This window comes from Zeus faber, assembly GCF_960531495.2.
Source record: "Zeus faber genome assembly, chromosome: 5".
Classification (NCBI taxonomy): Eukaryota; Metazoa; Chordata; class Actinopteri; order Zeiformes; family Zeidae; genus Zeus; species Zeus faber.
In genome coordinates this window covers 18,402,065-18,524,830 of record NC_137192.1, presented here as the reverse complement: position 1 = coordinate 18,524,830, position 122,766 = coordinate 18,402,065, and the positions used below count along the sequence as shown (strand labels likewise).

Below are 122,766 nucleotides of genomic sequence, written 5' to 3'. Positions count from 1 at the left end.
AAGATATTTTAATGGCAGTGATTTTTTGCAATCTAAAAGCAATGCTAGTAGCCATGGTAACTGCTACCTACAGTGAAACACAGCGATGTGTGTTCATATTTACAGCTATGTACAATGGTGTTAAAAACACACACACTGACTATTTTCGTATTGTTTTTATTTACAGTTTTCAACACAGCATGTCTGGAAGTGTAACAGTAAATGGTCAACCTTACGACAACTCTCTCTTCATTGGATACATTTTAACTGAGTGTTTCATCAGAGTTTCAACACACTGCTCTTGAACATTGCAGTGAAAAGGCAACATTCAAGGTTTCGAAGTGGTCAAGATGGTAGCAAGCAGCCAGTCATTTATATCGAGGAGTAGCAGTACATCAGCATCATCAGCAAGTGTGGACCATGCCCGAGCTAAAGCAGAAGCCGCCAAGAAAATAGCATCATACACTAGCGAAGAGGCAAATATGAAAGTGGAAAAGGCTGCAAGAGAAGAAGAAAAGATCACAAGAGATGCTCAAAATCGGTTTGAAACAGTGAGACACATACTGTAGTTGGAAGTGTACACTGTGAAGCTACTGCCTTCCCCACTCTTAGCAGTCTTACCTGGGGCCTTCACCCCATGCAGGATCACAAGACAACGTCATTACATGGAGCCCACAAGTAAAAGACACTACACAATTTCAATCTATAGACAGGCCAAAGTCTGAAAAACCAGACAATATTTACCTGCACCAAATTTACCTGATTCAGCTAAAGTGGAGATGAAGCCTGAAGTAAGAAGAGCGGAGTCCACCATGAATGTACATGCTCAGTCATACTCCCCAATCTATTCCTCCAGCTAGCACACCAGTTCTGGCAGAGCCTTTGGCACAGTATTTGGCATGATGAAACCTTGTCAATTCAGGACAGTAACATTACAATGCAGCTGGCAAAGCATACCCCACAGCAACTCAAGGATTGAACCTCGTCACTAAATGGCTGGGAAATTAATCTGACAGGTTTGCATACGTTCAGTACATGTCAGCAACCCCAAACTGGAACTTAAGTCTTCTACAAAAAGACTGTGATTGGTTCTCTGGAAAAACACCCCAAAAAAGAGAAGCTGCCTGGTAACAGGACTGTGACTGGTTCTCACCTCACAAAGACTGTGATTGGTTATTTGGAAACCACCCCAAAAAGAGAGAAAATCCCTAGTAACAAGACTATGTTTGGTTCCCGGTGCTGAAAGGGGCAGGACATGTAATTGGAGAAGAGTACATCTTGGGTATATAAGAAAGTCCAAAAGATAGGTTAGTTAGTCAGTTTCCTGGAGCCACTCAAAGTTTATTGCTGTACTTGACGCTCGGAAACATAATAAACTTTTCTGCATCAGACTCTATTCGATTCCAGTGTATTTTCTTCCAAGTTTTTGAGGCCAGAGCAGATAAAAATGTCATCAAGAGATCCAGACTTTTCACTGGCCCAGGTCTGGACCTTTTTGGTCACGACATATGCTGCCCCTGAAGTCATTGAAAAGTCACCGTTTCAGAGAGTGGACAATTTTACTACGATTCCAGCCTGGGACCACTCCAAATTATGTGAACTCTGGGATTTGGTTATGGAGATCCAAGGTGCTAAGAAGAAGACTGTTATTACACCTGCCTGTCATATCTGGATACTTCACATGAAATAGGTCAAATCATTGACCAGCTTCCATATAGGCTTCAAGCAAAGTGGATGTCTTCTGGCTCATGGTACAAAGAACAGAACCACTGTCGCTTTCCTCCGTTTGAGTATTATGTGACTTTGTGTCCTATGAGAAAAAGAAGCGAAACGACCCTGGCTTCATTTATCAAAGTAGCACCACAACACCCACAAAACCAGACAAATCCATTGTGAAGAACCATGACACCAACAAACCCACCTCATCGCACAAAACGAATGTTTTTCCAACAAATGACGACCCAAACAAGAACTGCCCATTACCCAACAAACCCCATCTTCTCAGAAAATACAGATCATTCAGGAACAAACTCCTCGATGACAAGAAGTCCTTCCTCAAGGAAAAGGGAACATGTTTCAATGTCTGTTCTTCGATCACCCACCTCGCCAAAGATTGCAAGTCCTGAGTGAAGTGCTCTGAATGCAATGGCATTTATCATGATGTGACCATGCATCCCAGCCCATCCCCTCAAACCACAAGGCTCATTGACTGTCACAATAGAACAATGGGGAGGGAGAAGATCACTCTAACAGGGCTGTTGTTAGAAAAAGCTGCAGTTTTTCTGCACTTCCTGCGTCAGTCACCTGCAGAAAAAATGCAAGCAAGTGAGACATTTGAGCTAATTAACCCGAAAAAGACTCAATACTTGCCAATACTACCACTTCGAATGGTTCTTCACCTTCAACTCCTTAGTAAGAAGACTAGCAAAGCACGTCCACATGGCAAGATCCTGCAAACACTCAAACCAAAACAGCTAATTGCAAAGGCTAGCACAGATGTAACTTACCTCACACTCTGGATGAAATGGCCCAAGCAAGGAATATTATCCTGAAAGCAACACAAAAGGAAGCTTTTGCAAAACAACTGTTAGCCCTCCAAGCCAACAAAGCAATACTGAAAAACAGCCCCATGCAGAAGCTTAGCCCAACCTTTTAGGTCAATCTCATTGGAGGCTGATTAAATCACTCCGAACTCGCAGCTGCAGAAAATAACCCAATAATTCTGCCCAAAGATAGCCACATCTCCTTACTGCTCACCATGAGCAAGTGAAACACCAAGGCCGTCACCGGACGGGAGGAGAGATGAGGGCAGCAGGACTGTGGATCTTGGGAGGCAAGACGTTAGTCAATTCATTACTCCACAAATGCCTACTGTGCTCCTGGCTGCACGAACTTGCCCTCCTTTTGCATATGTGGGGATTTATGTATTTGGCCCCTGGTCTTTCTCTACTAGATGTACTAGAGGAGAACATGCAGAGAGCATGCGGTGGGCCATCATATTCAACTGTATGAGTTTGAGAGCTGTGCATATCAAGGTCATCGTCCAGCTGCATAAATGCCCTCAGGCGCTTTTTTGCACTCAGAGGCCCTGTTAAAGAGCCCTGATGTGATTGTGGCACCAACATTATTGGAGCGTACAAGGAGCTTGCTATGGACAACACAGTGCAGAGGTACCTCAGTGAGCAGGGATGCATCTGGGAATTCAACCTGCCATATGCCTCCCATATGGAAGGGCACATCTGTGTCACCAAAAGAATCCTTGATTCAATGTTTCTCCAGCAAAACACTTTTCTAACTAACGAAGTGCTTTGCACACTGATGCCTGAGGTCATGGCCATCATAAATGCATGTCCACTCTTACCTGTGTCTGCAGACCTGGAAAACCCCTTCATACTCTCAGTGTCAATACTCCTTACACAGAAGACTGGAGCTCCACCTCCACCAAGAGAGTTCTCGGACAAGGACCTACACACAAAGCAATGGAGACAAGTTGCATTTGCAGTATTCTGAGCATAACGAGCTGGGTGGAAAGATCACAAGCAGCGCACGATTAGTGAGGCATTTTTCATTACTCAGTAGTGGTTGGTCCACCAGAGAGAGTAGGGGGAGCGAACACAATTAATTAATTCTTCAACTAACTTGTGTGTGAAGCGTCGTACTTTTTAAACAACAGGTTTTATTGCTGGAATGAGTAATAATCCATAAATACATATTAACTTCTAACTTCTTCTCCGTGGGTTGAAGGAGAAGGCAGGGACGGCGGCAATGGGTTAGTCCCAATAACCAGAGGAGGAGGATACAAGGGGATTTTTGTATAAATATGTATTTATTGATCTGTTTCTGTAATTAAGTCTTTTCAGTTTTTTATTTTCCAAGCTTTAATGGAATTTATTAACAGGAGCCAATTACTTTTTTTTCCAGTCTCTGCTAGCAATGCGAGTAAATATTTACTATGGCCGAACAAACACAGAAAAGATGACTGCTGATGATGAAACTTCAAAAACAAGTTCAAAGACAAAGAAAAAGAAACAAATTTGGTGTTCAAATTAAGGCAAACAGTCAAAAAAGGAAAGCAACCATGAGCGAGGAAAAAAACAACTGACTGGATTCACACAAGCGACACTGTTTGGATCCCTGTGATGTGCAAGTCCAAGAACACACCTGCAATTACCGCATTTTGTGAAAAACAACGAAACTGAAATCTTCTAAATTTCCACTTGAACAAACTTTTTTACAGTAAATAATATTATTTGTCAAATTACTTTAAGCGATGACGTCACTTCCTGTTCAGTCACTTCCGGTCCAACGGCTTCCTGGTTGCCCAGATAGACGCAATCTGAATTCAATTAACTTAACTGAATAATATCCAGAGTTTCAACACACTGCACAAAAACAGTACACCCATAGACTAAGTTACAATTTCAGAACATGATGGAAAGTTTTTTTCCTGTTTCCAGTGGTGTGTGATATTTGTTTCATAATTTGCCTTAAAGTGGGTGTCAATAATGTATAATGAAAGAGGATCGGTACAAAGGAAATGCATGATAACACTGGAAGGGATTCATTTGCATCTACAGGTATGTAGGTACACCCACTCTTCACCCACTGACCCCTCCCTTGATGTCTACTACCCACTCCTCCTCCCTTTTCATCTCTCACAATCCATCCCTTTTTTTTTTGCTGTATCTCCCCCTCCTTCTCCTCCTCAGCGTGTCTTCTCCCTCAGTCCCTTCCTCTGGTTTGGGGGTTGTCTGGGATATGATGAAGCACACATATTGGTAGACTCTGGTTCCTATCTTCATTTCCCTTTATCTCCCTGTTTCGAGTGTCAGCGTTATTAATGCCATGCCGGGCTCCAGAATAGAGAAAGAGAGGGAGAGGTGGCACATGGACTTTCAGCCGTAGTAAATACACCGGGAGGAAGGAAACCGCGGCGCGGTCTGATATATTACGAAGCTTTCATTAGGCAGCGTAACAAAAGGTCAGGGAGCCTTAAGGTGCGTCCCGGTGAAGTGATAGAAAATGCACAGTCGTAAGTAATCTGCGTAGGGTGACCAGGCGCTCCTCTTTACGTTTTATTGCATAACATTTTTATCCCTTGTCCCGCGTCCCACATACTGAGAAAATGTCCCACATTTTGATTGCCTCTAGTCTGCAAAAGTCAAACCACTGCAGGAGAGACGCTTTTCTAAAATCTGTCTTATATCCGATGGCTGTGAAGAAAGCGCGTAAGGCTGTCATCACGGGGCTGCATTGGATGTCAATCAAACTGTGCACACATGGGTCACAGTGCAGGTTAACCTGTCACCGTCTGTGCTATGCCCACCGGAGGAAAACTGCGAGACACCACAAAGCCACAAACTGCGCATATTCAGGCGGAATATGATGGAAAATAGCAGAAAGGAAAGGAAATGCAGCCACGGCACGGTGACCAGACGTCCCGCTTCGTCCGGGACTATCCCGCTTTCGAGATGAGTCCCGAGTCCCGACCGATATCGGTGGTTACACTAAAATGTCCCGGCTTTCAACATTCACTACCAAATTGTCATGGTTTTCAGCACAATTTAAATAATAATAATAATAATATAACACTTGTTTTCAGCACTGACATACAGTACAGTATATTATATACTGTATACAGGAAAGCACTGAGAAGTGGGCGTCATCATCAACACGCTCGCTCACTCGCTATGAATTCTGTGCTTTCAGGTGTGTGTGTGTGTGTGTGGGGCTACACTTCCAATAGGTAACTCAATGGACTCATGCGCGCCCGTGTGCCTCCACATCAGGGGTCTCAAACTCAACTTACCTGGGGGCCGCTGGAGGTCGAGTCTGGGTGAGGCTGGGCCGCATCAAGTATTCCACAAAAAAAGGGTTTCAAGGATTCCAAAAAAAAAGTACAACTGATCCAGTCTTCTCAATCTTTATTAATAACAATTCAGAACATGAACGGTTCTTCAGAGCATAGGCTTCTCTTACCTACTCCTTGCTGCCAGAGACCCGGCAGCGTTTCCTCTTACACAGCTGAGCCACATTTGGCTTGAGGGAGGAAGCGGTTGAGACACTCAGTACGGCTTGAAGATGCTCATCAGTTAATTTGGACATGTACTTTGACTTATTAAAGTTCATGGTGGAGAAGAGCTTTTCACACAGATATGTCCATGCTACTGCACTTAATTCTTAACATCAAGTGCATTGTCTCATGTTTTATACCTTTTAATTTCTTGCTTTGATTAAATTGTTCTTGGTAAATTCGTTTTCTTTTGCGATCGCACATATCTGTCCTTTTTCCTTCTCTTTATTTCTTCTTGTAATAATGAGCTTTTGTTCTTGCCGCCCATCTCATGCTATTTGCTATCCATGTAATTCTTTTCCCTTTCCTATTGCAACACTCTGCTGTCTTTATTGGGTCGCGGATTGCTCTTGTTGAGTCCGTCCACTTCCTAGGTCCTCTGTACCTTGCACTGGGTGACAGGATATATTTTCCTTCCACTTGGTGTCACTCCAGAATCTCGTTTCAACGAAGTGACTAACGTTGCCAATTCGCGTTGGCTAACTTGTCAACAAACACCACCGGAAGCTGTCACGAGCCTGAGCTACGGTAGCCCATAAGTGATAAAAAAATGAATAAGACTTGCGCAATGTCAAGTAGGGGGCCACAAAATACCGTCCCGCGGGCCTCAATTGGCCCGCGGGCCGCGAGTTTGGGACCCATGCTCTACATTAGCTTATTGAATGAAAAAAAAAAAAAAAAGCACTGTGCATAACAGGGGGACACTCATTAGTCTTACCCCCCCCCCCCCCCCAGCCCTATCCCACCCTCACCCCCCATGGTACAATTAACCTTTCAGGTCTCTCTTCTGCCGCTGTGTCTCTCTATCTGTCTTTCTCTCAATCCTCCCCTTTTTCTTCCATGGTGTTACAGGTGTCACTGGTGGCGGGGTGTGTACAGTTTCCTGCCACTTGCTAGGCTGTAATCTTGCGGGGTCCTTTTCGATTTCACTCCTCTTCTTTTACACGCTCCTCCAATGGCTGGACCCGGCACTCTGACATGACCTGGCCTTAGGTGTTGTTGGTTGTTTTTTTTTTCGTCTTTTCTTTGTCCGTCTACTCTGCAGACAAATCGCGACCCGCCCCGACTTCCCGCACGAGGAAAAAAGAAAAGTAATTCCCTGCGCACCGGCGAAAAAGTTTCAGCGTCACTTTTCCATTTCATCTGAGAGAATAGTAATACATTATGTTTCGCAGCACTTTTCCGGGGTAATCAAATATATTTAGAAGTCACCGAGAGATAAAAGCAGAGGGAGAAACAACACTAAACAAAAACAGAACAAAGTAGAACGTGATGGACAGTAGCCAATGAAATTAGATTCAGACTCAACGTCTTACGGGTTCTTTGAAGCGGCGGAAGAAGCTTTTATTTCTTGATGTTTTTCGGGCTCCAGCTGCAAAGGAGAAAGGAAGCAGACGGCAGAAGTTAAATGAATTACAGGGCGAGTAAAGAGTCGCAGTCCCGTGAAGTCCCCGGAAAACATTTGATGGAGGAGCAGGAGCTGGATGCACCTCCTGTCGCTTGATAAGGGAGTTTACTCCATTCCATGTTCAAGCAATGGAGCCTCCGCCTTTTCAGATAGAATTGGCAAATTCTAAATATGGCTAAGGTGAGTAACTTTGAAAGTATGTGTTATCGTTGATGTCTCTGGGGATCACGGACAACTTTATAATATTAGCCGAACATGGAATTCCTTTGCAGCAGAATGGAGAAGGAGTTTGAGGGAAGGCCTTTGAAGTGCTGCATACACAATTGTTTGTATGCTTGTATTCCATGTTTATACATTCATACATTTGTGTTTTTAACTGCTAACCCTACCCCCATATGGAAAACGTCACGACATTGAAAATGAAAAATGTCAAATATTACACAAAGAAGAGGTTAACTAGGTCTTTTGGACATAATTCTTACAACTTGATCATCTGATTGAAAGGCTGGCTGAATATGTTTTTCATGGCTATTGATAATTACCTTTGTTTTACAAATAAGCTTTCACACGTTGAGCTTACAGCTTTGGTGACGTTGACTCCATACACACCGATACCCCCTTCCCACTGCATCCAAAAGCCGCTAACATCCGGCATTTGTCGTGAGTGGGAAAGGTTACACCCGGGTTTCAGTTCCGGGTCAAATGACCCTGTATAACACACAGGTTTTAATCGCTCCGATGCCAACACGACGCGACGCGCGTTGAAGCTCCGCACGCCGGCGCATGAATGGACTGACAAATCTCCGTGCATCATTCGATCATTTGTTATGAAATTTGGACTCAAATGTAAAAATCAGAAGTTATTTCTTTCCCCGCATGCGGGACCATGAGATGTTTCAAGTGCGGGGACCACAGCGGAGAACTCCCACGCTCCCCGCCGGGCCCAAACCGGTCTCCGAACCGGTGGAGCGTCTCCGCTCCCCGCCGCCAAAGGACCGGTGGGGATATGGATGCTTCACGCTGCTTCTACTGTGGCGTCGGGTCATTCACAAACGATCTGAATCTTTTGAACGGCTCTATCGTAGGAACACAGGAAACCGCTGAGTGAGGAGCCCCATTTTTTTTTTTTTTTTTTTTGCCAGTTTTACAGTTTTATGTCGTTGTTAGCTTAAGTTGCTGTCCCTTCTACTGTTTTTTCCCAATCACACTGGAACCATGTGATTTTTCCGGCGCGCTCTTAACGTCGAGTGTAGCACACCAGAAAAGAAAGAAAACGCCATACAACTCTCCTGGCAAGGGGAAAGGCGTCAATCGCCTTTTTCCAGCGGGTTCACCCACATTTTAACACACCCGGTATACCCTCACATTTTGGTGCAAAACGGTAGAATGTGTAGCTTCTCACGGTAGCACCTTCACACACACACAGGTTTCATTTGGGGGTTGGGGGTAAAAATCCAGAACAAGTGGCATGTCAACTGTGGGGCAGCATGTTCTCAACTGGGGCAGTTGCTTTTCTGTAGAAAGCGACACTTAACATAAAAATGTGCGAAGAAACATAAAAATGATCTTTAGCTGAATCAGTTTTTGCCAAATTAGAGGTGAAAGTCTAATTTGTAGAGTCAGCATAAAGACGACACGCCAGCTCTGGGTCTCACCACCTGGCACACCGCCAGATGTTCAGAGCGTTTAAGTGGGACAGGAAATAATTTGCACATTATTACTTTCTGATTTTGGCTTTCCCTACTGAATCAACAACTACCTTCCCTCTCTTTAAACCAAGGCTGTAACTCTTTAGCTTCCTGCTCAAATTGATTTTGGGTTTGCACTACACCCATCAAAGCCATATTCCACTAAAACATTGCTCTACTTAAAGGATAAGTTTTCCAATTTTCATAACAGGCATCATTAAAATCATCGATCATACCTTTTACATATCAAAGTGTCCTTTTAATTTTAATTCATCAATACAATTAACAACAACATTCAACAACACCAATTAATTAACAATATAATAATAACAAAAATAATATATAACATATTTTGAGACCAAGTGGCAAGCGAGACAATGAGCAAGAAAATTGGAAATTTCCATATTATGATTTGAAAAAAATAATAATAACAAAAGAAAAGTTTCCAAAAGTTTCCCTCTGGGTCTGATTCCCCACAAAGTTGGACACAGGCAGAATTGCATTGCAAACAGCTGTCTTTGTGAAGCACTGCTAACTAAATCTGATATATTTTCCAGCAAAACAAGCCGAGGCGTCACTATATAGATGAAGCTGCTCTATGCAAGAAGAGGCATCGGAACTCATGGGAAATCTTGTCTTTATATGCGACCGCTTTTCCAAAACTCCTCCTGAGGAAATTTCAGAACTTAAATCTGATATGGAGAAACCAAGAAGAAACGATGTTGTCACACTTAGACAAGCAGGTGCAAACTAAGACACATTCGTATGAATGAAGCTTGATATGGATTCTGAATACATTTTCTTCTTTAATTGCTACCTCTACTGTTTTTTGTTTTTTTCCTGTAACAACAGTTGAAAAATTACATGACAAAAAGGAACAAACATGGAGGATATTTCGGGACCATATTTAACCAACCAGGGATGAGTTTCTATCGTAATATTAGTGGTTTGAACGCCTGACTCCAAGTGTTGCTGGAATTATAAATCCTTATAAAACCACTCAGTCATTCTGCCAAATCTGAGACTGACACTTCATGCCTGTGAGATGCGATGTCAACTGCAATATATATCAATATATTATAAATACATTTAAAAAAGTATATATATATAAATATATATATATATATAAAGAAAAAAAAAAAATCAAATTTTTTTTTTACGTTTTCCCAAAGTGTGATGCATCCCCAGTCTGCCTTATGTGCATGTTTGCGTCTGAGCTTTGCTGCATTTGCATGTGCGGCAGTTTGGCAAGAAACAGCGACTTGTTTGTCTAGAAGTGACATATGGGGAGGGCACGTGTACACATGCGTGCGTGTGTGCGTGTGTGCATGTGTGTTTGTGTGTGTGCGCGTGTGCGTGCGCGTGTGTGCGTGCGTGTGTGTGCGCGCGTGTATGTGACCTTTCGGGCGGTGTAGAGGTGGCATCACTCTGACAGTGTGACGGTGCAGGCCTCAGCCTGCCTGTAATAGATGAGCTCTCTCAAGGTGAGAGCCTGCCGTTGCGTCGTCCTCCTCCACATCTCGCTCCAGTCGGCTCTGCTCTGTTCTACTTTGCTGCTCAGACAAAGTGGATTCTGTGGGAAGTTTAATTTCTCAAGGGGGGCGTGAGCCTGGGAACTGACAAACAATGGAGAACAATATATACATTTTTCTTTTGGGTATCCAGACTGTCATATAAACATAAGAAAATGTGTTGTATTCAGAATAAGAACAGACTACAAAGACAATGACAAAAAAATGACATTAATTAGTCTTTCGGGAGGAAACTATGACACAAAAAAATGTTTTAATTAATTAATAAGTTATAGCCTGCACACAATTTGGGAATGAGATAAAGAGAGTATTTTCATTGATATGATAACCCACACTGAGTTTTATTGAAGGGAGACAAGGCAGCACACACATAACATTTACACTATGATGTCATATTTCAACATCATAGTCTAAATACTCAGAATGTCACTTGAAAATATTTACTTTTTTGCCAGTTGGGTTGGTATATTATATTGAATCCAGGGCCGATGATATTCTTCGGTCAGAAGTGAAATAAATTGATCCGTGAGATGGAGGAAACAAGAACTTGCTTCTCTAAATCTATCCAATTAAATCCTGCAGAGGCCGTTCCTGTCAATGGAGCTTCCGTAGTACTGTGTCTGTGCAACCCAGCTGACACTGCCCTTTGGAAGTGTGTGCATGTGTGTGTGTGCGTGTGCGTGTGTGCGTGCGTGTGTGTGTGTGTGTGTTTGTGTGTGTGTGTGTGTGTGTGTGCAGGGGTGGAGGGGGGTAGTGTTATATATGATAATAATGGAGAAAAGATACAGTGTGTTGTAATCCCTCGGGGGGTGGGGGGGGGGGCTGTACATTGATCCGGTCTGAGGAGACATTTCTGGGGCGGGGTCACATGCTGCAGCAGAAAATAATACTAATGGATAAGCAAATGGCTAAACCGGTCTTCTCACAAAAATATAGATATAGACCCTTTTTATAATTGAGGAATTTACAAAGAGCCAGCTGAGCGGAGCAGACAGGAGCCAGACGACCCTAAATTCATTGTTTTGGTTTAATTGTTGGTTCTTGTTCTTTAACTGTATAGTTGACAGGGGGCTGATAGATATTTGAAGTCAGCTTGAAAAACAGAACTTTTTACTAGTTTTAGAGAAATAACTCTCTGTTAGATTGTGCGGGAGTTTTGTTTTGAATAAATAAACATTTTTTTGAGGCAAAATCACAGTCACAGCAAGCTGAACGCAGAAGCATAAAAGCATATACACACCAAAAATATGATGATAAACAGAATATATATCAGCATTTTCTTATTAAACAAAATTTCGCGAGTGCTACAGAATATGCATAGTTAATGCACTTGCGGCCATAAAAACACAAACTCTAGATCAACCAAAACAGTTAAATGAGCAAGATATTCTTTTAACCCCTTGAAGATAATAAACGGAACGTATTGTTTTTCTTTTTTTTTCCCACTCAAAGTGCAGATTCTTAATTATTTCAAGGATACCACATTCATCATACGAATGACGAATGACAGATTGTTGCTGTGCACAAAATCCTGTGTTAGCCACAGAATTTTAAACATTTAGCAATAATTTTACTTAAATATGTTATATTATGTCCCACTTGTTGACTTCAAAACTATTGGAAAAAAAAAAAAAGTCAAAAGCGCAGACTTCAGATTGTATTTACTAGATTTGCTGACCGCAATAGTTTCTGGAATTGACAAAACGCTAAATCCGGACTTGAAGCTGAGTTTGAGCTGAAACGAGTGGTTCCTTCCCGGTGTGAGCGCTGGGACGCCGCCTCCTCCGAGCGAAGACAAAAGAGAAAGTTTAGCAAAACCTCCGAGACGTCGGGGGCGCTTCAACAGCGCTGGACCCGACCAAACCCAGGTGAGCCCCCGAGGTGTTCCTCTGCGTGTATTTGGAGAAGCTGTGAAGCGCGGCCACGCCCTCGGGATCCACGGGATCCACGTCTCTGCAGGCGAGGGACGCGCGCCATCATTTCGCCGAATCTGACCCCCGCCCGCTGAGAACGAAACCACCGCGTCGTCGGGAAAACGTCCCCGGCCACGTCACCGTGGCAAATACGCCGTTCCTCATAACCCCTCGCGGTCATTTGTCTGATCATTAAGCGTTTATTATGGGATCGAGGCGGGGCCGTGGCAGCGGCGAGCCGGTCCGGCGCTGCCCCCCCGGTTTCTCCCCTCCACCACCTCGGAAACAACGGAGTGATTCAAAGAAGATTGCATTTGTGACAAACACCGTTCGCCGTTCATCCATCATGCTCGCCAAACTAAGACGTTCATTATGAAGTTTACCAGTGGATGCAGCGTCCGCCGTTCGTCTATTGTGGACCCCTCTCCTCGCCCCACCACCAGCCCCTGCCTCGCTCCCCTCTATCTCCCTCACTTTCCCGCCCTCCCCTGAACATGGGTTTGAGTGCATGTGAGTGTGAGTCCTCCCGCTGCTGACGGAAAGATGCTGAGCCGCAGTGTAACAAAGGAGGCGGTGCATTAATTAAATACAGCAATTTGCTTTCCTCTACTTTTTGTTGCAGGGGACAGCGGCGGAAAGATTGATGAGGCTCCGTCTGATTCACTTGCAGCCACTACATCTATATCTGAGGCTAATTGTGATGGAACACCCATTAGGTGGCCGGTATATATTATAGATGTCAACTATGATATTCTGAGCCACTTTGGTGTGTTCATTAATTCTTTTATTTTTTCAAACCCCATTTATTCGTTTTTTGTTTTTTTTTTGTTTTGTTTTTATATTTGCATACAAGCATACGGCAACGCCTCAGGAGGTAGCTCAGGCGGAGCGGGATCGTCCCGTGATCGCAACTCCCTCGTGCTAGCGCTCTCGTTGAGCTGCTGGGCGCCTTGCACCGCCTCCGCCGCCGCCGCCGTCAATGTCAGAATGAGTGTGTGTGAACGCGTGAACGTGAGGCATGTACTGGAAAGCCCTTTGAGCCGTATGACTAGAAAAGCGCTATACTGTATAAACGCACACCATTTCCCATTTATTTGTCAGCCCAGCGGTAAAGGCAAATGGCGGCTCCTGCAAGTGATACAGTGAGATAATAGCATTTGGAGGCAAAAAAAGTAGAGTGGAAGGAGGGTAGGATGAAGGGAGAGAGGGAAAGAATGAAAGAAAGGGTCGACTGGGAGGATGTGTCCAGGCGCGCCGACGCGACCCTGAGGGGTCTCTCATTATGATCCGATCCCTGTATGGATTCCGTATCTGTCATCGCCATGGCGATTGGAGCCCTGTAAGATCGATTTAACGGAGATATTTATCAGTCCAATCCTCAGTCAGATTTTTATTCCTATTATTTTTTATTAAATAAAGTTATCGTTTCAGTTTCAGCTTGAGGAATGTAGAGAGGCGCGAGGCGTCCCTAAGATGTTCTTCCCTCTTTCTATTTATATCTGGATATTGTCCTTATCAGAGAGATCTCTAACAATCTCGCCCCAAGCAACACTTTGTACGCACCCGCCGCACAGCTCCTTCCCCGCCCCTCCTCTCCTCTCTATCTCCTGCCCTCCAGGTCTCACCTCTGCCCTCCCCCGTAGTGCTGCAATTTCTCTCCTCCTCACTCTAATTAATGGAGACAGACTTAGTTAAGATGTCACCTGAACACATCCACAGCCTCTGGATGTGGCAGCGGGCCACCATCGGCTTCCAATAGCGGGTGGTGTAGACTCCCCCCATGCCACACACACACACGCAGCCGACCAGTGGCTAAATTGATATTGTAAGGAGGTCAGGAGCGGCCGGGGACCTGAGGGAACACTTGACCCTCGCTGTCACACGACTCTCACACCCGCTCCACACTCTGCCGCAGCTCCAACCCTCCAACCTCACTCCCCCCACACACACACACACACATACACACACACACACACACACACGCGCACACACACACACACACAGATGTACAGGTGTGAACACATTTACCAGCGTATGGGCTTGTTAACGATTTTACCAAACTGCGCGCATAAAGGCCGTTACACACTGGGTGCGGTTTATTCAGGCAATTTATTCACCGTCAATATTTTCCAAACTTACGGTCATGGAAACCGTGTTTTTATTATTTCAATTGTTTATATTATTTATAAAGTTTCACCTCAACATCATACAACATTCAATACGGAAGAATGCCTGATTGATTTCATGTACTTTATGAGAAGCAGGATAAAAACTCAAAAACAATAATTAGTGTATTTTTTATCAATTCATAATTAATAAATAAATATCTATGCATACAGTATATGTATGTACAGTATGTGTGTGTGTGTATATATTAAAAAAAAAATATATATATATATATATATATATATATATATATATATATATATATATTATACTATTTTAATGCAATTCATTCAATGTGGAATTATATATTATAATTTATTTATTTATTTATTATATATTCTCTCTCAGTCTCAGAGACAGTCTCACAGAACTGTTTCTCATATATATATATATATATATATATACACTATACACAGTATAGTAGTATAGTAGTAGTAGTATAGTATCTTTTTTTTCTCCTATTTTTATTTCACAAAAAAACAACCAGCAAAAATAAATAAATGTAAATAAATGTATTTACACACACACACACACACACACACACACACACACACACACACACACACGTTTACACACACACACACACACACACACGAACGCACGCACAAGTCGAAGGCAGCCAGTAAATGTTAACATGTAAATGGTAATTGCGTCCCTATTTCTGGCCGGGCTGTCAGGATCAATGACTGTGATCGGGTGATGAGAGAAGACAAGAACCCAAAGAAATTGATCATGTGAAGATTTTTCGAGTAGAACACTCAGCACGATGAGTTCCCCCCGAAGGGAGAGAGCTTGTGTAAAGGTTACAAAAGGGTAAAAAAATCTTTCCAACGGAATGAAGTGACCTTCTTGGTGAGGATTGTGAGGGATATGATAATTATGGATATTATTTTTGTCAAATCCTAAAAAGGATTTACCTTTTTTTTTTATTACAAACTGCTACATGCTACAGTCAAATGATGGATATAATGTAATTTATATGAAGATGATATCACTATATGCAGCAACAAGAAAATACATATTTTATTTAAATATTGTAATACTTAAAATCTTTGAATTTAGATCTGTAAATTAATTGATCTGTATATTAATAATAATATATTTGTAAAAATTGAACTTCAAGTACAAGACTTCAAAACTAAAAAAAATACTATTTCAAAATGATTGTTCGGAAAGAAGTCAACTTCCTGTTTGAAAGGAATGTTGAAACTCAAAATTTGCTTTTGGTGACTTCCACATTCCCAGAACATAAACATTTCACATGCTGCACGCAGCAGAATGTTTATACGTTTTAAGTGCCCCAAGTAATCCATTTTCACTTCAAGTAAAAGCTGATGTAATTGGTATCAATACACCGCAGCTGTTACCGCTGGATGGGGTAAATCAATAGACGGTAATTGAATTGGATTTTGGGTTAACGGTACGAGCACATGGGAGGCGGTACTGCACACGTTTTTGTGCATTTTTTCAATTTTGTTTGCACAATAAAGATAGAACAATTGTAAAATCTCCACGCCGGAGTGCATCAAGCATGCGGCACTTTGAATTTGCAGAGCGACATTAAACCAAATCTCGCACGGTTTCCTTCCATGGAAATACGCGGTGCTGAACATGAGGAACATCTTTGACAGTAAAACTTGATGAAATGATAAAACATGCGTGCAAACAGATCAACATTCCCGCAAGAAAGTTCAAACACCGGGTGTAAATGTGACGGGTTTAAAATATGGTTACATCATTGTATTTTTAAATCACCGCACTCCTTCAGTTCATAGTTCAGATAAATAGCTCGTCTGTTCTGGTTCTAATGTTCGGAAGATTGATGCTCCGACGTGTTTAAAATCTAGCTCGGGGAAAACTCTGCGTCTAGATGGATGATCCTCACGGCGGAAGAAACTTTTGTAGTGGCCGTGAAACCCAGGGAGAATTTGAGCAGATGTAAAGCGTTAATCTTAATCTGAAGGAGGATACGAACAATTAAAAGGTTATTACTGAGTAAAAACACACAAACAAGGATTCTTCAAAGGAGCTGTGTGGTTGGAGCGTCTCAGGACGGAACTTTTTTGAGTCGATGGTTCAGCATGTTCCTCGTGTGGTGCTATGGGATTTAACACTAAATTCCTATTTGAGAAAATGTGGAAATGTACATGTATAGTGCATTATTTGCCCAAACCAGGAGGACAAAAAAATCAAAAAAAATAAAACACTATGCAGGTGCGGACGTAAAGGAGTGTAAAAAAATGGTTCTTTAATGTACCTCGGCCTGAAAGGTTTGAAAGCCAAACTTGAACGGCGTTCGCTTCCTGTTGGAACCGATATCAAATTTCTTTGATTTCATGGGAGATGCCGTCATCCAAAAAAGAACAAAAACATTCACATCACTAACGTTCTTTGCAAGGACGGGAAAAGGAGATTGTGCCGGCGTAAACAAAAAAAAAATTAAAAAAAATAAAGCAAGACGAAGCATCTCCTCCTGAGCTTTTCACCTGGTGATCAGCAGAAGAGTATCTCCCGAAACCCCTCCCGCTGTCAGCCAGGATGGATTGCACTTAATTTCCAATAAGGTGCTTAAGAGCCATCTAATCATGCCTTTAATTAGAATCTCTTGGTCATTAAGGGGAGATAATTCAGTGAAAAATACCTCTGCTCTCTGTGGGAGCGGCGCGGTGGCAGACGGACCCGCGGTCTGCTCCGCACACAGGCCAATTCCTCTCCACCGCCGAAAACTACCTCGGGCTGCATTACACAGAGCCTAATTATGGAGATAAAAATATTGGCCTTCTGCACCTGGCCTTAAAGTAGAGAAATGTGTTGTGAGTGAATGCGTGTGTGTGTGTGTGTGTGTACAGTATATGTGTGATGGAGGATAGGGTTTACGTAAAAATTGTTTTTTAACGTGCCACCCTTTGGGGCTACCACGTCATCACCCACATTTGCACTGTAGATCACTCACACCACCCTGCAGGGGAGGCTGCAAAAACCACTAAATGTGCACGCGTCATACGGTACACACCGGCTCAAGACTGAGCTGAACACGTCAGCCGACTCCTAAAGATCACACATCGCAGGCTCGGTCACAAAATCGAATGTGATGAAATGGGACCAGGATAAGCAGGGGAAGTGAAGTGGATTTGGAGAGAAAACACCCAAAAGGGACACTAGTGCATCAACAACATGAGTTGTTCACATGGCTGCGGGAGTTAACGTACCTGTGGGTAAGGGTTTAGTAAGTTAGAAAGTTTGCATACTTTACTACATTGATTTACGACTGTAAGCCAGGGGTAACAGTGGCATCTTGAAGTTTCTTAGTTTTGTCTTCATGAAAGGTCAAAAATCTGGAAATATCAAGATGCTTGTCTTTCTATCCATCAATCTGTATATCACAAGTGATATTGATATTACCGTAATTACACTAATACACAAGAGCAGAAAAAATAAATGCCGGTGATGGAAATGAAGTTTTCCATACCAGGGCTAACTTGAGCACAGTGCAGGGAAAACTTCTGACCACTCTGACAATGGGAGTCCTCAAGGTTTTCGGTAAGTTTGATTCCTTCCGGAAGGCCCTAAATGAGGAAATATGGCAAAGGACATTGACAGGGGAACCCCTCATTGTCCTTATTCATTTAATCATCCACCAAAGATGAGTTGATAGTGTCCACCCCAAATCCAACCCCTGCATGTAGTTGTTAAAGATGGACTCAAGATAAATAGCTAATGTCACTTCGGTCTAATTGGTCATTTATTACCAAAAGTGTCAATCCATAAAAACTGTTATAAACATACCACACCATGGAAGTAAATCTTGTGTAGTCATTAGTACGGGAGATTCGAGAGATCAAATGTGGTACTATATGTGTGGTTCATGTATATCAACACACAACAGTATATCCTGCTGTCATGTCTCTGGGTGTAGCGCATGCACGAGTCCCAGTCTGGTGCACGTGCACACTCTCGCTGGATGAAGGGCAGCAGCATCAATTCAGGACTAAGCGCTCCCGTAATTCTTTGGGTTTTGTTCCATCTTTATCTTGCCTGCGTGTTCGGTACTTTGTTCTCCCCTTTCGTGGTCGATGTGTTTGTTTCGTTTTTCTCAGTTTGCGTCTCAGCTATTTTGTGTGTGCGTGTGCGTGTGTATGTGCGTGTGTGTGTGTGTGTGTGTGTGTGTGTGTGTGTGTGTGTGGATGTATAGTGGTGTTTGCTTAATAATCCCCTGAGCGTTTCATTACAGTAATCAGAGCCAGGATCGGCGGCGGAGGCAGGATGACTTAGAGCTCCGGGTCGCGCCTCATTAACTCAGCATGACCGACGAGGCGACGCCCTCGCGACAAATTGGAAAAGCCTCCGCCATCCCGGAGGCCGCAACTCAACTCGCACTCCTCAGAGGCAGAGTGAGAGAGAGAGAGAGAGAGAGAGAGAGAGATAGAGAGAGAGAGAGAGATGCCATCTCTTTTATCCCCCATCCTCTCCGCCGCTATCGTAGCAGTATTGTGTCTCAAATAACTCAGAACTGTCGTTCCTAAAACCCACCCGAAGTCTAAGGCCTACCACCTTCTGTTTTTTGTTTTTTTGTGGGGGGGGGGGGGGGGGTCTGCTCTTCAGAATCCCTGAATCCGCTGCAACGCTTTTCTTATCACATTCATAGAAACATTCATATTAAGTTCTGAACCTACCTGCCGAGTTGAGGAGCAAATTAAAAGTTGCAGTAATAACACATTGCTTTGCTGTTGCAACCTCCTCAACTCCTCTCTCTCTATCCCTCTCCCTCTCTCTCTCTCTCGCTCTCTCCCTCTTTCTCTCTCTCTCCTTTATTTCCGCTCCGAAGCCTTCCGCCGATCCCTCGACAACAATAAACCCTTCAGATTACATTTAGATAAATCTATCGGCGCTGCCGTTCCTCCACGCCGACCTCGCTTTCTCAGGCCTTCCCTGTGCGGTGGAATTCACTCCGCTCGGAGCTCAAGCCCACCCTCTGGATCTCTCTGGATCCCTTTGAGGAGGAAGGAGCGGAAGGGAAAGGGAGGCATGCAGGGAGAGCCTGTGTGGGTGGTCAATTATATACACCCCCCGCCACACACACACACACACACACACACACACACACACACGTGACATTTTGGGGACATGTGAGTCGTGTTAGCGCCAGGTGTGTTCACATGCGTATGTGCACATCCCAGATATCCAGGCTCGCTGCCCGAGGCTGAAATAACAACTTGCTGTGATATCTGCGACCCCTCGACCTCTCCCTCCCTTCATCAGTCCTCTCTCCTTTGCGGTTTTCCAAACAAGTTAATTAGCCGCCGCCCAAAGTCATCACCGAATGCAACCGCGACACACCTGCAGCGGGAGGACGGAGATGGGAAAGCAGGCACAACTCCAGTGCAATCAAATGTCGGTGTTTTCCCGCTTTCTCTCGACGTCGTCCGTCCTCCTTCTCGGAGCGAGAACGCTCCACGGACATTTTGTTTGTTTAAGCTGTGAAGCTGGCCAAGCGTCAGTTCTCCATCATTTTGATCGGTAGAGAGTATATTCTACACAGTTCCATTCTACACAAAGAAATTGCCTTTTTACGTCCCGTGGAAGTGTCCTTCTTCACCCGCTCACCCATTTCAAAGCAAGGCTCACTTCCAACACACCACCATCTCCGTATGGATTGTCTGGTTTTAAAGAAGGAGGACCGGCGTCAGTGGGTAAGGTAACACACTGACACATGCCAACTGGAAAAGGAATGGAGTGAAAATACGGAATAATAATCAAATGAGATTTCCATGCCTTTGCAGAGGTAGGTCATTATCGCAGCTGCAGCAGCCGCCCTGGAAAGCGTCCGCAGCGTGTGACGCAGGGGGTCTTTAAAACCATAACCCTTCAGTGATAAGTCCCCCCGGCTTCCCCGGGCTCTGCATCCCACCGATAGAACTAAATAACCTCCATATTTCCGCCGCGTGGCCGACAGTAATGGGAACCATGCTGCGCCGCGCCTCTCGCCAGCCGGCCACAGCCCACTGATGCTCAAACCGCTGATTGCGTTTGGGCTCGGGTTATCTTTCACCGCCTTGACCGCAAGTTACGGAGCGAAGCCTCGGCAGCCCGTCGGGACTGATGCAATTAGTCGCCGGCCACCAACCCCTATCTATACATTGTAAAGAAAATGAAATTGTTTTGGTCCTGTGCTTGATAAACAGTGAGGTTGGAGTCTGCTGTAATATGCATCAAGGCGGCAGCACAAGAGTCACAAACGTCATAATAGAAGCCGGATTGGAGCTGGAGAATGGAGAATAAAGACGGTTCAATGGCTTTATTGGCGCGGTTTCATCGGCCCGGTTTGGACTTGTTTTTCGACGTTGTGAGAAGTCTGAGGCGCCTAATTATATTTTACGCTTCTCAAAGGTCGGCGGCAAAGGTGGTTCCAAGTTAACACTCTGGAACTCTGGTTTTGGAGCGCTCGTAGGGAAAACCAACGCGAGGGACTCTGTCGTGTGTAGGCGGCTTCGCGCCTTTATCAAATCATCAGCTTAGCGAGAGAGAGAGAGAGAGAAGCCGCGTGAGGTGTGAGCCGCGTGCGATCCGTGCTTTCGCTATCTCAGGGCGAGCGTTGCCAACACGCTATCACCGTCGCTATCTGATGAACCCTTCATAGCTCCGGAGTGTTTATGCTGTCAGAGATCTGCGAGCAGGAAAAGTGTTTGGCTGCCGCATGAGCACAACGGACAGGTAGATTCAAAGTAAAGTCGCAAAAAAGCATTTTTTTTTTGCTTTCCTAATTGCAGGGCTTGGAGTATTAAATTTGTTGCTTGGACACACGGCTATTTGCTGGATTCAGCATTTAATTCATATTTGACACCTAAAATACGTAATAGAGGCTGGTATGAATGCCAGGCGGGAACAATGTTTTGTGTACAGTATTTCAGAGGCCAGTTTGCAGTTTTTAGCCCAAATATAACATGAGAACAATCTTAATTTCATTCAAAGTTAAATTAGAAAAACATTTCTAATCAAAATAACTTTAAAATATTTTTTTTCGGTGTGGTTTGCACTGTTGCCTCAAAGCGGGAAGGTCCTGGGCTCGAACCCATCATCAAAGTATGTATGTTAGAAGGTAGTGACCAAGGCACTGGGGACGGTGCCTGGATGCTGCACCGTGGGCAGCCCACCGCGCCTAGGGATGTAGAGGATACGTCAAATGCAGAGGACCAACTTTTCCAAACCATTAATTCTCGACGTGCGGAGACATGACAATAAAGAATCTAAACTTGTGAGGTAGTTAAAGGGAAATTCCACCCTGAACGCGACATGACTTTGCTCTCGACAAAGTCTCTGACACTTTCATGAAGCATTTCCAACAGCGGCCTCTCTGTCAAAGTGTGATTCAGAATGATGCAAAATGTGCTTGTGCTTGAAATGCCGGTACCAAGAAGGAACGGCCCAAGGAATCGGTGCCAACATCAAAAATAGACACAAATGAATATCCATAGCCAATTTGGTCCTGACATCCGCCTCTACATTTGCAGTTTCTTCAGTTCATTTTCACTGTAATTTAGGTGATGAGAAATGTGTGACAGTATGATAATTACCTGTGATCAGAGGTTTCCGACGACGGCCGAGGGGAGCTGGAGGTGGACACGGCCAGGTGTGACCCAACCCAGCAGTATTAATGAACTTTATAGCCGCGTTTCCACCGCAGGAACCTTCCCCGGGAAGGGGAATGTGTATATACACACTAACTCATGCCTCCTACTTGCCCTCCTAAACAGTAGACCCAGGTTCGATTCCCTGTGTGTGAACTCTTTTTCACTTTGTTTCAAATTTAAAAATAAAATCTTGAGTGATTAATTTATTTTGACAGTAAATACAAGGACAGAATAAAACGAATAAAGAAATACAAGCAAAGTGATATTCCACTGAATCACTTTCGCTGTCTTTCTTTATTGGTTTTATTCTTCTTGTTGTATCTGTTGTTGTATTCTGCATTAGCGCCACCTACTGGACTCGAGTGGAGCAGATCGTCATACAGTCGTGTAATTTGCATAACCTTGGCGGGTCTCTGGTGAAACGCAGAGAGCAACGCAGAGAGCAACGGGCTGAAGGAACATTTTAGTTCCTCGAAAAAAAGTTCCCGGGCACTTAACAGTTCCGGGAACTTTGGGTGGAAAGGCGGCTTATGAGTGAGCAGCTCTCCCCCTGTTACACTGCACCTCAGTCGCACTAGGAACAGCGAGGGAGAAGCCAAATGGCCGTCGGTGTTGGTGCATGTCAGGTTTCCTTCACTGTGCTACGTGAAGGAAGTGTTATGCTTCACTGGAGCGCACGCCTGGCCCTCCAGCGAGGCCGTTCCTCCAAGGTCATGTTTTCGGAGACAGTATTGTATCAGTATCCTCGACTTCAACCTCTTTTTCTTTTCTTCTCTGAAGTGGCTCCTCGACACAAAAAGTTTTAGAAGCCATGCTGTAGTAGTGTGTGGTCTGTAATTGTCTCGTCCCTTACTCAGGTTTGGCCTCTGACCTGAACTCAATCAGCACTTGATGTAAATAATGAGGTGATTAATTGCTGGATTGATCCAGAAATCAATGGATGGGCTGCACCATGCAAAGGAGCTCAGACGAAAATTGGAAAGTCCTATAAGCAAGTGTAATTACCCGGAAAATCTGGAGCTTGATCAGGGGCTGATGCCCTCTTTATATGTATTAGAATTGTTCGGTAATAGAGTATAATTACACTTTAATTAAAATCTTTTTTTTTTCTAATCCAAGGCAATACCTTCAGTGTTAGTAACCACAGAGCGTGCAGAAAGGATTTCAAACAATAACTTTAGTTATTTTGATTATTTCTTTTCAATTTGCGAAATGTGTTCCAAAGAGTCTATATCTATGGATTGAAGGAGATAAGTGCAGAGAAAGGCAGCCAAGGAGAGGGGCTGGGGGGTCCGATCTGGGACGGGAGGGTGGGACAGGGGTGGGTAAGCACATCTTTGGGTGCAGGGGATAAAGAAAGGGAAGTTAGTGGTTGTGAGAGGTCTGGCGCCAAGGAAGGTGACCCTGAGATGGCGGCAGGGCTGATCGTTTAGGCAGGCAGCGAGCAGGGCAGTGACAGCCGGCCCCAGACTACTGCTGGGCCCCCTGGAGAGAGGCCTCTGTTGCAGATGGAATACGGGAATCTGGACGAAACAATTGCACACGGGACAATGTCGCCACACCGCTGCTGTGCTTTTATTACCAGCGCCTCCAGGACCCAAACGGTTCAAACTGAAACCTTCCCTTTATTTCAGTGACTGACAATGAACAATCCAGCGTTAAATAGACGAAGCAACACATTTTGGATCAAGATAATGCTTAGAAATACATGTGAACGATATTGTTAATATAGATGTATGATATGGATGTTTTCTAAGAAGAAAGCTTTCGAGCCAGTTTTCTAAAAGCCTTGACACTGGATGTCACTCTTCTCAGACCCAACTCGTCTCGTCTCTGAAGACTGGTGCCCCGGAAGTAGTTAGTGGACGCTGGGCGTGATCTCAACCCTCCTCTCCTCAGGTCATCTTCCTCTCAAGCTACTGGAACGCTCAGTTCTTTGCGGAATCAAAGAACCAAACCTAACCTGAGAACAAACACCTAACCCTGCTGCACACGGGGGGGGGGGGGGGGGGGGGGATAACAAACATCAATGGAACTAAAAGAGCGACATGGACGGATGGCACCGCCTCACAAGAGGCACATTATATGCAGAATAGTGTCGTCTAAGTGGTACATTTCCCCAAAAGTCAGCAGTGATACACAGCGCAGACAGGGAGGGGTAGCGGGCTCCTTGAAACGTTATGTTTTGCCGTGAGTATAGTGACGCGTTTAGGCTTGTTTCTCATTGTATGTCATGTGACAGCAATTAGCCTCAGTCTGCCGTGTTGGCTGCGCATTGTGGAGCTTAGTGTTCCAGCTCACCTGCTTCATCATAAACAAAGCTGCGTTACACTGCATATGTCATCTCGCAGCGCTTTGGCCATTTGTTTGAGTGCTGGTAAACCTGCACGGTGCTCATTGCATTTGGATCCCTCTTTCTCGTTCTCCACATTGAGGGGACAATGGCCGCAGAGATAGCGACACTACCCTGTAGCTAGCGACGCCGCCCCCGGTGTAGCTGGCCGGCGAGCTGCCAGATGCATTTTCACCCTCGGATTGCCGCTCACAACAAACTCTGATAAGATCATAGCCGGAATAGGATGAGGGCCAGAATGAAGCACCCTCAGTGTGTGAGCCTGCCTCCAAAAGCCAGTGTCAGCACGCCCAAGCAGCATGCCTGCGTGCGTTGTGTTTGCACTCAAAGATCAGTGCACCTTCACACTTGTTGGTGAACGCTCCGTCAGCACTTTACATCTGTGCGCTCTGTCAAAAAAAAAAAAAATCAACCGCAGATTAATTGGTGTGGTTTCTTATATTGTCGCGCAAGGGCACCTGCTCATTTGCAGTTGTTTGTGCGTGCGTTCGCACAGACACAGACACATGCACATGCACGCACATTTCATAAAGGTTGGGACATTAGTAAGCAAAGGCCTCCAACAGTCGTGTACATCCAAGAATATCTCTAATGTCTCTTCTTACATTAAGTGGAAACATTTTTGATGATTTCAAAATGCACCGGACAGCGTTTGTGAAACTATCTCATTAATAGGTCTACACTACTGCCAATGTCTACAAGGGTTTGACATAATTTTGAAATTTGTGCAGGTGCATACTTACAATGATGTGAGGGAACTTTCAATATTGAGATGAGTCAAGCAATGAGATTATTAGAAAATACCCATCTTGTCTCCATCATTTTTGTGTAAATGCCTCCATCTTCCAGGTTAAGATTTGTTGCACACTGGGCTTTGAAGTCTCGTCAACCCCTCCGTAGCTCTTCAGTTTCACTCACAGCTTCTAACTGATATATCTCAGAATATGAAATCGTAACGCTCCGAACCTCTGATACATATTAAAAAAGAAGGAAGCATTTGAGGGATGCAGGCAGTACAATGAAGGCTTAATGGCAACACATTTTGATGGATTCTAACCTTTAGTGCTTTGTTAAAATGCTGCGGCCCGTGACATAGCGGCAGATATTTCAACTTTTGGCATTCCATTCCGACCGCCTAAAACAACTTTACTTTCATATGAATAGAATAGTGGGCTCTCAGGTGGGAAGAGCATCATTACTAAGTGAGCCAAGCAGCCTCTTTGTGTCTACAGCGTTTGCTGCTGATGCTTCTGTAGAGGCTTCCCAGGCTGCAGAGATCATTCCGCTTTATTATTACCATCCTCATGCCTTTGCCTCATGACAGAGCCATTTCTCACCCGGACGCCGTCTTCTGACTAATTCATTTTTCCCGGCCAGAAGTTATCTTTCGTTTGCCCCCACGTACATACAGACACACAATCACTTTCTCTGCCCAATGAAAAAAAGAACTCCCCCCCCCCCCCAAACATATAAATGCTTTTCTTGGAGGAGAATGAGAATCATCTTTCTCCGATGGCGGTGATTTCACCTGATGATCTTCTCTGCATGAAAGCTCTCTGAATTTGTAGCGCGGCGCTGAATGACACATTCATTTTCTGGTCATGGGGATTTTACATTATATTCTCCGTGTGAAAGCGCCGCCGCTCTATCGCAGCCATAGTAGCGCGGAGAATCCACACTTAACCTCCACCCCGAGGCTAAATGTTCCTCTGAAATCTACACCGCCAACAAAACCCACCTGTAAAGCTGTTGAGCGCTCATGGAAACTGCTGATAAGCAGATGTTAACACTGTCTGCCTTTCCCTCTTGAATGTATTCCGTCTTTGCAGATGATGTGAGCATTGCTTGAAGAGCTCACACACACATCACGCACGCACGCACGCACGCACTTGCAGGAGCAAAGCGCACGTACGCACATGCTATAAACACTCACTATCTAGGGAAGCTACCTTCCGAAAGCATCATCCGCGACAGGATGGTGAAAGGCGGCTCCGTGGCCGAGCCCAACCCCGCGATGTGCGTTGCCGCCGACGACCGGAGCGACAGGAAGCTCACCAGCATCGGACTCTGACGCCACGGAAACGTCTTCTCCGGAGTCGCAGTTCATCACCTGGCAGACTGGCAGCTGAATGCCCGGTGCCTGGAGAGCGCTACCTGCCCACATGTGTAGGCAGAGGCAATGCGGCAATAAGCATATTTTGGAGTGCGCCGTCACAGACCTCCAGATGTTTTCAAGCGCAGCTCGATTTTCCTCGGCTCAAGATCTTGTGGTTTGATGTGACGACGAGTTGTGTATAATTTGTCTTTAAGTCACTCGGTCACAGTGGATCTCAAAGCTGTCGCACGGAGGACGCTGGAGAGTAGAACTAAAGTTGACGACTGAATGACCCTATATTATACATTTCAAATTTAAATAAATCATATTATGCATTGATGTCCACAAAAACTGACAGGAGCTAAAGGAGAGGAAATATAACAGCAAAACAATGATAAACATGGCAACAAGCTGTATGAAAACATGTTGATGTTCTTCATAATTTAATACATTTTGTCAGTATTTTGTAAATAAAGCTTTGATATACGATTTGTAATACAACTTATGTTGTCACTTGTTTTGCTGTTTGTTGGAAAAAAACAAAAAAACAAAAAAACAAAAACGTTGGGGTGGTCTGCTAAGTGAGACACACACACACACACACACACACACACACGCACACGCACGCACGCAGGCAGGCAGGCAGGCAGGTAGACAGACAGACAGACAGACAGACAGACCACTGATTCTGCAAGGCGTCACTCCGGTGCCATGTTGGAATTTAAATGTTTTCCGGGGAAACAGCCAGAAGTGATCAACTGTGATTTGTACGCTTTTGGACAGATATCCAGACGGTGGTGGTCAAGCCGGTCAGAGTGAAGAGGAGCGCGGCGCTAACAGAGAGGAAGGTCACCGCTGTATAATCCCTGACAGGGCAGAACAGGCAGCGAGGACATGAGTCGTTAGTGGAAACTGCTGGGGTGCGATAGTGTGTGTGTGTGTGTGTGTGTGTGTGTGTGTGTGTGTGTGTGTGTGTGTGTGTGTGTGTGTGTGTGTGTGTGTGTGTGTGTGTGTGTGTGTGTGTGTCGTTCAGTACACATTGTCTCTCCCCTGCAAACCATTCCAAAACATGCACTACAGCTCTACTCTACTGTGGAGAAAAATGCTGACACATCAGTGTCGTTGGGGCTTTGCATGTGGATGTGTGTACACGTAGACAAGTCAGTTCTTGCTGGGGTTTTCAGACGTGGATGATCGATGCGAATTATGGGAGAAGCAAACTTTGTGATTTCAAACTTCGATGTTTCATTTTGATGAAGAATCCAAAATGCAGGGGTGTCAATAGCATTAGCCTGCAGGACACCCAGGGCCACACAGGTACACACACACACACACCTTGCAGGACTCCCAGGGCCACATAGGTACACACACACGCACACACACACACAGCCTGCAGGACTCCCAGGGCCACATAGGTACACACACACACACACACACACACACACACACACACACACACACACACACACACACACACACACACACACACACACACACACACACACACACACACACACACACACACACACACGCAAGCACACACACACGCACACACAGCCTCCAGGACACCCAGGGCTACACAGGTACACACACACACCTTGCAGGACCCCCAGGGCTACACACACACACACACACACACACACACACACACACACACACACACACACACACACAAACAAAACCCAGACGATCCCCATGCACACACACACACACACACACGCGCACACACACACACACACACACACACACACACCTTGCAGGACTCCCAGGGCCACATAGGTACACGCACACACACCTTGCAGGACTCCCAGGGCCACATAGGTACACACACACACACCTTGCAGGACTCCCAGGACCACATAGGTACACACACACGCACACACACACAGCCTGCAGGACTCCCAGGGCCACATAGGTACACACACACACACACACACACACACACACACACACACACACACACACACACACACACACACACACACACACACACACACACACACACACACACACACACACACACACACACACACACACCTTGCAGGACCCCCGGGGCCCCACACACATATACACACACACGCAAGCACACGCACACGCACACACAGCCTCCAGGACACCCAGGGCTACACAGGTACACACACACACCTTGCAGGACCGCCAGGGCTACACACACACACACACACACAAACAAAACCCAGACGATCCCCATGCACACACACACACACGCGCACACACACACACACACACACACACACACACCTTGCAGGACTCCCAGGGCCACATAGGTACACGCACACACACCTTGCAGGACTCCCCCCCACACACACACACACACACACATAATTAAAATGCTACTCAAAAAAAACAAAACAAGCTGTTACCTCGGCAGGGCAAAGCTGAAGGCCGTGCACATAGAAAGTTACCCTAAAAACAAACCCTACCCCCTGTTTGCTAATGTTAGTTTGTTAGCTATTTTTGAACTACAAGACACAATTTTTGAGAGCATATATCATACAGTGCATGGTTATTTATGTAGGCAAAAGTATTTGCCAATGCAGTACCGATTTAATCTATCTTAATCTATCTAATGCTCAATTAAGTGTTTTTTTTCTTGCCTGGCAGTGGCTCTCCCCTTATATCTGTAGTGTGTTATTTTTACATTCACACGTCAAAAGACTCAAGACATGCAGAACTATTATGGTATATGGGCAGATAGCCAGCGCAGTATCTCCAGTGGCGTGGAGCAAGCCAACTCTCCCTCACAGAGTGGAAACTGCTGCCAGGACAGACCCACTGGTCTTAACTACTTAAATCACAGAAAACAGTGGGATGGTTTTAGATCCGCTTGGGTTGCTCCGCAGAAGTCTCTCTCTTTACTCTTCTGTTCTTTCTTCCGCTCTCACGCGTCCTTGTGATGAAGGTCAGAGAACCTTTCCTGAAGCGAGACCCTGACTGATGGTGCTGCCCGCAAGCCAACAACCCACCTTGTGTGTGTGTGTGTGTGTGTGTGTGTGTGTGTGTGTGTGTGTGTGTGTGTGTGTGTGTGTGTGTGTGTGTGTGTGTGTGTGTGTGTGTGTGTGTGTGTAGATGTCATTGGATTGACTGTTTGAGGCCTAGGCCGACCTGGAATCCACCTGCTGGCACAGCACCTGAGGGGGACAGAGCATCACACTACGGATCAGCGGTACAGCGGTTGCCAGATTTTCATTATTCTGCTAATTCGGTACAAATCTGCACTCAGTGGATTCCCTGCTTTATTTTAAACCTGAATTTAGGACTGGCGCCTGCTGCTAGTTTGTGGATTTTATGGCCGAGTAGCTCTGACTGTGAATAGCTGTGGACCCTGGGTGATGGGGGAGTGGCTGTGTTTCTCCTGGTTTCCTGGATTTCTGAAAATTCAGCGGATATTCGGGCCAAGACTTCCACTTCCGTGTGCCGTCATTGTGTACAGTCCGTGTGGAGAGCAAAAGAGGCAGATCTCGGAACCCATAGTCCGTCATCTGATGACAATTTAGCTTTTTATTAGCTTTTGTTTTTAATTTACTACTTATTATTTGTGAAACAATCTGGTCGTAGACGTCGTCTCTAAACTCCAACTCCATTCTCACCTCTTAAGTTGCTAATCCGACTGTAAGCCATGGATATCCACTGACTACGTCGAATCCCAGGAATATTGGCCGTTGTCCCCCAGAGCGCCCACCAACTTCCTGAACTCGCAAAACAGCGCAAACGGCGATCTTACGATTATCTTTGACGCAAACATGGAGATCAAGGTGCTCCTTCAATTTCCCAAGTGACGTGAAGTCAGACTGTGAAACCGCTTTGATAAAATAAGGTTATAAATTAACCGGGACAACACCAGGCTTTTTTCGTGTGATAAAACAATGTTGCGCTGACGCCGGCTCAGAGGACACGAAGAAGAAGAGCTGACGTCACTTTCGTAAGCAATATTTTCAAGCAACAACAACAAATAAACGTAGTTTTCACGTTTTCATTTTCTGAAGAAAAAGTTTTCTCCGTGTTGTCATGGAGAAGAGGTTGTTATGAGAAGAGGGTGGCAGAAGCTCTCAAATCATATCGCGGAACTGGCAGCAGGAGCTGGCGGAGCGGTCGCTCCCGGAAACCAACGATTTCCAGAATGCAAATGGCGGGGTCCTCTTAGTCTCCTCTTGTCATAAAACAAAAATGGAATTTTTATAAGCAACAGAATTATATGGGGGTTATGCTAGTATAGTGAGCATGAAATTTGAATGGGGAAAAAAAAAACTTAAACTTCAAGGAAAAATTTTAGGATTCATTTGAATGATGCATTTTCCAATATTGTTTAGAAATTAATGATTCAAATATTATGTCAGAAAAACAACTCAACATGATCTCATTGAAAGAGTACAGCACTATCCAAATGTAACAATTTAAAGCACTTATTTTGTTTCGAAATATGTATTTTGAGCTACAAAAGTCTGGAAATGCATCTAAAACTGCAAGGCCTTTTTTTCTCAGAACTTCAGTTTTCAAAACATAGCTTCCTTGATTCACGCATGCGATATTGTACCTTGTTTTAAAGCTCTGCTTCTCCACTTTCATATTATGTGAAAAAACAAAAATGTCACATTTCGAAATGTGACCATAAATCACACATTGATGTCACAAAATTTCACACCTAGTTTTAGTTTTCAGTTTAATTTAGTTAACGGTACAGGGATGCAAACACATGTATGGTGAAAAAAGGTCGGAAATCTAATTATGGAGCTGACGGTTTTCCGAGTTCCAATGAACGCAGCATCGCTTCCTGCTTTGGATCGCTTTCAAACGGAGACTAGAGCTGTGTCTGAGTTCTAACGTAATATCAGAGAATGAGTCCACCAGTTAATCGAGTAATCGATGGCGTTGCTCTCTGGGGCGGGTGAAAAAAAAAAATTAAATGCCAAATTCAAGTGTAAAAAACCACATTCGCCGAAAAGCGAGTTGTTTGCATCCCTGACTGTAATAACCTTGCTCTACTCTTTGGCTAACAGCGCTGTCAGCAGCCCGGCAGGAGAGACGCTCTGTGGTGCGCTGAGATTTTATAACTGAACTGTGAGCAGGACGCACGCTTTTATTTCTCTGTGTGGAAATCTGACGTTTTCACATCGCAGAGGGGAGAAAGGCATCAAAACGTTGAGCAGCTGCACATGTGAGAAAACACACCAACGCAAGTGCAGTGTTCTGGTTTTGGCTGTAAAAGCAATATTTCAATATCACTAATGCAAAAAAAAAATATTTATTTTTGGGTGCACCTTTTGCCGTTTGCTGTCCCTATGTTTTATGTTCAAAAGGGGTTGCCAAAGGGGGAACCCAGAGTCCGCAAAATGGTTGCCGATTGACTCTGAGGGCCAACGGGCGACTGTTACTGTCGCCCCCTTCTCACCTATAATTAGTGATGGAGACTCTTTGTCTAAGGCTTGCCCATTCTACATTTTCTACCAGCTTTCGCATATTCTTTTAGTTTTTGATCTTTTTTTGGTTTTACTTAAAACCCGAGTTCGGATCTGCATATCTGCAGATCCCTTCTTATATAAACAGTTAAGGAACCGCTCTCTGCTCACTAACCGAAGCCTCGAGCCCGCCTACCATGTTCCATCCCCCAACGCTGCTGTGACAACGCCTCGGCACGCCGCCCGGGGGTAAGACCCGAAGTCGGCAACTCTCGGAACCTCCGACTCTACCTTCTGGTGGATCTCTCCGCTGAAGCGCATCGTGACGCGGGACGGAACCAAGCGACAACCAGAGGAAGGGTGGCGGGTGGCTCACCCAGCGGCTTAGCCCCCCGGCGGACGGGTGACGGGTGACGGGTGACGGGTGGCTCAAGTAACAACCTGCAGAAGATTCTTCTCCTGCGTCTTTAATTAAGGATTGGAGTCGGAGAGAGTGGACATCTCCAGATCAGACCCTAGAAACTTCAAATACTCTAACGTTCCCTTTATTCTACTCTCCAACCACACGCCCCCTCCATTCCTGCCAAACCAGTTTGTCGGTTAGGAATCCATTATTTTCTTATTTATTTTGTTGATTTTCTTATTAGTTTCATTCTTTATTTACCATTTCTTTATTTTACCTTTTATTGCCAAGCAATTCTAGCTATAAATAAATGTTCCATCTGTTTCTGAGGTCGTTGTCTTGTGATTTTTTTGAGAGATCCCTGAACGACAGTAACGACGGTGCACTTTTTAGGTTATGAGATTGATGCCTAACGATTGATTTGCTTCAAGTAAATTTCATAAGGTCCCCTGAAATTAAAAGGGGTGGTGCCCTGACAAGACAATTATTAAACATTAGTTAACGCTACATATAGCACGAATAAAGTCGGACAATCCTACTCCGAGGACACGATTCAATAGATCGCTACATATAGCACGAATAAAGTCGGACAATCCTACTCCGAGGACACGATTCAATAGATTCATTTGCGTGACTATGAGCAGGAAGCGTGAGACCGGGTTGTGCAGACAACAGCACCGGTGCTGTACTGTCTATCTTTAACTATAGAGCAGTTCTGGGTAGACCTCCAGCTCACCTCTGTACCCTTCTCCGTCTCAGCTCTGGTGGTTACCAGCTACGCTCCAAGCGGTTGTACACCGGGTTTCGAAGGATCCGGGGAAAACTGCATCTTCCTATGACGCACCTCAGGCATGAAAATATCTGAAGAAAAGGTCCAAAATGAGTCACATCTCTTGATGAATTTAAGGGGCATCATAAAGAATGTGGTGATGGAGGCATGTGGGGTTTCTCTTGAGGGGCCACTGTGTTTTAATATTTGTTCTTCTGTTTAATTGTGGATTTTTGTATATCGTGTCGTAAACTGTATGTTGCATTTTAAGATGTTGATTTTGAGGTGAGGTGATTACAATCTTATGAATCTTATGACGGGGTGATCAATAAACGCATCTTGGTAACTGTATTTTGTTGTGTATTATCGGGTGTGAAGACCCAAAAAACGACGGCCTATCCTTCCAGCTCCATCATGACACAAACACAATATATCCCCCAGAGGGTCATTTTTTAAAGGCACCATTGTGACGTCCAACAGTATCGATGAATCCGTGAAAAACAAAGACAAAGCGGCTCAATGCTACGCCGCCCTCGACAACCGCGCTCACCTCCACTCGCGGTAAAAACCGAAAATATCACAAAACTGATTGGGGGAGGAACGTGGCCAACAACAACAGGAAAAAAACATGAAAGACAAGAGATCCTGCCAGATTTGAGGAGAAATATTCACCAAGCAGAGAGCGGGTTTCAAGGTTTCAAGAACGGAATTTGCATCAATAATAAAACGAAAACCTCCTCTTTCTTCTAGAAAGAATTCAACATGCAAGCGAGATGTAAGCAGAATGCCTGCAAGCACAACCAGAGGTTTTTTTGCCATTCGAAAAAATAACTTTAAATACAATCTGGAAAATAATCGTTGCGCGTATTCACATCCAGTATATAGAGTAAATATCTGATTGGCAACAAAAACGTTCACAAAATTCTAGTTTTGTCTATATTTTGTGACACTGACAAAATGAACACAGGTCTGCCGCCTGAAGCTTCATTTATTTAAATGTGTGGAACGCCGCAAATATCTGCACTGAAATAAAACAATAAACATCCTTCTTTTAGCAACGGTTTCCAAACGCCTGTATCGTCCACATTTGGAGTCAGCCGCGCAAACGTCCTCCCGCCGGTTTCGGGGACTCTCTCTCCCCGTGAAGTTTTGGGGAAACGGTAAAAATTGAGTTTCCGCTCTGTTGTTCTGCTCAACTCTCTCTCTCGCTCTCTCTCAGGCGGGAAAGTGCTTACCTCCCTATCGATCCCTCTCTCATTTGCCGACGCCGCAAACTCTTCACTATTTTTTTTTTTTGCCCCCATCTGAACGTCTTGCACCGCGCCCCGCCACCCCATCCCGCGATAGATAACACCTATCTGCCCAATTATTTCTGGCGAGGCTCCGATCGATAGGGTTGGTATCAAAGGGTTAAAGAAGTTGTTGGATATCACGCAGCACATTAGCATAAATGGGCTCGGACGGTTTAATGAGACGGGGACGAAAATGTATTCTGTGTTTGAGGTCCGGGGCGGGCCGCCGCCCCCCACCCACCGAGTCACAAGCACCTGTTAATACACACTTGCATATTCATACACACACACATACTGTAGACACAGACACGCGCGCACACACACACACACACACACACACACACACACGCACAGACATAGACACACTGGAGAGGGGAAGACTGGGAAATACAGATACAGAGACGGACAGACAGACAGACAGACAGAGAGAGACCCAACACACACACACACACACACACACACACACACACACACACACACACACACACACACACACACACACACACACACACACACACACACACACACACACACACACACACACACACACACACACACACACACACACACCAGTTCCGAAAACGCCACTTTACTGCCATTACTTTCCCATGCGAGCCACCAGTGTGTGTCCGGTCCATCTGCTGAAAGGGGGAGGCGGGGGGCCGCAAAACAACTCCACTCAAAACAAATGGAAGGAGGGAGGAGGAGATGGAAGGGAAGGAATAGGAGTGTGTACATACGGTACGGAAGGGGAGAGGAGATGAGAAAAGAAAAGGAGAGAAATTGTGTAAAATGTGGAAGAGGATAACGCATTTCAGTCGAGGGAGGTCTTAGAATGTAAATAGAAACACTAACAGATGGAGAGGAACATTAATAAGTAGTTATGCACAATAGTGTTTATGGCCATCTCACACACACACACGCACACACACACACACACACACAGGTAGGTAAAATATTCCCTACTTGTCCTTTGAAAACATGTCACCAAAGGCAAATCCTTGGGAATGTGGAGCGATAGAAGCCGCAGGAGCTGGGCCGGTGAAGCAGAAGGACGGCCGCTCCAGAGAATGAGTTGTTTTTGAGTATATTTTGAGCTCCATTACCATTACGTTATTACAGATAAGTATCTGCTCTCCACCCCTTTGCAAAGGCAGAGGGTGCAGGTGGCCCGGTCTGAACACAGCAGCCATCAATCTGCCGTTCTGCCCGTCCACTTATCTCTCCGCCCATTTATTCATCAGCTCATCCGATGACAATCCAGCCCTTCTCTCCCACCATCTCTCCTGCCTCTCCTCCAGATAATCAATCCATCAACACATCCGCATCTGTGCTCCTATCGAGCGATTCATCGAACCATCCACTTATCTTCTCATCAGTCATCCATGCATCTGTCATCCATCCGTCCATTCAGTCATCCATCCATCCATCCATCCATACATCTATCCATTCAGTCATCCATCCATTCAGTCATCCATCCATCCATCCATCCATCCATCCATCCTTCCATCCGCCCTTGCATCCATTAAGTCTCAGCGAGTTCATCAAGGGGGTGCACTTCAGTTTTGTTTTTTTTAAAGGCCGCTGTATTAATGCAAACAGGTTGCACGATGGGAAAACTGGGGGGAACTGGCGAATCAATGGATGGAAGACGCTGTAATCAGTTCTGCAGGGGGGGAAAAAAACAAACAAACAAAACAAAAAAACGAAACGAACAACAACGACAAGGGAAAACAATTAAGTCACTGATAGAAACCAGCGTACAGTCCCTCTGGAAAGGTGTGGAGTTGCGGCGTCAATTACAGGAATGTTCTCCAGTCCACAAAACTAATTACCAGCTCATAGATATCCGCTTTAATTGAAATGGATTGTTCCAAATGGAGCGTTCCCTCCTCTTGTCCCGTGTGCGGTACTGGAGGCTCGTTCACAGAAAGGTTGGATCATGACAAATTAAAATAAAAATAAAAATATTCCAGAGGAGTTCGGTTCGAGGCCTTCTATGTCGACGCCACATGTTGAGATTGCGGTGGTTTCTTTTATTTTTTTTGTCGTTGTGCCGTTTAATGGATTATAACCTGCAGAGGGTGCGCGGAGTCTTGAAACGCCTCCCCGACGTCGTTAAGCTCTGAGACAGTTTCTGATTTCTGATTGATTTCTCATGACGGAACTTGGGATAGAGGGATAAAAAAAAAAAAAAAAAACGGAAGCGAAAGGAGGAACTGGGGGGAGGGGAAAGGAACGGAGAGAGAGCGAGAGAGGAGCCGAGTGGAGGATGTCATTCTGGAGACCCTCCAGGCCGAGCCATTAGCCAGCGAGAGGCAATCACCATTTCATCAGCACTTCGCAGCACGAGCCCCTCTCCCCCGCCCTCTGTATTATTAATTTCTCCTTTCTTTCCGTCTACTCCTCACTCCTCCGTCTGTTCCTCCTCGCGCCGCGTTCATCACTCTCTCTGTCGCCTCGTTTTTCTTTCCCTCTCCTTCCCTCGGTTTTTATTGGTGTTGGTGGGTTTCCATGCATCCATCTGCCTTCGAAACACACCGCTGAATGTTGATTAGAGCGAGTGTGCCTGTGTTGGAGTGACCCTGCAGCGGCGTGGGGGGATAATGGACTCTCTCTCTCTCTCTCTCTCTCTCTCTCTCTCACGCTCTCTCTCTCACTCTCTCTCCCTCTCTCCCTCTCTCTCGCCCACTCTCTCTGTCTCTCTCTCTCAGAGGCGTCACTCTCCACCTTATCGTCCTGAAGCAGCACCGGACCCCGCTCACACCCATCTTGTCTCAGGGGCGCGCCACATTACAAAACAATTACTCCCTTAATTGACAGTTAATTAATCTAAAGTCAATTTAACCTTGGCAGCCTCACCTTGAGATTGGGTGGTGTCGGGAGGGGTGGGTGAATAGAGTGAAGAAGTGAATGAGGGGCCGGAGACGGACTAATGTTGACTTATCTCAACATTAGCGGAGGAGTCAGGTGTGGTGACTTCAACACTGGTATGTTGAATGTGCCGCGTTTTTATTTCATAGTGTGTGTGTGTGTGTGTGTGTGTATGTGTGTGTGTGTGTGTGTGCGTGCGTGCGTGGGGGACGATGCCCCTTCACACACGAAAGCTGCTGCCAGTTTAATTGCTGATCTCGCCAGTTTCGGCGTTAATTACACTTCTCGCCTCCGCTCGCTGTGAATCAACACTCCGAACCCCCCTCGGCTTGTTCGTGGCGCCCGATGCGGAATTTCACCCGCGTCGCCCTGAAACGCCCTCCCGACCACCGGAGACGTCCACCGCAGTTCACCACGAAAACCGCCTGTGAGAGGTGTTTCACTGCTGAAGCGTCGATTCGAGGGAGCTGTAGACGAGATTGTGTTTTCTATAGTTTTATCCATGATGACTCTGAACCATCTCTAGATCTGAGGGGCCCGACCTCGTCCTAATTAATATTCATGAGTCGACTCGTGGGGCGTTGGTTTCTTAATATGGGCGTGGCCCCGGTTGTGTACGTGACGATGTGATCTGAATAGGTCTACGCAAATGAGTGTATCCGAAGAGGATAAATAAAGACAAGATGAAAGATGAAAAAATAAATAACAATTTCTACCCTTCATATCAGTCCTTTTTTTTTTTCCAAAATGAAGATACAGAATGAAATGCATGATGGGTAAAGTTATAAGCGAAGGAAAATATTGGTAGAAAATATCCTGGTTTCAATTTCAGCCAGAATTTCGGAACGCTCTGAGGAATACTCATGAAGTAGTTACTCTAGGTCCTAGACAATGCAAAAAAAAAAAAAAAAAGGACGACTGGCGCTAAAACACATTTGTGCCAATTTGCCTATTCCTCAGCTCACCTCGCCAACTGTCTCTCATGCGATATAGGAGACATCTCTGTATGGCGCGGCACTAATGTCAGAAAATGATTGTTTTCGCCGATTGTTCGCCTACATCGTCATAGCTGTCAAATTTAAAGTTCAGCGTCTCCACTCGCAGCAGACAACTCACTCAGCTCATCTCGCCAGAAACGAATCAGGGGCCGACCTCGACACAAAGACCCTTATTTACATTTACCCCGCTCTCCTCCTCCTCCTCCTCCTCCTCCTCCTCCTCCATGCCGGCGCAATCTCTTTTCTTTTCCCTTTCTTTTTTTTTTTTTTTTGTACGACTTCTATGGCGCGGAGGGTAAATTTGTCTCCAGTTTGTATTGCTTTGACAAGACAGAGCTCTGGCTTCATGGCTGACTGGATCTGTGTGATTAAAGAGACGACAAGCAAAACCATCTGCTTGTCACATTCATCTGTCATCGCCCAGCGCTCGCCATCAGCCACACATCACTCAGAAACAACGGAGAGCCATCGAGAGAGAGAGGGGGCGGGGGCGAGAGGCGGCGGGGGCGAGAGGCCTACATGATGCCTTATAGAGAGAGAGAGTGAGAGACACCCACATGATTTCTTATAGAGAGAGAGAGAGAGAGAGAGAGTGAGAGACCTACATGATGCCTTATAGAGAGAGGGAGAGAGAGGGAGAGAGTGAGAGGCCTACAGTACTGATGCCTTATAGAAAGAGAGGGAGAGGCCTACATGATGCCATATAGAGAGAGGGAGAAAGAGAGAAGAGAGAGAAAGCGAGACCTACGTACATGATGCTTTATAGAGAGAGTGAGAGAGGGAGGGAGGGAGAGAGTGAGAGACCTACATGACGCCTTATGGAGAGGGAGAGAGGGGGAGAGCGTGAGAGGCCTACAGTACTGATGCCTTATAGAAAGAGAGGGAGAGGCCTACATGATGCCTTATAGAGAGAGGGAGAAAGAGAGAGCGAGAGAGAGAGAGAGAGAGAGAGAAAGTGAAACCTACATGATGCCTTATAAAGAGAGGGATTAAGAGAGTGAGATAGAGCGAGAACGTGAGACCTGCATGATGCCTTATATAGAGAGGGAGAAAGAGAGAGCGAGAGAGAGAGAGAGAGAGAGAGAGAGAGAGAGAGAGAGAGAGAGAAAGTGAGACCAACATGATGCTTTAAAGAGAGAGGGAGGGAGAGAGAGTGAGAGGCCTACACGATGTTAAAGAGGGAGGGAGAAAGAGCGAGCGAGAGAGAGAGAGAGAGACCTACATGATGCCTTATAGAGAAAGACAGAGAGACCTACATGATGCTTTATAGAGAGAGAGAGTGACAGAGAGGGCGAGAGAAAGAGAGAGACCTGCATGATGCCTTATAGAGAGAGGTAGAGGCCTACATGATGTCTTATAGAGAGAGGGAGAAAGCGGGACCAACATGATGCTTGAAAGAGAGAATGAAAGAGGGAGGAAGGGAGGGAGAGAGTGGGAGGCCTACACGATGCCTTATAGAGAGAGGGAGAAAGAGCGAGTGAGAGAGAGAGAGAGACCTACATGATGCCTTATAGAGAGAGAGAGAGTGACAATGAGAGAGCAAGAAAGAGAGAGAGAGAGACCTACATGATGCTTTATAGAGAGAGAGAGAGAGAGAGTGACAGAGAGAGAGCGAGAGAGAGAGAGACCTACATGATGCTTTATAGAGAGAGAGAGAGTGACGGAGAGAGAGCGAGAGAGAGATGGACCTACATGATGCTTTATAGAGAGCGAGAGAGAGAGAGAGAGTGACGGAGAGAGAGCGAGAGAGAGAGAGACCTACATGATGCTTTATAGAGAGAGAGTGACAGAGAGAGAACGAGAGAGAGAGAGAGAGAGAGACCTGCATGATGCCTTATAGAGAGAAGGAGAGAGGGGGAGAGTGAGAGGCCTACAGTGCTGATGCCTTATAGAAAGAGAGGTAGAGGCCTACATGACGTCTTATAGAGAGAGGGAGAAAGAGAGAGAGAGCGAGAGAGAGACCTGCATAATGGCTTATAGAGAGAGTGAGAGAGAGAGCAAGAGAGAGAGAGACCTGCATGATGCCTTATAGTGAGAGAGAGAGAGAGAGAGAGAGAGAGAAAGAGAGCGAGAGAGAGAGAGAGAGACCTGCATGATGCCTTATAGAGAGAGCGAGAGAGAGAGAGACACCTGCATAATGGCTTATAGAGAGTGAGAGAGAGAGAGAGAGAGCGAGAGAGAGACCTGCATAATGGCTTATAGAGAGCGTGAGAGAGAGAGAGAGACCTGCATAATGGCTTATAGAGAGTGAGAGAGAGAGAGAGAGAGAGAGCGAGAGAGAGACCTGCATAATGGCTTATAGAGAGCGTGAGAGAGAGCGAGAGAGAGACCTGCATAATGGCTTATAGAGAGAGTGAGAGAGAGAGCAAGAGAGAGAGAGACCTGCATGATGCCTTATAGTGAGAGAGAGAGAGAGAGAGAGAGAGAGAGTGAGAGAGAGAGCGAGAGAGAGAGAGACCTGCATGATGCCTTATAGTGAGAGAGAGCGAGAGCGAGAGAGTGAGAGAAAGAGAGCGAGAGAGAGAGAGAGAGAGAGACCTGCGTGATGCCTTATAGAGAGAGGAAGGCCTGCATGATCAATCAGCGAGCGGTAGAGAAAGAGAGGGGGGCGGGGGGGAGTCTACATGATGCCTCAGAGAGAGAAAAGGAGAGAGAGGGAGGGAGGGAGAGAGGCCTACACGAGGCCTCACAGAGAGAAAGTGAGGGTGAGGGAAGGAGGGAAGGATGGAGAAAGGCCTACTTAGGCCTCTCTCTCTCTCTGTGACATCATTTAAATGGTGCCATGCAGAGAGAGCAAGAGAGAAATATGGAGCGCAGGAGAGAGAGAAAGGCCTGTACGATGCCCCACAGAGAGAGAGCGAGAGAGAGAGAAAGAGAGAGAGAGACGCCATCTCCTTTAATCCCCCAACCCCTCCGCCGCTATCGCGGCGAGATTGTGTCTCAAATAACTCATAACTGTCGTTCCTAACACCCGCTCTTTGCTTTGCTTTGACTGACCACCTTCTGTTTTTTATTTGGGGTTGATAAGTGAGGGGACAAGAGAGAGATTAGGGAGAGACAACCAAACGAGGGAGTGAAACTTTTCATAGATCAGTTCTATCCTGACCACTCTCTCTCTCTCTCTCCCTCTCCCTCCCCCTCTCTACGGGATACAACGGGAGCCGTCCTTATAGTGAACAGCTGCCTCAAACCGGGTGAAGACATCAACAGATCCCTGCCTACCTAGTTGTCTCTGAAGAGGGACGTCTGTGCTCTTACTAACCCGTGATTTTTCCTGTGGTTTGTCTCTAATTTTGTTGCTTTTCGGTTCCCTCGTAATCAAGTTTCTGTGACATGACTTACTGAAAATACAGGAACCTTAAAAGTCAAAAGTCTCTCTCTCCCTCTCTCCCTCTCTCTCTGAGCGCATGCTGGGAGCGAGTGTTGCGGGGTGAATGGTGAGAGCGTGCGTGTCTCTACAGAGTAGGGTTTGCAAACTTCTTTTTGCCTCTCCTCTATCGTTTCTTGTGTGGCCGCACGTAGTTTGTTTGGGCTATTTATTTGGTGTCGGGTTGTAAATAGATTGGGATCGGGGGCGGCATGGAGCGGAGCTGACGGTGCAGGGGGCCCTAAGTGAAGGTCTCCGCCGCCCCCCCGCTTAGTGGAGGAGTGCAGCCTGCGGGTGCGGGCTGCGGGTGGGGCTACAGCAGCATGAGATCCGCGCGACCGCGGTCATGTCTCTGAACTCGGTGGAGAAATTCACGTTGGCTAATGTCCTCCCCGTTTATAAGGGCTGAGATTCTGAGCAGAGAATTGTCCAGACGCCGCACAAATCATTTCACCGATTAAAGGACTCCCGTTGGGGTGCGAGTCTCTCCTATCGCAGCACGTGCTACCGGTGCTGATGGTTTCGAACAACCAGAAATGAGGACCTGGACCTAATACCGAAGTTAGAAAGGGAGCATTTTGAGTAATTAGATATATGTTGCTTCTGGGAGTCTAAGGTGTTTTTGGTTGTCGTAAGGAAGGACATTTAATTATAGCGTGTCCTGAGAGAGTTGCAGCTAGTGGAGCTGGCAGCCCGGCGCCAGGACCGGATGAAAGCCGGGCGTAGAGTGGGGACCGGAGGACCAGGCCTGGCAGGGACTGACAGTTCTGGCCAGGCTGGGCCGGTGGTTTGGCCCAGGCTGGGGCTGGGGTTTCGGGTCGGGCTGGGTCCGTTAGTGGCTGAGACCGGAGATCCAGGCCGCACGGGGGGGGGTTCCCGCCAGGCAGGGACCAAGGATCCGGACCAGGTGACTTGTCAGACTGAGGCTCTGAACCTAGAGGTTCGACAGGAGGGTGGGGTGAGGAATCCTCCCTCAGAAGGTAGTGGTGAATCAGGTAGAAACCAGATGTTTCTGGTCCAAAGGTTAATGTAGAAATTAAGCTTTTGCTGGCAAAGGTAACTAAGACGGATAGTTGTGAAAGTGTTGACGTGGCAGAGCATGAAGGGTCGGTGAGGACACCTCAACTTAAGAGGAACAAATGTGACCGAGCAAACTCCCGGGCCAAGAAGGGAGCAGTGCGGACGGTGGACCAGGAGGAGTCAGAGTTGGACTCAGGCACCGCAGCCTCCCAGATCCACCGGTCCGGTAACAGGAAGGAATTGATTTTGGGATTAGGAAAAATCAAACAGTTTCTACCAGCAACAAAAAACATGAAAAGGGTAGAAAAGTATTTCACTGACAAAGAGCTGTTGCTTAAGTCAGCCCGGCAGCAGATCGGGTAATAAATTGTACAAAAACTAAGGAAAGAGTCCGGAAGATTGCAATGGAGGGGTCTACGTTTTTATGCTGCTTTTTTAAACTAGTGTTTCTACCATTTTTGACGTCACTTTTTTAAAATATCTTCCTCCCCATGCTTAGTTTTAGCATGGGAACCCTGAACTTAGGGACATGAGGGACGTGAAGAAGAGGGAACTCACAGTGACCGACTGGAGGAGGGAGTGGGACGGAGAGGTGGTGTTGAGCCACAAGAGCTCGGTCAGCGCAGGGCGGGGACTCCTCCGCTCCAGGAGCTTCCGGAGATGGTAGTTAGAACCCGTTCTGAACTTTTTTGACTTTGTATTTATAAACCTATATGCTCCAACTGTAGGGCAGGTGAGAGTTGTGTTTTTAAATAAATGAAGCACAATTTCGAGCTCCTGCAAACGTGACGATACATTTTTTATTTCAAATGTTTTAAATTCAATATTTTCGGAGACTTCCCAGAGAGTTCTGTTTTTACCCAAGTAGGAGGGAGGCCAGGGACGGGTTCACCTGGAGAGTCCTGTAGCCACCTTCAGAGTACAGTTTTTACAACCGTTTTCTAACAGGCCCGATGAATCTAGTGTGGAGGGAAGTTACATGTGCTATTTTAAGAACAGTGGCTGGTTTGGGACTCGATGCCGCACTGTTTTTAATGAACTTGCGAGCTTTTAAAATGGGATGGACAACCTCCATTTTATTCAGGACTTTTTAAGACGTGGGTTTTATTTGAGTGGAAACGTCTGGAATCAGCAGTCTCTTTGCACGGGTTTACAGAGGAACCGAAGCAAGGCTGGACATACAGGACGGCGTGACACCTGGACTCAGCTGACACTGACTGTGCGGCAGCTGGTGGAGGGAGCCGGACCTCTGTTAAGTGACGCAGAGGCACTGTCATCGCGGCTAAGATAAAGGTCTTCGCGCCCAGCTGGACACCGTTTAAAGCCATGGCATGAGCGCCCCGACTGAGGGGGACCTGGGCCCGCCGAAGGACTTCCAGAATGGAGAGGAGACCCCAAAAAACGGAGAAGATCCTTTTTCAGCAGGACTGCTACCGGAGTCTGGAATCGGATTTTCGGTTTTTACTCGACAACGGGCAAAGCGATGTACAAATGTTACGTGGAAGGTTTTAATAGGAGTCATTTAAATAGAAGAGTGAACACAGTGTGGAAGGAGGGGCTGAGGGTTGGAGGACGGTAAGAAGCCAGTGTGGAGGGTGTTGTCCAGAAATGGGTGACCTCCAATGGAGGCTTTTACACGGTGCTATAGCCTTCAATGCTTTTATATCTAAAGTAAATCCAACTGTCGGCAGCGATTGTCCATTGCGGGGAAACTAACCGATCCCAGACTGTGTACCACTATTTTATTGGATGTAAAAGACATTTTTTTTCATTTTATTTCAAGCTTTTAATGGAAAATGATCAGAGATTGCTTTTCTATTTGGTGCCAAGTACGACAAAACCGGCCATCTTTAAGAGCAGAAAGAAGCTGGCAGAGGGGAGGGCGGGTGAGGAAGTCCTCCCCTGTTGAAAGCCCCGGTGAGGGCCCGAGTCTGGGTGGACTTCACCTCCTGCCAACCCACGGGAGACCTGGTGAGTGTTGCTGAGCAGGGGTGCTACCAGGATGTAGTCTGCTCCACTCTTGATGGAGATATATGATTTGCTGTTTGTGTTTGGCATAAAATAAATGTGAATATATGTCTAGTTTATTGAGTGCATGTCTATCTTATTTACGTTTTCATTTCCTGTATTTATCTACTGATTTAATTATCTCCATGTATTTATTTACCTTTTCAGTCACTTATGTACTTTTTTTTTTTTTTTACTGTTTTTTTTCTATTAATGTTGAGATATGCAGCTTTTTTCACATGATCATTATGTTCCTATATTCATGTTAAGATCTGTAAAATAAAGGTATTTAAAAAATCTCTCTCTCCCTCCCTTCCCTCATATAAAACCACAGTCAGCAAAGGGGCCTCTGGGAGATTGTGGGAAAACCAGACCTCATTCTTCATCTTCCCATCCCGAGCCCTCCTCTCCCCCCCTGGATGCTCCTTCCTCCGTCCGTCCACCGCTGCCCTCCCTCCCTCCCTCCCTCCGTCCCTCCCCTCCCCCCTATCTCCAGGATTATCGATTTAGCGTAGGCTGTGATTGAGTCTCACTGGTGTAATGTGGGCCCTCAGGTGCCTTCTGAATGGAGAGCGTCATGAGTTATGGTCCAACTACGGCCAGAGCGGCTGTGCACGGATGGACAGAGAGACGGACAGACAGACAGACGGATGGACGTACAGAGAGACGGACGGACAGACGGACGGACAGACAGACAGACAGACAGACAGACAGACAGACAGACAGACAGACAGACAGACAGACAGACAGACAGACAGACAGACAGACAGACAGACAGACAGACAGACAGACAGACAGACAGACAGACAGACAGACAGACAGTGAGACAGACAGACAGACAGACAGACAGACAGACGGACAGACGGACGGACAGACAGACGGATGGACAGGGAGACGGATGGACGGGCAATCGCACGGCCTCATATGGTGATTTCAGTTCAATTAAATCATTATTTTTAATCTGGTCCCTCAATAGTAGAAGGTCAAATTCCATTGAAAGTAGTCAAGAGGGACGTTTAGGAGTCACTGTTGACAAAAAGCTTTCACATTAAACTGGGAAAATTCTACCAAAACAAAGGAAAGTTTGTCTTGTCCATCCATTTAAAGATGGTATAACCATCTCCAGCCTCATATACACATACAGTATATATATACACACACACACACACAGGTGGATTCCAGGTCGGCCGAGGCCTCAAACAGTCAATCCAATGACATCTACACACACACACACACACACACACATATATAATATATATACACACACAGTATATATACCATATTCTAAGTGTCTGCAAATGAAGTGCATTTACCATATTTTCAGACATCCACTCACAAGTATTGAATAGTATTATAGTATATAGTATTGAATTTATACAATTATTAATTTATACATAAGCGTCCACAGTGTGTAACACTGTCTGTTTTGCTTTTGAGATTACATTTTTTCCAGGTTGCTGTGTTCATATGATTTCGACCAAACTTGCTTGCGAACACTGAGGAAGGTGTTTGGTATCAGGGCTTCCTTCCACTCCTGCACGTGTCCTTTTGATCTCCTTCAAATACTACATAAAAACACACAAAAAAATAAAATCCCAAGACGTCATTAAGCACACGTGGAAGAGATATAAAACCGTGACATACAGCCCACATCCATTCGCCCATTTTACCAAATGTTGCGTTTCACCAAAACAAATCACACCAACCTGCAGAGGACCGTGCAGGGATGTTGGGACGTGACGGCATAGTGCCGCTGCAGCTCCAGCACCTCATCGTGGGAACTCACTGAGGCCACCATTTGCATTCTGCAAGCAGCGGCGATGGGAGATCACGGTTGTTCTCTGGTGGTGACGCACGCTGAAACTCATTTTCAATTCATTAGGGGTTTAGTGAAAAGCTGACAGTTATAGACTGGCGTCGTTTTTTTTTTTGTTGTTGTTGTTGTTTTGGGGGTTTTTTTTAGGCATGAAAGTAGTTTAATTAAATATTGACACTGCATATTATAAAAATCATCCACAAGCACTTCTGGGAGTATTTAGCCTGACAAACACTGCAGATAATTTTGGTTTAATCAGGAAACACCTCGACATCAAAGTCAGTCGGTGCAAAGAAAACTTTGGCAAAAACTCCACAACCTCAACTCCTGACGCCGCAAACACAATGAATTAGTTAAAAAAAAAACAAAAAAAAAAAAGACGTTTCTTCTTTCAAGGGCTATGGAATCACTTATGGATTCGTATTTACTTTTACGTTCAAATTTCGCTTCGCAGGTGACGTGCCTAATACGTGCTCGGATTTCGACAACCTCCCCTCCGCCTCATTCCAATTAACTCCTCACAACCAGCCCAAAAGCAACACGCACAGTGTAATTTGTGAATCCCATTAGCACTGGCCCCAGAGTCGGCCTCTGCTTAGCAAATAAATAATGGTAATGATGATGATCCCTCATCTTGTCACTGGGGCTCTTCCCCCGGGGGCCTCGCCATGCAGGTGGAGGAGCCGCTATAGGCCTAATTGGTTGCAACCCTGCAGCCCTCTCTCTCTCTCTCTCTCTCTCTCTCTCTCTCTCTCTCTCTCTCTCTCTCTCTCTCTCTCTCTCTCTCTCTCTCTCTCTCTCTCTCTCTCTCTCTCTCTCTCTCTCTCTCTCTCTCTCTCTCTCTCTCTCTCTCTCTCTCTCTCTCTCTCTCTCTCTCTCTCTCTCTCTCTCTCTCTCTCTCTCTCTCTCTCAAACACAGCCTCCTTCTCCAGAGCTGCGCTGGCACTCTGCGCCCACTCTGGAAACTTTGCCTCATAAACATTGTTCATTTATCTTGGCATCGTGCATGAAACTATAGAGGGAGAAACTATGTTGTCTTTCAAAGTGGACCCCCAAAATGCATGCAGGCACACAGGCACACAGGCAGGCACGCAGGCGCGCGCACACACACACACACACACACACACACACACACACACACACACACACACACACACACACACACACACACACACACACACACACACACACACACACACACACACACACACACACACACACACACACACACACACCTTTTGGTTCAAAGTGACCAGACAGGAAGTCCACCTTTCCTTCCTTTTTCTCCCTCCCTCCCCCCCTCCCTCCTTTCTTCCTTCCTTCCTTCCTTCACACCTCAGCATTAATCTACGAATCCATCTTTCTATCATTCTGCCTTATCTCAAGCCATTTCGCGATCCCATTATATTTCTTGCCTGATGAGGACCATTTCATAGCTATCGCAGAGGGACTTTCAATATCTTAATACTGGAGATTAATCATTATACAAATCAGATTAGATAATTGAAAATGGAAGTGAAATGAAAGAACGGTGATTCCGTGACAAATAAATTAAATTCTGCAAAGATCGTGTCATTATAATCTGGGGTTTAACACATAAACAGCCACATACATAAAACAGCACTCCCAACACACACACACACACGTACGGACGCACGCACACACGCACACACACACACACACACACACACAGAACCAAACACATACCCATCTTAAAAACGCTGGTCCTTTAGCCCAGTAAAATGCTCCTAAATATTGTTTTGTTGCATTGAGGCCTGGGAGAAAAAGCTACATTAGTATTCGGCCGTGGAAGATACCGTCTGAAACATTGCTCCAAAAAATCAATACCTACTCTGCCAGGCAAAGAGGAACTCTAATATAGTTTTATGTTATTATTTTCCCCCCGCACATTGCAGCATTTCTCAGAGCCCGGCGCAAAGAAGATGGATTTTCCTTCTGGCCGGACACTAAATGTGATTCTGGAGAGGACGGGTCAATGCGATGATACACAGCTGGCGCTTCTTAAAAGGGATGTGTCATTTCCCATAGATCTGCAGGTGGAGTGTGAGGCGAGTGAACGACACGACACAAGAGCCATAAGTGTGCAAACTAACACCTTAACACACCTCGCTTTTAAAAGCAGCTCGGAAGTGTCACAAAATTGATAATCTGGCGGTTCTGTTATTTCTCAGCGATGCCTACGCTTTATGGAGAAGGCTGTGAAGATAAGACCGAGCTGCATCGCTGTTATGGACGTAATGCACTCTGACGATCAGGTCAGCAGCTCTGTAGAAATTCTGGCTTGGTGTTTATGTGTGTAACATATTATTTGCCATGATCTGCCCCAACCTCACAATTTACACATTAAAACATATTTTCTTGCCAGAGTGTGTCAAATATCTCTCTCCTCCCAGGCCTGTTTTATTTGCTTAAACCAGTTACACTGGCGCCCTCTGCTGGATGAAGGCTGCATCACGGGCTCTGCGCCTCGAGCGTCATCTCAAAGCATCCGATCAACAACTCCTGGGATGACCGAAGCATCTATTAATCTTTCTATCCATCTATCTATCTGTGGTTATTCAGGCATAAGTCTCCTCTAGTCTGGAGGTTCAAAGCGGTGACGATGTGACCTTTAAAAACCAACCCTGTATGTAAGTTAGACTGACACACCGTTTCTTCATCAGAATCCCCATTAAATCTCCATTGAGGCAGAGAGTTTGGTCGTGAGCGATATAATTCATATAGAATCCTTGTATACTCCCACATAGAAAGTCATCTGAATCACACAGACCCTGCACGTCATCATTTTGACCCCTTCTCCTCCACGTCCGCTATCCGCTAACATACAGTACATACATTCACAGACAGCCAAGGCAACGCCACACACACACACACACACACACACACACACACACACACACACACACACACACACACACACACACACACACACACACACACACACACACACACACACACACACACACACACACACACACACACACACACACAAAATCATCCACTAAGAAAAAAAAATCAAAACAACACACGCTCACAGATTTTGGTGACCCTCCAGCACCCTGCCCGTCCTGGGTGGCAGGGTCAGGGGGTCGGGGATGATAACATGGCAGCTGTGCGATCCCTCCCTCAGCTAGTCCCCGGGCGTGCTGAGCCAGGGAACAGAAGCTGTTTCTGGGGGAGGAAGTGACCCGTGTCTGAAGGGCCGCGCTGTCGCCCAAATCGGAGGAGGACAAGATGGAGCCCGGTGCCCGCTACCTGCTCCCGCCGCCACGCCTCTCTCCCCTGACAGACGACAGCGAGGAGGGAAGGCATGACCACGCAAAAAATAAAACCCTCAGTCTGCATCATCTGGACGTAGTGTTATGAAGGCATGGAGTAGAGAGGGAGGGAGAGGGGACGAGGGAACAGATAGAGAGAGGGCAATGGAGGGACGGCAGCAGTGGTGGAAATATTACTGTACTTAAGTTCATTTCTTCATGGACTTGTGATTTACTGTATATTGTCAATTCATTCTTGTTTGTTTATTTTAGGATTTTTTTCTTGTTCATTTATTTTTAGGTGTTTTTTTTATCTTGCCAAATTAGTCTTTTTTTATATATATTTTTTTCTCATTATTGTTTATATTTTTGTCTTGATTTGTATCTTTATTCTATATCAGCATTTTTTTCTTCTTTATGTTTGTTTTTTCTTGTGATGGTTTCTTTTTCTTGTTTATTGCCAATTTCTTATGTTTATTGCATTATTTTTTTCATTTACTTTTTTATTGCTTTATTATCAATTATTTCCCTTTGGTGTGAGCCGCTGTCACAGCACAATTTTCCTCGAGGGATTAATAAATGATCTATCTAAATATTGATGATTCTCTCTCTATTGCATTTCTTTACTTTGAAGAAACAAATTAAATGGACTTAGTATACTTTACTCATTTATTTTGATTTACGTTAAAGATCATCAATCATTTCTTTACTTGAATGTTTTCAAACATTGTGAATTGATATTTTTATATCCTTGTAAATGACTATGACAGCACCTATACTATTTTAATCATTCTAATCAGGATTTGCATGAGCATCATCTGCAGGAGAAAAATAAAAGGACAGTAGCACTTTATATTGTATTAAATCTGTTATATCAGGGCACTGGATATAACAAGTACTTTTACATCATACACATTCAGGAGAAATTTCTTCTATACCTTGTCAATGTGATACTTTCACTTTGGGGACACCTTCACAGCGGGGTATTTGTGCTTTTTCTTCTGTAAAAGGTCTGAGGTATTTCTTCCATCACTGTACTGGGAACGACACTCGTCATGGATAGAGGGAAAAATAAATCAGTCAGAGAACGGACGGATGGAGAGCGGGGTTCCACGTCAACCTGCGCCTGTCCGTCTGGAAGTTACAGCGTCCTATGGTTACCAGTGGAATGCCTCTGGGGACGCACACATGCCATTCCCTGCATTCCCCATCGTCTAGTCATCCCTTAACATAGCGAGCTGGAAACACTCTCTCTCTCTCTCCCTTCTGTAATTATATTGCACGTACAGTGGACTATGCCTCACCAATTCACGTGTTCTATTTTCTGTCTTAATCTGAGCGCTCTGAACCTTTTCTTCCATTTACCTCTGGCCTCAATATAATCATTAAAATGATCTATTATATCCCTCTGTGGCAGTTTCGCCGACCACCCTCCACCCAACTAGCAGTTCAGGGACCTCCGGAACAGACGACAGGGTTGTAGACACCAGGTTATTGTAGAGAGAGGGTTAGTTGGAATTAGCCCAGGAGCAGATAGACATGTCATGACACGGGCTCCTCCTGAGTGTGCTCATTAGACCAACAGGTATGCAGCCACTCTGATCCTGGGTCCCCAATTAACTAGATCCAGGTACTACAACCACTCCACATAACCCCGACACCAAACCGAGGCCAGGAAGAATACCTGACCAAAGCCTACTCCGTCCCCAAGCAGTGACCAAAAAATAAAAGCCTAAAACACAGACTGAAACAGGGTTACTATACCTGAAAAGGACAGAGGGTGATGCAGGGTTCCTATACCTTAAATTATAAAACACTGGACTCTGAAACCTTAAATCAACACAATGTCCAAAACAACTTACTGGTCCCATTGCAGGGAACCTGGTTCCCCGGGACACCATGGTCAACCACCGCCTTCCCCCAGGGCGACGACAGACTGCCCCCTCCTGCCTTCCGCAGCACGGGGCCTCGGGCTGCTGCGCTGGCTGGTGAAGGCGTGGCCGGACTTGGCTGTTGCGGGGGCTGCTTGGAGGGGTGGCCTGGCTGCTAGGCTGCTGGATGGTCCGGCGGTGGTTCTCCCCCGGTTCTCCCCCGGCCCCCTGTGTGCTGCTGCTGCTGTCCGTCGGGAGGGGGTTGGTGCTGGGGCCGCACGTTGACCCGCTGGTGGCTCCAGGGCGTCTTCGGACGGCCCCTCTGTGTCCCACCCCCGTGCCGGAGAGTCCCTGCTCAGGTTCCAGTGTGGCAGTTTCGCCTGCCACACGGCACCCAAGCGGCATTTCAGGGACCTCTGGCACAAAGACACTGACAACGGTGTTGTAGACACCAGTTTATTGTAGAGAGAGGGCTAGTTGCCATTAGCCCAAGAGCAGATAGACATGTTTTATGACAAGGGCTCCTCCTCCCTGAGTGAGTGTGGGGATGAGGGTTTTAACCTGTCGCTCATTAGACCAACCAACGAGCAACAGGTATGCTGCTCAAACCACACCATCCCCACACCACACCCTCAAATAAAAATCCCTGAACCACATACTACATACATACATGACTCTTGAGTCATATCAAACAAGAAAATTATTTTGAAAAAAGGAAGGGTGTGGAGTATTTATTTTTACACGTAGAAGCATCTTAGATGTTCCTATTGGGAGGAAATTTGCTTTTTTGCATTTGCACCGATGGCCGTGATCCAGTTCATTTGTATAACTAACTTTCTATGAGTTGAGAAATAAAATAAGGGATTCCTGAGCTGAATGACTTTGCTGCTCTCGGGGGTGTAGCGCCACCTTCATTTGCTTTAAATTATCATTAATCATTAATCAGCTTTTAATTATGTGAATTTGGTGTTACATTTATGCCCCCAAAATGTATATAAAATAGGTTCGTAGACATTATGACACACTGTAATTGAAAGAAAAATACACTCTTTTATGGTTACACTGTTTTTGTTAGTGTATTCAGTGTATTTTTTGGTACTTTATTTATTTTATGTACTAATTGAAAGTACAGCTTTAGTATAACAGTCATTAATATGCTGTAAGTGTAGTGTAAGTACATTTTAACATCAACCTAATTTAAGCTGTACTTTAAACGTGTGTTCTTTTGGTCAAAAAGAACCAAAAATACATGAAAAATATATTTTATACATTCTAGCACATCTTAAGTACAAGACGGGACGTGATACGAGATACAGTGAGCTTTATTAATCCCACACCAGGGAAATTCACTTGTTACAGCAGCTCAAGAGGAAAAGGGTGATTGAGTGAATAAGAATAAAAATTTAAATGAAATGAAATTAAAATAAATAATTGTAACTATTTGTATAAAAAGTGGTTCCGACTTCACAATTAATATACTAAATTCGTGTTAACGCATAAAAAGCGTACCAAATACACTAAGTATACTTTCAGATGACACCACTCGGGTGCGGTCGCTGCTCTTCAGATCTCCTGCAGCAGGTCGGCGGGGAAGAAGCCGAGCTTGCGTCCCGTACTGACCTTCAGGTATCCGTTCACCTCCTCCCCCTTCTTCACAACGATCTGGGAGACGGAGAACGCAGTTGGACGTGTTTTGGACCATGTGGCCATTTTCAAGAAGAAGATGTCTTCATTTTGCAGATAAGGGTTTAATGTGCGTATTGAGGATAAGCACTGAGATAAGCATTGGGTTAATAACCGCACGTGCGCGTGTGCGTGTGTGTGTGTGTGTGTGTGTGTGTGCGCGCGTGTGTGTGTGCGTGTGCGTGTGTGTGTGTGCGACATAAATCAATCAATCCTTTCTGTCAGCATGAGGCGTGCTTGTGTATTTGTGATTGTGTTGCATCTGTATTTGAGCCTGTAATTCACCCCCGTGTTTAAATCAGCGGTATTGGGCGCAGCGTGCGTTGTTATCTGTTGTTGCGATGCACTCCAGCGGATCAATCTTTCTGAATTATTAACACGGCCGCGAGTGAAGCACCAGTTTGAGGGAAGCCCAGGGTTAAACTGAAGCCCACTTTACATTAATGAATACAGTGTTCAATATACAGTTTATGGACACTTAACCAAAGAGGAAAGATTACAGCTCAGCGCATCTGTACTCACCCATCGTCTCCCCGTGTTTGTGGAAAAGTATGAGGGTGTGCGCGCGTGTGTGTGTGTGTGTGTGTGTGTGCGTGCGTATGCGTGTGCATGTGTGCACCTGGTCTTTCTTCAGGGTGATCTGGCCCATCTCTCTGTTTCCCACGAAGGAGCGTGTCACCTTGTAGACCCTCTCTCCTGCTCGCACTCTGATGATGTAGTTTGCAGGAAGGAATCCCGTCCTCTCTCCGATCTTCCCCTGGAGGGACACCACGTTACGCCGTGTGACTCTGGAGGCGCCAGTAGATAAAGTGATACCCATCCACCTGCCTACCTACCAACAGTATCTACCTACCTACGACCCTACAGTACCACCTACCCACTGTACCCACACGCCTCCCTACCTCCCTACCTAGCAACCTACCTATGCACCTCCCTACCTACCAACCTACCTATGCACCTCCCTAACTACCCATCTACTAATCTACCCACCTCCCTACCAACCAACAGTATCTACCCAGCTACCAGCACAATTAATCAGGGTTGTGGTACGAGCCAATCCATTTGTCCCAGAAGTGTACGGGTTTGTGCATACTGTTCTAGAAAGAGAAAAATGGATATGTTTCCATCCACATTATCATTCCTGTGAAAATAAACCCTGTACATATGTAGTGTTTAATCACATCTGAACATGTCACACATGTGAACACATGCGAACAGTTGTATAAAATAAGAGGTGAACCTGCAATTGTTAGAATAGCTCCTTGAAACAATAACGATTTAAACAGAGTTGTTCATAGTTGAATTCACGGTTTTGCAAACCGACTAAATAATGCACTAAGGCATTATGAACATGAGTAATAGACTTACTGATCATTGCCTAAATTACATTTGCAGCTAGACTGTACAGAGAAATTGTGTTAAAATAATTCAGTGTTAGGATCTAAATTACAAAAATGTCCATCAAAAACATTTACTGTAGATGAATATTTAATATTTTTATATTTTTGTTGCAATAGTACAAATTAAAAGCTGAACTTACCCTCCACCATTCCTCATTGGAGTCATCGATCACTGTAATTCGGTCCCCAGCACTCACAGACAAAATGGGTGGAATAAATAAATTACAGAAATGCCAGAATATGACTAAAATGGAGAGCGTAGAAAGAAAGAAAGAAAGAAAGAAAGAAAGAAAGAAAGAAGCCACTTACTGCAGGTCCAGGTCATCTTTCTCTATGGCCTTGAAGCGATAGAGTGCCAGGTAATAGTGAGACTGGCTGAACACACCGATCTTCCCAGGCTGAAGTTTCTTACTCTGTGGTAAACAAACATCAGGAAATAAACAAAACAAAACATCATTATTTGGTATTGACATAACAATAACTACAGCGGCTACAATGGCCATATCTATAAACATTAATCCATTACCTGCATGACAACAGCCTTTATGCCATTTTAGCTCTTATCATCACCACCATTCGCTTTGTTGTCATCATTTCTTTTGATCATCATCGTATTTACCGTAATTCTTGTTGTTATGAGCGCAAAGGTTATCAGTATTGTTACCTTTGTCATCATAATGTTCGTGTTCTGACCACCACCTCCTGTTATTGTTTTAAAGGATAGCTCTATTACATTTCAGCCCAGGCCTTATCAAAATGTCGATTCCCATTATGTTTTACTGTTCGCCGCACAACCTCGTTCGACGCCGAACTATTGAGAGACTTACCACTCTGCTGCAGATTCTAACCGTGGTTTAGGCCTTAAAAGACATTAAATCTCCTTTAAAAACCCTTTAAAAAAAAAAAACACGCATTATATCAGGTTTTTCAGGCTTTAAAATAACTCTTTTGGCTTCATCCATGCCAAGACAAGTGACCAGAAACAGGAAGGTCCGGCGCTTCCTCCGGGGCAAGCGGATGTAGCCTCTTGATGTGCTGTGGCAATTGCAAATAATAGTTTGAAATAAAAATACGATATTAGATGCATAAAGAGAGCTCCCCTTTTTCGAAAACGAGATCGAACAGGCTTCTTTAAGGGTTAAACGTTTGCCCCATTGGACTGCATTAAGTCACAGCAGAGCAGTGCGTTTCTCAATAGGAAAGCGTGGAGTGGTGCTACGGACAGGTACAAATGACGGGAACCAACATTTTAATAAGGCCTGGATTGAAAAAAAAAAAATAGCCAAGCCATCCTTTCACATTATCATTACTATTGTGTCACCGGCGTCTCTGACCTTGTCGTCGGGAACAACTTTATCTCCCTTCTTGTCTGCCTCTGGGTTCGCTGCAAAGCGCCACGCGGAAAAGCAAAGTAGGCAAACAAGCGAGACAAATACACACAAAAATAGTCATTAATTCAGCAACCAGACAGAAACAGGGATAGACTTTGCAGATCTCTACTCCACAGTCGGGGTGCCGCGCGTCTGCACAGTTAATCTGCTTTACCCCGCGCTGTTCTCCAAACAAGGAACACAGCCGCCGACTGGGAAACTAAAATCAAATCGGTTCCAGCTTTTCCTCACCTCCTTCCCCACCTCCTCCTTCCTCTTTGGGCTGGGAGTCATCTTCTTCCATCATCATCATCATCATCTTGACAAACAAATTCCACTTTATGAGCAGGCCAACACAGCGCGCGGGCGCGGCTCTTTCTCCTCGAGGGGGAAAGCTACTTTATGTTTGTGCTGAAATGATGAAAGTTAGCGTCGCCTTCGAGTTCCCTAGAAAATATATGGATTCAGCGCTGCTTAGATATGGAATTCGTTCATTTAACTTCCTACGCAACCATTTGCTGTCAAAATTGATTGGTGGAGCAGGAAGCAGGAGGGAATGTCTACCAACCCTAACTCGCACACCCGCATTAATCCCTATTTTAACCGATATTAAATAAAGGTTAAATAAAAATAAGTTCCAGAATTCTATTCAAAACTACAGCTTTTTTTTTTTTTTCCCCCAACATGTGGCTTCACTCTCGTCTTCAGTCTAGAGAGGTTCAAATGATTTTCTCAAAATGCTTTCTTCTGATCAGCTTACTGTTCATTTCTTGGTCGCTACTTAAAAAAAAAAATCGAAATAAAATATGGGATTAAATTTAAAAAAATAAATATAAATTTAAGTGTTACGGGCGATCACTTAAAGGGCCTCAAGGAGGACACCAAGGCTTCAAACAAATCCCGTCACTAACTCGCTTTCCCCACTCACGTTCTTCTTGTCTTCCGATCCTTTCTTGCGTTCCTTGTTGGCCATGATCACCCCGATGCGCAGGGTCTCAAACACGGGGTCCGTGCGGTTGGACTGCGCTGCCAGACGAAAGACCGTCGATGGATGGATTTTAACGGAAAAGAACGGACAAGAAATCCCCCCCCCCCCCCCCCCAAAAACAAAAAACAAAAACAAAACAAAACAAGGTGGAGCGGAGGAGAGGAGGCAGCGGAGCTTATAACAAACATTCGATCAAACAAAACGTGGGAAAAAGGTAAGCAGCCAGATCCGTCCCGCACGCCATCACGCCATTCATCCTAACGCGTTTGCGGAACAACAGTTAAGGGCTTTAGAGCTCCGGTAAGTTCCGGTTGTGCAGCCTTTGGAGCTATTTTGACCTCCCCACAATTTGGAGGCGACACATTTTGAACCGGAGCGTCTCCCTCCCCTCGGCGGCACGCAGGGCAAAAGGCGCGGGACTCACAGAAGGGCAGCAGCTGAGAGACGGTGGCGTTCTGCTGGCTGCTGTAGAGCGGGGAGCTGTAGGCCCTCCTGAAGCCCGGAGGCTGGAGGAGGAGGAGGAAGAGACGGGAGACAAGATGAAGATTAGGAGGATTAGAAGAAGAAGAATCTTTTTTCGTCACATGACACACCGCACTACAACAACACATGCATATATATATATATATATACTGTATATACACACACACACACACATGCTTTTTGGATGGTGGGCGGTGAAATGAGGCCTCTGCATTTAACCCATCCTGGCTTGTCCTCCCTCCGGGGCCACAGCGAGGAGCAGTGGGCAGCATTCGTGGACGCGCCCGGCGACCAGGTACCAAGGGGCCATCGCTGGTCAGATGATGGTGATGGGTGCATGTTTTTGGGGTGGGGTTCCTTACTGACGTTAGGTGGATACTGACGTTAGGTGGAGGAAACCCCATGTGAGCACGGGGAGAACATGCAAACTCCACATAGAAAGGCTCCTATTTGGAAGATAACCCGCCGGAGCACGGTTGGCACGGCGCTCCGGCGGGTCTCGGAGACGTCCTTTTCTCGTTTGTTTGTTTATTAGTTACGCGTCGCGGCATCGGAGGAAAACGACGGGCGGGAAAACACGGGGGCGTCGGGGGAACACTGACAATTTTGCCGAAGCATCTTTGAAACTCCACGTAGGACTGGCACTGGTGGTGGATGTTGGTCTTGCAGTTCTTGCACCGCAGCGCAAACTTGTTGTTGACTGAAAAGACGATAAGGGGCGGGGACAAAATGCACATTGTCATCAAAGCCGCGGGGACGTTGCCCGGAAAGGCGAAAGCGACGGGCGGCACTTACGGACGATCATGCGCGCGCAGACGTCGCAGAACTTGGGCTTCTTGCAGTAGTGGTCCTTGAACTTGTGAGGTTTGTCGTTGACCGGCTTGACGGGCTCCAGGGGAGGCGGCTCGTCTCGATCCTCCTCCTCCACCTCCTCGTCGTAGATGAAATACACCTGCGGTGGGAAGAGACGGGGAGGATGGGATTTGCAGTGGTATATATTATTGAAGAAAGTCCGGAAAATTACCAGAGTTATGTTTGCAGAGTTATTCTAACATGTTTGTTAGTTTATATTCTATAAAAGGAAATATTCTACTCACATACTGTATATTGTGGTAATTAAATCATAACGTGGTGTTCTACTGTTGTGTGTAGTGTAACTAACAATATAACTAGTTCTTGTTTTATTATGTAAAAACACTTTGAATGGCATTTACTTGTCTGAATGGTGCTATAAAAATAAAGTTGGATGGATTGATTAGTTATTATTAGTATGTATTGTGTCTATTCAAGACTTTGAGAGAGTTTGAACGTAGTTTTCATGGTTTACTCTCAGAATCATACATAAAATCCAACTTTAGCCAGCAAAAAGTTGAAATATGCCGTATCATCTTTATTTTTTTTTTGTGAGACGTTTCATGCATTTATTTTCAAGTTTTTAGCTTGTTTATTTTGGATTAAGGTGAAAACCAACTAATTGAGGGATTTACCGTGTGTGAATAATAAATGTAAAAAAAAAAAAGTAAAAAAAAAAAAAAAGAAAAGAATGTTCGAACAACAGTAAAGTACTGTATGACCCCCCTCCAATCAGAATGATTCTATTAATACTGAATGACTGGGGTGTGACTCATGTGGTGTGTGTCTGTCTGATCTAGGCCCACAAAGCACAACCTAAATTCACGATCTAAATTCTCACTTCAGACAGATCGACATCTCGGTGTAAAAGAATCTTCACAACTTCAGTTTGAAGCTTTTCCCATTGGAGCTTTTTCTCGAATTAAGAACAATCCACGAAAATATCAATATTTCCCACAGTGGCTACGACTTCCACTCCTAAGGGTTTCGGTCTCTCTTACGTATCACACACACACACACTCACACTCACACACACCACAGGTGGGATGAATTGAAAGGGCTTTCATCTTAAAAATAACCTTCAACAGAGACCACGAGAACTCCCAACTGTACGTAATGAAGCGCCTGACATTTCTGCTCCTAAATATACTGCATTCCAATCAAACACGAGTAATCCGCGCACACACACACACACACACACACACACACACACACACACACACACACACACACACACACACACACACACACACACACACACACACACACACACACACACACACACACACACACACACACAGAGAGAGAGAGAGAGAGAGAGAGAGAGAGAGAAAGAGAGAGCTTAAAGATTGAACTGGGTCCAGCCTCTCCATCACGAGCAGGATTAGGGTGGAGTCCCAGGGTGGCAGGGTGTGGATTTACACTACAATAGCTGACTAATACCAGGGAACAGTTCACACATTACAGCACCAACATTTTCCAGCAATACAGGGCAACATTTTCCAAAGCAAAAGCAACCCAGGCATACAATATAACACGCTGCAAGAGCTTTCTGATATCCCCTTTGATTTGACAGCAGTTTATATTTATCTAGAGCAATTTATTGGCTGCATGGAAAAGTAAAAATGTGATAAAAAAAATTTTTACTCAACAAGCTGGTAGGAACCAAATGCCTTAGGCCACATCTGGGATATATATAAAAGTTTATTATAATTTTTTTTTTGCTATTGTTAGATTTTTCTGTTAATGTAAAAAAAACTTTAAGTTGCATGTTGTGTATAAAAGGTGCTTTACAAATAAAGGTTGTAATTAGTTTTATTAAATCAATTAATGAAATCGAATATCTAGAAATAAACAAATAAAATTGACCATGGATCGAGATTGAAAGACCATCCATAATTATGAAGAACGCTTTCATAAATACCTGGTTCTGGTACGCCAATGCGGTCTGAATGGTCACTACGGGAGGTCTTACCGTGTTGTCATCTTCCTTCACCACATTATCTGGGAGAGGAGGGTTGTCGTGAATATCCAGGGAATCCTTGTCGTCCAATCTGCCACCAAGCGCCCAAAAGAAAATGTTTATGTATAGAATACAAATTGCATTTGCACACTTCCTACCAATCTAAATGATTACTTTCTGACTTCCTTCGCAACAATATGCACCGCAGCCCTAAAGCCCTAAATCAGACATTTAAATAAAACCTCATTTCTGAATGGGTTCCCAAAGGCAATGTGTATAAAGTACAGTCCACATCCAAATCCACACGCCATGAAAAGACTGGACTCACGAGTCATAGTGAGCCATGGTGCTGAGCTGGAGATCAGGGTTTAGTGTTGCAGGCAGTGGCTCAGGACACTGTAAACAAGAAACACGCAGTAAATACATTACGGCTTCGTGCTTGGAGGCCATACAGGGACTGCCAAAACTAGAACTGTTCTCCCAAGTTTCACTTCACTCCCTATACAGCAGGTCTTTTTGGGTTTACGCGTCAGGTTTGCCCACATAACGGAGCCCTCCCGTAGATGACAAGATACACTGAAGCCTTTAAATTTGAGCCTGTGTTTGGGAAACGGGAGCCTCTCAGTCCCCTACGATCGTGACAAGACGCAAACCATAATCTGAGGAAGTGAGGTTCTAAAATCTATGATCAGAGCTTTATTACTTCCCCAGCTCACAGCACTCTATACAAACACACCATCCAGCAAAGTGAGTATGAGTAAGTCATTAGAACGAATTCATAATATCTGATAAGTACATATTTGCAGAAAAGGCGGATATCAACTAACCGCTCAACGTCGCTCCTCACAGGGCGTGGGGGTCTTCGCGGTGCAGAGTGGTCCCCGGCAGATGAGCACTCCGACGGGCCTCTTTCCAGTGTTTTCTACGGCTCCCTCCCCTCTCGCTCGGTCATTTACATGGTCAACTTTCCAAATGAGGCTCCAACAGGTGGGCGATTGAAATGAGTAATGCAAGCAGCGCGGCGGATGGTTGTGTTTGTGTGGTTGTGTGCGTTTCCATGTGACTGTTTGGGACAGCTGAGCACTTTAAAAGTCCGGCAGAGAGCCTCCAGCAGAGCAGTTAAACTGACAACGCCCTGCCTCAGGTTCCTCACTTCGTAATGAGAGTTTAAAAGTTACTTATCATATTACCACCCTAAAGGAGAGGAAAAAAAACCCAAAAAACTTCCACTGGATGTGTTTTAAACAAGACAGTAATGTGGATATGAGTAACAAGCTAGAGAACCACCACAACATTGGTGGAAGATAACAAATTGTAAGGTGATGCTGTTGTGAAACAGAAAATCCCCCGATCAAAATCCAGTATTCAACATTGTAAGTATAATCAGTGTTGTATCTCCAAAAACAGGGAACAAAACAGTATATCTCCCATTTTGGGAGATATACTATAATGTAAATCATAACTACAGCCTTAAATCATACTACTATGAACAGCGTGACTTAATAACACAGATGAGTGTGACAAATTAGGTAACATTTCAGCTTTGATTGTTATAAGGTACCACACACAGGAATAGGCGGCCGACAAAACCAAATATAATTTTTTGACGAATGCCTCCGTATTGATAATTTGATCTTACTTTTGGGATGACTATTGGTGCTTTGCGAATATTTTCACACAAGAAATATTTAAGAAACAAATCATTTGGAATGTGGATGATACGAGCAAGCAGGTAGAGAACAGTCTATGATGTTCAGAAAATTGCATTACTTTACTGTAATGGAACATCAAAGATATCATTTACCTACATCACTATATTACGATAAGCAAACTCCCACACAATATCTAGTCTAATGTCACAATACTGACATATCGCACAGCCACAGCCAGAGTGGGATTACTGGGATATCCTGGAGATTTTTTGGGATATTATTATCTGGCCACTGACTGAGTGTTCACAATCACGGAAAATTAAAATCTCCGATTTCTCAGACACCAATTGGTTAAATAACACTTGAGTTAAGGAACAAAACACACCACCTCAAGAATGTTTTTGATAGATTTTTTTTCTCGACTTTTATATTTTTAAAAACAAACAAAAAAATAACAGATTAAATAAAATTTACAGTAGACATATGTATTCATTGTGCACTTTTACTACTTCTTCTGATACGTTCTGCACAGCTGTCAACGAAAAAACGCAAACACAACGGGAGGGTGGGGGGGGGGGGCAGGAGGTGGTTAAGAATGGAGAGGATATGGGAAGGAGAAAAAAAGGGCCAAAGAGGAAGGGGAAAAGGGATAAAGGCCTAAAACTCATCCACTGGGAGAGAAAAGAAGAAAAAGAAAAAAAAAAAAAATCACTGAATATATAGATTTAATTTATTCCTTACATCACTTTTATAAATATATCGAACCGAAAAAAGAACAATAGTCTTCTGAGAAAGAACAGCGCAATACGGAAACCCACAACAGCAGTAAGGCAAACAGAAAGCAAGAGGAGGGCGAGAGGGAGAGAAAGAGAGAAAGAGAGAGCGGGCAGTCAGAGTGCGGGCGAGCGAGAGAAAGAAGGCTGAGAGGTGAGGAGGAAAGGAGCAAAAAGGCAGAGAGAGAGAGAGAGAGAGAGAGAGAGAGAGAGAGAGAGAGAGAGAGAGAAGCGCGACTGTGCGTAGGAAAGTTTATCAATATGCGAGATCAAGAGGCGTTTTGTGGCAGAGTGGGGGGCGGGGGCGGGGGCGGGGCTGGGGGAGGTGAAGAGGAAGAGGAAGAGGAGGGGAACGTTTTGACTGAGGTTGACTGTCCAGTGTGTTCTTGTTATGTGCTACGGAACCCTGTTGCCTGTGTGTGTGTGCCTCTTATACTCTGTGTGTGTGTGTGTGTGTGTGTGTGTGTGTGTGTGTGTGTGTGTGTGTTTGACGTGTGCGTGTGTGTGCGTGCGTGCGTGCGGCACGTTTGAACGTGTTTCTTCGTAGAATGGCGGCACACATTCCCCCCCGGCAACAGTGAAACACATGCTCACGTGTCTTGTGTGCTCTTCAGGTATATAAATACAAAACAAAAAACAAAGAATCAACACAAAAAATCATCTTTGCAAACAAACACTATCCACCTCATTATTCACACCTTTTTTTTTTTTTTTTTTAGGTTTTTTTTTTTTGTTTTCCCTTTTTAGATATTTGACACGTTTTCACCATCGTCCGCCGAGCGCAGCACCCACTCTGTCCTCCTCCTCCTCCACCACCACCCCCCGCCCCCCCGCCCCATCCAGTCTCTCTTCCACCTCCCCCACCTCCTCCACCTGCTCCTCCGTCCCTCTCACTGGGAGCTGGCCCTCTCCAGCACACGCAGGTCATAGTTCTTTTTGGCGGCCCTCAGCTTGAAGAGGCCGGCTCCGCTGTTGTTGAGTTTGAAGGAAGCGCTCTGGGCGGCCATGGTGCTGGGGAACACCGCCACCACCGTGTAGAGGTGGGCCGGGTCGTGGCTGTCGCCCTTGGGCCCGGCGTGGGGGCCGCAGCCGGGCCCCCGGCCTCCCTGGGGGTCCTTCAGCCACTGGATCTTGGCGCCGCAGAGCGAAAGCTGGTTGAAGAGCTTCTCCGCTTCGGGGCGCGAGATCCCTTCCGGCAGGTCCGTCACCTCGAGCACTCGACTCACCACTGGGGAGGGAACGGAGACGGGGGGGTCAGGACGGAGGAGCACCGACCGCTCCTTTTGGCGGGGTTTTTAAGAAAAATCGGCCCGCCAGGAAAGAGCGATTTTGCGATCGCAATAACTGAGAAAAGTTCAACCTCTTTCAATCTCCGCAATATCGCAAGGTTGCTGGGAGTATTCAGCGTTAAACAGTCGAACTAACAGACCAGTGGAATATCTGCACTAAAACCAGATTTGAAAGTACAGTCAGAAAGGTTCTTAATTAGGCTCGATCTGATGCTTTCAGTCTAAATGGGAATTATAACATGAAATTAATGACGCTGACTCCAAAATTATAAAAGGGCAAAAACTATTCTAAAAAGGGGAATAAATTCGTCACAACACTCTATGTCAGACTCTCTTATTACTACTGTTTTGAAATTATTTTGGGACCTAAAAACAGGGTCATGGGCCAAAAAAGACGCTTTATCCTCACACTAATCAGGTGTTTGACTTGATAGCTTACCAACATCAGTGGTGCCAAGATCTGTTGATGCAGATTTGAGGGTCTGTTTCTTCCCCCGGGCCCCGTGTTTCATCACTGCTTGGCCCTGCAGCACACCAGCACAGGTCAACATGTAATACTGCAATACAACATTAGGTGGCGGTATAAACACACAACTGACAAGACCGGAAACTAGGAACGCAAACTGAAAAGGATGGAAAAAGTGCGATCGGAATCTAAATCAGAGCTAACCCTAACCCAAAACAAGTTTGGAAGACTTTCTAAAAACTTGGGATGTGGGAATAAGGGCAAAAGTGTACATTTCATTATAAATTCATATTTAATAATACATTTTTAAGACAACGGGATGAAAATGTCCTTTCTAAGTTTTAGGTAATGAAACAAACAAAAAAAAAAAAGAGCGCAAAAAAACCCCAATAATAATAATAATTGACATTTGATCCAGAATTAAACTATGGATCAGATCCACAACTCTGTGGCCTCACGCCGTAATAGGACCAGCGATCAGATATCACGACAGGGTGCAAGGCGTACAGACCTGATGGGAGTTGTAGGAGGACTGGCTGTGCATGAGAGGAGGGGGGCACAGGCTGTACTGGAGAGGCTGGCCCAGCAGAGAGTAACGGCCGTCACCTGCAGGTGTAGGAGGAGAGTCAAGTTTTATTGATGAAACCTGATACAATTTGAGATGGGAGAGAGTAACTGGTTCAGGAATACACAATACTGACATATTGTATCATAGACTTTATTTTGCTGAAAAAAAGCTAATGCACATAAGACTCAAGGAGATTAAATTTCAGGGAAAACAGCAGCATTACAAAGCAACTTAACTTCCCCCCCCCCCCCCCCCAAAACAGCTGAGCTGGTCTTTCAAGATAACAGAATAAATAGGAAGATTATATAAGAAAGTAACTATAAGAGACAAAATTGCTTTACTTGAATCCATTGTTTTTATACATTCAATGCAGAAGGAACCCTCTGGAGTCATAATGCGTTTCCATTCAAACTTTGTTAAAAATGTTGTGATTGTCAAACCGTGAACTCTGTAGCGTGTATCGTACCAAACCATGAGCCAGAGAACAAGAGGCCACAGTTCAACCTCACAAATGCAAAGGGTGATGCAAAGGGGCACAAAATAAAAGCTCAAGGGCTGGATTGGGCCCGTGGGCCACCTGTGAGCGAGTAGGTTGTACAGTATGTGATAATGCTTCATGCAGTATGGCAGTATATCTGTGTGAATGTATTGGTGCTTCACCTTGTCCTGGTCCTCCAGGCCGTGGGAACTGGGAGATGAGGGGCAGAGGTCCCAGACCTGGACAGACACTGTTGACACTGCCAGAGGGCGACGGGGTGGGAGACTGGGTGGGGGAGGCCAGCGGGCTGCTCAGCTGGGTGCTGGCCTACATACAGAGTGAGAGGAAGAGAGAAGGACAGAGGGAGCAAAAAAAAAAAAAAAAAAAAAAAAAAGGAGGATGATGAATTGTGTTTTTGAAATCAAATTTGAAATGGGTTCCAATATCAGCCCATGCTTCGTTACCTGTGGAGTGTCAGGTTTGTAGAGTTCTCCTGGCTTGCTGGACCTCTGCTCGATGCTGTAGTACTTGCAGGCGTTCCACTGGACCAGCGGAGGATTCTGGGAAGGCTGTGGTCCGTTGGGGACGCTGAGCTGCATGACCATCACCCCAGGGGCGGGGGCTGGCACTCCTGCAGAAAAAAAAAAACAACACAGATATAAAAGGTTAGAGTAGCACCTCATCACAATAAATAAATAAATGAAACAGAAGAAAATACATGTCATGTTGCACACATGGACAACATACAAAACATGACACATCAGGTGATGAGATGCAAAAAGTACTTTTGGTTTCATCAGGGGTTTTCCCCGAAGGTAGCAGTGGCGCGTCCATTTCTCAATAACTCAACTCTCTCAATCGTAGACATAAATATGCATTGAATGGCATCACACTGATTTCAAAAGGTTTGGTTTGGTAACAAACCAAACAAATGTCCAGTACTTGTCAATCCCTGAACAAAATAAGATCAGTAAACACTTCAGGCAAATAAAGCTGCTAACAGGCAAATAAGTGATACAGCTTGTTCGAGAAATGCTTTATGACAGGGGTCTGAAACTCAGATGACCTGGGGGACACTGGCCAGATTGTCTTCACCTAGCACTGAACAGCAAGCACAACAACAGCACATGTTTGTTTGTGTTACACTGTGCATGAGTGAAATATCCAATAATATGTCTTTTTATAAATAAATAAATAAAGGAAAAGCAAGTGGAAGTTTGGACCGGTTTGGAAGAAGAACGCGGACGTTACGACTCGTCACCTGAATATTGCTGCTGCATCTGCTGTGGGTTGCAGGGTGACGGGGACTGGGTGATCTGGTACTGCTCCGAGCTGGGGGGCTGCAGGTAACCCACTGAGGGACTGGAGAAAACATTATGCATGACATAACAAGCAGACACACAAACACACGCACAAAGTGTGATTGTTTGGCACTCCTCCATAAGCATATTGGACCCATAGGAGTCCACGCTCCGCCGAGTTTCAATTACAGTTCTAACAGTCTCCTTCAGCAGGTAGTGATGCTGTGAGAGAGAACCCCGATGCAGAAAGATGAAATGAACAAAAAAGAAAAAAGGCCAATGTCGCCTTTTGCATTCTTGCGAATCAATTCAATGTTTTTGCATCTTAATTTACCGCTGCCGAGGCAGGCGTTTTACAACTTGCTCAAGTGGAAGTTAACATAGTGGAAACTACTTCATTGATATTTGGGAGTTTCTGCGATGGTTATTATCACTGCTGCATCCATGCAAATGCATACAGATGTCCATATCTACAGAAGAAAATCTTGTCATGTCGAATGAAAAAACTCACAGCAATGTATTAACTTAACTGCATTATCTTGCAGTTTGTCAACCATCAATTGAGGTTCAATTCATACAGAGCTTTGGAGTGTTTTTTCCTCACTTGTGGAACATAACTACGAAACCAAGTTTCCTCAACCAAGCATTATTCTTACAGCGTGTCTCGTAGTTCCCTACCTTGTGCTGTTCTGCTGTGTGGGGGTGATCACGCTGTAGTAGACTGGCATGGGGCCCTGGACAGACTGGCTGACCGGCACCATCACCTGCTGCTGATACTGCTGCTGCACGACCTGCTGAGACTCGTTCCCCACTGGCACCTGGACACGGAGAGGAGTTCATCCTTAAATAAATGTGTGTGATTTGAGATAATGATGCCAGTGTGAATTTTGAGCGTGTAGAATTGCATTTCTATGTCAACCGTTTAATAACAGATTTATTCTGGGCAATTGTAATCATCAGGGTTGTAATATGAATATTTGTGAACTAGCCTATTCGGTATTAAGCCAATCTAGTAAAAATGCTGATAGACATCGGGAAATTTTGGTGCGAGCATATTCAGCCCAGTGCTTTGAATTAGTTTTCATCTTCCTATCATCATTAGAAATCACTGTGGCTGCCATTACATTGATCCATTATTGCTTGTTACTTACTGTCTGCGTGCACCAAGCTCTATACCTGATATGAGGGCATCTGTTGGTACTGGACCATCATGCTTTGCATCTGTCCCCCCATGCCTGCCCTCTGGGAATTGAGCAGACTGGGATTCTGGGGCTGCTGTACCCCCATCATGCCTTGGTAGCTAGGCTGCTGGCTGGGCATCATGGTCGGGAGACCTACAGGCACAATAACCACAGTTGGGTACAGCCCTACTATATACTGTATATGTGCACAGGTTTTTTTTGAAAAACAGGAAATCTAATGCAAGGGTTTAAAAGTGCATTCATTAGGGATGTTGCAAAGGGATTGAAAACCAGCAAAAAGTATCCTGTACTTTTTAGCTACCTGAATGACCCTACATTTTCATGAAAACATTTTTAATTTAAAAAAAACAACAAAAAAAAACAACAATCTGAATTTGTGTAAAATAAGCCACTACTTTTTTATATGCAAATATCACCATTCTATATACTGTAACACGTTTCTTTATACCACAAGGCCTGGTAGCTTGGGATACAGCACAATGTTGCTGTAAAATACATATAACACCAATATTTGTTTTACCTTTGTCCTGCAAACATTACATGTGTCTAACATTTGTATTGTAGGTATATCATTTGTATTGATGACAAAGGGTTTTGTAGGCAGAACTACATTTTACAGCTTTTAATGAACGAGTGGACCTTTAAACAGCACCCGGAGACCAAATGTGTCATACCAAATGTCTTCATTTCTAACCAGCGATATTGGCAAGAAATTAGGTAAGACCATGAATTTTACTGCATTTCAAAATCGTCTCAGTTTGCAAAATCCAACTGTCCGTCCAATGTAAATATTTACCACTGGAAGCTAGAGTCTGATCATGCAACAGGGGGCTGATGGAACGTCTCACTGACCACAAGGCCATTAATAATCCATGTTGATTTGGGCAGGCTCACACTATGAGCCAGAGTCCTTTTAAATCGTCAACACAGTCCACCACATCACTTACAGTATAAACACACAAAGTCAACCTTCCCACCCCTTTTGACGGCAGGTTAAATGACATTGTCGCCAGGGTTTCCAGGCAGTAAAGAAAGAGGTCTATTTTGGTATGAGAATGTTTGGCTTGTGCAACAGTGCTTGTCCAAGGTTAAGTAAATTCCACCTTTCAACTTGTATGGTTAAAAACCTGCACACAGATTCTAGAACAAAAACATCAAGGTAAAAAAAATAAAAAATAAAAAATCTCAGTAAATCGCTTTTGACCTCTACGATCTACAGAGAAATTCTGAAATAGGGATACAATTAAATTAAATTGTTTCCATTTCTTTAGAGATTTTAATTTTCTTTATATCGATTCTTTGTTTGGAAGCTACATGCCGGCTGCCAGCTGGATACATCCATTCATTCCATACAGATGAGCAGGGACCTGTCACTAGCCTGTCAGAGACCAGCCGGCCATTCGAGGTGGCTCCATCTGTATGCAACCATTTTCCACTTAAATGAAACACCTAATATTTATACCCAAAATACTTAAAAATAGCACTGTGACAGTATGTGAAGATGTAACAACATGTTAAGAAATAACCATGGTGTGGGGATGGTGTGGTTTGAGCAGCCACACCTGTCGTGGGTCTCCTTAATTGGGCCCAGGATCTTGTTGTTGATTGGTCTAGCGAACAACAGGTAAGCGTAAGCGTAAGCGCACGCACACACACACACATACACACACACACACACACACACACTTGTCATGGCAAGCATGTCCATCTGCCCCACGACTTGTCCCACCTAGCCCACTCGCTGCAATAAAACTGGTTTGTTTTCAGCCTCATCGTCTGTGTCTCTGTGCCGGAGGGCCCTGAAAACGGGTGGCGTCTGGCAGGCGGGTCTGCCACAGTAACATTCTCAGTTTTAGCACATCATCATTTCACTGAATATCCCAAAAATTCCTTGGGAAATACACTTACCCGACTGCTGTGTGGGCGGAGGCATGGGCTGTGTGCGCTGGGCAGGGTAAGACACCTGGTGGGACATGGGCTGCGGGACACGATACTGCTGGCCAGAGCTGGGATACTGACCAGGAGGGTAGTAGGATACCTGGATCTGGAGGTGAACAAACACACAACCAGGATTTCAAAACACAATTCCATTTTCAGTAAATTGGAACGTGATACAGTGACTATAGAAACAAGTCAGATGTGTTCTGCTGATTCAAAGCAAACAAAATGGCCCCCTGCTAGCGGTGTAGCTACCAGATGGGCTCGGCCTGGCAGATCGGCTCGCACACGCGAGTCAGAGGGTGAAACAAACCCTGTGGTGCAATGAAAGTGAGGGCCGGCGTGCACGGGCTTACGCGCCGGTGCCAGGCCCACCACTGGCCTGTCTGGATGCTTTCTATGAGCATTATTACTGGACATTTTGACCAGCAAGTTTATAATTTTATTTTTTATTTTTCAAAACATTTTACCAGGAAAAAAAAATATATATATATATATGCAAGTGACGTAGTGCCGTAAAGCATAACACACGTTTCCCTACGGTGTCGTACCGGAACACCAAAGTTACATAGTGTAAGGACAGGCGTTCAGGGGGGTGGGTGGGAATGAAAGAGGTGCCATTCTCCATATTACAAGTCAGTGTAGCATCAAAATGATTATGAAGCTGTTATTTTAAGGTTAAAAAGTTACATAGTGTTGCTTTTAGCAGCTGAAACAAGAAAATGGTCCAAGTTAAGGGCTTGATATTATGGATCATTTAAAACTCTGTAGTTTAGTATTACACCCAGTGAACTTCAGCTTCCTTGTAACTTATCGTCGACAGCGATGCACAAAATAATATCATTGTTCAGGGAAACAAACATTGACTAAGCAATGTGCGCGGAGGTGATTTAGACGCTAAAACGGTGAAAGCTTGTTTCATCTGGTTACCATTTTCCGAGGCTGAATGCAGAGAGATATCAAAACGACAACAGAAAGGAAGTGGAAAATAAAAGGATCGATAGCTCTGCCTCCACCTCAATCTGCATACATGACAGCACATCCTCAATCTAAAGCAGGAGTGTCAATATTTGCACTGCTGTTACATTATCGACCACCCACACAAGCCAAAAATATTGTGCACCTTGTTTTGCCTGGGCAAAACCACAGGAAAAAACCTCCTATAAAGGGAAGGTATGAGGAGGAAGAAAGGAGCAGTAGGCAAAGAAAAAAAAAATAAAGGATATAACTTGTTTTCAAGTAAATGCATAGACTCCCTGTGGCTTTAATCTAATAAGGTTGTTTTGGTAGGTGGTGTCATTGGCTGTCTGACAGAGTGACAGCAGAGCTCCACCCACCTCTCGCCCGGCTTCTCACTGAACAATGTACCACGCAAGGTATGCGATGTCTGGAGTTTATGCAAACGATGGGTCAGAGATGAATGTCTGCAATCCAGAATCCCTGTGAGAGCGAGGGCCAAAATTGATCGGGTTTCGTTGGTATGATGATTGTTCAGGGAGGAACCCGGACAAAATAACACGTTCAAGAAAATTTTCATCTTTCCATTCCAATCAGGACCCTTCAGACAACACCACTGACAAAGCATTTGGAAAAAACAAATGGCAGTAGACCTTTCAAGCAGCACTATGTAACTTTTGGTATTTAGGATTTGGAGCCCCTACTTTTCCTGAGTACAGTTGCACTTTTACACCACTGTCGTAAAACTCTGTCCAGTGTCCGAAAATAATGAATTTACCGGACAGAGTTGAACCTTATCGGTTACGTTTCAATAACAGTGTTTCAAATGCAGCTACTGAACATTTTGACCAGCAAGTCTATAATTTATGCTTTTATTCATTGATTTTTATACATTTTACCACACAAAAAAACAGTCATTCCTGGAGCCAAACATCAAGGAAGTGACGCCGTGGTGTAAAGCGTAACACACTTTTCCTGCGGTTTCGTACCCGAACACCGAAGTTGCATGGCGCAAGAACAGGCATTCAGGGGGGCGGATGGGAATGAACGAGGTGCCATTCACCATATTACAAGCCAGTGTAGCATCAAAATGATTTTGAAGCTTTGAGCTTTTAAGGTAAAAAAGTTACATATTGTTGCTCAAAGGGAGCCATTTGTCATAATGTGAAAAGGACAGCCGACAACAAATATGCACCTTTGAATACATTTTTAAAGGTCACTCACCTGTTGATTTATTTGATGTTATTTCTCCTCGAGGAGAGCTCACATCAATCTTATTTTCTTTTCATTATTCATTTCTACCATAACAAAGATCACTTCACTAGACTAAATGAATTGTAGGTGGGTCAACTGCCCAGTCAACAGATTTTTAACGTTAGCCAAAAGACAGAGTGCCGGATAACAGAAATACAAACAGACATTATCTGTTTCTGTTCACAAATTATCTCAAATGATAAACAAATGACTGCACATGACAAGATTTTGTCTCTCATAGCCCAATCTGAGTAGATTTTTATGGTAATACCTGTCTATACTACCGTTAGGGAGATTACAGAGCAACTACGATCAAACCAGTCATTCTCTAGTATAGCTTAGGCCTTGTACATAAAATAGAACAAGTTTAGAACAGAAGAGAGAACAAACTTCATTTGTCACACAGCACACCACACTACAACACATGCACACACACACACACACATGCACATGCTTTGGATGGTGGGCGGTGAAATGAGGCCTCTGCGTTTAATCCATCCTGGCTTGTCCTTCCTCCGGGGCCACAGCCAGGAGCAGTGGGCAGCATACGTGGACGCGCCCGGGGACCAGGTGACGAGTGTCCATCGCTGGTCGGACGATGATGTGTGCATGTTTTTGGGGTGGGGGTCCTTACTGACGTGAGGTGGAGGAAACCCCATGTGAGCACGGGAAGAACATGCAAACGCCACACAGAAAGGCTCCTATTTGGGAGATAACCCGCCGGAGCACGGTGCCAACAGCGCCCCAGGCGGGAATTAAACCCAGGACCTTCTTGCTGTGAGGCAGCAGTGCAATGCACTGCGGCGATTAGTTTAACTACGAATCATTCTGCTGGGGACCTCCTGTAACCTCTTGAAGGACCACTGACTTAAATGATACTCACAGCAGGTAAAATACCGTATCGCCTCAAATATAACCCGATACTCAAATAAACAATTGGGCCTCTGCTAAATGCCGGGGGCGTGGTCTACACAAACAAATAAAAGCCTGCCTCAAATACAGACTGAGGAAAAACTGGATAAACTCCTGGTGCCTGTTATATAATGTGTAACCGTTGGAATCACCTGAGATTTCGCGATACATTAAGTACTGCGATTCAATTTGTGGTGATATGTCCCAATTATTTTAAGTAAAATAAAATTTGATATAAAATGTCAAATTTTACCGTGTCTTAGTTTAACAGTCGGGTTAAATCCCAGGTGTCAGTGCTATTTTGGTCGGTACAGGGTGAGTGTCCACCCGACCGCCCGGCGTGATGCTTCTTCACCTGGCGGAATAATGCGACGGACCTCCGGGGACTCTGAGCCTCCTCTCAGCTCCTCTGAATTTATATTATTAACACTATTCATATTATCTGTATTATTGACCTTCTAACGGGTTTTATCACCCTTTCACCGGGTGGAGGTGTGAGGTGCGGTTCCCCGGTCTGTCTGAACGGCTCCATACGGTACGTCCCATGGTTTTAATTTGAAAGGGATATGGGTAGTATTGAGTTTGTAGCCCATTAACGGCGTAATGCAGTAACAAAAAATGAACAGGGCAAACAGTAGCAGATCAGAAAAATAATTGGAGTTTTCATACTAAATAAGCAGAGGGAACTAAGATGAGATAAACCTTTATTAGTCCCCTGGGGGAAATTCAGGTGTATACTGTAGCAGCAACAGCAATGAGAATGAAACACAGAGCTACGGATAAGAGTAAGGAGTCCAGAGCCAAACCAAGATTATAAGAATAAAGTATAAATAAGAAAAAATAAAGATAAAACAAGATAAAACACTGGGCTGCTGGCGCTGAATTTGATTTAAAAGCCTGCCTCTGATATAAGCCTGCTTCCAATAAAGGCCTGGTACCCTCTGCAGTTAATAAAGGCCCCGGTTACTATTTGAGGAAATATGGTAACACTATTGCATGTCAAACAACCTGCCTGATATTCTCAAATCTTCTATCATACCTGCTGGGGTGGAGGAGGCTGCATGTAGCCCTGTGGGGGCGGCGGGGCCTGCATGACGGGCTGTGACGGAGGAGGCGGCGGGGGTGGAGGATGGGGATGCCCTGTGGTGGGTTGGTAGCCAGATGGAGGGGCCATGGGTTGACCCGTAGTGGTCATGATGTATCCCGTCTGTGGTGGGGGGTGCTGGGAGAGAACAGTGGGCGGGGGCTGAAACATGGGTGGAGGCTCGGGGTTGTCGCTGGAGCCCTGCCGACTCAGCGTCATCTGGCCAAACTGGGGAGCCAGCTCTTCTCCCTGCAAAGGAGAGGAATGAAGCAGCTAGTGGGGTTGAAACACCTTTTTTAACTGATCTCTGTCCCTCATCAGCAACCTACAATATTAACTTCAAATCAGAGAAGCTTATGAAGTTGTGCGTTAACATTAATTATGAAGCAGCCGGGCTGCAACAACATTACTCACTTTAATGGATAAAGAGACAGCTGTATTGGTTTATGGTCACAGCTTGTAAATGTAAGATTGATCATCAGCACCAGTGTGCTGCAGTGTGAATGCATTTAATTCTTTAAAATAACTTAAAGGAGAACTCTAGTATTTTCAAACCCAAAAGATATTTTTCGGTCATCTGGGAGTCAACTTCAGTGATTGGCATTAAAATAATTCAAATTGATCACTATTGAAAGACTAGTTTAAGACGGTGCAATCCTGTTCCCCGAAGAACATGGTTGCGATTGCACCGTTGTAGTTGACTCAAAATTATTGAAAAATAAGGTTAATGTTGAAAAAATACCTGAGTTTTCCTTTAAGTTATTCTGAAGAATTAAATGCATTGAGTCATTCAAGTATTAAATAACCAGGCTTATTTTAGATTTTGAATACAGACTTGACCAAAAAAAACAATGTGGGCATAATTGTCCTCTGTTAAACAAAAAGTAGAGCGTGCTTTGATACTAGTTGAAAGATGCGGAGGTGGCGTGAGGTCAGTACCATGGTGTACTGCTGGGGAGGAGAGACGGGAAGGAGGACCTGGGGGCAGGAGGGGCTGGAGTAGGAGACTGACTGAGCGGGCTGCAGTGATGCCACCGGCTGCATACGCCACCAGAAAGAGGGATGAAAAAGTGGAGAGAGAGAGAGAGAGAGAGAGAGAGAGAGAGAGAACAATTAGCAGAGCCAGAGGAACAGGTAGAATGACAGACACAGGAAAGATTTGTGGGTTAGAATACGGAGGAAAAATGTAACCTTGAACTGAGAGTGCATAGGCCATTTGACCCCCGTAGAATGCAGATGTTGGGTCAAAAATCCCGTGGCATTCTCACATTAAAATGGTTGTGTTAAAAGATGTTTAGCTGAACCAAAACTAGATGCATGAAAATTAAATTAATAATTTTAATTCAAAAATGTATAAATGTATAACTTCATTTATCTAAAGGGGTTTGTTACCTGAGCCATCATGTGGTTTCCCATGGGGTGCTGCTGTGGGGTGGGAAGCAGGGCGGTCTGAGGCTGAGCCTGAGGCTGCAGGGGCTGGGATGGACAGGGCAGCAGGCTGCGGCTGGACTGGGAGGCTTGGGGACACACATCTGGACTCACCAGGGGCAAGCCTGGACCAATAGATAAAAAGGGGCATTTTTCTTATATTAAAACATTTTGGTCAAAATAATGTAATGTTTAATTCTTTATATCAACCTATATTCCAAGATAACAATGTTTCCTTTGGACCACTAGAGGGCCAATCAAATTTCTGGAATTCCTCCAACAGGTATTCTCAATATCACCCCTCCCTTCTCCCATCTATCTGGTTAAATGTTTAAGAAATTAAAGATGAGTATACAAGATGAGTACTAAAATATTTCCATTACTATATGCAATAAATATATTCAATATTTCCATCCATTGTGCATTATCATAGAAAGGGATATATATTTTTTTTTTACTTGCACAATTTTACTGAAAGAAACCCCCCACAAACATTGCCAACACATCTCATGTTTTGAGGAAAAGCACATCACAAATCACAATTAAAAACTTTGAAATCACAGGACTGCCTAATGTACCTTCTGCCACGGATCTGCCCCTCCCTCCCTCTACCATCCCTCTCACTTCTCCAGGAGAATTTACCTGAGCGCGAGCCCCTGCAGCTGCCCTGCGAGCCTTTGCTGCTGCCCAGGCTGTCTCCCCGGGTGAGGATGGAGATGCCGGAGAAGCTGCTGGCCTTGGTGACGGGCGGCCTCAGCGTGCGGTTGGAGCTGTCCGAGTCAGTGCTGCTCCAGGGCCGCGGCTCCAGGCACTTCATGTCGCTGTCCGTGCTGCTTTGGCGGCTGCTCGACGCCCGGCTGGAGCTCTCACGGTTTCCCCTGCGAGAGAGAGAGAGAGAGAGAGAGAGAGAGAGAGAGAGAGAGAGAGAGAGAGAGAGAGAGAGAGAGAGAGAGAGAGAGAGAGAGAGAGAGAGAGAGAGAGAGAGAGAGAGAGAGAGAGAGAGAGAGAGAGAGAGAGAGAGAGAGAGAGAGAGAGAGAGAGAGAGAGAGGAGGAACGAGGGCAGAAAGAGGAAGTAGGTAGAGAGGGGGAAGAAAGAAGTAGGAGAAATTAAAGGAGGCCGGTAAGGACGGCAGTTCAAAACGGGAAAAGGGTGTGTAATAAAAGAGATAAGAAGAGTTGAAGAGGAAGAACCATAGAACAACGGATAGATAAAGCCGAGAGGAGCAGAGAATACGGAAATCAGAGAGAGGATAATTGGAGAGTGGAGAGAAAGAGTGAGGGATAGCAGAGGGAGGGCGGAGGTGAAAGAGAAGAGGGAAGGTCATCAACTGGTTTGGGAGGACACGGCATGACAGGCTGGTAGCATGGGGCATTCAACAGACAGATGCATGATGGGGTGTTAAGTGGAACAACAGTGAAAAAGAAAGTCAAAACCAGGCAACTCCCACTGTGTGCATACACCTGCACAAACCCCAAATCAAACCATTCTTCATCACAGAACACACATGCAGGTACAGTCATCAACACCGTGGGGAGGACGCCAGGACCAATGAGACACTGAACAAGACAACGTCCATAAGGCTCGCACACAAGACATGAGACTCAGAGTGGTCGTGACAAAACCCGCTATTAAAAGGCAAGCTTTTAAATTCACAAAAAAAATAAACCTCATGCAGAGACTTACATACTTTCTTTTTTAACAGACATGACAAAGTGACAGATAGAAATAGACACAGTGCACATCTGATGCATACACAAACATACTGACTCAAACACACATTGATGAAAGAATATTTTCATAATTAACACTCGTTCAACTATATATATATATATATATATATATATATATATATATATATATATATATATATATATATATATATATATATATATATATATATATATATATATATATATCGTGGTGTTTAGTTGTAGTGGTGCCAAGAAATCCAATATTCGGACAGTGACCACCTCCAGGTACCCCTCAATAAATGGCTATGGTTGAGCTTCCAAGGCACTTGTCATGAACAATGTTTCACTTCAATTCAGAAGTAAAGGCAATGTCTGTCTTAGTTGATTATCTCACTTTCTGAACCATAATATAACTCCTCTGCAACAGTATCACTGGTGGATGAAATACTCAGACCTTGGACTTAAGTGAAATTCCAAATACCCTGATACAAAACTACTACTATTAAAAGTGGGAGTACCACATTGACATTTCTACTCAAGTAAAAGCAAGTACTTACTGTTAAAAGTTTCTTTTGATATACAGTATATTAATATAAATCCAGATTTTTTGTAAAAAGTGAAATAACATGTCTATATTAGACTGTGCTATGTAATAGATTTAAAAAAAAGCTAGTTGAGTGAAAGTTGAAATTCTACCAAACTGACCACACTGAGTACAGATAGTTGAACGCTGTAATTACGTACAGTAAGAAAGTATTTGTACGTCGCTACTCGACACCCATGATTTAGCATTTTGAACATTAAAAAAAGCTTTTAAGATAATGTGTGGGGTGGCATTTTATGATGAATTATTATATAATACAAAGCTATTCACCAATAGTGAGCTACAGCTCTGTATTAGAGGAAGCAGAGACAACATTTCAAAATCTGGGTTCCCTCTGCGCCTGAGCGCTGCCTGGGTAGGAAAGACGAGCAGTGGGTTCAGGCTGAGGACGGGGTTGGAGGGGGAGGGTGCACAAAAGAGTGGATTTTTGGGGATCTCAACCGACGGGAGAGGGCTGTGGTAAAGGCTGCAACGCCTAGCGGTTGTGAGCCGTGTATGTAGGTGAGTGGTTGATAAATATTTGAGAGAAGCCGTAATTAATGGAAAAACTATTTTTAGCGCTCACTGTGCACAGCCTATATTAAGGGGAGCGCTGCGTCCCCAGCTCGCTTCGCATCGCTCTGCAGACAAAGATGAGAGCGAGGAGATGCGTGGGAGGAGGGGCTCTGCTGCTCATCACATGACACTCCATCTCCACCGCTCTCTCACGATAACACCTCGCTATCACACAATCTGCCAAAGCCAGTTTGGTGGTTAAGTGCCTTCTTCATTTTCAGTCTTAATGACACGCCGATTGTGAGGAAGGTTCTAATATTTCTCCTTAGCGCTGAAGTGGTTCTTGTATGGTTGTCAGAACGAGAAGCCTGTGGTTTGTTTGTTATGTTAAAGGCTAGATTCAGCCCAGGCCTCATTCAAATGTTGTCTCTCATCATTTATAACGCTTACTGTTAAGTCTGTTACGGTTACGTCAGTCTTGTGCACTTGCTCACATCGACTCTTTTGGTGACATCCGCACTAATGTAAGAGACAGAATACCTACTCTTATTACATGTGCAGATATAGCTTTGGAAGTTTACACATGCTTTGGTTGTACTGCAGCAATTGCAAAAAGTGGTAGAAAATAAGATGTGATTTTGCTGTTATTCAAAACATGTTGAAAAATACACTACGACATGTGTGATTAGTGTGAGTTTCCCATTTTCGAAAAGCAGATTTAACGTTTGGCTTAAGGCTTAAACGTTTGCCCCATTCGACTCCATTCAAGCACAGTTAAGAAGCTTCGGCAGGAGTACGTTTCTCAGTTGTAAAGTGTTCGGCAGGGTTGTGCTATGAACAGTTAGAAATGATGGAAACCAACCTTTTAATAGGAACTGGGATGAAAAATAGCAAACCTATCCCTAAAGAAATATTCTGTCAACTAAACTGAACATGTTGGACCTCACCATATTTTTCCCTGTGTTTATTTTTGTTTTTTTTCATCTTTTCATCAATCATTCCACACATCACTCTTCTAAGCATGTAGAGTATGTGTAAAAATATTTCCCCCATTGGAAATGTGTAGTTACTGGATGAATTGGATCCAGTGTTTGAAAAAGAAAAACGTATTGGTTGGTGGAGGTTTGCGACAGTATAACTGAACAGCATGACTTGTCACTATGATGGATCACTTTAATTTACAAAACAAACTGCTCTTTAGTAATCAGCTACTGTGGGAAGAATGAGAAATATTGGTGTTGAGCTAACAAACCTGGGATTTCCCTCTGAAGAAACTGAAGTCTATGCAATCACAAGAGGGTGGAGAGGAGTGGTATTCAAATTACTGAATGGTTTCAAAAGTAAATGCTGTGTTGAAAGTAAATGATAAAAAGAAAAAAGAAAAATATAAAAAAAACTATTCAAGTTAAATTTTTGGATTGAATCAAATGGTATTTCTATCAGGCAGAAAGCTAGGGTTATGGGAAAACGACTGTATTTTTTTTTTTTTAACCTGAACGTTATGATTGGATCATTGGGAGTCAACCCAATTAGTTGGCATCAACTGCTATTATAAAATGTATCCAGAGAAGAGCTTCGGCAGCTTCTGGCCAATGATCTGCAATACATAGTACAATGGGGCAATCGCACTTTCTTCGGCCGATACTGCATCACCTTAAAAGATTATGTTGGCAATCACTCCGGTTGTCTTCCGATGATGGAAAAATAATCACGTTGAATGCTTGCTTATTATTTTGAGGTTACTGTATTAAGCAATAAAGTAAGATGCCATATTGTACTATTATCTCTCTGAAACACTGCAGTTCAAGCCAACTGCTGTTGAAGCGATATAAAAAAAACTTTATCATGACGGTGTGGCTAAATATCAGTGAATTGGATTATTGTCAAGCCTGGGTCTCGTAAATCGGAGGCTATAATCCTGCAGAAGCCTGTGTGCATAGGTTGCCATTTGCTTGGAACTGTGTGTTTACTGTGAGAGTTGCAGATTTTTTATGGAAAAGAGACAGTAATTACATTCCCATCCACATCCAATAGGTCATCGTGATTTACAGGGAGACGGATCGCTCTCAAACAAAAACACCAGCAGGATGCTGGAGTGCATTTATAAAAATCATTTTCACAACTGTCTGTTTTGTGGCCCTTAGTAACTTTGTAGTACAGTAGACTCCTTTTCTGGCACTGCTAGTCTAGTGTCATTTGTTGGCAGGAGTGAAATTACTTAAAAGTTTCTCATTGCCTACCGCTGTTGCACTTTAGTCTTGCTGCTAACTCTGAAGTATGAACAGAAGCATAAGTGGTCACATTTTCACAATTCTTAAATCTTGGCATGAACCAGGGTCAATACAAAACCTGTATCATTCCGGACCCGAAACTTGGCAGAAAGAAAGCTGTTTCGACCAGAGTCTACACTAGCCAGATTTATTATTTATAAAAAAAAAAAAAAAAGTGATTATTATTTTTTAAAATAAGTAAAAGTCAAAATTAGAATGATAACAATTTAACATCTATTATACAGCAAATGATATGGAAAAACCCCGGAGACCAAAATAAGTCACAAAACAAACAACATAACTGAAAGCAGCTACCATAGGAAAAGAAGAATGCAGTGATGGCGGAAGGGGTGGAAGGTAAGTAGGTCAATCAGTCCCCAGTGAAATAATAAAGCAGCCATGCATGGGTCATGGGAAGCCCCACGATGCAGTGCTGTATTAGCCATCAATCAGCAGACTATGCCAAGCATAGATATATATTCATAGAACAAACAAACCAAAGAACACCACAGGTCAAGTCACCATTACCACCACCAAACCACTTTCTGAAATGGGCATGGCAACACACAAGTCAAAGTCAGCAGTTCACCCCCAGTACCTAAAGATCTGCCTCCTCTTTTGAGAGCTAGAGGAGTAGCCCTCAGTGGAGAGCCTGTTGGGATTAACATTTGGAGAAAAACGCTAGGGTTACAGGGATGAACCGGAGAAGATGGGAGGGTTGTGGGGAGGGTGGGGGTAAGTGGTTGGGGAGGGAGGGATTGGGAGATTGAGGGAAGTACAGTGCAGAACTTTTACCCCTGGAAGAAAAAAGAAAAAAGAAAATGCACACAAAGCAGAAACTGACTGTTCAAAAGCCCACGCTTCCCTTTTCTCTCCTTCTCAGCATATTGTCTACTAATCTGTCATCGTCAACAGCCAGGAGCCTGGGGAGGGAGGTGGACTCTGTCTGCCTGTTTTAGCTAACTTTTATTCCTGCAATATGGTCCACTTCTACAGCCGAACAGATGCTGTATTGCCCGCGGTCAGAAACCCAATTGTGCCAGCCAAATCTATTATAAGTTACTTCAATCAGCCATTGGCTGGAGAAAAATAAATATAAATAAAAATACATGAAAAGATGAAGAAAACCTGAAATGCTCTTCTTCAAGAAGAGAACAAAAAAAAAAAAAACAACCTTCAAAACATAGGGAGAAGTTTACCTAATACATAGTGGCATGAAAATACAACACAATTAATATATCCTGCCTTTGTCACAGTCTGTTATAGTACAGTGGAGCCTGAGAAGGGGAAGGAGGGGAGAGAGGGGCTTTCTTTCTAAAATGCACACAACAGTCTGGAGAGGGATGCATCATCTTACCTGTTATCGTTGATGTATCCATTTTGAGAGGACTGCAAAGAAAAAGACACCTGCAAATTATGGATAGCTAGATCCATACAGTCAGAATCACTTGGGCACAATGTTTAAATTCTTTGCAGACCAAGTCTCAAATAAAAGGAATGAAACAAAATTAGGTTCACTAGACCATACAGGAATTTAGAATGGGGTATATTAGTAGGCTTGGGCAATATCCAAATTGTTATATCGCGATGCGGTCCCACCCAAATATCGCGACACACGATGTTATCGTCATTGTTGGCGGGGGGAGGGGAGTGACGGAGAAAGTGTTCCCGTTACGCACGGCGCTTTTTTGGTACAATGAAAACACTCTGCATTTGTTTTCTTTGGAGAAACGGTGAACCTTTATGCCGGATGGCAGAGAGCGCATCACTTTATGCCACTCCAACTAGGAAGGTGCGCATGGGCGCTCACGAAACGTGCGTGCGGAAAGTATCTCCTGTTCGCCACGTGAACAGCGACGGGCACCAAGCCAGCACAAGTGAGGAAATATATGCATCGAATAAAAATAATAGAATTATAGAACCTTTACCTTTACCTGAGAATAGGAGGTGTGGCGTGTGAACCGGTTTATATGCTCTGTCTTCTGTTCCACTTCTTGCCACTTCTGTTCTCCCTATACAATAGATCACTAGGGTCGGTTATCACCTCACACGGTTTCTCTTACCATTGTTACGCAGATGACACCCAACTGTTCCTCTCTTCCCCCCCCCCCATCCCCCAACATCTACACTGCAACCCGCATCTCGGAGTGTCTGGCAGACACCTCCACTTGGACAACTGGAAATCACCTCAAACTGAACCTCGAGAAGACCGAACTACTCTCCCTCCCAGGGAAGGACTGCCCTCATGTGGACCTGTCAGTCACTGTCGAGGACATCACAGTATCACCTTCATTTGATCGCAAGGAACCTGGGCGTGATCCTCGACAACAAACTATCCCGCTCCCCCATCATTACTGCTGTGGCCCGATCATGTGGATTGGCACTCCACAACATCCGCAGGATGCACTCTTTCCTCACGCAGGAAGCAACACAGCTCTTGGTCCGAACACTTGTCATCTCCCGCCTGGACTTCTGCAACTCCCTCCTGACTGGACTCCCTGCCTCTGCGATCAAACCCTTGCAGCGCCTCCAGAATGCCGCAGCACGCCTCGTGTTCAATTTGCTAAAGTTCGCCCTTGTAAACCCCCTCCTCCGTCACTGGCTCCCCGTTGCAGCTCGCATCAGATACAAGACAATGGTACTGGCCTTCAGGGCTGTCAATAAAACTGCATCAATCTACCTCCAAACGCTGGTCAGACCACACGCCCCAGCGTGATCACTCCGCTCCACTACCTCAGCTGGCCGGCTGGTACCGCCATCGCTAAGAACAAACAATGCTCCCTCAGCGAAGTCACGACTCTTCTCCGTTCTGGCGCCTCAGTGGTGGAACGAGCTTCCGGCCAACGTCAGAACAGCAGAGTCACTCGCTACTTTCCGCAAGAGACTCAAGACCCACCTGTTCAAACTTCACCTTGACTCTGCATTGCCTGACCCTAACCCCTTCCATCCCTCACACACATCCACACTTACATACACACACACTCAGAAAACAAAACAAAAAAATAAAATAAACAATGCACTTGCACTTATTCACTAGCACTTATATTGTAATACTTACTATGCACTTGCTATGTAGCAGCCACTATGATCAAATGAGAGCCTTTTATTTTTCCTACCATATCGACTATGATATGTTGTGGTTTCTCTTTCTCAAGTTAAATGTACTTATTGTAAGTCGCTTTGGACAAAAGCGTCTGCTAAATGCCCTAAATAAATAAATAATTAAATAAATGTGCGTGACTCTCACAGTGAAAGCATGAGACTTGGCAGCTCTGTATTAGAATTCTTCTTCAAATTTTTTTTGAATAATTTCAGTAATGCCAGTAATAACCTGGAGCCGCAACTTAATCGCTACCACATCCAAATCCTCCATCTGCTTCCTCGCTATTGCGCGCATACGTCCACATACATCCTTGTGCAAGCAAGTAAATTAGCTTTGTCCCAGCGCTCTGCTGCTCAGTTCACTCCCTGTGGTCTCGCATACAGACGGACGGATGGGGATATTTAGATACTGTAGAAATATCGCATATGGGGGGGAAATATCACGATATTCAATATTATCGAATATCGGCCCAAGCCTATATATTACTCATATAACATTTATTCAGTCAGTTAAGAGAGCCCAAAAAAAAGGTTAACAGGTCAATGCAATTTGTTAAAGGATACGTACACTCTTTTTCAACTCAGGCCTTATTAAAATTGGGTTGCTATCATTTATATCTGTTCATAGCACAACCTCGCTGAATGCTCTACTATTGACTACTTGTATTGACTATTATGGAGTCTAATGGGGCAAAGTTTTAAGCCTTAAAAATGTAACAAAAACGGGAAACTCGTTTAGGTAACAGCACACTTCATTCAAAAATATTTTTTGCAATTACATCCATGACGTAATGCTGAATATGATGAATGCCCAATTGGAAGCAGCATAACTTCCCGTTTCCAGTCTCTTACATTAGTCATTAGTCAAAAATGCTGATTTGCAGGAGCATAAAAGACACAATAAAACTAAGAAAAACCTGCTAAAATTCACGGCTCAGACATTTTTTCTTGTATTAAAAATAATAACAAAAAAAAAAAAAAAAAAAAAACAGTTACAAAGCATGGTAACCAACATTTAAATAAGGCCTGGGTTGAGAAATGGCAAACTTATCCTTTCGTCTTTTTTTTTGTTATTATTGCTCGTCGACCTTTTTCTAGCCAAATACTTACTTCTCGGGCAAAGATCCGGTCTCGTACCCGCTGATACTCCTCCTCTCGCTCCTCGATGGACTTACTGCGCCGCCCGTCCTGCAGCGGCACGCGGATCTGCCACATGAGTCGACAAAGGCATAACAGACGCATTGTGGACTACTGAGACACATGTTCATCTCAGGTGCGCATGCAATTCTGTCTCGATCTTATCTAAAACACAATCTGAAGACAAGGTGCCAGGTCTGAGTGGGGTCTATCCATCTCAAACAGGTCATTAAGAATATAAATTCGGGACAGATAGGACATGTTATCTAATAGGACAGGCGCCGCTTCTTTTGTTATGCAGGAGATACTTAAGAGTCGGTTAAGTTGTGTAAAGCAATCAAAGTCTGAGACTCTCTCTCTGAACACAGTCAAGTGTACCTGATTATCGTCCTTATCCATGCTGGCGTCATCCCTCTTAAGGATGAACTTCTTCTGAAAGTCCATGTTGCGCTCATCCTTAATGTGCTCAGAGAACCTTTGTTCCGGGCTGGAGGCAGGGAACATGACGTGAGCATATGAACACCGACCAAAATGGATCCATTTTAATTAGACATTATATTTGACACCTTAGCCAATCTTTCCATTTCTGATACAAGCGATGATCAATATGCACAGTTGTGTATAATTGTACATTAGGATTTTAGTTTGAACAATTTCCCACGACAGAATATGCAGCATTGACACATCTTCTGTATAATATTGTTATAAGCCGAATTTAGCTGAAAATTTGATTTCTATATAAAATGTCATTAAAAACTGCGGCATAATATTAAAAATAATCAATATTGTTATTTATATCCTAACTTGGGGGGAAAGTTTAACTAAAATCAAATGGTTAAGAAATAGCTATTCCATTGATGCATATTAAGACTGTCCACCATTTATTTAAATACAATAAATCAACACCACTATGTCCATGACGCATATGGGACAGTTATATAGTGTATATATAATTTCAAAAAGGTATAACATGTCTACAGTCTAGATTTTAAGCCTAGACTAGAATTACTGAGCCACTCACATGCGGGTGTTTCCCGTCTTGTTGATGATGACTGCCTTGCCCGTCTGGTCCACATTGTGGTCCATGCCGAAGTAAGCTGCCACACGGTGCAGCAGCATGCGGTGGTAAGAGGTCATCTGGGGAAACTTTTTGTACTGGTTACTGCAGATGGAATTGAAGCAACGGTGCATTCAAAAAAATAAACTTGATTTGAGGACACAGATTTGAGAATACATAATAAGGCCCATGAACTGGTGGTTGAGATGAAAATACTCAAACCAAGAACAACAAAAGTGACATCTACGTGGGCAAATACACACTTTTTGCTACCTATACAAAAATTGTAGTCAAAGCCCACACCCATTGTGTTAAGTGTCATTGAATTTAACTTGTTTACTTTATAAATAAATATATATATATATATATATATATATATATATATATATATATATATATATATATCTCAACAAAAAGAAAGAAAAATCAATCTTGCTAATTATTATGAACTACAACTTGTCATATTTATCTCATCACCACAACAACCTAAAAATAAATGAATGGGATGGACTTGGGAGATCTAAATTTAAATAAAGAGTGTGTGGTTGTGAAGAACATAGCTCACTTGTCGTCATTTATGAACTCCAGGATATCTTGTTCTAGTTTGAGCAGCATCATTCGATCCCTTTTGAGGGAGAGAGGGAGGGAGAGAGAGAGAGAGAGAGAGCGAGAGCGAGAGCGAGAGCGAGAGAACCAAGGAAGGATCAAAGGACAGACACAGTGCAATGAATACCTTTCCGATCCATCTAAAGTGAGGATGAACCGCCCCTTCTGTTCCCTACACCCCCAGAGGATTACAGCATGCCCATATTGCATGCCAAGTACTGGAGAACTCTAAATAGAAAGTCCATTAAGAGAAAGGAGGGATCTCCCTTCTCTATATGGTGCAGGCTCAAGTTGCAGGAACTATTTACTCTCTGTGTGAACATTACTCGATATTGTGTAAGTTAAATATACAAGTTGAGGTGCAGGCTGAGAAGCATTTATACACATCTTGTCCTTCAGGTGTCTAAGCAGATAGGTGTTTTCATTTTGTATTTGTCAGGCCCCAGCTATTTATCAATCTTAGATACAACTACATACCTGGGATTGTTTTTCAGTGTGTTGACCAGAAACTCATGCACATCAATGCCAGTTGAGTCTGTGTACTCTTGACTGGAGTCTGACGGAGGGAAAAATAGAATAGTGAGGTGGGGTTAAAAACAAAAGAAGATTAGTATGATTATTTGAATTGTAGAAATCGTAATTAAAATAAAAAGATAAAATAAAATCTATATAGATAGACTTCAGGCCTGGTGCTCCGCTTAGCACTTAAGCATACCACACTACACACGTCATGACATCTTAGAAGGTACACATGGAAGGGGACAGACTGACTACTTCCCGGGTAGTTGTATGCGCGCGCACACACACACACACACACACACACACACACACACACACACACACACACACACACACACACACACACACACACACACACACACACACACACACACACACACACACACACACATTTCTGCTAAAGTAGACAGTCCTGAAGGTCTCAGTCGAGAGGGACAGAAAGAAGGGATTGAAAACCAAGAGCAGAAATCCCATTTCTTTCTAAGTATTTAATAATAATATCAAAAATGTTGTTATCTGTGCAATTAAGTTTCACCCCCCCCCCCCTTCGCCCCCCCCAATCCCTAATCAAAACAACCATTTAAGAATGACATTTGCGGCCATGAAAAAATGCATGACCACCGAATATGTATCAGTACTTTCAGGTAGGCCTGGCCTATATTGGCAACATAAAATATCAGAATAAACAAATATCTTCATATTGATGATTAGACAATATTTTTGGTGATGGCTATTGGTGCCTTCATAAGACATTATACACAAGAAATATTTAAGAAACAGTCATTGGCAATGACGACTTCATGACCAGGTAGAGGCATTGATTAGAACTGCTAGAACAGTCTAAGAATAAATTACCATTCTTAATTACTATACTATAATGTATGTAGTATGTACCCTTAAAACAACATTTAGCTATATCAAAATATTACAATATTTATAATATAATAATATAATTTATTTTCCGACATTTACATGAAACAAAAAATCCCCACGTCTGAGAGTCCCGGTGCGTTGCAGGGTCAGTGTCCGTGTCTCCCACAAGCTTGGAGCATGGCCACAAAAGTGTGAATCTGAGTGAAGATTCAGCAACTGGATTGTTTATCTCTTGCCTCAAATTCGTTCAGGAGCAGATTTTGGTGGACTGATAGGGTGAAATCAGTGAAAGTTACAGAGTAAATAGAATGAAACCCAGAGGCCATGCTCCAGTGCCATTGGCTCACAGAACCTAGAACTTGTGCTTCAACCTCATTGGCTCACAGAACTCGGGGCCCCATGAGGGTGGCTCCTGCCACAAAAAACAGCCCGTTTTGGAACAAGAGGGTTATAGAGGCATTTTATAAAGGCAAGAATGCATAATCTGAGTGGTATTTTCAGCAATAAACTTCCAAGTTTTGGGGACCTCAGAGACCATATATGAACTTGTGTAAAAGGGAGCATAACAAGGTTAACAAGGTTTGGCTTATAAGCAGAACCTCAAAACTCCATACAGCCGGTGTTGCCTTGATGGCGGCCTTACCACGAGAAAGCATCTTGCGAGGAGTTCTGTCCTTCTTTTCTTTCTCTTCATTCTCATACTCATCCTTGGATGACTTTTCCTCCTCCTTGTCTGATGGACAGCTGATGTGAAGTTGAATAATATCCTAGAAAAGCGTCACCCAATATGGTAATTTAAGGTAATTAAATGTAATTAAGTAAATGTTTATCATCAAGCAGTGAAAATCCTCCACATTACAACATGATCACCAGGCTATTGTGTTGGGTCGAAATATGAATGAAGTAGTTGTACCGATTCTGGAGGTCCATCATTTGAGAATGGACCTGAAGACTCCTCACATACCGCCAGGCTCCGTACCAGCTTCAGCTTGGCATTAGACTGAAACACAATCAATTACAGTGTCCATGAAGCACTCGCTTCATCTCCTAGTATTGGACAGTTTATAACACAAAATGGAAAACAAATATAATCATTAAAACACAGTAAACGTATTAAAAAAGTACTACTTCTAGTTGTGTCAAGTCAATTTGACAATATTTTGGGGATGACTATTGGTGCTTTCATAAGATATTTACACACAAGAAATATCCGAGAAACAATGTGTAATGTGTGTACAATGCGAACATTTGTGCTGTGGATATTATGACCAAGCAGGTAGTGGCATTGATTAAAACAGCTAGAACAGTCTACAAAGTAAAAAAAAAATGCATTACTTTACTGTAATGCAGTCTTAAAGACAACAATTAACTATATCACAATGATGTGATAACCAAAATCCCAGACGATATCTAATCGCATATCACACTAACAACAATTATATCCATAACATTCATAACAGAAGTGTTAACATAGGTTAACACTTCATCAAAAAGTTGCCCATTCCCATATAAAGTCATGTTACACTGTGTTTCTAATCCCATACTTAAGTGCTAAGGAACTGTAAATCCCTCTAGAGGGTGTAATGGTTATATAAACCATGAATAACAGAGGATAGAAGAGCTCCATGAGGAAGGCAGGAGAAGCTGAGAGGAACGCAGAATTACAAAATAGCTGATTAGGGCGCTGTCCCTGGGCAGATGTGAGACTCAACGCCAGAGGGAAGAATTAGGACTGTGACAAGCTGAGTTTTCCCGCATAACTTGACGGTCAGCAATCCAGCACTTTTGGTGGATGGAGAGATCCAAACAGTACAAACGAGGCGAGGGAAAGGGAGGTGTTGCTGCTCGCACATCCATCAGAGCCAAGGAGTGTATACTGTACATTCTGTATGTGCTTGTGTGTATGTGCAAGCTTATGTCATCTACCCTAAATATAGTACCTTATTTTTATTTCCCCTTGTCTTCCTCCAAAGCAAGAACAGAGCCTGACATGGAGCACTGAATACTCCAAGAGGGATCATATTGAACAAATCCTTTTTATACCTTCACCAATAAAACACAGATTGGCTGAGTAATAACAAAAATTATGCTCCTAATTCGTCACAATAAGAAAGTAATAAGTAAGAGCAGCTCGGCAGCTAGATCAGAGTGATTTTTTCTCCAAACAAAGCAAATAAAACTGTTTTTATTGCAGATGCATTTAATTTGCTCTGTTTCCTGCTGCTGCGCAGCAGATCTCCAAGCTCCAAAGCAGGAAATTCTGTGTTGAAGGGAAACTCAGAAAACTGTAATTCCCCCGGCTGCTAACACCACAAGTGCGACTTTTAGAGTAGCCACAAGCTTGCTCTTTTTTCACCATACATGTGTTTGCATGGCACCGAGACGGAAGTTTGACTTAAAGTTCATCCTAAAATATTATCATATATACTCGCCTCAGTAACCTACTGTAGCAGCCAGATTATCAGAGGGGAGTCTGACCTATTAGCCTGAAGTTGACGTTTAATGAATTGTACATATTAATTTTGCTTGCTTAGTGAAATATCAACCAGGATTTCAAATAGTGATTAATTACCTTGGCCCTTTTCCTACCATGGCTGTGGTTCGGAGCTCGTCTCTGTAAATGGGAGGGGAAAAAGTTTAGACCCTACTTGTCATGATAAGTTTTACAATTTGTTTTTATGTAGGACATTCTTAAATAGCTACACAAAAAAATATATAAAAAAAATATATATACATTTAAAGGGATACTCTATGGAAGTAATTCTTTGTCACAATTGACAGACAATAAAAGAAATAAAAATGGAAGAAGATTAAATAAAAAAATACCGCAATCAATAAATTCGTATTCTTTTTTTTCATGCAAAAACAGAGCCATAAATGTTTCTCTCCATCCACAAATAAATACTAATACTTGTATTGTGTGAACTACTTTGCAAATAAATGGAGCAAATATGTGTTTTTCATGTTTCTTATCTTTTAAACGCCTGAATAGACGTGTAGAACCATTTACATTTGTGTTTTGTGATACATATCTCGCTACGGGAGATTAAAGAGGGGTTAGAGATGAATGCACAGGGCGTTTACGCTCACTGTGGCAGCCAACTGAATAATTACTCACAATAACGTGAAGAAACGTGCTGGCATTGCAAAAATGAAATGAAGAGGAAAACCCTAAAAGCATAATGCACTTAATACTTTTAGTCTCCTCTTCAAATAGTTCAAGCAGTACGGCTGGCTTGCTCACCTGTGCGTCCTGTGGGGAACTTTCATCGGGCTCCAGGGCCTCTCCGCTCCCCTCCTTGGTGCCCTGGGGCTGCGGAGAGGCCTTGCCCCGGCTGCAGGGCTCGTTGAGCAGCCCACTCTCTCCCTCCTGCTGGATGTCCGCCGCCAGGCTCACCGACATCTTCTTAGGGGAGGGGAGAGGGTGGGAGGGGGAGGGGGGTTGGAGGACCCAGGAGAGGCTTGGGGAAAAAGCAAGGAAATGGCAGACTGTCGATCAAAAAGCTCAAACGGAAAAAAATGAAGGCTGCAGAAATGGCTGTAACAACAGAGAGGAAAGCCGGGGGGGTGCGTTACCAGGGTGTCTGCAGGCATCAGAGAGTTAAAACTTTTAAGACCTTTAAAGTCAAATTATTGTCAAATGGAATTGAAAGACAAGATTTTTGGACAAATCCTCTCAATCACTCATCCTTCAATAAAGTATCGTTGAGTTAGAATAGATATCTGAACAGACGGTGAAGTATACCGCACTGTTGAACAACCAGTCAATCAGGCCGCAAAGGATGGACTTTTTGAGGACCCGCAGAGACCCTTTTTTAGTGCCTGTTAGTAGTTCTATATCATCTACCTGTGGTCGGTATCAGGTCTGTGTCGACTCTGGTCTATGAGTGCAGTGAGACTTGGAAACAAGCAGGACCAGAGGAATCCCACTAAAGTGGTGTAGCGGGCTGGGCAGGGCAGTCCATAGTGAGTCTTAACTGGAGCCTCAGGGCTGGGACACAAGACAGGTTGCAATTGGAACGAGTGTATACACATCAGCTTCATCAGTATGAAAACACCCATGAGGGGCAATACATCTTGGTTTCAGAAATGTTTTGCCCTCTACATAAAAGCTTTTTAAGTTAACAAACAACATGGCCGCCTAGGCTTGTGTGCGGTGCTCTTTACACATGCTTTTGACATTTTTCCATTCGCGGTGCCATATTTATTGGTTCAGTTTGTAGAATTAAATTGTCCAATTGAAGGCTCTCTCTCTCTCTCTCTCTCTCTCTCTCTCTCTCTCTCTCTCTCTCTCTCTCTCTCTCTCTCTCTCTCTCTCTCTCTCTCTCTCTCTCTCTCTCTCTCTCTCTCTCTCTCTCTCTCTCTCTCTCTCTCTCTCTCTCTCTCTCTCTCTCTCTCTCTCTCTCTCTCTCTCTCTAGATAACGTCCGGTTCATACAAACTGTCAGTTGTAAAAAGTAATGAAGGACAAATGTTAGTTAGACTTAAAATGTTAGTTCATGAAAAATCTCTAAAATAAAAACATTGTGTCTAGAATAAAAACATTGTGTTTTTATTTTAGATCTATCTAAACAAGCACCGTGCATGGAGAGACACAGCATCACTCTCTTAATTCATTTTCACTGAATTGCCGTAGGGCCAAGTTCACATAGAGTTGTTCTGTTTACAAAATAAAAAATATATAGGGAAATACTTTAGGTTTAGGTTCGGCCACAGAAGATTTTCAGATTTAAAATTGGGCTGTGGCATTCTTAAGTTTGGGAATGGAAAATTAACTATTAATATTGACGTTTAAATCCCTGGTGAAAATCATGCAATCACTACTGTCACAGGAAGGAAAAGTTATTTCTACTTTCAAAGATAATTCATTTCACATATCAAACGAAACACAATAACTATATGATGATAAATGTGGCGTTGAAATATCATTTCTACATACATCATTAAAGAACAATTAAACTAGAAAAACCTCCAAAAAGTAGTATAGGCATATTTACAGCGATCAGGTGGAACTGAAGGGGCAGCAGCTAGCCAGCCAGACTAAAAGAAGAAGGGGGAGGGAGACACCAACCGAGCAGCCACCACCTCAACGTTCCTCTGGACCCGCTCGCTTCTGTTCCTCCGTCTCAGTGCAGCAGCATGGTGTGCGTTGCAATAAGGAGTCCTGAAGACAGAAAGGAGAGGAGGAAGACACAAATGACGTCATTTTTCACACATCGAGTGACTCATCGCTGCTGCTGCTGCTGCTGCTGCTGCAAGCTCAAAGCCGACAGGCAGAGAGGACTACGGCTAGAGCAAAAATAAACAACAGTGCATTTTGTGGAATAAAAAAGGGAAAAAACATTGCACAAATCAAAACAAAATGTTTCATTAGGTATCGTATCTTTGACCTTCTTATGTTAAAACTGTTCCCAACAGCATTTATTCATGCTTTCCGGATTATAATAAACAACATGAACAAGGCTCAATACCATTAAGACAAGCTATTCAACAAAATATTTGTCTAAATGATTTGAATTTTGAGAACAAAAAAATAATACAATAAATTAAAAAGACTTTCTTACTTTGCTCATTCCAACCCTCAGACCTGGCATCCTGTGTTCTCTAATCACATCTGACTTTCTTTTTAATTTCCCTTTCTCCAATCACAGCTTGAGTTCCGCCTCCACCCTAGTCTTGAACAGCAGCCCTGTTAATTACAGCAATCATCATCAACAACTTATATCTTCTCTCATGCACTCTGCAGCTTTGACATCATTAAACAAGCCGTTCTGGTATCAAGACACATGAGGGAACCACAAGCACCTTTGTGTCTCCGGAGATGCGATTGTGTGCCACGCAGAGAGCGCACGCACACGTGCACGCACACGCACACACACACACACACACACACACACAGAAGTGTGTCATCACATGTCGCGTGAGAAACAATCATCTGGATATCATGACCAAGCAGGTAGAGGCTTAATTAGAACTGTAATGCAGCCTTAAAAACAACATTTAACTGTATCACAATATTAAGATAACCAACATCCCAGAGAATATTTAGTCTATTGATAAAACACCCAGCCCTAACTTGTTGTAGGGTTGACAAAGACAATAAAATATGGTGGGGGAGAAAAAAGAAAAAAAAGAAAAAAAAAAAATAACACCATACATGCATGTGTGCACCATTTATATTGTGCAAGATGGCGATAGTTCCAAGTCTGTGGAGGCAGCACGTATATGTCCCCGCTGACAGCGATCCAGCGCGTCGTGCTGCAGGATAGATAAGACAAGCAGAGATTGGCAGGGAATCCCAGCGTGGGGAAGACCCCGGCAATGCAACAGCAAGGGCGTCATCAGCATCAGCAGCACCATCACACTGCATCAATGACCAGGACACCCACACAACCACAACCTCGCCCCGCTCTGCAGACAGTTACACAAGCACACAGTTACACAGCAGCACTGAACAGAAGCAGGCGAGCCCATCGTCACACACGCAGTCTTTGAAGCAACCCTCTCGCTTTAATTGATGAGGGGGATTTTGCTCCTTTTTTATGCACTACTCACTTCACACTCACCTTCTCTCTTATAACCAAGCCTGCAAAGAGTACAATACACTTTAAGACAAATAGGCAAATGTGTCTTCTGTCGCGCAAACCCCACATTTGAGTGTCACATTCTCTGCAATATGACAGAAAAGTGGCAGCGTACACACACACACACACACACACACACACCCCTACACATACACACACAGAATGAAAGCCAAGAATGGCACTTATGAATGAACCAACATTTCCTATTCTCTCCTCCTCCACCCCTACCCCTCGCTCACCCTCCCTCTGCACTTTCCTCCCCCCTCTCCCACAGGGACCGGGGGTTGCCTAGGAAACGATAACGTCATTCTCAGCTGCTGCCATTTGCGTCGAGCGAGCACCAGTGAGAAGGGCAGGGAGGATGATATAAAAAATAAATATGTGGATTACTGTGAGCCTTGTGAGATGGGGGGGGGTGAAAAAAGGGGTTAACAGGAAAAAAACAAACAAACAAAAAAAAAAAGTGCACAAATCTTCTAACCGAATCTTCAATAATGATGCATACATAACTGTGGCACCTATAGAGTGGTAGAGTGGGAGGTGTTATGTTGGGCAGCAAGGTTTCCGGAAGTAAATAATAAAAAGCCATTTATTTTTACCAATTAACAAGAATTCTTCAGAAACTTGCGTCACATGCACCTATGCAATACCTTATGCACCGCTATATATGTTGCAGTGTCCCCTCTCCCCAGGTAGAAAAATGATCTGCAAATCTAGTCTCAGCTTATGTAATACCAACAAAATGGGATGGTAGTGTCTATTCTTCATAAAACACTTTGAAGGCACACACACAATGGCTGAAATAGGAAGATCATTTGAAGAAAAATAGATAATACAATGGTACTAGGATTGGCCAATAAGCGTTATTAAAATATTTGGGCTAGATAATGGCAGTGAGAAAGCAATATCAATGTATCCCTTCACTTTGGCACGTAAAAAAAAAACAGCATCTACCGGATCACTACCAATATGAGCCTAATAGAACAAAGAAATCTCCAGAACCTGAACACACCTTGCAACACGTATCGTTCACAATGGTGCTCATCAGCTTTCATAATACAGTGCGGGATGCCGTGACCCACTTCAGATGACTCTTATATGGCTGTCCTGGTGACAGGCCACCAGCTGAGAGGCACAGGTCACTCACTGCCCACTGTGTCAGGTTACCACTCCAGAGTCAGCCAAGTGAGGCAGTTCAGAACGCCCTGTTGATTTGATTTTGATACAAAGCGTCACAATTTCATTCAATATTGATTAAATTCAATGACGATGCCAATTTTTTTTTGTATACCACCATGCATTTCAAAAAAATATCAAAATACAGAAATTAAATATTTCTAATATTTTTTGACTCCAGTGATATTTAATTTAAATTTTAAAATGGTTGCATAACTTCCTAACAAAGTATCGATGTAACAATTTTCATTGATTCAAACAATATAGTTTAATTGTATCGGAGTACCATTTTTTTTTAACCCAGTCATAGTGTATAGTATAGAACATACCAGTATGTTCCACAATAGTATAACCATTGTGTTCCTCCTTGTGTTCTGTTCTCTCTGACAGTAAGCATCACCACAATGCTATTGATCCAGAAAACACAATTGCAAAAACATACACTCACTGCTCTCTCAGTACAAGCTGCTTAATTATGCTTGCCATTCTCTAATAATTCAAAGCCAGGGAATTTTTTTACCTGACATATATGCGGGGGGGGGGGTCGAGTTGCCAATGCACTCTAGGGCCATCTGCAACACTACAACTGTACATTAGGCTGTGGGTGCATATCGTGCAATGTCTACATTAGTATATTCTAAAGAATCACATCTGAAATGGTGGTCATTCAAAGTAGTTAATCTACCCATAAACATTTCCCTCTGCAGGAGCTGAATGGAAACAGTGAACAGTGTGCACCAACAAATACACATGCCGGAGTAGGGAGACGGTCCGACCCAATTCAGCTGCTCTGTATTCAGACTAGCACCTCCTCTGACGTAGGAGAGAGGCAGCAAGGCTATGTTTTTACAGTGGAGGCTAGTGTGTATGTGTATTATATTAGCATTGGCTGTGGTGTGTATATTGTCTGTGTAAACGTCATAGAGGATTCCCCCTTTGCCTTGGCTGCACTGTACGATGTCCCACATGGAGACAGGCTGACAGAGTGTGAGGGAAGGGGAAGACACACACACACACACACACACACACACACACACACACACACACACACACACACACACACACACACACACACACACACACACACACACACACACACACACACACACACACACACACACTTTCATCAATCTGCTCTGTGATATTAATTGAGAAAATCTTTCCTCCTCCAGACAGACAACTGTAAACCTTGGAATGAGTGCAGTGTCGTCACCAGTGATCGCGGCGGAAGAAGGGGTTCCTTTCCTTTTCCAGTTACGTGATCCGTCTATATCTCAACACCCCCTCTGCTCCGCATCTCTCCATTGAGTGAGGATACCCCTGTCAGTCTCCCACCCCCTCCACCTTGAACCCTCCTGTCAATATCTTTCTTTATCCACCCACCATAAAATGTTATGGTTTTTTCCTCCCTTTTCCTTCTTTCTTTCTCTTTTAACAGGTCCTCTTGATTGTCAGGCCTACTGCTGACGCCATCCTCCTCCACTCAGCCAGCCCACTCAGTCCGGTGGGATGAGCTCTGACTCATTCTCTCCCTCCCTCCCAGCCCGAGCTACCTTTTTCTGTCGCTCGATTTCCAAGTTCAACTCTCTCTCTTGTTCCTTAGTTACACCTATGTGTCTCCCTCTTCCTCTCTTTCCTAAGTTACACATTATTCCTCCACTCTCTCTCTCCCTCTATTACTGTAGTTACACCCCAATACTATCTCTTTGTCGTGTAACTGTAAATAAATTTACTATTTATTTTTCAAAAGACAATCATACAGATTTTTGAACCAATAATTACCGGGAAACATATTCCTCAAACCGCACAACAACTTGTGACCCTCCTGCGATCTCTAGCAACCCCATATGGGGTCTGGCACCTCAAGTTTAGAACCCTTGTTCTAGGCAATATGTCATTCTCCCAGCAGGAAAACGAGAGCATGTGAGGGGGAGAAGACAGAAGGCGATACAAATGAGACAAAAATGGAACCGTAGAGAGGCTGGGAGACGGAGAGAGAGGGGTGTTGTCCAAGTCAAAGCCAGTCCCCTTATCCATAATGAATGAGTGGCAGTAGAGAAAGAGGGGATCCTGATCCTGCCTGCATTATTCATGAGGGTAGGAGTGCTGGAATGTGGGCGAGGAAGAGATAAAGAGACATGGGTGAGAGAAAGGCAAAGAGTTGCTTTACCATTAAAATCTGTTTGTGTTCAACATGGGCTTCCGATATCCTTTATGAAAATGTGTCTCAAATATGTTGTTCTTCAAATGTTGCTTTACAAGGACTTTGTATGGTGTTTCTTTTGTTGCATATTACAACAAAATAGATGTGATCCCTATAACTAGGTTACTGTTTCATTTTCGAGCCATAAATCCCAAGACCCTGAACGCAATCCACACCGATCCATGTTTATATACAAGCCTCGGCAGAACCCAGAAAAAGCACCGCTTCTTAATGATGTTCAGCTCTATTTTACTCCCATTGATAGCCCCTGTAATGTCCAATAATGGGGGTTTGCTGGGCCAACAGTGGCAGGAAATGTCTTGTCATCAACCTGTCCATCAAAAGCTAGCCCTAGGGAATGTGTTAATAACAGCACCAGAGCCCATCTGAGACTTTTACCTTGAGAGATAAGCAGTAATGGGAAAGCATAGTAACTCTAATGGCACTAGACGGACTAATGGCACTAGGCCCACCAATTGCTTTACAATGTGTTATTGCTTGGAAGAGTGTACTGCTGAGTGACAGAGATGGAAAATAAAATAGTAACAATCATGTAAACATAAATTTAGCCTCTTGACTGAAAGAGTTAGTTGCAAGCTGTTGTGGAAAACACTTAGGCCATAAGGCAATGAAGTGAACATCCTGGTTATTGAGCAACTTGTCAGACACTTGGTTTTCAATTTAAAAAGAATGTTGCCCTACAACTAGGGAAGTGCTGCTTGTCCAAAAGGTTTGCTGCACGGCCCTTTGGTTTTAACGATGCCTGTCTCTGAGCCATCATGTCTCCCCGAAAAGATTTTGGCATTATTCGAGATAACGAAAAGTCTCAAACATCAGGTTAACATGAAAATAATAGAAGGGGGTTTCAAGTTGCTTTGTCTGTTCTTAAATAAAGTGGGCAGATCTGGGTCAGAACAACCGTTCCAATGACAAGACTCTGGATTCTGCTGGGGATGCAATGGTACGGTTTGAGTTTCTTTATATTCAAGACTTTTTTTTTTTATAAAAAGTTAAAAAGGTGTAAAAAATGTTTTCATAGTAGTCTGTCACAAATAACTAGTGTAATCCTCTGTGTGAATGACTGTTGGGTGAGGGGGGGGGCAGGGTTTTAAGTGAAGCGACTTACAATTATTCGAATACCGACGGACGCAGCCATCAAGAGCAATTAGGGGTTAAGTGTCTTGCTCAAGGACACTACAGCATGCTAGCAGGAGGAGCCTGAGATCGAACCAGCAACCTTTAGATTACTGGACGACCAGCTCTACCTCCTGAGCTACCACCCCCCAATAAGTTCATCTCATTGGACAGGTGGTGTCCAGGATAGTGGATAATTCATTTCTGTTAAAAAAAATAATAATAATAATAAATAAGTGTGTGTGAGTGTGTGTGTGTGTGTGTATGTGTGTATATGTGTGTATATGTATATATATATATATATATATATATATATATATATAAAAATGTTTCACAATAAAAATGTAAAAAAAACAGTACTACAGTTGGTTATTTTTGTGAAGAACAGGTGTAAACAGTATTTTTCACACAAATAATAATAGTAAAATAACTTATTTAAATGAAACCTCACAGTCAGAACAGTGCGTGTGTGCCTTCACTTTGTGCACCTGAAGTGACAGTGGGTGCGCTCCATTTCAGCCACGGCACCTCCCGGTGAAGGAGGAGCATAGGCTTTCTCTTGCATGGAGAGGGAAACATTTTCCGGTGGAAGGAGACGGAAACTTAAACAAACAACACAACATAAAACTGTAAAACTTGACAAAAAAAAAAAAAAAAAAAAAAAAAAAAAAAAAAAGAACGGCAGCGAGACTCGGTTCCCTTTATTCCTAAAAAAAAGCCGTTCAAAAGAATCGGATCGTTCGTGAACGGGCCGACACTATCCGGTGCGAGTGGAAGCAAGTGTCTGAAGAGAAGTCGGTAATAAAAAGAAACTCGGGGGTTATTTTCCCACTGGACACCTTGATTGATTGCAGTCTTTACTAAAACATTTCTATGTAGTTTTATCTTGTGTTTCTATTGAAAAGGACAATGCAGTTGAAAAAAAAAAAAAAAAAAAAAGCCCTGCGCGGCTGACGTGGCCAGTGGAGCTCCAACAGTGGATTCAATAGGGAACAGCAGTTACGGCACTTTGTGCCCGTACACTGCACCAACCTGTTCGGTGGACCTCTCCTGTGATAACGTAATACCGTGGTTCACGTGTACGTATTGAACCGTAGGGAGCGTACCAAACGGTTCGGTAACAAACCGTGTACCGTTGCATCCTTAGATTCGGCCTGTTTAAATTTAGCTGCTGGTCCAAAAGAAAAAAAAAAAAAAAAAAAAAAAACCCAGTCAAACTGAAATTAGAAAGCAGCTTCTACTCTCATTACCAACCTTATGCAACCTCTTCACTTCCTTTAGTTTAAGAACGGGGGGCAGTTGAGGGGAATCTAAGAGAGGAGAGAGGAAAAAAAACAGGAGCAAAAGATGGATAGCAAGACAGGAAGAGAGGAAAAAATTCTCAATGATGAAACGGTCTGTGCTGTTTAGTGATTGGACTAGGGCTCAGCCAATGGGAGGAACAGCTCCATGGCAACAGGCTCTGTCACCAAGAGAAAAGCAGCCATACCGCTCAACACCCCCATCTTTTCTTTTTTTTTTTTCCCCTCTCACTGTCTCCACCCCCCCCCCCCCTTTCCCAATTATAGAGCTCAGTGTATTTACCAATGTACAAACACACTGGGTACTCACAAAAAAAAAAAACAAATAAACACCAACACAGGGAACACACATAGCAGCACTGTTCCACTAATAGCTCAAACATGGCTTATAGTTAAACACATACACACAAGTGTACATGCACGCATACACTTCACAAGTTTTAGCAAAGCGATCAGAATGAGTCATTCACACACGTCGTGTATTTGAGTGTGCGGATTGGAGATGACTCCCTCACACACTGTCTGCTCTGCGTTGTGTTCAGCTACGACCTGATGGGAGCTGTGACTAACGATAAGGTCTGGTGGAGCCGTACCCTGAACTTAGCAGATTGAGTTCTCAGACAGAAAGAAAAACAGCCTCCAAAAATAAGGCCCAAAGCTGATCCAGAGGTACAGTCACTTTCTCTCACTTATCAGGGTCCCCACCCTTAACACAAAGATCAATTCCCTGACTTCTCCACTACTGAACTCCAAAACGCATGTCCAGTGAACAAATATTTACTTTGTGCAGGTGCAAGTGATAAAACCCTCAATTCAAGAGTCGTCGTCACATGCAGTCATGAGAGTTTGGTGCAGTGAAAGTATAGCTGTCTGCGTAATGGACCTTTTGGGCACGATTCTATTAAATTCTATTTCAGGTACGATTCATAAAACGTCTCAAGGAAATGTTATATTGCGCAAATGTTATTTTTCCCTATTGTATTTATACGATTTAGTTTTTGCTAGCCAAAAAACTACAAAAGGCTGGATGGATGTTTAGAGATCAATGCTATTAGAAAATAAAAATACATTTTTGATTAATCATATGCATTTGCACGTAACAACTTGACAGCCCAAATATGTCAATTAGCCTTCAATCAGCCAGACATATATATTAACAACAGTTTTTTAATAAGATGTCTGCAGTTTCTATTCCATGAAATTGGCAAAAATACGCATAAATTCCCTGATGTTCCCCGTCTTGAATAGGATTTTTAAAAATTCAAATTCCGGAAAATCCAGGACCCATGGGAACCTTGTGTATTGTTGGTATTATTGAGCAGTCTGTAAGCTTGACGAGCACATTTAGGATTTCGATTAAGCTGTCTCTTAGGGGAGGGAATGCTGTAGTAAACTATGCTATTTTGTCAGAAATTCTGAAATAATATTGTCTGACCTCTGAGCTAAACAGGATCATTTAGCACATTGGTGGTCTCTTGTGTCACAAGATGCAACTGCTCACAGTTCAACTACATTATTCCCATACAAGTTAATTAAACGGAAAGCAAGCATTTGTTGATGTCTGCCAAATGTAACAATGACAACATCACGTCTTCACAGGCAATTACAATATACAGTATGTGGCCTATGGTTCATGTACATAGACACCGCCATCATGTACACCACCTCTGGTACCGGTTGCTCTCACGGGTGAGAATTTGTGCACTTTTTTTTTTTTTTAGACAGTTTCTAGTAGGGCTGGACATATGGCCGAAATTAGCCGAAAAGTTTTTATATTGATCTATGTCGATAATTATCACAATATATATTTAATAATAATAACGCTTAATTTACAGATTTAAGTGCATTCTCATTGCTTTAAGTTAAACACTGAATAAATAAAATACAATAAAAAATATGTAAACAAAAAAGAGATAATATATAAATAAATAATGTAATAAATAAATAAAAATAAATATTATATAAATATATACCATATACATTTAAATATATAATATAATCATCACTGTCTTCTGAGAACAGTCCTAAAAGTTCCAGAATCTGCACTTGGCCAGAGAGCGCCACAGCGGGGCGGGAGCGGAGGAAGCACCAGCGTAAGATTGGCTGGGAACATGGTTGTTTCTCTGCTCTGTATTATTTACTGTTGGTGTCACGTTTCTTTCTCTGCTGTACGATTGGCTTGGCTGTTCGTGTCGTGCAGGTAGAGGAAAATGGACTCTGCATCGAAAATAAATCTCATAAATGTATCGTTGTGATGGAAGATTTTATAAGCCCTAGTTTCTAGACCACTACATAGATCACTTTCAGTGAAAGTGAAAATTGCTCATTTCTTGACAATTGACATTTCTATGAACAAGCAAGTGTCCTACGTGACATGTGGTCTCAACTATGTAATCGGTTCCAGTATTCCATAGAATACTGCATTGCATTTCTTTTAGGGTTCAACCCTGTCTTTGGGACAAGTATCCTTGCTTCCTAAGCTGTTTGTTATATACTCTAGACTTTCAGGCTTTTGGTACAGCCATGATTTTAATTTTCTTAGTTGTAGGCTGTAATAGCAGAAATGACAATGAACTCTCTTCCTGAAATGTGTGATAGGTAAAGAGGTACATAAGCAAGCGGTAAAAGTTAATTTATAAAGTTATGTTAATATTTAAAATACCACATTATGATATTTTTGGGGCCAGTGATCAAATCTAGACTAATGACAGCTGTGAACAGTAGAAATAAACTAATACTAGCTGTCAGCACACGTACAGCAGTCATGTGTGTATGTGTATGACTCCTTGAGCACCTACAAGCATGAATCCTGCATCATGTCTTTACATATAGCGATTCCCAATATGGTTACGTATTGATGAGGAAAGCCCTGGTTTATGGAGCAAAGCACAAGTCAGCATCTCCATCACTGGGGCTTCCCTGAAATGTCTCACCCAGCCAGGCAGCCAGGCAGGAACTCCATGCCCTGGGGAGGGAACACTGATAACCACTGGAGCGTAAATCTAGCCAGGGCCACCATACAACTACCTCCGTTTTGCAACATCCCCAAGCCGATTCCACCTTATGTTCACCGCTACTTGTCTCTAACTTATGTTACACATTTATTCTCTCTGGTTGATTGTAGACATCAATTTTTTTTTCCCTACTTTTCTTTCCAAACAGTACCTCCTACACCAACCCCTCTGGCGATTCAAGGCTAGTTACAGTATAAGGGGAGGAAGTAATCAAGTTTTATCTACTTAAATATGATTCTCATCAAATTACATTGCAGTGACTACCACCAATACAACCTCAAAAGTACCTATCATAGGAATACCATTTTGATGATTAATCATTGGAGCATCACTCCAGGCAAACCTTCCCATTCCATCCCGGCACTCTGTGAGCCTGCCTGAGTGGAACAAATTGCCAGGCTTGCTTGAGCATGTTGGTGTGGCACTTTATTACAGTGATCCACATCTATCTAGACTTAAGCCTTCTGTATAGCCAAATTTGTATACTTTTTAAAAAGGTATTGGAAATGGAAAATTGTGGATTTGCAATGATATAGCCGTTGGTGGTTGTGTTGGTATCCTTGCCATCAAGCTCGTTCAATTGCCATCAATAACTCCAGGATTTTTAAAAGACAACTTCAGGAATTTCTTTAAAATTGTTCAGTTGAGTGCTGCAAAGGCTTGCTCTACATTATTTGAATTATTTTTGGGGGTTGAACTGTGTTGATGTTCTGATGTTGATGAATATTCTTTTGTGAGTTCAAACATTTTACACAGTAGTGTTATATGTAAAGCTACATTAGTTACATAAATGATAAAATAAAGGTAAAAATGTTTCTGTACCTTTAAGTTTGGTGCAAAAAAGTGTAGCTAATTTGCACCTATAAAGTACCCAAACACTAATTAATTCGACAGAACTCAAACAGGGCAATCAGGTTCGAATTCACATCACTCCTACTTACTGTAAGTGGTCCAAAGTAATCCAAGAAAATAACTAGGCTCCCGTACAGTTTGTTCAGACCTCTTTATCTTCAAAATTCTATTTATTTCCTTCTCCGTCAAATATGTTAACCAAAAAGGTGCACATCTTGTTAGGCTTGTGATGGTAGTGCCATTTTTACACATCTTTAGGGGATGTCTGTTTCCTGCATGAGATGCATGCTATTACCAACCTTTGCCACAAGAGAGGGGATCATAAGTTCTCTTTTACCGTTTTTCCACCAAAATGAGCGCATATATTTTAAACGTGGGCCGAACAGCTGTATCAAACATGTCAGATATTAAAGAAAAAGCAACTTTATTTTCTGCTATTTTGGCATATAGAAGCATGTTGGACGTCTCTAGAATAGGCAATTGTATGTCAATTGCATGTGTGACAACACAGTCACAACCAACACAACCTGTCGGCAGGGTGTGTATTGCTTTTGAAACCATTGAGGCAAGTCGTGCATGAACAGCAAAACCAATGTGGTTTGTTTTCTGAAAAAATGTAAAACTTGTGAGATGAGCTTGGTCTTCTGGTGGAGACGAGGTGTTAATACATTTCAAAAATGGCTACATAGTGGTGGTGGTGGTGGTGGTGGGGAGCAAGACAGAACAGAAGAATGCAAGACTGACCAATAATATAGTGCCAATTACACCCCCAATGAAATTATTATATTATGAAAAGACCTTACAGACATGACTCTACAGACAGTGAATACTGATAGAACACAATACTATTACTGACCTGTAACCACACCTCCTTTTGCTACAGCCACACTTTCCAACATCTGGTTGGCTTGGCTGCCATGCGAAAACAGTGATGGTGGTTGTCTGAGGGAATCTTAAGAGCTGTGAGTGCCGCACAGCAGCCAACTAGCAGGGAATTTGGGCGTCCAGCCAATCAACCAGAGCGGCTGTCTAGGCTGGGCCAGAAGTCAGTGTGGTCCCTGTCACACTTTGGCTTGTCCACTCCAAAAAGGCCAGCAGGCAGGATACCAGGCAGCCCGCCAGTCAAACAGTTCTCCAGCCAGCCAAAAGACAAGCCTGTTCTTGTCTCAGCATGCCAGCCGGCTTCACCTTTTCCCTCCTCTTCAAACCAAGCATGCCAAATATAGCTCTTCAAATCCCCCACAACAGAGATCCAACTTGGGGTCTGTAAACCAACGCATACATAGCTTAACCTGATTGTATCAATACTAGTAAGGCATAAAATGGGAAATGTTTATACTCAAGTAGTACAATTTGGACTCTTAATATGGCATGTCATTTTTTGTATTTTCTGTATGATATACAGTACAGAGACATTTCCTCTTCTCTGAATTTTTCACATTGCAACTAGGGGCAGTGAGCAGCCATAGAACAGTGCTCATAGACCAACTCCAGCTCTTAAACAATGCTTTGATGACGGGCATTGGCAGGACTGTCTACCGAACATGCGTGTCTTTCAGGTGTGGGGGAAGGAGATCATGCGGAGGAAACCTATGTGAGCGGAGGAAACCTATGTGAACTAGGGGAGTGCATGCTAACTCTGCACAGAATGGCCCTAAGTCAGGTTAAAACCCAGAACCCAGCAACTATGTCACAAAGAAAAGCTTATAATAGAAATGGAGGCTGTTCTGACCAATTACTCCTTTTCCTTTTTATTATTTTTTAAGGAGTTGTACTGCATTGTGGGGTGGATTTTTATGTCTATAACTCCTCATTCCACACCATTGCTGTGGAGAAAGTGGTCACTTCGGGTCATCAAAAGTCAAAAAATAAATAATACCACAAACAAAGGAGCTGTAACCCAAGCAAAATAAATTACATTTGGTGTGCAAATCATTCATTCTTTCATATGGATATGTTTGGGTGCAGAACAGCCTAGATTCAAGAATGTTTTGGTTAGCGAGTTAGTAAGTGATAATGCATGCAAGTTCCTTTCCTTTTACAATTGTTTAGACTCATTAAATCAAATCCTCGCCCTGGTAACATGGCTGGTCATCAAACATTTCCTCGTATTTGAAATTTGTTTCCATTCACCCCAATCATAATTTATCTGAATCATAAAGTACATGTCATGAAACCAAAGAATGTGCAGTACAGCCCAGATTAGGAGGTAGTGTTAATTAACGGCAGTGCACATGACACACAAGCAGCCAGATCAGGTCGCTGACCCGACGGTGGAGGCAGGTCAGATCCTCGCTGCGCTCCGCCATCTGCTCACCTGCAACCATCACCAACCACAACCGCAGTCTCTACCAGACTCAGACTGTATATTTTAGAATTTTCTAGCACACACACATCCATATTTCCCCATTTTCCACCATTAGGTAAGACAGAAAGCTACTTTACAATTGTAAATGTAATGTTTAAATTTAAATCATAGCTCATCTGTATCCCAACTAAGGGTGTTTTCTGTATTTAATTCATTTTAAATATGTTGTTACAATATTGTTGTAAATCTGACGAAATTGGGTGCACTGGACAATTTTTCCTTTACTTCCCCGTTTCACTTCTTTTTATCCCTATCCTGAAAAATCATCATAGAATGTAGCACAATAGTCCAAATAGTTTTGACATTGAGTACAAACCCACTGACCTAGAGCACTGCAGTGCAGCGGCAGAATTGGTATGTGACATGTGCAGGGGCCTTTTTGCACAGCGAAAGAAAAACCCTACGTCTTTCAGCAGATTGATATGGTACGGAAATGGAAAACAATACAGGTACTTCTCACTTAACGACCGAGTTCCGTTCCTACGATCAGGTTGTTAAGCGAGTTGGTCGATAAGCGAGGACCAGTGTTATTTTACGGTAAGGGGGCGTGGCCATTGCGAATGCTAGTGTCGTCTGTACTGACTGACTGACTGTGGGAACGGGAATGAGAACGGTGATGAGATGAGATGTATACAGTGTATATAGTATATAAAGTGTATAAAGTGTGTATAGTGTATATAGTAAATATAGTGTACTTAGTGTATATAGTGTGTATAGTAAATATAGTGGCCATAGTGTATATAGGGTGATGCATGATGAGATGCTTGACGCTGAGATGCCACGCACACGCCGCGCGCACATCCGCGGTATTGTACGCAGCGTACAACACAAATTGGTCAGAGTGCTGGTCGTAAGTCCAAACGGTTGTTAAACAGGTAGCTCTTTAAGTGAGGAGTACCTGTATTATTACATTTTATTTCAATGTGTTAGTTAAGACAATGGAGTCTATGTTGCATCTTTGGGCCCATACAGTACAATACTAACTGCAGTTGCATATTATTTAAAATTGACAGTGAGGTACATATGTCCAGGGATGGGGCCAGAGAGGGCCTTTTTCACGGCCACTGTCTCTTCCACAGAGGCGGCCATGTTGCACCGCCGTGGGAAAGGGTGTTCAGTTGGTTGCAATCTGCAACCTCACTGCTAGATGCCACTAAATTCTACACACTGCAGCTTTAAGACAGGTTCTGTGCTTCACTATGTTGAAGCGCGGATGACGCTCTATGGAATCTGTTGAGATCTAAATGATAACGGCAGTTATCATTTAGATCTATTACACGAATTAGAAAATTGTGCTGGAATGAAAATAGTCTAGGGCTGAGCAATATATTGCATATTTGGATGGGCTTTAAAGTACAGTCATCATATTTCATTATTTTCTCTTTTTTTTTTTTCTTTTAAATCAAATAAATCTATGAATGCTTATTCCAGCAATATGATGAAGGACATACATACAATGAGACAGAAGGGGAATGGGCTAATATGAGAAGAAAAACAAACAAAGCATCTTCAGGCGAGACATTTTAGTAGATGATAAACTGTCATACAAATAACTATGATTAAGCATCAAAGGAGTGCCTCTAGATGATCTCATATTACTTTCCTTAGAAGTTGGAACGCACTGCTGTACCCATAGGGGAGACTTTTTGCTATAAATACAGATATCCATTGGTTCAGGCATCAGAATGGCCTACTGGCACCTCTCAGTCATCCTCTTGTTTCCTAAAGCAAGAAATGGTCTCATATGAGCTAACACAAAGCAACTTGCCCGACAGCGGTAGTTCTTTTTTTATTTTTTTGGCTGACAGTGAAACCTTGTATTCAGTTCGATGGTTAATTGGCCTCAATCCAATGAATGGAAACACATTCGATTAATCCGATTTTAATTTGTTGCGAAATGTTTCACATTGACTTAAGATTTACTTCAAATTTTAATTGAACCACGAGTACGGAAACTGACAACTATGCAAAATGATCGATCTCAGATCAAATAATCACGCAATCATGTAATAATTTCAGCAGCTCTAAATTAGTGTATTTGAAAATACTTTCACATGGAATGGAAATTTGATAACTATCATTACACGTCGGCCAAATAGACAACACCATAAGGTTTGTGCTATACTGTGTGCATTTTAGTTGACTTCTGTTTCAACTGTGTCCGTTTCACTTCGGTCTGCAAGAGGATCATCATCTTCCTCAGCTACAAAGCTCAACAGGGATCGAATTGTCTTTGAACTAAACAGAGGAGTTCTAAAATCCATACCGGTGTACACACAAACACCAAAACAACTCAATGGCACAACCGAGCTAGAGATCAAAAGGTGAGGAAGCATGTGGGGAGGGAGGACAAGGATTGACAGGATGGAGTGGTCAGGAGGCGGGAAGGAGCATTGCTATCATTCTCTCGCAATATAGGTGTGTGTTGACATTAAGCTAAAATTATAAAGATATAACTCTAGCGCAGCAGTGAGGGAGGATGAGAAAAGTGTGAACCTGCTGACTAGAAAGGCAATTACAGCGGCAGCGAGTTCAGGGTTAGCTATTGATTTATCTTTCTCCCCTTTCTCTTATTCTCCCCCTCTCTCTTTCTCTAGCTCCCTCTCATTCCCCACTCTGTCGTTTTCCCACGGACTGATAATTGTTAGGCAAGAGGGCGGCTGCAAAAGAACAAACTACCTGGGAAGCAGTTTTCTGACGCAAACAAACATCAAATGCGGTGTTTCCACAAGAAGTTCATTTCAGACCCGTTGATGCACAAAAAAAAAAAAAAAAAAAAAAAAAAAACACAGAATGACAAAGTGGCGCATTCGATCGGGTGCCGTAGCACACACATGCCAAATTATAATTTCTGTGTAGCTACTAGTGTTGAGTGATTTGTTAAATACACCATTATCATTTATCTACATTTTTTGAATACTTGATTTAAATTAACTTTAACTAACTGCCAGCTCATTGCTGCATATCCTTTATTTCAACAACATTTATCATATTGTAAAATGTTTTAGCTGCGGAGCCCTATTATAGACAATCAGCTGGTTTGTCTTACAATAATTAGGTAAACTGATTTTTTTTTTCCGTTAAATATCAGCAAGACATTTAATTTCTATTTCATTCTCACCCAAAGTCCAGTTAACCCAGACAATTCTGCCTGACTGTTCATTGGAAAAAGGGCACTGAGAAAATTGACTTTTAATACAAAGCTGCATTAAGTGAATTTCAAGGTAGCACTGAACTCCGGTTTTGTCCTTAGTTGTACAAAGTATTCCATTTCAGTTTTAGTTACACAGACATCTGACTTTTCTCGAATATTTCCTCAATGGCAACTGGAAAAGACATTGTGAATTGGCGAAAAATCAGTTTGCAACAGAGTTAGTGGAGGAAAAGGGTTTTTTTTCTCATTTTTGTCAATAAATATATATAGAGTTATTGGCCTAGTGGGAATTCTTATTGGCCTAACAGCTCACTGGGCCAGTAGTATTAGGCTATTGGGGAAACATTCAAATACACACATGGGCATAAAATCAGAGATGTGTGTACACACAGAAAAAGATGAAAGTGAGAGGATCGACTTAATTACAAAGGTTGCTGCTAAGCTCATGACTTTGGCCACAAAAGCCATGACTGCCTTTTCTCCTTGGAGAATGGTACCAAGTGTGTAGGCAAGGAGACATTATGGAGAATACACCATTAATAGTGCAAAGGTAGTCAAAGGTTTTCTTGAGATCAGATTTTTTTGTCAAATTGTTCACCCGCATTTTTGAATGTAACAAATATTCAATCTGGTACTGACAGAAATCCATATGACCCACACAACCTACATGCATATGTGAAAAAAAACAAATGATGTCACACCTACCGGATGAAAACAAAACCGGGACTACTTTTGTGCCGATGGAGACAGTGCCATGGGGACAGAGTTTGCATGAGAAAAAATTGGTGCCGGTCCAAGTGTCCTGGAAGATTTCAATGTCCCGGACAAATGGGAGAGATTCCGGTCAAATATCATCTGCGTTATCGAGTTTAAAAACAATTGATAGGCAGGCTATAAAGAGAATGTTATCATCAAGGCATGTGGATTTATAATATTTATTAACAAATATTCAAAATTAAATTAAGTCCTGTCAGTTAACACTGTTTTAAAAATAAATAAATATTACTACTTGAAAATTAATAATTTACGCTCATGAACAATACGTAACAAGTGCAGCCATTTTAGTTAACATTCCACTAAAATACATTTTTTACCAAATCAAAAACAAAATAAATATCGCAAGTAGGTCTAAATAAATAATGAAGTTTGTGGTGTTGTCCGTCTTCATCGGGACGTCCCGTCGCCATATTTTACACAATGAATATTTACCGTCTGCTTTGGGTCGGAACATAAATATCCCAAAAAAGGCCAAACTATTGATGTTTGTGTCCCAATGATATATCAGCTTTCTGCTTCTCCTCTGAGTTTTGGACACTGCCGCTCTGTCTCTGCTCCATGTCTACTGTGTCTACAAGCGCAACCTGCGGGCGGGGCTTATTTGTATATCGACAAAGGTGATTGGTCAGGGGTGAAAGATCAGCTTCCGTTCATCCAAACGGATTAGCTTTCTGTTGCAACTTGCCGAACGCGGAAATGAACAGATGTGCTGCATTTTTTATCTAAAGTATTGATTCTTTTTTATTTCGACATTGAGGAAAAAAATACGGCAATAATTATCGTGATTTTTCTATCACTGAGCACCAATTCACTAGCGCTTAAAAGGTATTATTTCCATGTGACATTATGGCCGGAGAAATTTAAATGTTGGACTTCAACAGATTTTCAGGCCAAAAACCAGCAGTTAGCGGATAACGGAAATGCTGCATAAATGACGAAAGTGTAACGTGAAGAAATCAGATTTCGTAAATATTTTCTCCATGCTTTAAAAAGGAATCCCACATGTATCTTAAACAGACCATTAATATATTTGAAAAACATATCAAGACTGTTATGGATAGGAAAAAAAAAAAAAAGGAAAAATAAGGTTTGTGTGTCTAAAACAGTACTAAAGCCATAAGGACGGCTTTCCATTTATAGAAACAGATCCCCCCCCCCCCCATTTAAGACGAGGGCTCTGCTGCACTTGCATCTTATGTGTTCTGGCAAAAACACATTTAAGGTGGCAGTGCAAATCAGCACATATAATTTTCAATAACAAATGAAGTTAGATTTTCTTTCTACAATAACACATCCTTACACCTTCACGCTTACAGCCGCTTTGCAAAACATCTCTAGAGGTCGGCATTCTGACGAGCCTCACTGCTTGTTGCTATATGCAAACCGGTAGAATGCGTTCTCCCAGCATCACAGCAGCGTGACGCCCTCCTGTCAGTGACTCCCCCCCCACCCCCACACCCCGCCCCACCCGTGCACCCCAGCACCCCCCTGATGCACATGGACGCGGTAGCAGGGAATTCCTCATTACCTCAGCACTGGCCTCTCTTAAACCCTCGCAGGCTGGTATGTGTGCGTGTGTGTGTGCCCGCGCACAGACGCATGTACTCACACCCACTCAGGATACATACAGTACACACTCAAAGCACGGCATGGCTCACACATATAATTTAAGCTAAGGCTAATGAAACCCCGCTTTCATCCCCCTAATAATTAAAACTCATTTAAAGACGAATTGGAGTTGGATTGCGGATATCGTGTACCCCATTGTAAGAAAAAGGTGAAGCCTATTCAAAAGAAAGAGAAGGTGCATGACTGTGTTTTGCAGTTATCCCCATTCTTTGATTTTCACCGGGGTACTAGAGCCTAATTAAATACAATGATACGGTGCTTTACGATAATAATGAGCTCCTGCTAAAAAAGAGAAAGATGACAGCAAAGAGACGAAAGCTACGGCAGCCAAATCAACGTTATAAAAGGAGTGCCAGTGAAAGCAGGCAATACTAGAGCCAATGATAACGGCAGTAACTGTAAGTTAGACCAGATCTTTTGGTGTGAGATGTTAAGTGCATGAAAAAGAAGTAACATCTCACTTTACTTGCCTGAATATTACTAATGCTAACTGACATACACACACAAAAGCACAGTAGAAGCTTACTGTATTTAGAGCTCAGCGCAGGAGGTTTCCAGCCTTATAGGATCAGCTGTTTTACAGATAAGTGCACATTACAGAAGAAGGGGTCGAAACAAAAACAGCAACAGCACCAGCACCTGGACCGTGATGATTAGTTTTATCTGGAAAAAATAAAAATAAAAAATAAAAATAAAATAAAAAACAATTCTGACCCCCCCCCCCCCCAGCAACAAAGTCAGCTGGGTAGAGGGAGCTGGACACTCCGGTGCCCTGGCTCACTTTCGTCCTTCTCTCCTGCCGCTGGTTCTGGTCTGGTGTCGTGGCGATCAGCAGCCTTTTTCTTCTTTTTTTCTGAACGAGGAAAACCGCTTTTCTCAGTGCGCCCCCTTTTTTTTTTTTTTTCCTGAATGAAGCATACACAGAAAGCCTTGCTCCCTCGCTCAGTGCTGCTCGCGCTCTGTGACGAGCACACCGCTCCCTGCCTGCTCCCTCACCAACCGTCCTATCGAGACGACTCCCTCTCTCTGGGTCTTTCTCACTTCCTCGCTCTTCCTCTCTCCCACTCTCTTGAAACAATAATTGCAATGACAGCTATCCTAGTGCTGGTCGAGAACTCCAGCTGCTTAAAGGCCCACTGTTGTTTATCTGCCTGTCACAGGCTCTGGATAAGAGCACAAATAATGAATTAGATAGCTGTGTTTAAAAAAAGCAGTATTTTAAAGAAATGGGATGTTTAGTGCAAATCACACCTTTAAAAGGTCTAAACCTACAGGAGCAACGCCTCCCAATCCCCAGCTGCAGCAGATCCAGCCCCTGTGATATCCAGCTGTCCTTATCTCCAGCCAAAGAAAACACTAATGTTATGCTAGAGGATGAAAAATAAAAAAAGAGGCTGTGGAATGGAAGTGCAAATAACAAAAAAAACCAAAAACACCTCATTAGCTGCTAAAAAAAGATTATTCCCTCAAGGACGACATATTTGCATCTTTTCCCCCCTCTCTGCAGTCCAGTGCCAGAGTCAGTCGACAGAAAGTTCAACATCAAACAAAACTTAAGCACAGGAACTTGGTGAAGAACACAAAAAACGTGGCTCAAGGGGCATTAGCCTCATCTCAGCGGTACCGTACCGCTGACCACAAGTGACCACACTTAATTGGGCACCGTTAATAAGACAGGCAGCCCTCCCAGCTTCAAATCGGACATAGAAAATATTTTTGAAGAACTGAAGAAATCTAGAGGGTGGTACCTCGACTTACGACTGCAATTTGTTATATAAGAACGGTTGTATGTTAAAACAGTCTTTTGTCGAAGCAATTTTTCCCATATGAATTATGAAATCATGAAGGGTGAAAATAAACAAAATACACAGCACAAACACAGTAAATATGAAAAAAATATCGATAAGCCACGAACTACGTGCACACACAATGTAGGTCGCCCGCTGACTGACTGCTGACTGACTGTTGACTGGCTGCCGACGCGCCAACTACAAATTTCCACGTTCGTATCTTGGAGCAGTGGGTCGCAAGTCGATACAAATTTTTGTAACTATCGCAGCTCGTATCTTGGATTAGTCGTAAGTAGATGCAGTCGTAAGTCGAGGTACCACTGTATCTAGAAAGCAAAGTCTCAATGCAATCAAGATAATTGTTCCACGACAAGATGTATGGAGAGGACTGTGTGAAACAAGTGTGAGAGTCATTCCTCATAATTTCAGGTAAAGACAATTTTAGAGGTAAAGAAAAACACCACTACCCACCTCCCAATTATAATAAGTGCATTAATATAGTTTACAGCCATACTAACACAATGACATGTAGTTGTGTTCCTATTTGGAAACAGTGGTCACATATTTAGAACCACAATACCTAAATGATGGTATAATACTTAATAACATTGCCAAATCAGAACCTAAACTTGAACATAACATGGCACCTGATCTGCCATCCATCAAACATTGGAAACAATAATAATATGTACATTGGAAAAAATAATAATAATATCATTCACGTATTCCTGCAGCTTCTATGCTTTTCGGTCAGCTGGGTATTATGGGAACTCTTATGGGAAGGTGAAAACAGTTGAGGCAAACAGCAGAGCAGTTCTCTGGACCAAGACCAAAAAAATAAAAAATACAGACTGTAAATACACTTAACTGAAACCCTTCTGAAGACCCTCTGCAGTGCAGAGAGAGAGAGAGAGAGAGAGAGAGAGAGAGAGAGAGACACTAGTCTAGGGAGACACTGAAATCTGTAACAGCTTCATGACACCGCGGATATTCCCAAAAGAGGCCTTTCATTGAACACCTGAATTAAACAAGTTTGATTTGATCACATTTCTTGGAATGAGTTTTCATCCTCGACAATCTGTAATTGTTATTGGAGATTTTGCACGACACACAAGACGCTACACGAGATTCTGTTCGGCCGGAGCCCTGTGGCGTCTGATAGATGGGAGTGTTTCTCCATTTCCTGTCCCTTCGGAGCGTCACGCCAAAACCCGCCAGCTTTGCAGCACTGACAGTGAAGTCAATCAGGCAGCCATGTCTAATCTGAGGCCCGGCTCGCAACCACACATTCAGTCCCTTCTGCTCTGATCAATAATTTACACCGAGCAAGCAATGCAAGGATAAAAACAAAAGATGGAGGCAGAGGAAATAAAGGAGGGAAAGAAAAGTCAACAGAGCGATAGCGATCAAGACGCGTGGCGAGAGGTGGGGGTGGGGGGGCAGAGGTGATAACAATGAGTAAAAGAAAAAACGGGCAAATGAGGGAAAGAGAAGGATGGAGAGAGGAAGGGAGAAACAAGCAGGAGTGGCGGAGGGAAAGAGGAGCAGCAGCAACACGCTAGCTGCTCTGGCAGAGATCTATAAATAGCTCTTCAAATCTCTCTAGAAAAAGCCACTCTGCCGCTGCTGCAAACACACATTCAGAGACAGGAGCAGATATGGATACCTGGTCAACAAAACCAGCATATGCATCACGCCAAGGCACCCCCCCCCCAAAAGAAAACACATCTTCAAGCCTCTATATTTAGAAGCTTAACTTGTATAAATATTTAATAGGAACAGTAGGCAAACATGGTGAAGCAAAGACCATTATTCCTCCCAAATGGAAAATACACTCACTCGTAATAAGTCATCAAAACAGCAAGAAAAATAAAACCGGATAATAAGATTTCAACCAGTCTAGCCATTTTAAACCTCTCCAAACGAGCATCTTCGATTCATGACTAAAGCGAAGAACCTTAAGTTACTGAAGGGATGCTATTTTGGTTGGTGCACACTGCAAGACACAGGAGATGAGGCAGAAAGCAGCGAGATCCTTCGTTTTGCCCGTCGCTGGCCTTAGCAACAGCACACTGTTGATTCAAAGATGCGCCGCCTCGCATTCCACCGTGGATTTTGTCCCTCATTGAAGCCGCAACCGTTTCTTTGACAATTTAACACAAAACTCTCCGTACAGGACAGGCCCTCCCTTCACTTTTGAGCCGTCTCACTTAGAATAGACAACTTCCTATTAATGTGGTGGACGTTTTTCTTTTTAACATGGCCAAGTCCAAGCACTGTACAAATTCAACCGATGTGTAGGAAACGGCTGAGCCTTTGGAGATTTCCGAATCACTCCTCAAAGTGACCTGTGAGTGTGACACGTCCAAAGCAATTCTTATCACAACCAGTCTGCGTATAACATTTCAGAAATCTTTAAAAACACACAGTGATTTCCATCTTTATAATAACTTCAGCACCAAATGTGCCATAATTCATGATATAAACCATTAACCGAGAGCAATCGTGCACATCATCCACCTCTACTCCACCCGACCCAGAACCAATTCAGATGGAATGTGGGAGTGTCATCCTCCCATTCAATTCAATTAAAGATCTGATTGACTTATGATCCTCTCACTGCAGATTGGACCCCAGTGTCACGAAGCACCACCGGCTGCTTGTTGACATTTTGGGCTTTGGGCGAGTCCACAGCTCGTCAAGGCAGCACAGTCATCGTAAACATCATCTGAAAAACTTCTGGCGCCTAAGCGATGATCAAGCCCTAAAATACGTTAAAATCACCTCAACCTGGCTTTCTCATGGCACATCTTCAGAATCAAAACCAAACTCAGAGTCAGGCTTAATTGGCAAAATATGCTCGAAAACAGAAACCCAATCATGTATGTATGTATTTGTGCCAGTGACACAGTTTCAGATGTTAAAAAAATTGGTTTTAAGGAGTGTATTTACATACACTCGGTTGGATGAAATCAACAACAATAAGCAGTATTTACAATGTATACAACGGACAAGCAGCATGTCCAATTCAGGTAGTGTCTGTCAATAGCAATGATCAATAAACACATATTGAAATGTTGAACATTAACTGAATAGATGAATGTACAGGCATGTTGCAGGGACCCAGTCAGCTGTTCATAACTGAGGTGGTAAATGCCATGATCAATTCCCAAAGGGGAGTCAATGGTGGAGGTTCAACTCACCGTGGGGAAGTAAAGTGGCTTTTGTGTTCGGCTCCAGGTCGGTGTGGTTGGGTCCCTCTGCGGAGCACACACAGGTGGAGCGGTCAGAAACACTGGCTACCCCACATGCTAACAATAGCTAACGGCTAATGCCAATATGACATAGCTGTCTCTCTCTCTCTGTCTGTCTGTCTGTCTGTCTGTCTCTCTCTCTCTCTCTGTCCAGTGTGTATAATTAGCCACCTAGCCGCCTAGCCACCTAGCTAGCTCCACAGCTAGTGTCTACAGGGCAGATAGCCTTTTCTTTACGGATAGCTCATGATCATATGAAATGGTGACGCTGCTGGAAACCCAGCCGCCCCACTCACCGAGCACAGGATTAGATGTTTGCAGTCATGTTCGCCTTGTAATGAACCTCCAGCGCCGCTGACAGCTCACGGTGTGTGGGGTGCCAGATCCTGGACTTACCGATGCTAATAATGCTGCTGCTAGCTTCTGATAGTGATGCGGGACTCAAGAACGATTCGTTCGTAGCGAACGAATGCTGAAATGACTCGGTGGTCGGGATTCAATCCGGCAAGAGGAGGCGAGCGAGTTCGACTCACAAACTGGAAATAATTAGCTAGGGCTGAATTAAAGTCTGAGGCAAAAACAGAGGACAAGGCATTTGGCACAATTGATATTGAATTGCACTATGCATTCCTCCGGAATAAACAATTGTGACAGGATCCTTCCTGTCACAATTGTTTATCCTGAACAAACAATCATTTTATTTTTCCTCTTTTTTACTGAGTGACTTGTCAAGAACCGAATCTGAAAACAGAATCGAACCTTTCACCACAACTGTACTGAGCAGACGCACAAAGAGAAAGGGGAGAGTAGGAGGTGTGGAAGGAGAGAGTAGGAGGTGTGGAAGGAGAGAGTAGGAGGTGTGGAAGGAGAGAGTAGGAGGTGTGGAAGGAGAGAGTAGGAGGTGTGGAAGGAGAGAGGAGGAGGTGTGGAAGGAGAGAGTAGGAGGTGTGGAAGGAGAGAGTAGGAGGTGTGGAAGGAGAGAGGAGGAGGTGTGGAAGGAGAGAGGAAGAGGTGTGGAAGGAGGTGTGGAAGGAGAGAGGAGGAGATGTGGAAGGAAAGAGGAGGAGGTGTGGAAGGAGAGAGGAAGAGGTGTGGAAGGAGAGGGGAGGAGGTGTGAAGGAGAAAGGAGGAGGTGTGGAAGGAGAGAGCAGGAGGTGTGGAAGGAGAGAGGAGGAGGTGTGGAAGGAGAGAGGAGGAGGTGTGGAAGGAGAGAGGAGGAGGTGTGGAAGGAGAGGGGAGGAGGTGTGGAAGGAGAGAGGAGGAGGTGTGGAAGGAGAGAGCAGGAGGTGTGGAAGGAGAGAGGAGGGGGTGTGGAAGGAGAGAGGAGGAGGTGTGGAAGGAGAGGGGAGGAGGTGTGGAAGGAGAGAGGAGGAGGTGTGGAAGGAGGTGTGGAAGGAGAGAGGAGGAGATGTGGAAGGAAAGAGGAGGAGGTGTGGAAGGAGAGAGGAAGAGGTGTGGAAGGAGAGGGGAGGAGGTGTGGAAGGAGAGGGGAGGAGGTGTGAAAGGAGAAAGGAGGAGGTGTGGAAGGAGAGGGGAGGAGGTGTGGAAGGAGAGAGGAGGAGGTGTGGAAGGAGAGAGGAGGAGGTGTGGAAGGAGAGAGGAGGAGGTGTGGAAGGAGAGAGGAGGAGATGTGGAAGGAAAGAGGAGGAGGTATGGAAGGAGAGAGGAAGAGGTGTGGAAGGAGAGAGGAGGAGATGTGGAAGGAACGAGAAGAGGTGTGGAAGGAGAGAGGAGGAGGTGTGGAAGGAGAGAGGAGGAGGTGTGGAAGGAGAGGGGAGGAGGTGTGGAAGGAGAGAGGAAGAGGTGTGGAAGGAGAGGGGAGGAGGTGTGGAAGGAGAGAGGAGGAGGTGTGGAAGGAGAGGGGAGGAGGTGTGAAAGGAGAGAGGAGGAGGTGTGGAAGGAGAGGGGAGGAGGTGTGGAAGGAGAGAGGAGGAGGTGTGAAAGGAGCAAGGAAGAGGTGTGGAAGGAGAGAGGAAGAGGTGTGGAAGGAGAGGGGAGGAGGTGTGAAAGGAGAAAGGAGGAGGTGTGGAAGGAGAGGGGAGGAGGTGTGGAAGGAGAGAGCAGGAGGTGTGGAAGGAGAGAGGAGGAGGTGTGGAAGGAGAGAGGAGGAGGTGTGGAAGGAGAGAGGAGGAGATGTGGAAGGAAAGAGGAGGAGGTGTGGAAGGAGAGAGGAAGAGGTGTGGAAGGAGAGAGGAGGAGATGTGGAAGGAAAGAGGAAGAGGTGTGGAAGGAGAGAGGAGGAGGTGTGGAAGGAGAGAGGAGGAGGTGTGGAAGGAGAGGGGAGGAGGTGTGGAAGGAGAGAGGAAGAGGTGTGGAAGGAGAGAGGAGGAGGTGTGGAAGGAGAGGGGAGGAGGTGTGGAAGGAGAGAGGAGGAGGTGTGGAAGGAGAGAGGAAGAGGTGTGGAAGGAGAGAGGAGGAGGTATGGAAGGAGAGAGGAGGAGGTGTGGAAGGAGAGAGGAGGAGGTGTGAAAGGAGAGAGGAGGTGTGAAAGGGGAGAGGAGGTGTGGAAGTAGAGAGGAGTAGGTGTGAAAGGGGAGAGGAGGAGGTATGGAAGGAGAGAGGAGGAGGTGTGGAAGGAGAGGGGAGGAGGTGTGAAAGGAAAGAGGAGGAGGTGTGAAAGGAGAGAGGAGGAGGTGTGGAAGGAGAGGGGAGGAGGTGTGGAAGGAGAGAGGAGGAGGTGTGAAAGGAGAGAGGAGGAGGTGTGGAAGGAGAGTCGAGGAGGTGTGGAAGGAGAGAGGAGGAGGTGTGGCAGGAGAGGGGAGGAGGTGTGGAAGAAGAGGCGAGGAGGTATGGAAGGAGAGGGGAGGAGGTGTGGAAGGAGAGAGGAGGAAGTATGGGAGGAGAGGGGAGGAGGTGTGGAAGGAGAGGGGAGGAGGTGTGGAAGGAAAGAGGAGGTGTGGAAGGAAAGAGGAGGAGGTATGAAAGGAGAGAGGGGGAGGTGTGGAAAGAAAGGGAGGACGTTTGGGAGGAGAGAGGAGGAAGTGTGCAAGGAGAGAGGAGGATGTGTGGAAGGAGAGATGAGGAGGTGTGGGAGGAGAGGAGGAAGTGTTGAAGGAGGAGGAGGAAGTGTGGAAGGGGAGGGGGAAGTATGGAAGGAGGAGGAGGAGGTGTGGGAGGAGGAGGAGGAAGTGTGGAAGGAGAGAGGAGGAGGTGTGGGAGGAGAGGAGGAAGTGTTGAAGGAGGAGGAGGAAGTGTGGAAGGGGAGGGGGAAGTATGGAAGGAGGAGGAGGAGGTGTGGGAGGAGGAGGAGGAAGTGTGGAAGGAGAGAGGGAAGTATGGAAGGAGGAGGAGGAGGTGTGGGAGGAGGAGAAGGAGGTGTGGAAGGAGGAGGAGGAGGTGTGGGAGGAGGAGGAGGAGGTGTGGAAGGAGGAGGAGGAGGTGTGGGAGGAAAGAACAGCGTCACATGCACAGTATAACAAGGGGCTCAAGTGGAAGAAGCGACGCCTGTTCCCTCCATTGAGAGAAACGATGGGGGCAGCGGCATCACATGGAGTCAATGGCAGAAGCACCGCAAACAATGATGTTTCTATGTTACAGCACACAGTTTAATACACTACTATTACTACTGTACTACTACTACTACTACTACTACTACTACTACTACTACTACTACTACTACTACTACTACTACTACTACGTCCCGCCTGGGGCGCTGTTGGCACCGTGCTCCGGGTGGGTTATCTTCCAATAGGAGCCTTTGTGCGTGGAGTTTGCATGTTCTTCCCGTGCTCACATGGGGGAGAACATTTTATCATTTTACATTTTACATTTTATTTAATCCACCCCCCCCCCCCCCCCATGCACACATCACGGTCTGACCAGCCATGGACACTCGTCACCAGGTCCCCGGGCCCCTGGGCCACGTAAGCTGCCCACTGCTCCTGGCTGTGGCCCCGGAGGAAGGACAAGCCAAGATGGGTTAAACACAGAGGCCTCATTTCACCGCCACCATCCAAAGCATGTGTGTGTGTGTGTGTGTGTGTGTGTGTGTGTGATGTAGTCTGGTGTGTTGTGTGATAATTAAAGATTCCACTTCTACTACTACCACTACTACTACTACCACTACTACAACTACTACTACCACTACTAATACCACCACACTACTACTACTACTACCACTACTACTACTACTAACACTACTACTACAACTACTACTAATACTACTACAACTACTACTAACACTACTACTACTACTACAACTACTACTACCACTACTACTACTACCACTACTACAACTGCTATTACCACTACAAATACCACCACACTACTACTACTACAACCACTACTACTACTAACACTACTACTACCACCACTACTACTACTACTACCACTATTACTACTACTACCACTGCTACTACTACCACTACTACTACTACTACTACCACCACCACACTACTACTGTACTACTACTACCACTACTACTACCACCACACCACTACTACTACTACTACCACTACTACCACCACACTACTACTACTACTACTAGTACTACTGCTACTACTACTGCACTTTATAAATCAACAGAAAACTGCATTCACAATAAAGTTTTGTTTTTTTATAAATAAATGAATAAATAAACTCAAAAATCTTTGAATCAAATTGGACTTTCTCCACATTCAGTCTTTACATAAATTACATCCAAACAAGAGTCAGTTACATGACACCTGCAGGTTTTTGGCAAAAGGGCACAAGTTCCGACGCCATGTTGGAACTCCCCGGACCACCCGTCGTGTTCGGATCGTCTGTGGGTTCGTCGGATCCGTCGCGTCCGTCAGAGTGCGCGCGCCACCGGCTGTTGACCAATCACCAGACCGCGATGCTTTAACGCGACCTGCGCCAGCCACAAGAACGTGTACACTGTGTCGCAATAACGGAGCCATCTGGATCAAACTTGGACGACAGCATAGTGACAACATGCACAACACAGTGCGGATTTTTACAAGGACGGAAAGAGAGAGAGAGAGCGATAAAAAGACTGCGTACAATAAACCTTTCATACACGTCGTCCATACAACGCATTTTCCTACATTAATAATGATGAATAGTAAAAATATTAATAATATACAACACAGTGTAAATTGTGTAACACCTGTTATACCGGTAACACAAACGACATATGACCCCGCAACAGACACGGGTTTTTATCGGCTCCAGCTCCGATCGGGGGAGCGTGAAACGTCTGGAGCGTGG

The 122,766-nt window shown here is 44.0% G+C and overlaps 2 protein-coding genes across 10 annotated transcripts; both read right to left on the bottom strand.

Annotated features, from left to right (window-relative positions):
* Positions 1-53,287: 53,287 nt before the first annotated feature.
* On the bottom strand, positions 53,288-61,639 carry LOC307230798 (SH3 and cysteine-rich domain-containing protein 3-like). Of its 2 annotated transcripts, none has more exons than XM_080001241.1 (13): positions 61,511-61,639; positions 61,012-61,079; positions 60,645-60,774; positions 58,664-58,820; positions 58,471-58,568; positions 57,810-57,891; positions 57,326-57,423; positions 56,650-56,716; positions 56,362-56,411; positions 55,337-55,440; positions 55,168-55,219; positions 54,247-54,384; positions 53,288-53,606 (listed from the first exon to the last, which is right to left on the bottom strand). In XM_080001241.1, the coding sequence occupies exons 2-13, from the start codon at positions 61,026-61,028 to the stop codon at positions 53,508-53,510; spliced, it is 1,092 nt and encodes a 363-aa protein (XP_079857367.1). In that variant the 5' UTR covers positions 61,029-61,079; positions 61,511-61,639; the 3' UTR covers positions 53,288-53,507. The 2 variants fall into 2 exon arrangements, with proteins under 2 accessions (XP_079857367.1, XP_079857368.1); XM_080001242.1 differs by having other exon boundaries at positions 60,696-60,774.
* Positions 61,640-63,993: 2,354 nt separating this feature from the next.
* On the bottom strand, positions 63,994-117,966 carry r3hdm2 (R3H domain containing 2). Of its 8 annotated transcripts, XM_080000482.1 has the most exons (29): positions 117,873-117,966; positions 117,526-117,582; positions 100,692-100,747; positions 93,338-93,504; positions 92,189-92,332; positions 91,586-91,802; positions 90,914-90,955; positions 89,255-89,341; positions 88,985-89,108; positions 87,427-87,505; positions 86,909-86,968; positions 86,308-86,448; positions 85,665-85,773; positions 85,260-85,355; positions 82,405-82,454; positions 81,646-81,699; positions 76,628-76,863; positions 75,950-76,110; positions 75,497-75,595; positions 74,513-74,806; positions 70,321-70,456; positions 68,387-68,544; positions 67,889-68,028; positions 67,171-67,271; positions 66,374-66,540; positions 66,092-66,236; positions 65,375-65,469; positions 64,837-64,921; positions 63,994-64,336 (listed from the first exon to the last, which is right to left on the bottom strand). In XM_080000482.1, the coding sequence occupies exons 6-29, from the start codon at positions 91,742-91,744 to the stop codon at positions 63,999-64,001; spliced, it is 3,156 nt and encodes a 1,051-aa protein (XP_079856608.1). In that variant the 5' UTR covers positions 91,745-91,802; positions 92,189-92,332; positions 93,338-93,504; positions 100,692-100,747; positions 117,526-117,582; positions 117,873-117,966; the 3' UTR covers positions 63,994-63,998. The 8 variants fall into 8 exon arrangements, with proteins under 8 accessions (XP_079856608.1, XP_079856607.1, XP_079856611.1 ...); XM_080000481.1 differs by lacking the exon at positions 100,692-100,747; XM_080000485.1 differs by lacking the exon at positions 100,692-100,747 and having other exon boundaries at positions 82,405-82,436.
* Positions 117,967-122,766: the final 4,800 nt, after the last annotated feature.

Bases quoted from the DNA above. Each gene is read 5' to 3' on its own strand.
- LOC307230798 (XM_080001241.1), bottom strand. The intron at 56,717-57,325 runs GTGAGTGGGGAA...TTGTTTGTCAAG, and splicing joins GATCGGAAGACAAGAAGAAC to ATGATGATGATGATGATGGA. The intron at 55,220-55,336 runs GTAAGTGGCTTC...TTTGTCTGTGAG, and splicing joins AAAGATGACCTGGACCTGCA to TGCTGGGGACCGAATTACAG.
- r3hdm2 (XM_080000482.1), bottom strand. From the start codon at position 91,744: ATGTCGGTGAGCCTGGCGGCGGACATCCAGCAGGAGGGAGAGAGTGGG. The intron at 66,237-66,373 runs GTAACGAAGCAT...CTCTGTATGTAG, and splicing joins ACAAACCTGACACTCCACAG to GCCAGCACCCAGCTGAGCAG. The intron at 64,337-64,836 runs GTAAGCTATCAA...TTCCCTCCCCAG, and splicing joins TCTTGGCACCACTGATGTTG to TGGTGAGTCGAGTGCTCGAG.